General features: G+C 41.8%; 10 protein-coding genes across 13 annotated transcripts in view; 4 read left to right on the top strand and 6 right to left on the bottom strand.

Moving 5' to 3' along the window:
- Positions 1 to 5,864: 5,864 nt before the first annotated feature.
- Positions 5,865 to 18,973, bottom strand: pa2g4b (proliferation-associated 2G4, b). Its single transcript, XM_050064519.1, has 16 exons — positions 18,766 to 18,973; positions 16,300 to 16,428; positions 16,113 to 16,218; positions 15,927 to 15,996; positions 15,233 to 15,325; positions 12,667 to 12,730; positions 12,478 to 12,556; positions 12,316 to 12,394; positions 12,087 to 12,220; positions 11,892 to 11,986; positions 9,057 to 9,184; positions 8,830 to 8,883; positions 6,688 to 8,729; positions 6,563 to 6,589; positions 6,286 to 6,308; positions 5,865 to 6,192 (listed from the first exon to the last, which is right to left on the bottom strand). The coding sequence occupies exons 1-13, from the start codon at positions 18,851 to 18,853 to the stop codon at positions 8,670 to 8,672; spliced, it is 1,179 nt and encodes a 392-aa protein (XP_049920476.1). The 5' UTR covers positions 18,854 to 18,973; the 3' UTR covers positions 5,865 to 6,192; positions 6,286 to 6,308; positions 6,563 to 6,589; positions 6,688 to 8,669.
- A 1,707-nt stretch (positions 18,974 to 20,680) lies between these two features.
- erbb3b (erb-b2 receptor tyrosine kinase 3b) lies at positions 20,681 to 45,705 on the bottom strand. The gene is made up of 28 exons (XM_050065811.1): positions 45,383 to 45,705; positions 42,433 to 42,587; positions 42,155 to 42,341; positions 39,922 to 40,047; positions 39,770 to 39,832; positions 39,496 to 39,614; positions 37,545 to 37,686; positions 36,571 to 36,684; positions 36,371 to 36,488; positions 36,212 to 36,285; positions 34,325 to 34,415; positions 33,381 to 33,583; positions 32,822 to 32,954; positions 32,634 to 32,727; positions 30,709 to 30,866; positions 30,558 to 30,614; positions 29,176 to 29,317; positions 28,944 to 29,063; positions 28,726 to 28,824; positions 28,436 to 28,621; positions 28,193 to 28,348; positions 27,985 to 28,060; positions 27,729 to 27,875; positions 27,551 to 27,648; positions 25,442 to 25,618; positions 25,258 to 25,329; positions 24,669 to 24,960; positions 20,681 to 23,340 (listed from the first exon to the last, which is right to left on the bottom strand). The coding sequence occupies exons 1-28, from the start codon at positions 45,453 to 45,455 to the stop codon at positions 22,418 to 22,420; spliced, it is 4,395 nt and encodes a 1,464-aa protein (XP_049921768.1). The 5' UTR covers positions 45,456 to 45,705; the 3' UTR covers positions 20,681 to 22,417.
- A 3,966-nt stretch (positions 45,706 to 49,671) lies between these two features.
- On the bottom strand, positions 49,672 to 55,641 carry arf3a (ADP-ribosylation factor 3a). 2 transcript variants are annotated; one of them, XM_050065689.1, is made up of 5 exons: positions 55,562 to 55,641; positions 54,240 to 54,422; positions 54,038 to 54,148; positions 52,205 to 52,329; positions 49,672 to 52,103 (listed from the first exon to the last, which is right to left on the bottom strand). In XM_050065689.1, exons 2-5 carry the CDS (start codon positions 54,385 to 54,387, stop codon positions 51,942 to 51,944), a joined length of 546 nt encoding a protein of 181 aa, XP_049921646.1. In that variant the 5' UTR covers positions 54,388 to 54,422; positions 55,562 to 55,641; the 3' UTR covers positions 49,672 to 51,941. The 2 variants fall into 2 exon arrangements, with proteins under 2 accessions (XP_049921646.1, XP_049921647.1); XM_050065690.1 differs by having other exon boundaries at positions 54,240 to 54,411; positions 55,562 to 55,610.
- Positions 55,642 to 55,808: 167 nt separating this feature from the next.
- Positions 55,809 to 61,527, bottom strand: wnt10b (wingless-type MMTV integration site family, member 10b). The gene is made up of 4 exons (XM_050065610.1): positions 61,357 to 61,527; positions 60,459 to 60,721; positions 59,841 to 60,292; positions 55,809 to 59,708 (listed from the first exon to the last, which is right to left on the bottom strand). The coding sequence occupies exons 1-4, from the start codon at positions 61,428 to 61,430 to the stop codon at positions 59,208 to 59,210; spliced, it is 1,290 nt and encodes a 429-aa protein (XP_049921567.1). The 5' UTR covers positions 61,431 to 61,527; the 3' UTR covers positions 55,809 to 59,207.
- Positions 61,528 to 63,572: 2,045 nt separating this feature from the next.
- Positions 63,573 to 69,915, top strand: wnt1 (wingless-type MMTV integration site family, member 1). Its single transcript, XM_050065611.1, has 5 exons — positions 63,573 to 64,457; positions 64,768 to 64,873; positions 66,691 to 66,944; positions 67,135 to 67,400; positions 67,527 to 69,915. The coding sequence occupies exons 2-5, from the start codon at positions 64,773 to 64,775 to the stop codon at positions 68,016 to 68,018; spliced, it is 1,113 nt and encodes a 370-aa protein (XP_049921568.1). The 5' UTR covers positions 63,573 to 64,457; positions 64,768 to 64,772; the 3' UTR covers positions 68,019 to 69,915.
- A 14,133-nt stretch (positions 69,916 to 84,048) lies between these two features.
- Positions 84,049 to 91,437, bottom strand: ikzf4 (IKAROS family zinc finger 4). 2 transcript variants are annotated; one of them, XM_050065788.1, is made up of 8 exons: positions 90,895 to 91,437; positions 89,084 to 89,138; positions 88,878 to 88,985; positions 88,465 to 88,767; positions 88,199 to 88,366; positions 87,297 to 87,449; positions 87,061 to 87,195; positions 84,049 to 86,786 (listed from the first exon to the last, which is right to left on the bottom strand). In XM_050065788.1, exons 2-8 carry the CDS (start codon positions 89,121 to 89,123, stop codon positions 85,966 to 85,968), a joined length of 1,728 nt encoding a protein of 575 aa, XP_049921745.1. In that variant the 5' UTR covers positions 89,124 to 89,138; positions 90,895 to 91,437; the 3' UTR covers positions 84,049 to 85,965. The 2 variants fall into 2 exon arrangements, with proteins under 2 accessions (XP_049921745.1, XP_049921746.1); XM_050065789.1 differs by lacking the exon at positions 90,895 to 91,437 and adding an exon at positions 89,256 to 89,446.
- A 128-nt stretch (positions 91,438 to 91,565) lies between these two features.
- dnajc22 (DnaJ (Hsp40) homolog, subfamily C, member 22) lies at positions 91,566 to 95,680 on the bottom strand. The gene is made up of 4 exons (XM_050065790.1): positions 95,524 to 95,680; positions 94,403 to 95,012; positions 93,999 to 94,291; positions 91,566 to 91,975 (listed from the first exon to the last, which is right to left on the bottom strand). The coding sequence occupies exons 2-4, from the start codon at positions 94,950 to 94,952 to the stop codon at positions 91,799 to 91,801; spliced, it is 1,020 nt and encodes a 339-aa protein (XP_049921747.1). The 5' UTR covers positions 94,953 to 95,012; positions 95,524 to 95,680; the 3' UTR covers positions 91,566 to 91,798.
- A 2,618-nt stretch (positions 95,681 to 98,298) lies between these two features.
- Positions 98,299 to 117,653, top strand: lmbr1l (limb development membrane protein 1-like). Its single transcript, XM_050065452.1, has 17 exons — positions 98,299 to 98,515; positions 107,233 to 107,317; positions 109,871 to 109,904; positions 110,226 to 110,365; positions 111,842 to 111,945; positions 112,046 to 112,169; positions 112,264 to 112,332; positions 112,418 to 112,482; positions 112,592 to 112,664; positions 112,765 to 112,854; positions 113,221 to 113,297; positions 113,402 to 113,479; positions 113,571 to 113,644; positions 113,788 to 113,878; positions 113,993 to 114,059; positions 114,959 to 115,120; positions 115,879 to 117,653. The coding sequence occupies exons 1-17, from the start codon at positions 98,459 to 98,461 to the stop codon at positions 115,962 to 115,964; spliced, it is 1,476 nt and encodes a 491-aa protein (XP_049921409.1). The 5' UTR covers positions 98,299 to 98,458; the 3' UTR covers positions 115,965 to 117,653.
- Positions 117,654 to 122,303: 4,650 nt separating this feature from the next.
- On the top strand, positions 122,304 to 129,588 carry dhh (desert hedgehog signaling molecule). 2 transcript variants are annotated; one of them, XM_050065925.1, is made up of 4 exons: positions 122,305 to 122,545; positions 122,881 to 123,299; positions 127,867 to 128,128; positions 128,282 to 129,588. In XM_050065925.1, exons 2-4 carry the CDS (start codon positions 122,991 to 122,993, stop codon positions 129,085 to 129,087), a joined length of 1,377 nt encoding a protein of 458 aa, XP_049921882.1. In that variant the 5' UTR covers positions 122,305 to 122,545; positions 122,881 to 122,990; the 3' UTR covers positions 129,088 to 129,588. The 2 variants fall into 2 exon arrangements, with proteins under 2 accessions (XP_049921883.1, XP_049921882.1); XM_050065926.1 differs by having other exon boundaries at positions 122,304 to 123,299.
- Positions 129,589 to 134,264: 4,676 nt separating this feature from the next.
- The window catches only part of kmt2d (lysine (K)-specific methyltransferase 2D), a 13,752-nt gene continuing 6,818 nt past the window's right edge, over positions 134,265 to 141,198 (top strand). The window contains exons 1-10 of the mRNA XM_050063897.1: positions 134,265 to 134,899; positions 137,340 to 137,422; positions 137,686 to 137,794; positions 137,915 to 138,117; positions 139,350 to 139,459; positions 139,563 to 139,725; positions 140,197 to 140,368; positions 140,530 to 140,644; positions 140,755 to 140,933; positions 141,044 to 141,198. The exon at positions 141,044 to 141,198 is cut by the window's right edge and continues 141 nt beyond it. Coding sequence (XP_049919854.1) covers positions 137,374 to 137,422; positions 137,686 to 137,794; positions 137,915 to 138,117; positions 139,350 to 139,459; positions 139,563 to 139,725; positions 140,197 to 140,368; positions 140,530 to 140,644; positions 140,755 to 140,933; positions 141,044 to 141,198 — 1,255 coding nt within the window. The 5' untranslated portion in view covers positions 134,265 to 134,899; positions 137,340 to 137,373. The remainder of the gene's footprint in view (positions 134,900 to 137,339; positions 137,423 to 137,685; positions 137,795 to 137,914; positions 138,118 to 139,349; positions 139,460 to 139,562; positions 139,726 to 140,196; positions 140,369 to 140,529; positions 140,645 to 140,754; positions 140,934 to 141,043) is intronic.

Below are 141,198 nucleotides of genomic sequence, written 5' to 3'. Positions count from 1 at the left end.
ATTAAAAAATGAATGAATCTTAGATCAAGGGTTTTGATGACTGAGTTTCATTTCAGGGAGCCAGCATATGACTGAGAGACACACAGGAAATGTGTGCACGCTATGACCTATTTTCTGGCACACCAATGCTTCGCAAAAACAATCATAATCAACAAGGATGTAGCCACTGTAACACTCACATTACATTTTAGTCCTCCACTTTTTAATACATTTGAAAATAATGAAACAGAGAGACTGTACAGCAGTAGAGCAACGGCTTCTGTTGGGGTATGGTAACACTACTTGCATAAACCACACACAGATCTGTAATACACTGTAACATTAGAACCAGTCATAAGAATAATAATATGGCAATTTGTTACGTTTATTTATGATAATGATTACATTTGTTAATGATTATTTCAGACAGCATGGTTGCTTGTCGTAACACAGCATAGATGTGTGCCCCAATACATATTATAATTACAATTGCTGCCTAGATCCATTAGTTTCACTTGATTTAATTAATTACAGAGATCAGCAGTGAAGTCAAGGCAAGGCAAGGCAGCTGCATTTGTGTAGCACATTTCATACACCAGGGAAATTCAGATCTCAATCTATCTATCTATCTATCTATCTATCTATCTATCTATCTATCTATCTATCTAAAATACAAGAATAAAGCTTGAGTGCAGTTAAAGTCAATAAAAGTATTTGACTATTAACAATTACAGTGCAGTGCAAGAAATGAATAAATATTTAATTTAATAAAAGGCAGCAGCAAACTGTTCATTTATTTACAGTGCAGAGTAAGCATGTGTTGGATAGCTACTGAAAGCTAATACCCTTTGAACTGATACGAAAATGTTGCATTTAAAAGTAGAGAATTCAAACCAGGTCAGTGCTAAATCTGACCCCAGTAACCAGGTTGTGGTGGCTCGCCATGTGCCAGTTTTGTTGATAGTAAACCTCCAAACCGGTATTACAATGTTTTTTCCCTCTGGTTCTCGACTGACTGTGTCCGTACAAATATTGATGTTTGCTTGCAAGAAAGAAAATGAGTAACACCCTCCTTCTGGTCTTCTCATTCATGCTACAAACCAGAGGTGTGTTTTTTCTCCCAGATCTGACAGGAGTATTGTTTACAACTGAGATGGAATTTAGCAATGTGCTGTCCATCAGTTTAAAGGGCCATTTCACCCAAAATCAAAAATACACAGTTTTCCTTTAACCTTTCCTTTGACCTAACTGGAACAGGAGCTACCTGGAGTCTCTTGCTAACAAGAAGGCAGCAGAGAGATGAACTCTGAACCAGAAGGTGCTCTTTATTTAACCGCAGCACACCTTCTCTTTCAACTCTTTAAAATTTACACAGTCGGGAGGTCACTAACTGCATGCACAATATGTCACAACATTAACCGTAACCCATTACAACCATTGTAAAAGGCAGGAACATTATCACTGCGTAACAGGTAACTTGAGAGATTTAAAACACATTTAAACACAATGTCCCTGGCTTATGGCCTTAAACACATTGTCTCACGGCATTATGGGAAACTCCACCCATTCAGCCCCCAACACGCCACAATACCAACCTTGATTGTTTTGGCATCTGATGTTTGCCTTCTCTCGAATATAATGGAAGTAGATGGCACTCGGCTTGTGCTGTTCAAAGCGCCGCTAATTACATTTGAAAGACTTAACAGCAGTGTCTCTTTCCAGAAATCATGACCCGGTTACTGAAGATAATCCACAGACCTTGTTGTGAGCAGTTTCATAGGAACTATTTTCTTTCCACTGAACTACACCCGCCAACTGTATCGCCACACAGAAGGAGGCGGGCATCTACTGCTACCTCACCTAGCACCGAAGAGGACACCATTATGGCTTCATGTCGCATTTTCACAAGCTGATCCTCTCCATGAGTAGATGGAGATGATGCAGATTATTAGTTTCCATTTTCCTGCAGCACCATCATGAATCATCATGCTTCACTGGACAATTTGATAGAAATCTGTATCAGTCACCAAAAAATGCGGCAAACCAACACAATGCAACTGTTACCCACATTTGCTCACATGTTTTTCAAGGCTCTCGACAATAAGGAACAAGCATATTTCAATAAACGACCACATCACTGCATCTCAGTAATGAAAAGTGACTTATGAAAACAGCTGTGTTGTTCTCTAGAAGGCAGAAGCAGAAGTAGGAGTCACAGGACAATGAGTCTTGTGTTGAAATGATACCGATCATGTAATGTATGACAGGTCAAAGATCAAACTGGACCCCGTGTCAGTCAGCTGTCAGTTTGGCTTTGTCACTAACTGTTTACATGGATTTATCGGCAATGGTGGAGAAGTGTTTAGGGCTGCAAGAAAAGCTGTTAACTGAATGGACAAGTGAAATTCTAACGTGACTCATGTTTTGTTGTAATGTTTAAATGTGTTACTGTTGGTTTAAGTACAACAGATGGTGCTGGTGTTCATGCAGGGTGTCTACAGTTATCAGACAATTAAATTTAATGCTTATTTAATTTTTTGGACAAATCACCTTTTTCTTACTCATGCATTGCAGGTTAGTATAGAGGTAAGTAGTATATATGGGGTCCTGTGCAGAGGTAGGTTTTATGTAGGAATATGGTTATTAGAGTGAGTTAGGTTAATCTACATTTTGCCAACAGGTAAGTGCAAGTAGGCCAATAAAGTAAAGCATTTGATCAATTGACGTTTTTCTAGATTTGTAACATCAGTAATGAGGACTTTCATCCAGAGGAGCTTGACTCATTTTGACAAAGAGAAATTGAAAGATGGATAAATGATACTAGATAAAATGTTTTTAGTGATGAAGACCTCACAAATTGAAATTTAAGACTACTTTATTGGATAGTTTGGATCTTTTGAAGTGGTGTGTTGTATGGGGTAGCTACTTAGCCATAGTCAGAGTATTACCTACAGCAGAAGTCAGTCAGCATGCCCCCAGTTTGGAGATGCAGGATGGAGTCTGACACAAAAGCTAAGCAATGCACAGCTGTGGATGGGTCAGCAAAAAAATGTATTTTAGCCACATAAAAAAAATCAATATCAGTCTAAGTGTATCCTATATTAAGAGTATTTTCACTGCTTTACCTTTGTGTCAGACAGTCCATTCAGACAGGAAAGCTTTTAATGGCTTCAGTTCCCCATCTATGCTCTCATCAGTCCCCATACTCCATTGACAAAACAGTCATTTTAGTTCGCTGAACACAGGAGCTGCTGGTCTACCGCTGCTTCGATCAGTCAGTTAGTTAGTGCTATTGTGTGACTTTGGTGAATCTGAACTAACCCTTGTAAATGCCAAAGTCACACAATAACACAAACTAACTAACTGAATGAGGTAGTGGTAGACCAGCAGCTCCTGAGTTCAGTGATGTTAAATTACTGTTTTTTTCAATGGAGTCTGGCCTTGAAGAGAGAAATATAATGGCTTCATTTTCCATTTGAAAATCACTGTGTGACATTAAAGTAAAGCAGTGAAAATACTCTAAATATAACATACACTTAAACTGATACTGATTGTTTTTGGGTGGGACTTTTTTAAGTGGCCAAAATACGTTTTATTGCTGACTTCTCCACCGCAGCACATTGCTTGGCTCAGACTCAGACTGCTGCCTGCTTCACCAAACTGGGAGCGTGTCGACTGACATCTCCTGTATGTAATATACTGTCCATGGATAAGGACCTCAAACAACACCACTTGAAAAAAAAAAACATCTGAACCATCCCTTTCATAGTCTTTATAGCTTAAAATTTATAAAACTGAATTTAAGACGTGTTAAGACTTTTTAGGGACCTGAAGACACCTTATCATGATAGTGATGACTTTGCACAGAATATTCAGTATTCCTTTAATCAGTAGCCTGTTTTTAGGATTCAGTATTACATTTCCTAACAACTATGTAGTAAACATGCCATAATTTACTAAATTTGTTGAGTAAAGTAAGTGAAATTTAGTGAGTTGTTTAAGACAGCTGTTAAATGAGGGTAATGTGGGTATAGAAACATCTGTCTCTGGGCATTTCCGTGTTTTGAAGAGCGTAAAACTAAGTCATCCATTTAGGGTTTTTAGTGGCTGCAATTGCAAACTCAGCAGACGCTATTTGGAGTGTTACCACTGATAAGAAATAATATACATGCTGCCTCCAGCAAACAGTTTTGGTATCTGTTGAATCTGGGTTTTTTTCAGTTATTATACTAAGTCTCTCCACCCTGCCTGATAAAACTCTACATCCTGAAACTGTATTCTGCTCTCACTGATCAGGAGGCTGTTAGCAGTGTTCGGTCTGTGCCCTTTAAGTTACATCATCTACTTGTGTTTCTACATCCTCCACTTAGTTAAGGTCAGTGCTAAGAGGATCTTGGAGCTCTGCCAGCACATGCTCACATTAATGCCACCAAGACAGTTGAGACAACAAAAGGACCACAATTCAAGTTACACATAAGGATGTTGATACTGTGCATGGAGGCGACAGACATTTCTCATCTGAGCATGCTGGAGGTACTCTGTGGCTTACAGGATTAGACACAAGTTTGTCAAACGCTGAGTATGTGTCTTCTAAAACCTGATTAATAAAATGAGCCTGTTGGAACTCAATAGTGTTTCAGTTTACACTGTTGTACTGTGTCATAGTTTACTTCTGCTTTGAATAGGGAAGTGTTTTTGGTGATTTCATTAGGTGTGATGTATTAAATATAGGCTAATACTGACAGCAGAGATCTCACAGATTGAGTTGTCACTTAAAATGTAAGAGAAGAATTAAGTTGTTCAAGAGTAGAATAGGGTGCTACCCTCTGTAACAGTGATTTCCAGTAACAGCCTGATTCTGATCACCTTGGCCGAGGACAGGATGAATTATTGGACTGCCTTCAAGGGTAAAAACAAGATATATTAGTGAGCTGTTTGTCTTGAGTGAGCTCTTATACAGAGGTTGAAGCATTCACACACCCACTCAAGTCACAGGATGTTAAGAATCGGAACATTTTTGGAGGAAGTTGTTCCAGCTTTCCATAACGGATGGATTGTTGCAAATCAAACATATAAAGTAGTTTAAATCAACACTGAAATATCATTAAAATGCTGACAGTACTGAGGATACAAAACACTGGGTCAACAGGATGTTATGCATAATGAGAAGCATCTTCTCATTTATGACTAACTCATCTACCTCATGCAGAGAGGACGATGGCAGGGACATGGGGAGCTGAGGTGGCTCTAGCATCTCATACAGATTGTCATTTTCTCCAACCACCATCCATATTTTGGATTTTCACTATTACAACTGCTACACAGCCATTTCCCTCCAGATGAAGTTTTATCTACATTTTATTAATATTTAGCATTTGTAAAGGGCAACATTTCAAAGGCAGGTCCCTTACTACAGTATTTTTACGTTGTGATACGCTACAAAGATCACAGGAATTGAGTACTTCCACCACTGTTGGTTAGCTGCTCTCTGGAGGTAAAGCAGTCAGTGCAGATACCTGGTTTACTTACTGCTCTAATGGGCCTTTTCACAGCTGACATATTGATTTAAAAAAGGAAAACGGTTGTGTAACTGCCAACATTAATCCTGGCTCTGCTGAATTGAAATGTCCCAGTAAGATTTGATGCACAATACCAGGACCCTGAAAGCAGCTTAATGAAATTCACCCATCAAGGCTATTTAAACCTGTACTGTTCCTACTGTCAAAATGAACTACATGAAAAAAAAACAGGACTCGGCCTGGTTGATTAACTCAAGAGCAGCTGAAGAGGAAATATAAACCACTTCCTGATAAGTATTTTTAAATTCACCACTAAACCAACTTGTGAAAAGCAACTCCTTCAAAGCAAACAGTAAACAACCAGTGTTTAAAGTATTTATAAACCAAAACCTTTAATCACAGTATAAACAAAAGACAAAAGTTGAGGAATTAAGAGTAAAGAGTCCAGAATGTCCCAGAAGAAAAGCCTGTCATCCAGCAGGTCTTGAATCAGCTCTCCAGCATCATTCAGCTGCTGCAGCTCCGCTGCCTCTGGTCGATATGGGCGCCGCGGACAAACTTGACACCGGGAGGGTCCTGGGTCTTCAGCTGAGCTCACCGGTCTGGTTGTTGGCAACGTGTTGCTGTCACAGCCACGGCGGAGAGGACAGTTTACTTGGACCTCTGCCTCATCTTTCTCCTTTTACGCTTCAGCCTATGACACGATAAATACAACAGTCAATCAGACGGACATCTCTAAACAACACGGTGTAATGGTGTGAATAACATGCGCCACACACGTTCTTACCTGCGCATGCGCTTCTTTCTCCACTGCGGAAGAGAAAAAAATAATGTTAAAATTATTTTGTAAATTGCGTCACATTTCCAAAAAATACAAATGTGCTCAACTAACTAAAAGACACACAAACGTTTGGGGAAATAAACAAAAGCGAACTTTGCGGGTGAAAGCTAGAGGACTTAAAGCTAAACCGTCGACATGCTCAAGCTGGCTAGCTAGCTAGCTAGCGAATGTTAGCACCATTTGAAACCGTGTTTATTTGATCATACAGACATTAAACACTAACCTTAGCCCTCATGTTGAGAAGGGGAGGCTGAAAACAGAAGGGAACATGTAAAGAATTAGCTCGATTGATTTTAAAACAAGATGATTAACTTGGATTCTGATATGAACAACTGGGAACTCACGTACCAATCACTAAGGAACCGTCTCCACGAAGGACGTCACATAAGAGCGACGTCCTATTTATAGGGGTTGTGCTACGTCATCTTCACTGGACCGTAGTAAAACAGTTGTCTAGAGGATAAGGCGTGTACAGGATATGCTTAGCGGTGCATGTTTCTATGTGATCTTAAGGTCCGCCGTTGTTTATTTGAGCAGTACTTTGCATTTTGACATATCTGTCAGATGTCACTGGTCCACATATACACTGATAATGTTCAACAAGAGAATTTTACCACAGATATTATGAAAAAATTTGATGAGTAATACTGTTTTGATTGATACAGACGGTGTACAGTCTGTGCCCAGTGCCCTAAAGCTACCATTAAGAACAAATAAGTAATGTCCTAAGTATTTTTTTGTGTATATTTTGTGTATTTCTGTTTAGACTCCATCTTGGCCCATTAAAAATAATTTATCTATATCCTATTGTGTCTAAAAGTAGCACTTGAAGTAATGATATTTGATTAAATTGATGGACTTGCCCAGTTACATGGTTTTATGCACGTATTTGAAGTTGCTTTACATGAAACTGTCAGCTAAATATGTGTATTTTAATGTGTTTGTGAATTTGGGGTGTTAACCAGGGTAACTTAGTGCACCGGTTAGATAATTAACAAGCAATTTCCAGTATTTTTTAACAGTATGCTTAAATTTTACTATTTTTAGCAGTCCTAAAAATGAAATATGTTAATGCTCATGCCTTTTTACCCTGGATTTATATTCCTAACATGGAAAGGCTTTAAATATTTAGACCTTCAATATGTAAAGAAAGGAAATTAAGTTACCTGAATGAATAAAATCTGAATATTAATATATGAAAATGTGCAGTAAATGTACATACACTTTCTAAAGGTGATGGGGCAGTCATTTAACTATTGATGGCTAGTGTTCAAGTTCCTGGCTTAGCTTTTGATCAATGCAGTGTAATGAGAGTGAAATAACAACAATGGTGATTCATTAATGTTCACATTCATGAAAAACACACTTTCGCTCATCGGGACAATCAGCTGTATACACACACTCCAGAAACAACTACACAAATGATGTCAGGTGGCTTTTTAATGTTTCCAAAAATAGTCTCTGAAACTGGGATTTGTTTTACAAAAGCATCCATATATCTAACAGGTATGGAATTCTTATGTAAACACAGACTGTCAGACTCGATGGTGGCACCAGAGGACTGAATGCTGAACCCTTGGCAGGAGTAAGACCATCCACAACTGAGAAATTCTTTTCGTCACTAGTTAAATTACTCAACCAGCAGGTTTTAAGTTGTCAGTTTAAGAATTGTTAGCTGAGTAACCTACAGTAGATTCCTACAAGTGTACACCATGTACTAGTAGACAGACCTAAGCGAGAGCAGTATAAATGCAGTAATAATGACTCATGTCATGCTCATAACTTCAGGGCTCAGACAGGTGTTACACATTTTCTGCCCACAGCAAGTTTAACACTCATTTCAAAAAGGCATGGCTTTCAGGTTTATGACCTCAACAAAGTTATCTAAGTGCCACACAATTACCCTGACACAGTATTGTGCATTCATCATCCTTGGCCGCTCTGTCAAACTCATTTTATTTTCACTTATCTTTCACTACAGTTATTGTGGAGAAAGGGACGAAGGCTCAAGGTCAGTCGAATGGTTAAATGTTCCAGTGAGTGTTACGCCCTTGCACAAAATATCCTCTTTTGTAGCAGAACTATTGTCTGCTGTTAAGAGAGGAAGACAGTCTCAAGGACAGTGAGATTTACTATGGTTGTACATGTGTGCGCGTGTGTGTATGTGTTTTAGGTGGAGTGACAGAATTTAGGAGCAGCATCATCCCAGACTGACATCAGTTAGATTCAGAGGTGTTCACAGCGGCTATGCCCGCAAGTGCCTCAGACAGCTGGGACAGAAGGATTTGTGACGTCTGTTCTTTGGGTCATCCAATGTCCGTCAGAGAAATCTATTCTGCAGCTTCAGTCTCCATCGCCTGTCCTGTTGCGCTCTCAACAGTCTTTGAGGCCTTTAAAGACAAAAATGACAAATTAGAGGAAACAATTGGAACATGTATTCTTGTTAATTTAAAAAAAAACAAAAAAAAGACATGCTGCCTTGTAACTCACCTTCTTTTTCTTCTTCTTCTGAGTCTTGCGGCTGGCTGAGCTTTGAAGTAAAGCCTTTAAAGGAAAAAAAAAAGGCAGTCAAAAATGACTTTCATAACCTCACACAGCAATGCATAATGGCTTGGAAAATGCCTCGTCAGCTAACAGAGTGCTGTAGCGACCCCATTAGACTGATCCTTCCTTTTCACGGAGAGGATGCAATACCCCATCCATCAAACACATTTTACCTTCAGCTCTGGGTCCTCCACTTCATGTTCAGACTTGTAGAGTTCTGGCTCAAAGAGGCTATTTGTGATTCGCAAAGGTCCATTGGCCATGAGCAGCACGGTGAACTTGAACTGGGCAACAACTTCACCTGGACAAAGAAGAGATTCAAAGTTGCATTAAACAGTCCCCACTTTGTATAAAGTTTGGACATCAAATGTTTACGTTCACAGGGCAAAATTAAGTGTGGGCACTGTCATACTGTTAAACAACTGATTAAAATGCATGGTCTCTCCCATGTGTAAACCTGGAGGGGGATCATGTGTTTGGTTATGTGTGTGCGTTCATGAGTGAGCGTGTATCCGTCTATTCGCACCTGATCTCAAACTACTGAACAAATCAGCCTCATATTATGTGTGCACTTCTATGACTGTGTGCTTAAGGATCTCTTGTTATTGTGTTAATTCATGATTGTTGAAAAACCTGTTTTACCGTCTGTTTTGTTTCATCATTGACTCCGACTGCTCTAAATCAGCTGGTAGGTGCTGTAAGTTTTCTAGAAATCGGCTTGGCTAAAAAACAAGCTTTACCATCTGCTGCAGGCCACATTTTGGCTCTCACTGTGGCTCAAAAAAGATTGGTCTCATTTGGAAACGAAGCATCTGCAGACTAATTACATACCTGGCATGTTATGATCCACTAAAATTAGGCATGATACAAGATGAATAAGTTACTATTTTCATTATCCTTGCCACCATCTTGACTGTGAGGAGGCCAGAAGGGACAATATCACCGGACACAGCTGTGCAACATTCTGAGGGTGACGTGGTTTTGATCCTGCCTCTGCACGTGTCACACCACACTGGGAGCATTTCAGAAGCGGAGTGCTTTGCCTTCTTGCAGATTTTGTTAATTTGGTCATTTTTACTTAATATTTGTGCTTCTACTATAAGAAGGTGAGAATGCTAAGTACTTAAATGATTACTTTCTTTGTTTGTTTTCATTGTGTTTGTTATTGCTTACTTTGTTGGGCTGCAGCCTACAGATAAGGTTAATACTGTTGCTGGAGAAATTTAACTAACTAACTAAACAGGTGCTCAGACCTTAGAAGGAGCTGTGTTTCTACAGTAGCCCAGAACAGACAAATTTAATACTGACTCTCGATAGGGCCATTTGCCTATCACATCGGCCACTATGGTTAGCAGCCCCTCCGTGACAAGACTGTCAGAAAAAACAATTTTTTAACGTGAAACTGTTAAATCAGTATTTTTACTGGTTTAGATCACCCGGGTCTATTTATAAACATTGCGTACACACAGAACGAGGCCCGACAGAGGCGTACGCTATAAAGTTGCGATCTATAAAACATATTTGATGGGAGAAACTTTGACTCATGCTAACAAACATTTTGGAGACAGGATATTGGCGACACAGATGGTGGGCTGGAAGCCTGATTGTAGAAATTGTTGTATATTTTTTGGCACAAGCCATTTTTGGCTTTTGATCTTACGTACACTTTTAGTATGGATCCTACACATTGTTTTATAAATTAGACCCCTGGTGCATTTATTTTGGATATGAAGAGAACTCTGCAGATAAATCAGCTCCCTGTAAAAACCTCCTGAACGTCTGGATCAGTAATAAGGTGAGCACACATTAAATTAGCTGGATCTTAAGTCATCAGAGGACACATTAGGAGGTATTAGTTTAGTGGCTCATCTCTGACGTGCCAAACAGCGTCGGAGAAACGCTACTTTGTAATATGAAACTGCTTTATTCATTTTTACTGGTTTAAATCACTGGGTACATTTATCCTGGAGAGAGGAAGACCTCTGCCCTGACAGTTCGGCTACTGGTAAAGCTCTGGATCAGTAATAAGGTGAGTACACAATAAGTTATCAGAGAAAATAGTAGGAGCACACATTTGCAGGTAAGTGCTGAACAGGATAGGAGAAACACTGATTTGTAATGTGGAATAACTTTATTCAGCGTTTTAATCACCTGGTCAGTTTGTTTTGAGAGGAAGAGACCTCTGTGGATAATATAGCTCCTGGTAAAAAAACATCCTGAACAATGAGCACTGAAGGAATTCTAACTGGGACAAGTTTTGGCTGGTTGCAATCTGCAATCCTCACCTCTAGATGCAGCCAAATCCCCCTGAATCGTACACACTGGACCTTCAACCTGGGGCTAAAAGATGCCAGTGTGAAATGTGGCTGAGCAACAATAGAAATTTAGCATGTACGTGTTTTTGACTGACAATTAACTCAGGACTAGTAGAAGTGTAGTGTGATTCATACAGCCCTGGGCTTCGGCTAACCCTTGGTTAACGATGTTTGTGTTTAAACAGGGTCAACTCTTAGCCTAGGGATAAAGATAGCTCTGAGTTAAGAGAACGCAGTGTGTTCCCTCTCTCTGACTTGACTTCACACTTGCTACACACTTGCTACACACACATTACACAACTCTTACAAAAATATAATATGTAAACATGTGGACTGCACTTAAACACGGCCTTGACTTTGGCCATTGCCATCACAATCGGGAACGAGTAGAGCTACAGCAGAAGGTTTTGTCGAGCTCGCCAGAAAACCAAGGTCTTTCTCGCATGTATGATCTATAAGAAGCTCTAACAGCCAGAATGCTTTGGAGTAATTAAATCCTCCGGGCTGAAAAACGAATTATTTCAGCAGTGCTACCTGTGCGGTGACATTTTTCTACAGATTTAAGTACGTGAAGCTTTCCAACGGCTCAGAGAGACTCTTAGACCTCACTTCACTTTGTTCACAAATACACAAACCTTCAGGATTTTCAAGGTCACCAAAGCCCTTAATCACATCTCTCATTGTTCCACTCACCCTCTTTCTCATGCAGCACGTTGAACGGCTGCACCAGCTCATGTTTGGCACACTCCACCACGCCCAACCTGGCCTTGCTTTCGTCCTCAAACGCTCTGAAGACACGAAAAGATAAGAAAAGAAAAATGAGGGGGTGAAACCTGGGGAATTTTGAAAATAAAGTAAATTATTTTATCTGAAGTTTAAAGATATTACCTCAGAGTGAAAGGCATTGTGTCAAAGCGCCTCTCCACGTCACTGAAGAATGTCCGAGATGTCTTCATCTTTAAACCGTACACCTTGTTGGGGTCTCGTTTGTAAACGGTGGTCCTCTGACCTCCATCCTTTGCCTGAATTACACAAGAGAACATACATTATAAATGTCTTGCCTTTGGGATTTTCAAAATTAAGCAAAAAATCAAATTTGTACCAAATTCCCTCTCACCTTCCCCTCTCCACTGCTGATAAGTACATCCACTGCATATACCTCATGCACCTCAAACTCAGCCTTCTCATGGTCCTTTCTACAAAGACAAAGTGACAAGATAATCCACTGGTTAAACACTCATCAGGTTAGTGACAGGAAGCACCTGCTGAGTAAACTCACTTTTGCTGGTCCGTTGGGTTTTGAATGATAGTTTTCTCCCCATCGATCACGTGTTGTTTGAGCTGATGGGACAGCATGCCTGCACACGATGGAGAAATAAACTGAGTCAAGCATGTCGAATTACATCTGGCAAATGTAAACCATCTGAATCACAGAGCTTGAAGGTGCCAAATGTTCACAAACACCCACCTTCAATAGGGGAGCACTTGAATGACTTTGCAATCTTGTTCCAGGCTTCTGTGACCTGTGTGTTCTGATGAAAGAGACATGATGTTTAATGATACGTGTATTTACATAACACCTCTAAAGACAGGGTTACAAAGTGCTTCACACAGACAACAGATGAGGTGTGAACTAGTGTTACTTCCGTTAAAAACTATGACTGTATATGTTCGTCAATGACCTTTATTTCCATGATGAAGACGAGGCGCTTACAAGATGGAACCATCATTAAAGACTAAATGTGACTATATCAACATGTAAACTGTTGACAGAAAAAGAAAAGACTGAAATGTAGTTAAAAGGTTTTTTTAAGAACATTTTTATTTTGACGAAAAAAAATGAAAATAGAGAATGAGTTTTTAGAAAGGCACAGAATAAAAGTATTGCTTTTCCTACAAAAAATATTGATTGTAAATCAAGCATTTTAAAAAAAATTGTCAGGTCTAAAATTGTTGTTTCGTTCACCACTGTGTAAGATGTCTGACATTAAGTTACTGCTTCTAACAAGGCTTGTGAGCCGATAGTATAACTGTATTGGTATTATGTGGCATCTTGGTGTCGTCAGTGATCAACAGTCTTCGTAGTTGTCTGTTGGGGCGGGGGGCGAACAGTGAGGTCAATGTCTACCCAGATAGCAGAAGCAGACACAAACAGTGGCTATCATCCGACACCGAGCTGTTAAACGGTCGCAACAAACTCCTACTGACACCAAAATATTTAAAATCTGTCATTAAACCCGTTGATAACCGTAAGCTGTGTGATGCTGCTAACAGGTAGCCCTGTAATTGTGTGTGTGTGTGTGTGTGTGTGTGTGTGTGTGGACAGACTCTGTTCCTGGTGCAGAGCTCACACTCCTGCAGCAGAAGTCTACTTACAAAACTGTGGGGTTGCATGATAAACAGATAGAGTGAGCGAGTGAGGGGCAAGTCATGAGAATAACGTCTCTATGGCTCAGTACCAGAAATCAGGGGTGAAGTTTAAATTGTAGTTTAAATTAGTGGCCTTTCTCCCTCCAAAATATGATGAGACATAGTACAAACAAGAGTGGAACTTTTTTTGTCATGGCACAGTGTTACCTAAAGCTAGCCACATCTTAAGATTTCCATAAGGTTAGATTACGTTATATGAATCCTGAAACACCACCACACAAAATAACCTAGATCTATTACAAATTTATAGCTACATGCTGCAAAATTATTTCATTACCCTGCCAGGAAAAATCCAGCACTTGCCATGACCAAGGCTGTTTGTACACTAGTACACTACACAAATCAGAGCTCTGATCAGGCCCTAAAAAAAAAAAAAAATCAGGACTGATCCTACATGACCTGCACGGTTTCTGTCTAAGCACAAACTGAGCTCAAATCCGAGCAGCACTTTTGGGACGGAGTCTAATTAAATACCAGAACTTTTCCAGTATAAAATATATTCTACTTTATATATTATAATATACTTTTAATATTAAAGCATTTATTCCAAGCTAAGGGTCGGCGTGTTTCCTCGCACAACTTCTCCTTCTTCTCTTTTTTATTTAAATAGTCTGTAGTCCTGTGCACGACTGAGACAGCAAAGCGGGCTGCATCCCTCAGTGTGTCTAGTGCGCCCAGTGGTCCATGGTGCAGCCTGCAGATGATGATCACCGCTGTCAGCAGCATGTTACGAATATCTCTCCCACTGCTGGGTAGGAAGAGGCAAACACTGCCAATTAAGTCGCCTTGCAGCCTCCCTGTCTCTTATTCTCGTTTTCCATCCATCTCACGCACATGCCCTCTCTCTCTTCATGATTGCTCCATTGTCCCCCCTCCTTAACTCTTGATTAGGTCCATTAAAACCCCTGCCATTTACACACAAGAACAGCCAATTTCATTCAAAAACAAACAGGGACGCCCGGTGGCATAGTCGGTGGAGCAGGCACCCCATGTGCAGGGGCAGTGTCCTTGCTGCAGCGGCCATAGAATTTACAGTTTCTACAAAAAACTGGCAACCACTTGTGCATTGAGCAACAGCAGTTTGGTAACGTTAATGCAATGTGGGAGAGTGAGACATCTGGTGGCTTATCAACAGCACCTTTAAAAAGGAAACCTCACTAAAATCTTTAAGTGGGTTGACAAAAAAAAGGATAATAGATATTAGACTGTCTAAGTCAGTCGCCATGCATTTGAGGGATGGGGTGAGAAGACATGTTAGAGGAGAGCACGTGTGTTGGAAAATGCAAGTGTAGTTTATATGCTGAAGTGTACGCGGGGGGATGCCAATGTTAAATGGCGTCGGGGCCATTTAATGATTCTGATGTAATGATTCCTATCTAAAATAAGTTTGACTAAAAATGACAAAATGATTGGTTTTGGCTGGACTAAATTGACTGAAATGTTTGATATAATCTGATGACTAAAAATTAATGAAAATGTCAACAGCTTTCATTGACAGAAACAATACTAAAATAGTTTTCTCTGACTCAGGTGAGAGTGAAATGCCCAGACTTGTAGTCGACTAAATGTCAGTGAAAACGGTGGTTATGGTGGGTGAGTTTTACCTGGTTCCCTGGCTTAACAAGACGCAGAGCAGCCTCAGCACACAGGTGAGCTGCTTTGAGAACGTCAGCCTTCCGTCCAGTCAGTGGGTTCTCCTGAGGTGAAATAGGAAGACAGTTTGAGAGTAGCAAGAGGTAAAATAACACAGTCTGACTCTCTATTGATGCTGTGAGTACCAGTAATCGAGTAAATTACATTACAAATCATGGCTTTTGTGAATAAACCAATGAGCGCTACAGTGGTGGCCACCTTCAGCTCTATCCTCCCTGGTAGCCCCAGTGAGTAAGTGGCTTCATATTGAGGCGTGAAACACCTTTAGCATTGTTTACTATGTTAGCACCACTAGCCGTGCTTACATTGCTAACGGTGCTTACAGAGCTAACAGGAGGTTCGAGGCTCAAAACTGTGCTGCTTACTCAGCTGGGCGACCTCGGGGGAGACCAGAGGGTGGGCACAGTGTGTCCACAGCAATGCTATTGGGACAGGACAGCGTTATTTGTGGTAATCACCGAATGAGCGGCGCCGCTAGATAGCTCCCAGCAGACCCAGGCAGTTCACAGTGCAGTAAACCCAAGAGCAGCAAAATTAACCTTTAGACTAACATGCGTAACCAGTCAAAAATAATCTTGGGGGTTAACCATTAAATGGATAACCACTGACGTCCCCAGCAGGTATAATTCAGTAGTGATGACACACCTTGGTCACTCCAACAACGAAGCTGTGAGCCACATTTGAGATGAAGCCATCAACGTGCACACCCAGGTCACTGCAAACAAACAGAACAGAACAGAACATGAGCTGAAGAAACTATAATCTCCAAACAAATATAAACTATTATTTATCAAGTGCATAGGATGGACATGTATATGTTTGGTAGCTTACATTTTGACGAGGTCCCCATCCTTCAGTATGACATCAGGGTCACTCTTCAGAGGGGAGTGATGGCATACGCAGTTGTTAACTGACACACAAGTAGGAAAAGCGATACCTGCGAAAGAAAGGGAGTGGATGAGGGAGTGCTGAGTCACAGACATTCATGGTGACTGATGAAATGCAACAAAAGACGTACCTTTCTTCATGTCTTTTTCCTTCTTGAAGATTTTCCCAGTTTCTGCCATGATGAAGGCATCTCCCTTTTCACACAGGCTGAGCACGGAGACTCCGGCCATAGCTGCCCCAACCACCGTCTTCAGAGCCTCTGCAGGACGAGAGGTAAAGTGAGCCATGATGTAGTTAAAATGGCAGGTCAGTAACAGAGTGTGTACAAGGCTGGGCTGACAATAACCATTATTTCATCACCGTTAATTCTGTTGATTATTTCCCGAGTCAGTCTATCGATCATTTGTTTCATAAAATGTCAGCAAACAGTGAAAAATGTACATTACAATTTCCCATATGTCCAAGGTGACATCTTATCTTACCCCACTCCAAAACTCATCTATTGTCACTGACTCGATTAATCATGTAATTTCTTCAGCACTATTATAGTTTGTGTTTTTTCTCTGTCAGGTCTGAACAGGTGCCACTGTGAATAGATGGGATGGATAGTGAACATTAACAAAAAACGCGTCCCTCTCACTGTCAAAGGCTCAATTAATGGAGTGAGTCTGAGTGCTGACAGCAAATTACACTGCAAACAACCCATTTGATTTTGACTAAGCTGATGTTCTGTTAAGTAGAGGATAAACATTTGACAGATTGTCTGACAGCTGTATATCAGCTTGAAACAGCATCATGCTCGCAGAAAATTAGATGCCTTAACTTCAGATAAGTAGGCCAGCTCTGATAAGCTATAATATGAAACCACAAGGTCGCAGAGTCTAGTTGATATAAGGCAACTACAACATGCAGTCATCTCCACAACCTAGTAGGAGTATAATGATGAACTGATCATGACACATGACGAGTCACTGAAAACTGATATTGAGCCATTTATATTTTTATTTTCTTAAAATAGAAAACTCAGAGGCCTCCTTTTATTAGGAAGGTGGTCAATTCCCTTGCACCACTGATACACTATCTGAGATTGGTTTAGTTCAGATTAACGTGGTTACAGTTTTGAGTTTAAAGATTTTACGGTTTGTGAATTTAAGCTCAACTTGGCAGGAATGTCAGCTGTTCAATTTGAAGACCGGCTGATGAATTATGGCCAAACATAAAGACTGTAACCGCAATGGGAAACTGACAGGTGCGAGTGACTTTAACCTACAAGTGTGGAGGTGGGCGCTGTTGTAAAAGTGTGGTGCTTTGCGAGCCTTGCCTGGGTTAACGATAGGGGTGGAGGAAGAAATTTGTTACAACACAGTATTGTGATAATTTGCATGACAATACTGTATTGTTACAGACATCTATATTGATTTTTTTTTTTTAATTATATAAATTATTAATATTGCAAAAACAAATTAGACTTTTGTTAGCATACTAGAATAATAAAATTAGTTTGATTTTCAGTCTATTAGATTTGCATTTCGCTTCGATAGATTAGATAAAATTGATGCTGATTTTTGAGACATTATTTGCACTGGAAAAAATGTAGTAAATTGCAAAATATCATCATAAATATTAATGCTATACTCAACATCATAAAAGATTTAAAACTGCAATAATATTGTATCATGACTTAAGTATCGTGATAATATGGTATCATGGGGCCTCTGGTGATTCCCACCCCTGATTAATTAAATTCAGAGAGATATATTTTTTGTGTACGAAAGGCAGAAATTCTAAAAAACATTCGTAAACTGAATGCACAGCTGCAAACTGATATTTTTATGCTTTTAAGTTTGGAAGATTTATAAAATAACTCCTGACTGTGACATCACACTGATGATAATGTGTGCAGGTGGCCATGACAATAATATATTGCCTTAAATATTAGCTTTAACTGTAAGAAATTACTGCAGTTTATGACTTATGTTGATGACTTCACATGGAGTTTATGATTTAATTCAATTCTTCAAAATGCATTAAAAAATGGCGTAATTTAAGGCAGTACACTGGGTGTTAAACTGCTTAACGTCATTACTACATGACTTTAAATGGCACCATTTAAGACACCCAGGTTCCCAGTCTGTTGTACGACTAATTTGTTATTTAACATATTTTGAATTATTTGTATGCTTGCATTTAAATGCCGGCTACTCAATATCTGTAAGAGCCCCATAGTGTGACTCAGTTTGTACTTGTCATTGTTACATCTGTTAGCAGTTACAGCTAGCTAACGCTTGCTAGTCAGCTAGCTGAGCCACATAGCTGCTTAGCTAGCTCCCCATGCTAATGTGACAGCAGCGGCTTATTAAACAAACACGGGCTCCTGTAAAGAAAAGCTCGACCTAAATATACACCAAGCGTTATGTTTCATTCATATTAAATAAAGCCCTGCTTTCTAATAAGCTCTGCCGTTGGCAGTGGTGCGGCACATGGCACAGCTGCTGCCCGGGTATGACTAGCTGACACTGCTAGCTAACATGAGACGGGTCCTCAGACTTCTGGACCATTGAGTCCAAACGGCACGTAAACGCCGCATTTCACTTACGATTCGCGATCTCTGCGCCCATCTTGTACTTGGTGACCACCAAGTCGTCGGCGATGGTCTGCTCCTGTGTCTCGTCATCTCCAGACATGTTGGCAGTGTGTCCGCGAACTCAGAGTAACTTTTTCCCCGGCGGGTGTCAGTCAGTCACAGGATAGACCACGCTGCTCTCCGCACCGGCCCGCCCGACTCCGCTCGGCAGCCTACGAGCTCTAGATCCCGCCTGCTGCCAAAGATACACTCCGCCGTCAAGATAGTTCACTGCCAAGCTGGGTGCGTTAAGTGATATAACCGAATAAGGAAAGCGTGGTATTTTTATTTTATATCATCATCAGCATTTAAAATTAGAACATGGACCTATATTAGTAGCCAACAGGATGTCTGCTGATATACAGCTGTTGTGTCTTTATTATATTTATCAAATAAACAGAATCAAGAGTTACAGAAACCACGACTGGTAGATTATATAGCTAGGCTACTGGGACACTAAATGGATACATCCTCAGTCTTATGTTTCAGACACACCATTAACGACAAAATGATAGATATTCTATAGTTAATAGATTACAAAAAACTTACTTTTATAATGTGTTATTATTCTTTGCCATATTTCTAAAAAGAAAATATGTTGCCAAGTAAAATAATTTAGAAGCTTTTGACCTCAAGCACACCTACCGCACTCCAATGGCATGTCCAGGTAAAATGGTACAGTCATGTTTGAGTGTTTTAAATTGTTAAATCTAGTTAATAGGTCAGTTATTGATTCATTAAATCATTTATCTAACCTACCTATTCATCAGAAAAGATTATCCAACTTTTCTGCCATGCTCTCCTGTTTCCTTGGACGTGCTTACATGCAACAATTATGGCTAATCTTTTACTATTGTTGCTGACATTGACTCACTGCATCATGTTTAATATTTTTAAGTGACAAAATGCTATGTAACATGGCAGAGTGGGTCACAATAGCATAACTCGTGATTTTATGGCACCTGGTACCCTCAAAACATGCTGGTTTCACTTCAGAAAAATGTCCCATTTGAGCTTAATTTTTTTCCAATTTTACCTGAATGCATTCAGTACTCACTCAAAACCATTTCCCATTAAAATAAGAGGAATTATGAAAATATTTCTATCACAAGTTAAGCATTAGATACTGTTATTGATTCAGCTGCAGCACTTATATTACCCAAAAGAGAAAATCAGCATGCTGCATGGCTGACCTTGCAACTTCTTGGACCAGTGATTTTTATTTATTTTTTGACTCTTTGCTCTGTGCATACTTTTAGTCTTAGACCAATAAAAATTACTTTTTCACATGAAGGACATTTGTAGAAACAATACAATAACATGTTTGGTAACTGGCTGCTAATACTAAAGGGTCCAAGATGTAAAACCAAATTTGTCCTTTATTATCTGATATCTCAAGTTCACCCTGATGTTATAGAGAGATTTTGATGTTATAAATAGGTCTATTAATTGTACCAATAATCTGTTCATCTTTGTATAAGTTCACAGAGGTCATATTACTGTATATTATAAAGTTAATCTCTCATCTAAGAACATTTCAACATTTGCACGATGAGTTTTGATAAACCCATCAGCCTAAACCGGATTTAAACGAAACCGGAATAACGTTGGCGTCACTCTCTCACTTCTCTGATCATCTCTGATCAACCTCTGACCAAATCGCGCGCGAGTGCGTCAGCGCTTCACATGCCTCCATCTCATTTTCTGCCTGTGTCAGTGTGACCGCACACAAGGTGGAGATGTGCAGAAATAACTAGTTTTTTGTTTTATATAATGAAGAATATCATATTGCAACATGATTTTAAAAAACAACTGAATGTAAAGGCTCAAGTGTTTTATTGTTGTACCAAATAAATCAATGACACCTCATTTTTTATTTGCAAAATAATCGCATTTATTCATTAATATAATAATTCATACTATCATAAATTGTACAAAACGACTGGTTCTTATAAATGGGACATGGTGACCTCATACTGCAGCACAACACACACATCTTGTCACAATAAAGCAATCATAGATACAAAGGATTTACAGTTGGCAGCTGAGACATATAACACTGTATCCAACAAACCAATTTATCAAGTAAAAATACAGATACAGATGTAAGGTCAACTTTACATGCCTGTTAAATTCAGGGACTTCTCATCATACACTTCAAGTTCACAGGTGTACTCTGGGGTGGGGGCTTCTGGCACAACTTCACCTTCTTCCAAGGTGCATGGAGCGGAGAAAGAAGTCTAAAGAGGTCGAAACTCCAGCAAGTGTTGACCTCTTTATTTCTGTGTCAACTCACAGCTGGTTTCACAAACATCACAGAGGTGGGGGACTCGAGTCACATCACTTGAGTCAGACTCAAGTCTCAAATCTGAGGACTTGACACTTGCTTGACCAACACTGATAAGAGGCTAGACTTGGCTTTGACTTGGTTATCATGACTTTAGACTTGACTCAAACTTGAAACACTTTAAATTTTTGCATTTGTCTAGATCAGGGGTGTCAAACATATGGCCCCAGGGCCAGAACCGGCCCGCCAAAGTGTCCAGTCCGGCCCACTGGATGATTTTGTACAATAGTGATGCACTTGTGAAGGTCTAGAAGTGCCAAGTTTCAGGCGCAAGTTAAACACTGAGTCGCTTTCGTCATGTAAAATGTTGCTTCAGAGGCTTTTCCACCCCGACCAGAGTACAGATCTTTTCTTTCACTTCAGTTTGGTGTGGTGACGTCAGGATCACAACACGAAAAATGTGGAAAATGATTGTGGAAAAAATTGAGACACATTATTGAAATGACATTTATTCTTCTGAAGACATCACAGGCTGTTTGTCATCTGTTTTGTAAATGGATGAGCATTCTTAAATGTACTTCTTTAAAAAAAAAAAATGGAGATGTTTGTTATTTATAGGATATCATGCAATGGTTTTACTGGTCTGGCCCACCTGTGATGGAATCAGACTGCACGTGACCCATTAACTAAAATGAGTTTGACACCCCTGGTCTAGATATTGAAAAGTTTTGTTTTTGAAACACAAATGGGTGATTTTGGTGCAATACATGCAAACATGGCAACCCTCTAGGATGCAGCAGGCCAATGGAGGCCAAGGCATGCAGCAGCTGCCATGGTGGGGGCTACAGCTGTCCAAAAATACTAAATATGGATTCGAGGATTATGTTGTCAATGGCACCAGGAGAGAACAGTATCTAACGTCTGCAGCTCAAAGATCAGTGATGTGACCACCACAACATCCAACTTTGTCTGTCAAAACCACAAAACAAAGGCACACAAATGTGTCTTTTTAGCTTACTCACTGTTTTATTGGCTGGTCAAACATATGACCTGAACATCAGAATTTCATATGACTTGACTTGTGACTTGTCTGACCTGACATGTGTTGCTTTATTCTCCCTACAGTAACTTCGGAATTGCATGAGATGTGTGACATACTCCCACTTCTGCTGTTTAAAATTGTGACATGAGGTTCAAGGGTGTATTTCTTTCACCACTTCTATCTTTCGAAGTTTATTGAATGCTGGTAATCAAATATAAAAAGCTGGGAAACTTTAAAAAACAGCCACATTTATGACAGGAAGTAAAGTTGCTACGTCTCTGTCCCAGTCCACATTATTAAGTACGTACAGCATCTGGCTTGAGGAACAGTCTGCTGTGCCAGTAGTCTGGGTTATCAAATGATGTGTTGCTGCCAGGCTCCCCCATGCCAGCACACACCTTGATGTATCCCCCGATCCCGGCACACCTGCCACTGCCCATCTCCTCAGGAACAGCCCTCCCCTTCACAGGGAGGTTCTGGTAGTCCGCCTGCTCCCATCCGCTTGGCATCACTCCAAATCTGGTCATCTCCTCATACTCCTCCACCGTTTCCCCCCCAGCTGTGAGCACATCTGGCCTGGGCATGACCATCCCGCTCACACTCCCCTGGAGTGCATGTTGTTTATTTGTGTTGTGGTACTTCTCCTCTTCCTCTTCCTCCTCCAGCTCTTTTTTCAACACCTCCACTTTTTGGTCTGTTTCATCTGTCTCCCCTGCACTGTTTGCAGATGTTTGACTCCCCCGTCTCTCCCATGCTGGATCCTCTCCCTCTGTGGAGTCGGATCGCCTGATATCCATGTATTCATACCTGCCCAGCCCATGAGCTGCTTCCCCTTGGTCATCCACAACTCTGATCCCGCTGTCAGAGTCCTCAGTGCGCTCACGTTTCTCTGTGGAGTCTCTTTGCTCTGCAGCACCTCCTTCACAACCCTCATCTACTTTCTTACTCCGTACAGCTGAGACTGGCATCACAGTTTCCACATGAGGCGCATCTTCTACAGGTAACAGAGCCATGATGGATGGAGAGGGTAAAGGTGATGTTTTACGACAAACTGCCACAGACGGGGCGTCTGCCTGTGATGAGACACCGCTGGTGGAGCAAGAAGGAGCACCAGACTCTTTGCTCATGATCTCATACTCCTGAGATGGATTTATCACCACCAGAGACAGATTATTCTTCAGTCGTGAGTTTCTTCGCCCAGAGTGAGAGACTCTGCAAACTGTGAGGGTGTAGAAGGAAGAAGATCAGAGGGAAGAAGCCTTGATTATGTATTGTTTATCATATTATATACCACTTATTTGAAAAACAGTCAACAGGCCTTCCTGGCTCTATATTGAAAGAAAGAGTTGCTCCCCAACTTCTTTTTCAGTCCTACTCTATTCGTCTTAATCTTCTTCACGCTGGTATTCTACAAATAATCCCTTATAACCCCTTCCCTAGTTTACCAATCAATCCGCCCATTGGAATCTATATTTCTGTCAAACCCAACAATCAAAGGAGGCACCTCTGTTATTTATAATGCAATTTCATGTTTACATTGTACCGCCTCCCTAGATTATTCAAAAGTAGCCTGGGAAAAGGATTTGGGGGTTGCTATATCAGAAGAGTCATGGACAAAAGCCCATTTACTGGTACATTCTTTCTAAGTTTGTGCTAGATGTGGACTTTTGCTATTTAAAATATTGCATAGACTTCACATAACAAAACGTAAGCTCTGTAAAATGTATCCAAATATTAGTCCAGTGTGCAACCATTGTGGGCAGTCACCAGCCTCACTAACCCAATGCTTTGGCACTGCCCAAGAGTCACAACATATTTGCAAAATGTTTTTCAGTCACTATCAGACGTACTGGGTAGACCTGTGGATCAAGATCCACTGACTGCACTGTTTGGTATTAAAGGTTCTGATCTTACATAATATGATGTTATTTGTAACCCTACTCGCACGCAGACTGATATTATTAAATTGGAAGCAAACACGGGCTCCTGGCCTTTCTTCCCTCGTGAAGGATGGGATGTACCACCTGCATTTGGAAAAGATTAAATTCTCCTTAAGAGGGTGTAAAAAAAATTCCACCAGATCCTCCAAGTCCCAATAAGCGTCCTATAACTAAACCAAATCCAGATGTCTGCAACCAAATTCGTTTGAAAGAAAATGTGGCAATATCACTGAATTGCAAATAGACACGACCTCATATTAGGACACAGGGTCTCAGCAGGATATAACATCATTTATTCAATATCTTAAAGGAAAATAATACATTTATAGGTAGCACTGGTTAGTTTACTTCCTCTTTCCGCAGAGATTTCCGAAAGCGGAACGTTATCCAACTTTCTGTGTAGGAGTGTGAGCTGAACAGCACAGTGGGTAAATGCAAGTTTTATGAGGGCTGGTAATTTGTACTCAGACGTCAAATACGGTCTGAAAAATCTCCCAAGACGTCTGGAAAAGTATGAAATGTTGAAATGTAAAATGTGTGCGAGCCCCTGAGTCAAGCAAGTAATATGATGACTCATCATACTCCCATCTTATTGCTGACACATTACCTCTCTCTGGAGTAACAGGGGACCCAGCCAGGACGTAGCCATAGTGGTCCACCTCGTCCTCTTCCTCCGCCGTCCACACTTTATACGAGGATGGACTTGATGCTGATGAGAGCTTCCTGTGCCGGCTGATGGATATACGAGGCGTACCCTTCTCTGAGCCAAACCTGGATCTGTGAAGACTCCCAGTCCGTAAACCTTCCTCACGCAGCTCTGCCTCTCTGCCACTCCCCCTGAACTCTGACCTCTCAGGCAGCGTCCGCACCGAGCTCAGTCGAGACCTCTGAAGCCACAGCTGAGACAGAAAGACATAAACTGATGCAGCAGCTCATAGATAATGGATCCTTTTATTTTTAAACAAGACGAATGGGAGCAGAATGACACGTTGAATGTGTCTCACTCCCTGAGGTAATGACCTGCTGGCAGCGCTGGGTCGTAAGATTGATTTTATTACGGCTATTTGCAAAGTGTGGTAATAATGTTGATTAAAGAGAAGCTGTTCAGAGTTACAGCTTAATATATCCACTGTATCACCTGTGCAGTTACAGGGTGGGAATGTGTTTGTTTGTGTGAATGTGTGAGTGTGTATCACCTGGCGGATACTGTCCACAGGGCTGGGGGTCATTGGCAGGTATCCAATAGGTCCGGCCTGAGAGGTACCGCTCTACAAATCAGGGAAGATAAAGTGTTATGTGCTGGTTTTCTTGGCTCTGCTCCAGTCACAAATATGATAAAAAAAAGTATCTGACTATCTAATCTAAGGCGTGTTTTATTACCCTGTAAGAATTAATCCGTGAACGAGACAAACTCCAAGATGGAGAGTGTTGGAGAGGAGGAGTATTCAAACCATCCTCCAGTCCCTCCTCGTCTTGAGCTTCCAAATCTTCCTCCAGAAGCCCTCGCTCGGATTCTCTTCGATGGATCTCTACCGAGGCAGCTTCTCCTCCTTCAGTCTACAGAAATACATGGAAGTAAAGGGTTTAAAGTCAAAGTAATCAGCTGTAAGCAGGGGCGGAGCCAGATGTTGTAAACATTTGGGGCAAATTCCAAACCTAGGGGGTCCGGAGGCATGCTTTCCATGTCAACATATGATGTGCAAGGTACCCTGGGCGCGTTGGTTGTTGACGTTCTGGGACACAGTGTCAAGTTCTTCCTGTTACATGCATTGTCTTCTTTCAAAATACACTTCTGTTTTCACAGGAAATTTAACGTTTACATACAGTCTCTTTCAAAATAAATGCACTACGTTGGTACAACACCGCAAACACACATGGTTGGGTTTAGGCAACAAAAGCATGTGGTTAGGTTTAGGAAAAAAGAACAGGGTTTGGCTTTAAAATCTTACGGGACGCGGATGCCGCTCTCTCAGTTGAAAGTCGGTGTTTGAACCCATCCACCACTCCTTCAACCCGCCTTTTGCCACCCTAACTTTAGTCTTTGTCCTGCCGCATTTTCCCCTGACACCACTGGGCACCACTAAACTATAATGGCAGCCAGCCATGCATCATGCCAACGTAAAAGGACACCTTTTTTCGTTGGTCTCTGACCCCGCAAGTCACTGCCCAAGTTGGAGTGCGGCTGGGCTCCCCAGGGAGATATTTCCCCCATTTTTGGCAAATATATGCACTTTTTTTTCAAGCCATTTGAAAAAAATTTTTTTTTACCAAATTAAAATATCATCCTGTAGACCCTACTCCCTATTTTGTATCTAATTTTTCTACAACTGTCTTCATCATTCTAAAACATAGACTATATAATAAAGATGGACGACAAGACTGCTCCCCAAAAGTGAAGCCAAAACATCTCGATCACCCCCAGTGGCTGGCTGCGGTACATCTCATAAAGCCTGCACACTTTATGTTAGCAGATGAGACATGGGCCAAACTAAAAGATCAAAATAAACGTCAAATAAATTTTTTCAAAGTCATAGTCTATGCAATTTTAGATAGTTCTTATCACACTGGTGCATGCTTATGTTTTAATTTTTCTGATAAGACTGGATTTAATTAATTTTTGATGCTGTAAAAGGGGTTTGATGACAGCTTTGTGTGTCAACTGAGTGTCAGCAATCAGTGGTGCTGCTTGAAATAGGTCTGATGGCTCAAACTTGATACTGCATCTTGATGTTGCCTCTGCAAAGACTCCAAATGATGTCACAAGTACAACATGGCAGCGGCCATATCCGGGACATTTTGGCTTCATTTTTGTACAGTGGAAGGAAGCAGAGATGCATCATCCATCTTTATATACAGTCATTGTTCTGAAACCGTCACACAACAAATGTTGAAGATGAATAAATTTCAGTCCTGCCACCTAAAAAGAGGCAAAAATTGGCTGATGTTACTATTTTCAAGTTACATAGGTAGGGTAGGAATTTACGTAAGCAGCATTTCTAATCTTGAAACCAATTTTTGTTACGCTACGCTGGAGTGGAGTTCACAGAGTGAATGTTTATCTGACAAATATGCCACATTTAAATGTATGCCGTAATAATCTGGGCTGTCCTAATTGCAAATTACAATGCCAAGTAAATGTGGTCATCAACACACTGAATCGTATATTAGAGATTATTTTTCGCTGGATAGGATGGTTTCGTTCTTCCTTGGATAGGATGATCTGGGTGTTGACGGGGAGAGAGGGGGGATGGCATGCAGCGAAGGGCTGCAGGCTGGTATCAAACCTGCTGCTGCTGCGGCAAGGACATTGCCTTTGTATATGGGATGCTTTATCTACCCACTAAGCCACCGGACGCCCCATAAATCAAACATTAGAACATTTACACAGATTTCCTTTGAGTAAACACTCAAGGCTGGAGCCCCAAAAGCCACCCCCCTGACCCCCCACTCCACACCTGGCTGTAAGATAAATGACCATGATCGCCTCACCTTGATGACAAGGTATCTGGGTGGGTCTCTTGCCATGCGGGTAAAGTCACTGGCCAGCTCTTTGAAGGTCGGCCTTATATTTTCATCAATCATCCAACCTAAAGAGAAGAAGCAAAACAATTTAGATCCAGTCTTTGTGTGTATGTGCATACGGGCTGCAATGTTTTAACACACTCACATTTAACCATGACCATGTAGACGTCTATGGTGCAGATGTGGGGCTGTGACAGTCGCTCGCCCTTCTCCAGCAGACTCGGCACCTCCTGAGGCTGCACGGATGCATAAGGCTCCGCCCCAAATGACATCATTTCCCACACTGTCACCCCTGTTCGGGAGGAGAGACGCCACATTTAAACACTGCCTGCCAAAAATTTATTTTATTGGTACATAGTGTGTAACACTACACACACTCACACAAACACACAGCCTCTTACCATAACTCCAAACGTCACTTTGATGAGTGTATCTCCGAAACAAGATGCTCTCAAGAGCCATCCATTTTATGGGTGTCTGGATTAAGAGACAAATAGCAGAGAAGTCATTCAGATTGCTTTGTTTACATTACTGGAAGAGACAGTGAAAAACACTTAGCTCTGACTCAACAATTCAGAGTGTATCTCAAACTCGTTGAGTCATAACAACCTTGGTGTCGGTGTAGACATATTTCTTGTCGTCAGGATAAAGGAGGTCTGCCACACCGTAGTCAGAGATCTGGACCTGGTAGTCATTCTTCAGCAGGATGTTGCGGGCAGCCAGGTTCCTGTGGACCATGCAATGCTCCTCCAGGTAGTACATACCCTGAGACACAAACATACGTTCAGTATATGCTCTCAATAATCTGGTATTCATAACATTTGGTCGCTCATAAAGTCCAGATGCACTCACTTTAGCAATCTGCACACACCAGTTGAGCAGGCGCTGTGGGTCCAGGCTGTTCTTGTGGTGCCTGATGTGCTCCAGTAAGGAGCCCTGTGAGCTGAGCTGGGTCACCAGTTGCAGAGTGGGACCTGGACAGATGCCAAGCAGCCTAACGATGTAGGGATGGTCCAAGCTGCCCATGGAAAGCATATGCTACACAGAGAGCAACAGTTTTTATACTTCTGAAATGTCATATATATGTCACATTAATTGCTATTTGTGTGATGTCATAACTTTTGTGAAGCTCTGATTCTCACATCAGTGATCTCAGTGAAGGTCTGTCGGCCTGAGCTATCCTGGATGGTCTTAATGGCCACGGGGATCTTCACTGTCTCTCCCTCCGGAGTCCAGAAACCCTTAAACACAATTAGATGTACAGCAGGAGGCGAATCAGTTCACATGAGTCTGTGAAACTTGTGAAGGCCTCAGACTAAAACTACATCTGCACATATATATTTAAGAGGTTAATAAATACCTTGTGCACTGAGCCAAAAACCCCCAAGCCAAGGGCTTTAATTTTTTTCAGCTCTGAGGGTCTCAGGATGCGGGCATGTACCTTGGTACCTTTCTCTCCGGGACCCAGTGGCTCAAAGCTCTGCCAAAAAACAAGATCAATTCCCAGATGATTTTTCCCTCTCTGAATACAAATGCACGCAGCAGCCAAAGCAGAAGTAGCTTATGAGGCTGGATGGTCTCCTAAGTCTTACCTCTCCACTCTCCAGGTACCTCCTCATGGCTCTCTTGCGGCGGATGGCCAGGCCTCGGTGGTACAGCACACCCAGGAAAAACAACACCAGGCAGAAAATCAAGCCAGCCGGGACACCTAAAGCGATGCCTGTGATCTGACCACTGCAGAGTGAAGCAGAAAGAGATGCTGATAAGAGGTTAAAAAAAAAAAAAAGGCTTTGCTTTGTCAGGAACTGATGTCCTGTGGCAAAGGCAGCAAGCAGATCTAATTCACCAAAAACTGGGTTTCTTCAAGGTCGATGTGAGGTCAGCTGGTTGCTCCAGCAGCTGAGACACTGATCAGTAAACAAACAGGGAATGGATTCTTATGCATGTCGTGCACAAACAGAAGCAGACCAATTACATTAAGCCAATAGAAGGGCAAAGTTACTGATGTCCATAAATACTCACACTGCAAGAGGTGGTCGGTAAGGAATATTAAACAAAACATATATATAATAGACTGGCATTACAGTTTCCATTAGTTCATTAGTTGTGTGCATGATTTCTATGGGATGACACAGCTTCTCAATAATATGTCACAGGTCATGGGCACTGAGTGCTGCCAGATAGTGTGCTCACATGAGATATATGAATTGAAACTTACGCAAAGGATCAATATGTTAAAGGGGTTTTAAATAAGCTTACATTACTGTATAAAGATCTATAAGTGAAAAATAGAAAGAAGCAAAGGACTGCAGAGACTGAATTTATCACTCTGCTCTGTTGGGCAGAGAAGACGGAAGAGACAGAAGACAGGGGGTCATTTCCGTAACCTATTTGTGCCTGCAAATCAAATTCTTATTGTTTTTTAATTTTAATAATCAAACCTTTTAGCTGAAAGGTTCGTTTTTCTTATAATACTATATCAAGTGTTTAGGCACATGGGACCACAGTTTTTCTGATATTCCATTATATCTTAGTGAAAGCAGCAGTCCCATGTGCCCAAAGACCAAATAAGGTATGTTAAGAACATGGCTGCATCTCAGAAACTACAGGGAGCACAATCGAGTTTTTGGTATCTATGCACTCATATCAAGTTGAATATTAAAGATATGCACAAATATGGAATATAAAAACAAAATCAAAATCATTTGATAAACAAAATGTAATTTAAAAAAATTCAAGTTGTACTGTTAGATACTGCCCAAAGTATGTTGGTACCAGCTTTCAGGACCAATGAATAATTAAATAATTGTTGTGGCATTTTTCCTTATCATACCACATATAGTTTTGGGCACATATGTGTAGTGTTATAGTCAATCCCACCTAAACTGAGACCAAGATAGGACTAAGGAAATTATTAAAGAAGGAACAGCAACAGTGTAGTGTTTTATATTCACCAGCAGGGGGAAACACTCACCTACTAACTGCCAGCCTGACTGCCTCTAAACAATCATTTAACCCTGGGCCTGAGCACCTGTAACAGATATACACATCATTATTTAATTACTGTGACACATCTGTGGATAAACTCATGAAAATACAAAGATATACTTTGAGTCCAGTCTCACCCCTGTGTGCAGTTGTGGTGACATGGTTCACAGTGACCCTCCCTGTTGGGGTATTTGAAGATCAGTCCCCTCTGTCCGTCATTCACACCAGTGGGACATGACGACATGCAGTAAGGACCATCTCGCAGGTTGGCGCACTCCACACACTCATCTGCACCCTGTCATAGAATTAGAGGAAGGCAGAAAATATGATGAGGGAGGTTATTTATAACTCCATGGGGAGGCATTGTAACCTGCAATGCACTGGGCTACGGTGCAAGAAACTGCGTTTGTGTTCTACCTACAGACTGATTCCAACACAGAGTAAATGATTAAGACCATTAGCTGCTGCATATGATTTTATATATAATGGACGAGGAGTGGCAGAGAGTCGATACAAAATGTCTTAATGGAAGCAGGCAGTGACTTCGTCAGCATTTTGTAGAGATTAGTTGTAGATTTTACTTTGGACAGACGGTGTCTCAAGGACGTCAGAGGTTTAAAGATGATTAGATAGTCAGCAGAGCAATTTTATTCTAATGCAGGGCAAACAGTAACTCATGTCTAGACAGTATTTATATAGCCCCTTTCCCACTGGATTAAAAAAACACTGACACCCATTAATATCTGGCTTTTGTCTGACTCTGCAGTAGTCACGTGTATTTATCAGCCCCGGCTCTGATTGCCTGTGATCGGCAGCAGGGCGTAAATATAAATGGCCCATTCTCTGGGCCCGTATGAGTGACTGTCACCTTAGAAATATGCCTATATTCAAACAAGAAATGGAGCGACACCTGCAAGCTACTTCAGAAGTCAACTCAAGCTGCACTGATTCATACACACTCTAGTCATACGTCACTCTACATGTCATCTACAAAACACGCCCTCCTTATATGGCGGTCTATTTAAGCTGCAAAATCTTCCTAGCTTTCCCTTTGCTTTGTCTATGCTGCTGCTGCTGCCCTGCATCAGTACTGCTGCTTGGTCTTTCAGCCCCAGCATCCACCTGCAGGCTCCGGCCAAGGGGGGGAATATTCTAGACGCCAAACTCTAACTATGTTCTGCTGCTGAAACAAACATTTAAAACATGAGTTGTCTGATTGAACTCTCCTTAAATTCAAAAAGGTGCCTTTTGCTATATATGTACCCTTGAAAAAGGCAATACAATCCTTTTTTTTGTAAAATAGTCAGTAGCATCTGAAACAAAATCATATGCTTATTCGACATAAGCTATATATAATCTATGAAAGGATCATGTGATGAAACAGTATGTGAACAATAGTGTGCACGAGGGCCCATCATAATAACGTGCACTGGGGCCCACTGTAACTACCTTACGCCACTGATCAGCAGTGATGGAAACATGACACCCAGTTGGACATGCTAGTTTCGCCCATTTCGCTGAACAATGCAATTATTTGCCATCGCAAATTCTGACCATCTCCTTTCAAGCAGCACTCGAACATCATTCCAAATTAGTCGGTGCAGAATTTGAAAGAAGAAGTTTTCCCCGTACATTTTTATTGGCTCTATATTTATATCTGTGACGTCAAATGAGATACACCACTAAAAAAACCCAGAAAGGCATACTGGTCTGCTGCAGGGTCGTGTACACTGCTCTGGTCTACTGGCTATAGGAAATGAGTCTATTGCTTATTTTAAGTGGGTTTTCACGCATTTGAATAACCCCCATATTCACCCTAATTCTGCTGGAAAATGGTTTATAACTGTATCAGGGTTGTAGATTTGAGTTTAGAAGAGGGGAGACTCAGTGAAACAAAGTGAAACTGTTAAGAAGTGGGACAAAAAAGGATTATATATATACCACTGTGGCAGGACACGTTTTATGTACATTTGTAGAGCCAGGCCCCCCACAATATTAAGATCAGGTAAACAGACAAATGCAAGTCAGAATCCATACAAAGGCACTGACTGAAAGTGATTACCTGTCCAGTACAGCTGGCTCTCCCACTCTGAGGCTTACACTCTGGATGACAGGCGGCACATTCGCCATCAGGTCCTGCAAATTCCCTCGGAGCTCTGGGGACACGATGTTCAAAATATAGAGTCAGATAAGATGAATAAATTCAACACATATCAGCAAGAATATGAACACATACATGGATTTACTGACCCAGAGTGAAAATTACAGCTGCCCACACATGTGCCGTCTCGGCTGTAGTTCCTACATGAGAGACACTGGTCGGGCCCCGGGCCCCAGCAACCTGAGTCTGAACACAGCGGGTCGCACACATGGCCCTCTGCAACTACACACACAACAATATGAGAAGAGCATCAGTTAACTGAAGGAGAAGATGACGTGTGGAATTAATTTTACAGACCAAAATATATGTAATATATCAATATAGAGACTAAATTCAACTACTACATTAATCATCAACTAATTTGATAATTGATTAACCTGCCTAAGTAATTTTTCAAGAAATAAAAAGTCAAATCCTCTGATTCAAGCTTCTTAAATGTTAATATTTTCTGGTTTTCGTTACTCCTCTATGACAGTAAACTGAATATCTTTGGGTTGTGGATAAAACAAGATATTTGAGGACGCTATCTTTGTCTTTAAGAAAAAAATAATCAGTATTTGTAGTCCCAGAGAAAGCAGCTCAAAGAATAACAAAATAAATCAATGTTTTATTTGGATTATAGGCAGTTTTTGTTCAGTCTGTCCTCACCGCACTCAGCCAGCGGCCTGTTGTTGTTGAAGTTGTTGACTCGAACTCTGCGGCCTCTGAACAGCTGCGCCCAGTTTATGGTGTGGTGGTAACAGAGGTTGGCATTCTGACTGATGTACACACTGCCGTCACTGATCTCCCGGAGAGAGCGCAGACCCAGTGAGGTAAGAGTGCGGATGCGCATCACCATCAGAGAAAAACGCCTTTGGTTGGAGGGTTGGAGGACGGAGGAGGACACAGACAAAAAGAAAACGAAGAAAAATACATTCAAATCAGTCAGAGAAATATTTGAAAATGAGCATATAGCAAAGGATAACATGTTGTTTTAGATCTAAACCGAGTGGCATATTGCAGCTAGGGGATCTACATTATAGGGATCATACACACACATGAAGTCCATACCTGTTCACAGCTGTGCAGCACAGAGAGAGATAAGAGGTTAGAAAGTGTCAGCACAATACACGGGGGGCTCGTCATGAGGTGTTAACACAGAGAGCAGCTTATAGCAGATAGGAGGGTGTGGAGTGTGTGAGAGAGCAGCGATGACACACGCTTATGCAACACACTTCACATGTAATACAGACCAACATGAGATTAAAACACAAGAACCAGAACCAGCCTGAAGCCAAAAGCATGTGTAATTACATCTTAAAGGCTTTGGTGGCTTTTGAAAATCTATTCTTCATCATGTTATGATAATAATAATTATCACCTGTAAAAACAGGGTTTACAAAGTGTTCCGACAAACAAAGCAAAACAGAAGCAAGAAATCTCAGAGGCGATATCACAATAGAAGACAAACTATGATGCCAAACAAAAAAATGAGGTAGAATTAAACAAGATGAGTGTTTTATCAGGTTATTTTTGACTTTTACTGATTTAATTTTCAGGTACATCAACTTCCACTCTAAACATGCACATGAGTGTGTGTAAACAGGCCTTACTTGTAGAGCGACCTCCCTTGAATGGTGGTGAGACTCGAGAAAACAGACAGATCGTTCAGCTCTTTGGGCCACGACTGGATGTTTAGGATATCTGACAATCAAACACAGTGATAACATTTAAACATTAGAATTATAAAGATACTGTCGACTGTTATGGACCATTTATAGCATATTTCAAATAGCAGCGATTCCCAACCTTTTTCGATCACTGAGTAAACTGACGATTCTTGGATAGGTGACATATTTTATGGATATTAAATATCATATTCAGTGCATAAAAATAACAGTACAGAACAATTGATAAACTGTGTATGTAATAACCAAAATAGTGAACACAATAACTGCAGGAAGTTTGCGTAAAATAAGCGATTTGGATAGATTCTGAGCAGATTATTTTCACATATTGCATTAGAGATGAGTTTTTCTGATATTTTACTGTTCACTTCTTCTCTGACACTTGGCCATTGTTCTATTTGTTGTTTCATTGTGTACTTTTCCAAAGCAGGACAAGGCTGTTAAGCAGAGAGTAAAGGTTCTGTTAGTATAGCGTGGGGTCAGATCTTCATGTTGCCCTTATTCTGCTAGATTTTTTTTTTTTTTTAAATGTTATTTTAAATTAAAAAAAAATGTTTTAAATAAACTTAAAAAATAACAAGTTCATTAAGAAATACACAATATGCTGAGATATCGGCTTACTGTATGTATGTTTTTAGAAGTTTTCTTACACCCCTTAAAATCAAGAAAGTGTAGCGACCCCCTGTGAAGCTTTGGCAACTCTTAATGGGTGCTGGGACCCACCCGGATTGAGAATCAGTGGCATATACTGTAGTGACAATCTCCCAGATTATTAGATGGATAAATGCAATAGGTATCTTAGGTGTAGAAAACAACAACACACACTCTGCTGTCTTGTATCCAAGACTTATTTCCAAGGGTGGGTGGATTGACAACAAAATATAGATACCACAGATACTACATTTTCATTTTGAAGATCAATTTTAGTGTTAATAGGCTCGATACCAATATAAAAGGGATCAGTTTCTCTCTTCTTCTTATGTACCCATTTGTAGTAAAGACTAAAAGTGTCAATGCCAAAAACACTCCATTGAACACTTCTAGTGCATGTTCTTTTTGCTTCTTCACTGCTGTTGTCATGTTGTGTGCACTCAAACAACACACACAGCATACTGTGGCAACTGCCCATAGGCCCTGGCTGATGGCCGCTATCGTTGGCGCCATGACCAGGTGCTCAAAGCAGTTGCATAGTGGTGTGCACCCTGACTAGTTTAATCTGACACATAAATGCAGCGATGACTGAACGAAAGAGGAGAAAAACGGAAAAGAAGGGAGGAGGAGGAAGATGCCTCAGCATCCAGACCTCTGACACAAAGACAGAGTTCACTGGCAGAGTCTTTTCAGAGAGGCTCAGACAATAAATATCCAGGTGTACAGTACTGAAATTAATATTTTAGTGAAATCAGATCTTTAGTATTGGTTAGTTTGAAACTTTCAAACTGTAACTGGTCATCATTCACTGTTACATAAGCACACTGCTCTCTCCTACATGAAAGAACATAAGTCTCCTTTAATAATTAAAAGTGTCGGTATTGATATTGGTGATTCAGGTCCTGTATTACATGGTATCAGATGAAAACCAAACTTAATGGCATCACCCATCCCTATTTATTTCTCTTTATGGTATTTATTTATAAACAGCTGTATTACCATGTGACTGAATGTAACTTTGACAAGATCATGGAGCAGTCTAAAAAAATTACGGTATACTAAATGATTCCAAACTAGGGAGGATATCAATTTAAAAACATACAGGTACACTTGGAAAAATGGTTGAGTTTGAACAGTACACTTTACTGTATATATACACACCTGTTATTTCTCTGACGGTGCGAAACACTTCCAGCTTTTTGGCATCCAGGGGCGGGATGTTTTTAAAGTCATCTCTATGAAGAATAAAAACAAATCATATTAACAAGCTGACCGTACATCGCCACACTCTGAGTTCCATCATGCAGGGCACACAATTACCCAAGAATCCCTGTGACCAGGAAGTGAAGGCTGCCCTGGATCTTGGTGCAGTTGATAAAGCTGTCGATGTTGCTGGAGTCCACCGTCTGCCTGTGTTCAGCGCCGGTGCCTTCACACACTACAGGGATGACCATCATTAGCTTCGATGACTGACAAATAATCTCAGTGTAACAACCAAACAGTATTTTTTTAGTGTTAACCTTTTGGGCAGAGTCCACTACAGAGCTCACACTGCCTCTGGCCCTCTCGCTCCACCTCCATCTTGTCTGGAGGACAAGCGCTCACACAGGAGCTGCCATCCACCACAAAATGGGCTGCAAGGGGAAAGAAGGAGATGATGATGATGACCCATGATGAAACAGCATTACAATGACAATAAAGGCTTTCGATTTCTAAACCAGCTACATTTCCAAGAGCAAAAATGGCAGCCAAAAGTGCAGAGGATGTTACAGAAGAGGATACATTTTACAGTGTTTTGGCTGACTCAGGTATTCAGCCATATTCAGTCGAGTCATAGTTTAACGTAGCAGCCAAAGAAATGCAGCAGAGAGAAGCAGAGGCTGCAGCTGCAAGAGGATATGGCCACTAGGGACCCTAAAGAACCTGAGCTGCCGAGAGCCAACACCGGCTGATGGTGCCTTTGTTCAAATTGCCCTCCAATGCCAGCAGAAGCTGAATCATTCTGCTGCAGTAAATTTCCCTTTCACTGTGTGCAGTTTTTGTTGGATGCAGGTGCTGACACCATCCCAGAGAGAGCCGATGTGTAACTATGCACTAAAGTTTTACTCCTAGCTTGGACAGAGTTGTGCCAGAGACCTTTTTCCGGATCCAAAAGATAAACTGGAAAAGACAGCCAAGACCAGCAGGGCAGAGAGGACAGATATTACGTCTGTGCCAACCAAGTAATAGCATCTGGTGGTGATACACTGCACACAGTGCATCGTGGTACATGTAGGTGCTGCTGGAAATGCTTGGTGAGCAGGAGTACTCTGCTTCATCTGTCAACATAGCACACACTGACGAACTGATCGCTTCAGCTGACTACATTTACCATCAACACTGAGGGACATCCACATAAGAATCTGTTTGAAGCAGGCTACGTTTTATGTTGCACCAAAAGTCATAAGACAACATGCTGAGGATGCAGACACACAAACAAGCACAGGCGACTCACTGGGACACTGGGAGACACAGATGGATCCATACTGATATTTGGCATTAGGGTTGGTCTCCATTTGAAACGTCTGCTTGTTATAGATCAAAGTCTGGGGACACTGAGGCACACAGGCTCCAGAGTCGTTGAAATGACGACATGCCTATACAAGTACACACAGACACAAACAGACATTTACATTTACAAAATGAAATATCTGTTTAAAAACAATGACATCACGAGTCAAACTTATGATTACTGTCATCATCCATTATGGATCACACAGTAAAGAAATCATTTCACAGGAACCTATAACCATGGTTTTCAGGTTTTTGCTAAAATCATACAAATCACCTCTGTTTAATATGACCTCTAACTGCATTCCAAAATAACACTGTATAAGCTTTTAGGCTGATATTTAGCCGTGATAGCAGCATGGCTCTATGGGGATGTAAAATGTCCGACTTTGGTCATATTTGACTCAGATATCTACAGAACAAATCTTAGTAGATTATTTTAGTGGTTTTGGTGATCCTCTGACTTTTTTTTCTGGCGCCACCAAAAGACATTTTTGCTTTTCATGAAATCTCAAAAACTTTGGATGGACTGCTGTGAAATTTTGCAGATTCATACTCTCTTCATGATGACCTTTGACATTTCATCAAGCACAATCAGGTCAAACTCCATTTTATCTTTATGATATTCCAGTTAGCAAATTAAAGAATGCTATTATGCTAAACTAAGATGGTGAACATGGTTGATATTATATCCGCTGTCAGCACTGTGGCGTCATAATTGTGAGCGTGATAGCATGCTAAAAGTTAGCATTTAGTTTGAAGTACCTCTGGCCCTAGTGGAGCCCAGGCCCCCAGGAAGTGAGTCGGACTTCAAAGCCAATATAAGAAATGGCCAACAGTGTTGCCAACTGTTTTCCAATAAAAGTAGACAGCACTAGCTCCAATAGTCACTAAAAACCACTGATTGATTTCATATGATCATTTGCATATTGGTGATATCATTGTGCATTAACGGAGGCATTAAAACTTTGTTTAATAGGATTCAATAGAAAAATTCTCAACAACTGTCCTCTATAAATCAGTCCCTCCCCGACCTCTTTTACTATTGGGGTTTGATCCCAAATTCCAATTCAGCCTAATAACATATTTTGAAAATCTACAAGAGCTGCACGGATAAATCATTTTTTCCCCATTCAAGTTAGCAGAAGGCTGTAAATGTGAATAAAGCCAGTTGGCTCAAGAGAGAAAGAAAGATCCAGGTTATTTTACACGCAGGAAGTCGAACTTTTTTTGGCTTAATGCGCCACTGAGCAACTATCATAGGAATGAACAGAGCCACGCCTCCAATGCTGTTTTCTCTTCAGCCTATACATCCATGGTAGAGCCTATACTGCTGCTAGCTTGGCTGTGAACTCAGTCTCTTAGTCTTGTTTATCCTCCAGGCACTCAGTACTGTAAAGTCAGCTGCCATGAACTATTGTTTTCACATGCTGTTTTAAAATCAAACCCAGAATTCAAAACATAAGCTGATGTCTCAGAGAGAATAATCCATTTGTTTCTGTTCGGCAGCTGCCTTAAATGCCAGATTAACCAACGAAAAACAAAAAGATCTAAAAACAGTCTGTATGCTGAAGTGTGTTACCAAACGGGGATTTCCATACCACACTGCTGTACAGTGTTACTGTAACAAAAACCATTAGCTGCCTGGAAGATGCGAGTTTAATCAAAAGTGCGTGCATAGTTTCTAACTGGATAAAATCCACCTCTAAGGTCCTTAAAATCGTATATGTTACGATAGAATCAAATGGGATTGGAGGCATATAATTGAAATTAGGAGTGAAATCATTGTTTCCAAAGCTTCTTTTTAGCTTCCTTTGTTACTGAAGAATGAAAAACCCACAGTGTGTCTGCAAAGACTGCCTTTCTCTTCATTTCTTCAAAGATGAAGTACTTACGAAACAGTCCACGTCCAGAGGGCCTTTACATCCCGCTGCACACTCTATGTGACAGCAGTCCCTGGGGCTCGTCCCAAAACACCGGCCATTACACTGTGGAGCGCACACCGTCTTAGTCACTGAGACACACAGGAGAGACGGGGTTGAACAGAGGTCACCGCTGTGCATGTGTGTGTGTTGTGTCTTTGTGTGTGTGTTTTTCTGTCTATGAAAAGAGACACAGTGAGGACAACGAAGGAGGAGAGAGAGAAAGTCAGAACAATTGGGCACTCACAGATCTGACACTGGTCCTCATTTGGCCCCCAGCAGTAATCTCCACACGATTTGTGGCATGGGCCTGAGAGAGAGACAAAGACAGGGAGCACTTATAAGAAAGAGACAATCCAAAGATAATTTGGGGATATGTGAAACAGGACCAGCACCAACCTCTCTCTCCATTGTAGCGGATGTCAATAGGAGCACTGTTGTCTCTGATGATGTCTTGCCAGAAGATCCAAGGGCCATAACTCAGGTACTTGTTGTTGATAATCTGCACTCCTCCCTCCAGAATCTCTGTGAAGAAATGTGTGAAAAATTACATTTATATAGAGAGAGAGTAGACAGGATATCCTTCAGCAGATGCTCAGACTGCAGCCCACGAATCAGAGTCACTGGGTAAATATAAAATGCTTCCTGTGTGTATACCAGTGGGTGCAAGGGTGGAAGTACAGGCAATAAACAACCTTAATAATCTTGTTTTTTAATTAGGATACATATGAAATCTTTGTGAGGCCCCATAGGTTCTTTCTAATATCTGTTTTGATCCTTAAATGGATTCTTGGAGCCGAAATTGTCCCACTCCTCAGTATTTTATCATCATTTTGAAAACATAAATATGTCTATAGCTTCAGCAACAATGTCCTGGGGTCTCATTTATAAAGCAAGCTGTAGGATCCATACTTAATACATACGTACAGACAAAAGCCAAAAATTGCATGCAAAGAATATTCAACAGTTTCTACAATCACGCTTCCATTTCCCTTTTCCCATCTTCAAAACGTCCGTAAGCATGGGTCAGAGTTTCTTCCACCAGGTCTTTTGCATGGGAAATGGCGTACGCCTCTTTCAGGACTCATTTTGTGCATACGCAATGTATATAAATGAGACCCCTGGTCCTGGTGTTGTGCACACTGGCTCACAGTCACACTGTCAGGGTTTACAGGGACACTTGATCAGAACACAGCCAACGTTAATGTTATTAGTAACACCTGTGCTTTTCCTGCTACAACTAGTCAAAACAGGTGCTGTGAGAAAGGCCTCTTAGATGTCAGAGATTTTGGGAATCAGGGAGAGGAGACTAAAACCGAGTCCTTGCATGCCTTGCCATAAATCACCACCTCTGGTTTTTATACCACTTAGGAACAACATTTTGTCCTGCTACACTATAACATCTGTCAACATCTGTATTTCTCTGCCAATGAAATGGCACATCAACAAAACTAAAAGAAGTTTACTTAGAGGAGCAGCCTGCAGTGGTGCCCTCAAGGGGTGGCCAAGGGGGGCAAGGCGACCCTGATACAAATGCTGGCCTCCCACTGACCTCCCCCACCAAAGTAATCAAAAAATAATTAGACGCCTCTATGGGATGTTTTTAAACTTGCATAGGTGTATCCCATAGACTGTATATAATAATGGACACAGCTGCGATGATGTCATCTAGTAGTTTCTCGACTCCTGTTCTGTTGCCTCAAGTTCGACATTTCGGCTGCTTCGACATCTTGTTTTTTTGGAGCCACAGGTGACCACATTTGGATGAGAAGGTAGAGCTGTTGAGGTGAAGAGGTGGATCTGACTCATAAGGACTCACACTTTGTCCGAAATTGTTGCACATCTAAAAATAAATACAATTTCATGACGTGTTAATCACGTTTGCACAGAGTCCGAAACTTTCGTTCGTCATTAAAAGTTTCCAAACAGGTTGGATTTTCTGCGTTTATCTGCATCCATCAGAAGACTTTAGAGACGTTTGACCAAGAATCGGTGAAGAAAATGTGGCAGTGGGACACAGCCGCAACAAGACAGAGGAACAGGGTGCACAGAATCATTTCATAACTCAGATAGCTCACTTTCAACAGGTCAGATAGTAATATTCAGGTGGATGATGATAACGAGGAGAAGGATGTGGACCACACACAGAATGTGGTGACAGAGAGAGAGTGGTGCCAGCCAGACAGGTGACCCCAGTGTAGCAAGACAAAGGAGATAATGTGTCCTTTGATTTTGGCACATATTGCGAATTTTCACAACAAATAGAACAGTTAAACAGTGTGCAAGATTTCTGTGCGGAACACCTATAGACTGTAGCGATGCCTCACACGCAGCCTGTCAGTCAAGTGGCCATACCCTTAAATATGCCTTAATAAAATGTAAATGGCTGAATTGCATAAAAATTGGTTTTGGTGTTTCACCTCAATATTTTCTGTGGTCTCATCTGGCCACCCCTGTGAAAAATTTCCCAGGCACCACTGACAGCACGGCCTGCATTTTTCTTTTTGATGCTATTGAGTCTTAATGCCTTTGTTCTCACTGTTTTAAAGGCCTTAGATCTCAGAAAAATGCTTTTCAAACCTTGCACATAGGACATCTTCAGTCCATGCTTCTTTTTTATCGGTTATTCTACCTGTCAGATTTGCGAGCCCCAGCTGCCGCAGGCCGTTGGAGCCGTCCTTGGGGTAGTTGAAGAAGACAGAGAGAGCAAAGCGTCTCTCATAGAGGCTGTTTCCTCTGATGACTCGTAGTTGTCCCAAAGGAATCTCCTGAAAGTGGTTCATGGCAATGAGGACGTAGCCAGTCACCTCACGGATTGTCTGGAGGGAAAGAAGAGGAGCACAGGTCTACGCTTTGCACATATAAATAAGATAAAAGACAAGGCAGAGAGGAAGAGGATGCTTTTTTTACCTTGAGGAAGGAGAAGTCCCAGTTACTCTCAATCTGAGTGATCTCCAGGTTTCCCATGATGATCTCACAGCTGTCATAGCGGTCCTTAATCAGGTTGTACTGAGTCTCTTGAGAACCTGTGGAGCTCAGTCCGTTCTGCGTACCAGGACACACCACTGACGTACACAGTGAAGAAAGATATATATCAGAACAAGAGATACTCAAAGGGTTATTTAAAGACTGGTGAAGAGAACTGTGGGTCAATGTAAAACTCATAGTGGATTTCCAGAGTCTGGCTATAGTGTGTCATGCTTGTAGTAAGCAGTAGCGTGTCATTTTCTTATCTGCCTTGCTTAGTTTACAGTTTACAGGAAAAATTCCAAGGATACACAGTTTGGGGCGAACAGACAACCTGACACCTATGACATGTGAAAGGATATCCAAAAACACTATCGAGAATACCTGGATATTTGGGCAGCTCCATAAGCAATGAAATAGCGTACCCTTTATTCCATATTTATTACATATGTCAGGGGTATTGGAATTGAATTCATTTAACATGGTTGGAGTTACATATATTCTCATTATCCCACTTATATTGGAGTATTTTAAAATGGGTGTTAAGGGATTGTGTTTGAGCTTTGGGAGCCGTCCATGATTTTTTTTTTTGGAGAATCGTGAAATCAGGCCCCTCTTTGAGTTGTGTTTTACAGCTATTTCTTTCACAGAGTAAGGATTTTGTATCTTAGATATGTAAATCCTTGTACTACAGACCATATACTTTACATCGCAGCAAGAACATCAAGTCTGTATTATGTTTTGTCTGTTACATTATATATAAATATAAATCAGAAATCAGAAATCATATAAAATAAAAATGGGGGTTTGGGGGTCCTTCACAAGAAAATTCTGACACCAAACACACCATTTCCATTCTGGTGAATGTCTATGCACCACTGTGTTCCTCTTCTGTGTCCATTTATGTGTCTTTAATTTTACCTGAATAAAAGTGCTGTTACTCTCACATTTTTAATGGAGGGAGAAATGCACATGTTTTAAATATTATGCTCTATGTACAGTGACCTTGAGTGTCTTGAAAGGCGCTGATAAATAAAATGTATTATTATTATTATTATTAAGGGAGATGTGTTGCCTGTGTCCCACCTGAAATCTACACCTATGAATACAGCTATAATGTGATTTTGACAAAGGGTTTCAAGAGTTGTTGTCTCCTAATTTAATTTAATTTAATACCATCCAGAAATGAATGGAAACCAACCTTAGCTTGGTAGAAAAAAAATTACCCAAAATGTAGCATGCCTTTGAAAATGACAGGCAAAAACACAATATGGTGCTTTAAAAGGAAAGAACTGATGAATGTCTGAGTGTGGGGGTTATATATGTCTCTGAAGTATTTTTAGGTTTTGTGAGTCTTCCTGTCACTGTGTGTGCTGCTGTGCTGACTGTAGAGTTTGATGTGAAGAAGAGTAAAACAGGCAGGCTGTAACCCTGGTACACGGAGCAGTCCAGGCCTGAGGCTGATGGAGTGGAGGCCGAGGGTCGAGGGAGAGGGGCTCTTCCCAGACAAAGTTCCTCATTGTGGTAAAGCTATAAATGTGGACAGTGTGTCCCAGTGACTGAAGAGTGATGCAGTGACAGACAGTGCTTCTGTGTGTGCGCATGGTGCGTACGTATGTGTGTGTGTGTCTGAGGGGTCTGCGTTGCTGAGATCATACCAACGGACAATGGGCTGTGTGTGAGTAGGACTTTCTGGCAGAGGGAAGGGAAATATCGTGAACGGAAGGAGACATGCACACCATCTCGTACTGACCAACAAAAACTATGGGGCTGAACATTTATGTGCAAAGATGTGGCACCTGCAGCCATAAACACAAGTCACATCTCCTGTCTCCTTCGGGAACATGCAGAGGTATAAACCAGAATCTTACAACCTTGGAAGCTTGTTGCATGTTGCTGTACCATAACATATCCCCATGCATTTACTTTTATGCATGGCTCTCTTGAGTGAACATAGAATAGAAGTCGAACTCAGAGTTTAAGTGAGAGAGTTGCATATCTTTGACTACACATGCATGCCTGCATCACCCAAACAACTGAGTGACCTTTCAAAAAGAAAACTGTCATTATCACAAAAACAATCATCTGCAGATTGCATTTACATCAACATGAACAGGACCAGCTGTCCTCAGTAGCTTTTAACAACTAGGGGATTGTTGCCATGCAGGCAATGTTGTCTCCAGCATGACATTAATGTTGCTGCAAGTCGTCACTAACAGTATATAAAGTGCTGATATATTGCTGCATTAAAGGCCTTGATTAGAGCCCGGTAATAACAGTAAAAAAGCTCTCAGAGAGGAGAGTACAGTGAGTACTGTGTGAGCTGAGACAAAGGAAAAAGAAGACATGAGGGTTAAAATGCTGCCCTCTTAACCTCTGACAAGTCCAGATGGCATCCATGTTAATTACTATATTCTCTTCTGTTGAATTGTGTTTTATTTTATCATGTTATATATTGTACTCCAGGAATGCATGTTAGAAGCTGTGACCTTGCAGGGCAGGCAGATGCTGAGGATTAAGTGCCAACAGGTGGACTCAAGCAGGAAATAATTGATTAGATAATTGATAATAATAATGATAATGACAAAAAAAAAGAAAAAGGAAGAAATGAAGGTTTACAGTTTTTTAAAATGCAGCCATCTTGGCCTCCAACGAGTCTAGATGACATAAATGTTAATTATTCTATCATGTTCTAATATATAGTTGCATATCATGTTAAAAGCTGTGACCTTTAAGGGCAGACAAATGCTGAAGAGTAAGTGCCAACAGGTGAATTCAAGCAGGAAAATAATAATAATAAATAAGATAATTAATAAAAATAAAAATTGGTTTAACAATTTTAATTAAAACATGCACGACAAAGTTTCTGATATGTAATTAATAATCCCCCTACCTTCATGGGTTTGGCATGATGCTGTTTGTAGCCTCCACGTCACACACAGTAAAATGACTTGCCACTGGATCATGTTGTAGTCGAATCTATTCAGTGATATATTATCATATCACACAGCTTTAGGTAGTCCTCCGAGAAGCCAAAGTATGGATGTGTATAAAAAAATATCAAAAATAATAAGGCTCCACGTTCTGTCTCTGGAAGACGAGATATAAAGAGAGACAGAGGAAAAATATAATCCAATATCATGTGGTCAAAGTGAAAGAGAAATACAGCTCCTCCTTTAAAACTTCGCACCAAATATTAGTAATAAGTGCAGATAAATCGCGCCAATTGCAAAACTGCAAACAACGAACAAGTGGCAGTTTATTTTGAAGCTGGGTCTCCCCTCCCAGAGAGGGACATGTGATTGGCCAGGAGCCCGATTTATTCACCAATCAGAGACTGGTCCGTCATTTTTTCAGGAGCTGCTGCTTTAATTGTTGCACCGAGCATCTAAGCGGGTAAAAGCCTCTAAGATACATGAGGAATATTATTTTTTTATTATAAAATATTGCTTTTATTTTCTCTTAACAAATAAAATACCTCCAAACAGACATAAGAAATATAATTAATACAAATATGCAGCTTCTAAAATGGCAAACAAATCATCCTTGTGAACACCATGTTCCCTACACGTCCCATTATGTGCAGTTATTTTGGTTTCATGTTGTCAGCTGCTGCATGTGCAAGCAGTGCTGTGGTCTCCCAGTCAGAAGCCCAGTGCTGTGAGTGGCTGCACTGTTTCCCCCTGTAAAGAGCAGTATTGTCCCAGCAGCCCTGTCAACTGGTTAATCACCTCTTTGATGCGTATGGAGCAGCCTGTCACAATGGGCCACATTGTCAGATGGTCAAGTGACTTCTGAACCCAAAACAAGAACACGCTTAATTTGAGAAAATGGCCCCAGAGCAGGCGAGATTCCTGAACAAGAAGCTGCGAGTCGCTAATGGATGGATATCAGTAACTGCTTCTGACACTTGTACTGTTAATCTTATTTTGTGTGAGAGAGAGATAGCTGGACAGTTGCTGCTTGTTTGGAAGTATGTGGGGATTTTATTAATAGTAGGACTATTTAATCATTATAAAATATGATTGTAGTGTTGATCTCTTTTGATGTGATCACCAAGTCACTAAGAAATAAAGCCTCTTTAAATGTAACATGGTGTAGGTACACATGAATTATCTGTGCATCAAGCTGAACTCACAGCCAGCAGTTTTCCATCCAGCAGGAGGAGACAGAGTCTGAGGATTGGTGCTCAGATATCAGAGCTGCAGCAGGGTCTGTGGGAGGTGGACTCTCGGCCAGTGTTTGCACCTACATGGCTGTTTTTACATGATCACTCTCTGACCCATAAGTTTAAGAACAATCTCTCGTAGTAAAATCATCAGCTGTGATTTGTCCACTTGCCTATTGAATGATGGAAAACTTTACGGAGCCACATTACTCAGTGAGCTGGAAGAAAATCTCACAGCTTGACTCAGTTACATAAACAGCAAGTCAGTGTGAGTTCTTGCTCAGTGAAACACTATAAAGTGGAAATATCACAGTGGAAATTAAACGAATGAGTGTTCGGTGATTATGTGCACATTCTCAGGAGGGTTCCTCTGTTGTCAGGTCAAGAAAAGTGGCTTCAATAAAGGCCCTGATGGTTACTGCAGCGTCTGGCCACCGTGGTGTCAGCCTCAGTGTCAGCCCTGGTGGCCCTGTCCCTTCCAAGGCGAGCCGTGGGGGTGACTGCTGTGGCCTTTTGCGGTTGCCACTCCCTTCAGAGATTGATGAATTGATTGTGGGGCTGCTGCCAGTGTGTCTGTGCCCTGGGCGAAGGCGTCCCGGTTACGGGTGGGAATCCCAGCTATGGCATCCGCCCTGGGGCTACTATTGTGGCTGTCCTGCAGGGGGCCCTGGGGGCTGGTGGCCCCGGGAGCAGCTCTGACCCACATACTGCTGTCACACCCCTGGAGACACAGCAGCACTCTCCCCTACACGGACCTCTGATTGGCCCAGACAAAATGACTCTCTGTGGAGTGCAGCAATTCCACAGGGAAACTACCTGATTGTGCCAAACTTCTCTTGATGGCAGCAGTTAGGAAAGGCCAAAAGAGAAAGACCACAAAGATCCATGTCCGTCCCACCTACTTGACCTGCTCTCTCCCAGGCAGCCCATGTCCACCGGCACATTTTCAATAAGCAAGCTTGTAATATGTGCTGTTAATTAATCTGGCTTTGGTCTTGGTTGTCAGCTAGTGCGAATCCTGAAGTCAGAATCTTGACCAATTTCATTCATTAATTTAAAGGAACAGTGTGAAGGATTTAGAAAGTGAGACTGGCAGAAATACTATAATAAGTATGTTTTCTTTAGTGTATAATCACCTAAAAATACACATTGTCCTGTGTTTGTTACCTTAGAATGAGCCATTTATATCTACAAAGGGAGCGGGCCATGTTGCACTGCAGTGTGTCTACAGTAGCCCAGAACAGACAAACTAAACTGTGTCGGCCACCGTCATTAGCAGCCCCTCGTCAATGAGCTGAAGAGCTTGGAGAAGCACTGAATTGTAACATAAAACTGCTTTATTCTGTGTTTTTACCAGTTTAAATCACAGCGTCCATTTGTTTAGGAGAGGAGGAGACCTCTGTGGGTAATTCAGCTCCTGGTACAAAGCTCCTGAACATTGAACACTGAAGGAATCCTAACAGGGAGCTCACACTTGGCACATGGGAGAAGTTTCGGCTGGCTGCAATCTGCAGTCCTCACCACTAAATCCTACATACTGCTTCTTTAAGTCAAAAGATTCTGGGTTTTTCAATGAGGAAGGAGCGCATGTAGAATGTTTGACTAGATCAATACTAGACATGTATCTATATCTGTGCACATTAGCTTCTATAACGAGTGTTATCACTCTTATCACTTTTCTTTCGCTGGTAGGTCATGTTGTAATTTGCTCCGTACAATAAAGTGATCCATTGTCCAACTCATAACTTTCTCCTTTAAATGTTATCATCCTTCACACTGGCTGCCAATCAGGGCCTTTGGTGTGTCACACACTAATAGTTCCCATGCGCTAACGGTGACAAATAGGCTCCCCATGAAGGTTATTTGAAGTAAATTAAATTAAATTACATTAGATTTAATTTTTTTGGCTAGACTTTGCCTCTTCATTTGGAAATGGGTGTGCACAACATACTGATACAGTCAATTTAAAATCAATTCATAACTTTTTAGGTCCAGTTGAATATTGCAATGATAATGTGTGGTTATCACAAAATCTCATGGCACACCTGGATTGGCATCACGGCACACCATTTGAGATGGCACACCTGGATTGGCATCACGGCACACCATTTGAGAACCACTGGACTAGATAATTAAACTTTTCGTGGGAAAACAATTATCAGACACAAATTATTATTGTGGGCAGCACGGTGGTGTAGTGGTTAGCACTGTCACCTCACAGCAAGCGGGTTCTTGGTACAAAGCCAGGAGGGAGCCCTTCTGTGTGGAGTTTACATGTTCTCCCCGTGTCAGTGTGGGTTTTCTCCGGGTACTCCGGCTTCCTCCCACAGTCCAAAGACATGCAGGTTGCAACTGGCATGCAACTGGTGAGACTAAATTGGCCGTAGGTGTGAATGTGAGTGTGAATGGTTGTCTGTCTCTATGTGTCAGCCCTGTCAATGTCAGCTGGGATAGGCTCCAGCCCCCTGCGACCCCCAACAGGATAAGCGGTTACAGAAATGAATGAATGAAAAATTATTATTGTAATAATGGTACTATTGTTATCAGTGTTCCTATGCCCCATATAATTTGGTAAAGCATTTCTGTTGTATTTGGCTAACACAGCATGTTGAAATAATAGCAGTATTTGTTATGGAAATGTTACCTCTCTACCGGAACTACGTAGGTGTGTTTAAGTTTAACTTCTGGTTTTTGTACATGTTGTTGTCATGGTTGCTCGCTGGTTCTGGTGTGGACTTTCAAAGTTCGTCTGCACTGGAGTTAGAGCATTCCCCAGACGTTATATTCCTTGTCCGGAGTAATCCTTCCTCCTGCACAACACACATCGAAGTATCCCCTGTTGGCGGTGGCTAACATTATTAAAAGAGTATTTTTTAAGAAACAGAATTTTTTCATTTAATTAAAAAATGAGTGTGGAGCGGATCTTTAAACTGTGTTTGATCAAAAGTGGGGAAATGCCTAAGGTGGTGGAGGAACTGGGTCCAGCAAGGAAAAAATGAGTAAGGCAAAGCAACTTTGAGTTTTGGTCTTTTTATTGATTGATCGACGTAGTGCCAGGAATCATTAAATCATTCAACACTTCTGCACCAGTTTGTGTTGTTTTTATTTCCTCTCCTTGATAATATTCCATTTGATTAAATAAATCCATTTTCCGTTTGCTCCTTTTTTTGAATAAACTTTATCGGTTGGAATGTTCTGCAGTCTCTCTTTTCTACAGTGTTTCAAGTTTAAAATCTGCCAATAGTCATTGAAAGAAGGATGGTTTAGCCACAACAGTACTGTGAGTGCATCAGTGTTACAGATCATAGGTGAGATACTTGAATGTCGGACATTCCTACATACAAACCTGTTATCAAAGAGAAATTAACCACTGGCAATATAAGGCCACAAAAACAATTTTCACACCAAACTGAACGTAATAGAGGACACGTCACACACACAAGCTGCTGTCAGTTATACATATCTGCCAACACACTGACCCCAATATCTACAGGTGTATCAACAACACTTTTCAATTTGACCGCGAATACCATGGTATACTTTTCTCGTTACATAAACATATATACAGTTGCGCTGACATAGAAAAGCATGCTTTTGCATATTAGAAGGTTGTTCGGTAAACTTTACACTAAATCCATAACATTTATCAGTACAGCGTTGTTCCAACCAGCAGCAGTAATTTAGACTAACAAATATAGTCTGAGGAAACAGGCTATTATAATTCACTTTTATTACAGATCTTGTACATTATTAACATGCCTTATGATGCAGTATTACTATCATCCTCACTCCTATTTTTTTCAAATTATGTGATTTGTGTGAACACTCATAAAGACAACGGTCTGATCTAGTTAGCAAATTAAGAAAAGAAAAAAAAACGACACTAAAATCAACACTTGCCTTTTGGTCCAAAATGAATAAATACTCCATTCAAAAATACAAGAAAAAAAAACAGACATTTTGTACAACAATAATGCATCTAGAGTTATTCTGTGCAACGTAATACAGTGAGATACGGTTAACACAAGAAACACATGTAATGTCACGCCAATTAGGGATGAATAAATCAGGATGACAAGCAATGTGAGTTCTCGACGGATATAGTGCAGCTGCTCGCACAAACTGACTTAAAAAAATAAACATTCGAAAACCATGTAAGCTCTCTGATATTGCCAATCACATGCTCTGCTGCATCACTCTTCACAGGCCAGTAGCAGCATTTTTTTCCCCACCCCCTAAGCCACAGAGCTGGTACAGTGTTCCTGTTCTGTCATCTGTATCAGTTCAGCTATCACACCTCGCTGATGCCAGACAAATTGTTTTAACCCTTATTGAGCCAGGCAAGTCGACTAAGAACAAATCTTTATTTACAGCAGCGGCCTGCGGTAGTTCACAGCTCTTACAAGCCCACGAGCCAGTACTGGGATATCTCCATGCAGATTGGGAAGCGGTAATATACAGTGATACTAGGGCTTCTTTTTTTTTTCACCAGCTGCCTTAGCAGTAAATGCACATTGCAATAAAGGGAGAGAAACCATATGATGCACTTAGGAAATAAAACAAACTTACGAATAAATAAATAAATAAATAAATAAATACATGTCGACAAAAATAGAAACTGTTTAAGACTTTCCAGTGTGTCTAATAAAATAAATAAAATTCAAATCAAGGATAAATAAACTTAAAATCTAAGATAACTGAAGCACAAATTGAGCTCTGAAGCACATAATTTGGTGGTAAAACACAAGTATGGATGGAAAAATTACAACTTTACATTTATCTGAGCCTGTATGAGTATACTGTTTTTAAACAATGTGATAGTATCTGAGATAGTAGTAGTAGTCCCACTATACTATTATGACATTCTTTATAATTTACATTAAGTTTAAAGTATCCGAGGGAAGGTTGCTCTACATCGTCACGCTTTCTGAACAAATTAAAAGGTGATGGAGGGCAAAGAGACTGCAAAGTAGGGGAAATACATATGCCTTTACAGTAACATTATACTATTACATCCCGATATTTATGTATTCAGTGTGTAGAATGTAAGTCGTTTAGGTCAACACCGTTGGTTTGTAAATATTTAAAAACGCTCACCGCAGATCAAAACAAATGAAATTAATCAAAATAAAGAAATGAAACGAGTATTTTTGGGGGAAAGCCATTGAGAGTCACCCCCTGGGAGCTTTTCAGCACTGCCTCTCCATGTAAACACAATGGATCCTCTATAACCACTACCTGGAGCTGGCACCCAGGCTCTTCCCCACTTTACCGACTGGACTCCTCACTTTTTGTTCTTCAGCTGATTGGCCAGCCAGTCCAGGCCCTCGTAGAGACCGTCTCCACTGGTGGCGCAGGTGGCCTGAATGTACCAGTTGCGGTGGCGTAGCGAGTGAAGGCCCAGCTTGTCTGTGATCTCTGCGGCGTTCATGGCATTGGGCAGGTCCTGAAAGAAACCACATCAGGTGTGTCAAACAGTGGGCCTGCGTTGGTGCAAAACTGCATAAAGTAAGGAACACATAGGGGAAGACACAAGGAAGCTTATACCTGTTTGTTGGCAAAGACGAGCAGAACAGCATCCCGCAGCTCGTCCTCAGCCAGCATCCTCATCAGTTCCTCCCGAGCTTCATTCACACGCTCACGGTCATTGCTGTCCACCACAAAGATCAAACCTGCAGGGAAAGATGAGAGCTTGTCTTTAAAAGGGTTAAATAAAACCAAAACCATTAGCTCTGCTATCCCAGAATTAGTTTCACTCCTGAGACAATAAGCCCCTGGGCTTGCAGAAGGCCCCACCACCTCTCTTACTTAGAAGCAAGACACATGGACTTTACAGTTGGTTAGCCTCTTTGGTTTTTGTGTCTCATTGTTCTGTGTCTGTAGTTGTTTTACACCTTATTGTACTCCCCTTGTATCACTTTGTAGTCATTCTGTGGTCTCTCTTTGTGGTCATTTATAGTCTCTGTGCAGTCATTTTTTTGTCTTTTTGTGGTAATCTTTAGTCTCTTTGTAGTTGCTTTGCATCTCTTTGTAGCCACTTTGTGGTAATTTTGTGCCATCTTATAGTCATTTTAAATCTCTTTGGTCATTTTGTGTCTCTTTGTAGTTGTTTTGTGTCTGTAGTTGTTTTGCACCTTTGTGTAGTCTTATTGTGTCTCTGTGGTTTTGTGTCTCTTAATAGTTGGTAAGGATCTTTTTGTAGTCATTTTTTGTCTCTTTGTAGTCATTTGGCGTCTCTTTGTGGTCATTTGGTGTCTCTTTGTGGTCATTTGATATCTCTTTGTAGTCATTTGGCATCTCTTTGTGGTCATTTGGTGTCTCTTTGTGGTCATTTGGTATCTCTTTGTAGTCATTTGGTGTGTCTTTATGGTCATTTGATATCTCTTTGTAGTCATTTGGTGTCTCTTTGTGGTCATTTGATATCTCTTTGTAGTCTTTTGGCGTTTTTTTGTGGTCATTTGGTGTCTCGTTGTGGTCATTTGATATCTCTTTGTAGTCATTTGGCGTCTCTTTGTAGTCATTTGGTGTCTCTTTGTGGTCATTTAGTATCTCATTGTAGTCATTTGGTGTGTCTTTGTGGTCATTTTGTGTCTCTTTGTGGTCATTTGGTGTCTCTTTGTAGTCGTATTGTGTCTATTTGTAGTTGGCTAGCATCTTTTTGTAGTCTTTTTGCATCTCTTTGTGGTCATTTTGTGTCTCTTTGTAGTTGGTTAGTATCTTTTTGTTGTCATTTTGTGTCTCTCTGTAGTCTTATTGCATCTCTTTGTGGTCATTTTGTGTTTCTGTGTAGTTGGTTAGTATCTTTTTGTTGTCATTTTGTACCTCTTTGTAGTCTTATTGCATCTCTTTGTGGTCATTTTGTGTCTCTTTGTAGTTGGTTAGCATCTTTTTGTATTCGTTTTTTGCCTCTTTGTAGTCATTTTGCGTGTCTTTGAAGTTATTTTGTGTGTCTTTAGGGTAATTTTGTGTTCCTTTGTAGTCATTTTGTGTGTCTCTGTGGTCCTTATGTGTCTCTTTGTAGTCATTCTGTGTGTCCTTGTAGTCATTTTGTGTCTCTTTGGGCCCCAGAGCCTGTGACTGTAGTAATACATCCATGGTTTCACCACACTGGTTAAAAATATGCTGACATCATACTGTTCAAAAACCATATTGCTAGACCAACTTTATTTATTGCTGAGGCTTTCAACATGACTAAGACGATAATAATTTGAAACAGTTGGAGGCTGTATGCAAATGACCTCATCTAAAACATTAGTCAGATATGCCCTCAGGTGCTGGGGGCGAGCAATTGCTGCAGGCTCTGCCACAGCTCTGAGCGGCCCTAGTTAGTCCAACATGAATGACTGGTGCGTCATCTAAGGGGCTGCTGGTGTGTCTCACCCTGAGTGTTCTGGAAGTAGTGCCTCCACAGGGGACGGATCTTGTCCTGGCCACCCACGTCCCACACGGTGAAGCTGATGTTCTTGTACTCCACCGTCTCAACATTGAAACCTGATTTTAAAAAAAGCAAAAATGAGTTACACAACTCAGTGACAGGTGTTTTTACCTAACGCTGTCAGTAACAAATCCTTTCCTCACGCACCAATTGTGGGGATGGTGGTAACGATCTCCCCCAGCTTCAGCTTGTAGAGGATGGTGGTTTTCCCGGCAGCGTCCAGCCCCACCATAAGAATCCTCATCTCCTTCTTGCCTATCAGGCTCTTCAACAGGTTACCAAAGATGTTCCCCATGATGACCGGCGGCTCTCACCTCAACTGCAACAGAACTGTTACACAAGGAACTCAAGAGACCACTTGCAATACATAGCAACAAAGCAGCCAAAACAAACCGTCAACCACATACAGAAAGTCAGAAACCACACCAAAAAATCACGCGGTGAGACACAGTAGCTCTTCAAAAGCAACTCTCAACGTTACCACCTCGTTAGGGCTTGAAGCCACCTCAGAGAGCCAGTAAAAGCATACTTCACACCTCGGCAGGCGGCTGACCTGACTTGAGGGCTGTTGCTTTACACTTTGACAACTCACAGGGGAAACAGGCAGCCATACTTGATCTCTGTTTTGTGGATCAGCTTTCATGTGGTGCAGAGTAACCACCTTTTATGCTGTTTGCTGGCAAGTGGATAAATGCCTGTGTAACAATCAATTCATATTATATTAAATGACACATAACCTCGGGTTGTGAGAATGTATGATGCACATAGACTATAGAAGCATGAGGCTTTGAATTTGGCTTTTCTGTCTTGGTATGGTCCCTTTAACAGGCCAACTCTGCTGTCAACTTGTGCTAACATCTACCTGAGGGGCTTTTTGGGGGGGCTAATTTAGGGATATCCCAATATTAGCAAAAAATATGCATCCACAGCGCACCATGGCTGTGACTACTAATCTAATAAGCTTATATTTTGATGATGTAACCGATGCTATCACTGCCTAGCTACGTTTCCATTCATTTATATCGAATGCAAATGCTATAGCTGCTAGCATAGCCTGTTACAGCTGCAGTGGCCGCACATCCATGTAACGCTACATCTGTCATAGCGCGAGGGGAAGACGGCTGCTGCTGCTGCTGCTGCAGTCCGGGCAGACGATGAATTTGAATGAGCCAAATTACGTATTTACACCGTGAAACGACGGTTATTCGAGCGCAGTTAGCTAGCGACCATATTAGCTAACGTCTTAAGCATTGAAAAAAAAATTCTCCGGGTCAATTTGTGTGCTGTAATCCCCCTCGTACAGTCACGACAAGCGCACCAGTCGGCCTGATGTCGTCGATTACCGGCGGTTCATTTTACCGAGAGGCGTTAAACGAGGCATTAAAACAGCCACACATACGCTGCGGTCACCTTTATTACTCGTATACATCTTTGAGCATTTTCACCATTTGCATCTCATTCACACTTACCCGTCAACGGCAGGAAGGCTACCAGCTGGATTCAGGCAGAGGACTGGATGATAGTCTCGCGAGGAGCAACGGTTGGGAAGCTGTGTACTCTCGCGATGGTTGGGTTGTCATGAGCACCTCTCACGTTTGCCATCTCCGATGACTTGTGAAAAGCAAAGAGCACTGCTGGAGGGCAACTGTAATTTCATTGTCTGTTTATGACCACATGAATAATTGTAAGTAACACCAGCATCGACCTGCTTTGAGACTTCCTTTTATTTATTTATGTCTTCTAGATCAAATAGTGTCCAGCTTTTATTCACACACAGTTTCCTATCTGACAAATTGACACAGCTTGTGTGTTTAAATGTGACTGTGTGCTTTCACAGCAACTAAACCAATATGAATTGTAACAGAGAGTCTGCAGGCAAACATGCTTGAATAATTAAAACAGGAATCATCTTAATGAATAAGTAAATGGCTGACTGTAATAGGACGCCAAGTGATACTTCCTGGCAGCAGGCCTCTGTGTCACATCTAATAAGGTGATAGGAAGCAACAAAACATACACAGAATCAATCTTATAGCAGCTTACTAATCTTGAATACTGATTTGTTATGGTATCATGTGTATCAAAAGGAGATACTGTGCATTTATGTGGTTTTACAGGTGGCAATACATGTAGGAGTTAGGAAGGAACCTCCCTCCAGGTGTGGGTTTAACCCATTAGCCATATAAAAACAACATGCCTGAGAGCAGCCCCACACTTATAGGTGAATCCAACATTTGTCTCCCTCTTCCTCTCTGTTGTGTGTCAGTCAGTGGTCCGGTGATAGATGTGTTTATCAACTCAGTGGTGAAGGCAGAGGAATAAAGAGGGGAGCAGATGTTTGCAGCTGCAGACCAGATTACGGGGTGGAGTGGATGGTGGGGGAGCCTGCCGAGTTTGTGTGCACGGGGAGTTTCGAGAGGGTTACAGGGGGGTTACAGCGGGCTCGGGTGGTGGCAGGAGAGGTGGGGTGGGGAGCTATGACTTAAAGGAGCCTTTCCTCTGAAGTGTCTGCCAGCGTGCACCCCAGCAAACACAATCACAAGTCTCGTTGGTTCTGCTAGCTGAACTAATGAGGGCCTGCGCGTTGAGGGCAGGGGCTTTGATGTTCTGGGTAGCTGGCTCCTTGTGTTTTCTCTCCCGCTCTCCTTCTCTGCCTGTCCCACATCAAAAATGAAAGGGGAGTTGAGAAGCAGATGTTTTGAGGCATGTATTTATACAGAGTACACTTTATTCACCCCCTTCTCCCATACCCCGTTTGTCCTTTGCTTCTGCATCTCCGCTGAACGTACAGCAAGGATCTATCTCCCTATCTTTATATCCAACTAAACACACTAAATCGCCTTACTTTATACATATAATCATCCTGTCAATCAAAGTGGGTAACTTTTATCTCTCCTAACTTCCTCTCTCTGGCTCCCTCTCTTTAATTTCAGCCCAGTCTGGTTATCATTACTCGGGGGGCAGTCAATGTGTTGCTATGCATGTGTCTATGTCTGCAGCGATGAGGGGGAGAAAGAGAAAGAGAGGAAAGGAGAGCAGAGAGGGGAGAGAAACCAATCCCAGGCTGTCCACCAACCTCTGTCTCACACATGGGAGAAACAGTGACAGGAAATTCCCTTTCGTAGCAGCTCCAGGGTGAAATGATAAAGGAATGAAGAAATGCAAACCAGAAATCCAGTCCCTTATCATTCCATACCAGTCGCTGTCTCCGTTTTATTCCCGTGCTAAATACCAAACAGACAGAACAGTCGATTCAGCCACTGGCACCGCCATTCCTCAGAAGTCAGGGATATTTACCAAAGTCCACACAAACAAGACTTAATTGGCATTAAATCCTAAATGGCAGACTGAAAATGGAGTTTGGATCATCTGAGATATCGAGGAATGCTGCTGTCATAAATTCAGATATGTGTTGACATGAGAGTTTTGCTAAATCTGCAGTGTAACAAGACTGAAAGTGCAAATCACTCGGGTCACCAGGAGTTCTGTCTGACAGTTCATACGTGTGCACCAGCATGCATGTTTTTGATTGTGCACCAGTGCCAGTATTGCTACATGCGAATGTCTTTGCGCATAAACGCATGCATGTGTTTATGTGCCTGTGTTTATGTTTGTGTAGTCTGTCTCCCAGGTAACAGGGACATAGCGTCCCACGTGGTTTAGTGAGTCCCTTCCTCGGCTATGAACTCTGGACAGATGATCCCCTCAGATGCTCACACAGCAAAGACTGGTATAATCACCCCCACTCTCTGCTCTCTTGATGCTCCTCTCCAGTAATAAAAGTCATACTTTAAGGAAACAATATCCTGCAGCCATAAAAAGTCCTTCTCTCAGCATGAAGTGGCCATAAAAAAGGCTCTCACCTCCCAAATCTGTAGTGCGTAGAACTTGCCCCCCCACCTCCATTTACACAGCAACAGACACACACACACACACACACACACACACACACAGTCAAACATACACACACCCTTCAGCATCAGACTAAAGCAGGTCCATCTCTCACTTTGACATGTACTACATGTGGGAAGAATCTACCGAGAGCTCGAACTGATGAAATGGACAAAAGCAAGCACAGGGAAACAAGAGCTCAGTCACAGTTTCATAGGAAAAGTGACACGCATCACATCACAGTTACATTCATGAAAAACACGACCACTCGCGACCACTCTCATGAAGTAATCAATATTGTTACAATGGTGTAAATAAATCAAAATGATTAGTTGCTCAGCGTAAGGAATCGAAGGTCTGAATTTGTTTCCAAAACTTTCCCATCTTGACTTTTACAAGTATACAAGCTTTGATAAGTTGATAAGTTTATGTGCTTTCTGTCCTGTTGTTTCTAGGAAACAAAGCTTTCTATCAGATGTATCAGTCCTTCAGAAACCACAAAACACTGCTCTTAATCTTGTCTTCTTCTATAGTAAAACCATTGTCTATAAACATTTTCTGACTGACCCCCATATAAGTACCGTTGCTCTGTCTGAGTCACAGGTGCAAAATATACAAATGGAGTAAATATCTTCTATCATTAGAAGAGCAAGGTTAAATGAAAGATAAGCTGCGATGAGACTTAGTTGTCTAACAGCACTGGTTCACCATCCTGAGCTACTCAGCCAGCACGAATCTGTCAGTAACTAGAACCAAAAAGACAGGCTCTGACACAATAATAATATTAATAATAATACATTTACAAATATACATGTACACATTAAAATACACAACTACTGTACAATGAGATGAGTCAGCATGTAGACAGTGTAACAGGAAAGCTTCTCTGCTGTTGCTCCTCTTTGTTTTGTGGGATAGAGAAGATGGGGTATAGGCTGTTTTCATGGCTGAGAGGGCAGCGTCTAAACAGGCCATGGCAAGACAAATGACATGAGTCACCTCTTCAATCTCTGACTTGGCATTTTGAGAATAACAGCGGCTACAAAGAGAAAATAGATCCCAGATGATGGACCAAAAAAAAAATAGGAGAGAGGGGGGGTAAACAGATTCTCTGGGAGAGTTACACAAGGAGCAAAACAAATGCTTGAACAAAAGGAGTGGGCGAAGGGACAGGCTCGCCATCTTGAGTCCTGGATGAGTAAAGGCAACTGGGACTGGGAGAATCTACTTGCACACATTGACCCACTCCGTGAGACGGCACTCCTCACACAGCACGTAGCAACACCAGTGGAACCTACAATTGCAGCGCTCGCTGCGTGTCTGTTTCAGGATGTTGTGTCCACGGCCGCAGCACAGCGAGCCGCAGCTGTCTGTGCTGTAGCTGGTTTTGTTGCAGATGCGTCCTTGTGTACCCGGAGAGTCTACTGATGCATCGCGCTCACAGAAATCAGGAGACTTCTCAAAGTACACCAGCTCTCTAGACATGGATCGGCGGCGACCTCCGTTGAGTCCCCCTGTACTCCCGCTGGCACCGTTTCCAGTTCGAGGGTTAAAAACCCCATTGTTCTTGTTCTGGGAGTTGACAAAGATGGCTGACAGGAACTTGTCCTTGAGTAGAGAACCCACAAGCCGGAACTCTGGAGACACATGCCAGCAGGTCTTGAACTGACAGCTCCCTGATGTGCCATGACATTTGCACTTCCTCTTCATGTTGTCAGTCACTATCTGTGTAGAAGAAAGAAGATGATGTCACAGATCAGAGATGCAGCGATGACCCTGATGATTATATAGACCAATGAGGAGCGAGACTGGTCTCTGAGCAACATGAAGAACACAGTGGACAAGCACATTACTCACCTGTCGTCCCACCCGGTTGTTATGTATCCTCATGCGAGCGTGGATGTCTCTTGGAGACCCACGGGAGTCGAGCCAGTCCCTGGAAAAACGGTCACCAAAACGGACGTCATGACTGCAGCCCCCCCACTCCCACGTCTCCTGCATGGAGCTCAGCTCATCTGGTAAAGGCTTGAGCAGGGCGGAGGGGTGGGTGGAGCGCAGGTTAGCGGGCAGGTCGCCATGGTGACCGTTCAGCCCTGAGGGTAATGACCGTGTCATGCCGAGGCCTACTCCACCCTTCTGCAGGGTCTGCAGCTGCAGCTGTGTGAGTTTCAGCCGGATCTTGTCATCGTCCTGGCGACGCTTGGCCTCGCAGCCACACCCCCGCAGCTTGCCCATGCTGCAGGCCGAGGCCACAGAGTGAGCCACACCCGCTGCCAACAAGGCCAGAGAGAAGGCACTCTCGCGGAAACCTGGGAGCAGGAGACACACAGTCAAGGAGTTGAAACTGATAAACAGCGTAGCTCTAAAACAGTCCTGTGTCTGTGTGCATAACAATTTCTACTCTCATATCTACACCCACACCCCCATAAACCCAGGTCATATTTGGACCATCATTGGCTTGCCTCAGGCTCTCACCCCTGTTGAGGATGGTGTTGTGGTGCGGAAGCTTCCCAAGGCCCTCCAGAGAGGAGCAGTTCCAGCGCTGGTCACGGAGCTGGTGCTGGCATTCATGGATGGCCACCTGGATGCCCTGCAGAGCGGAGGCCGTGACATCGGGGCTCCGCACACACATCCGCATCTGACGTTTACTGAGGCCTGCCAGCCTCAGGCACACCGAGTTGGGGGTTAGCACTGGATCTCCTGCCACCTTCAGGCTGAGGATATCATTACACAGCACCCTGCAGAGAGAAAGAGAGAGAGAGAAAGAGAGGGAGTTAGTGGGGGGGTCATCAGGGCTGGTCAGGAGTTCATTAGTCAAATCCAGAGAAGTATGTGGCAATGGAAAGATGTTTTGGATACTGAAGGAAATCAGAAAAATACAAAACCAGGAAGATTTAAGGATGCACTGCAAAATGTATCTCATCTCTATGGGATTAGCACACTTAGCAATAAAATGTGTTAATCAATTGCACAAGTATTTAATACAGAGTTTCTACAGATGTTGCTTAAAGCAGGGAAAAATATAATTCTAAACAGATCATCCAGCTGTGAAGTCCCAAAAGCAGAGAGTAACATGCCAAATACATCTTATGGAGAGATTAACAATAGTGATATTTATAATGAATTCTCTATGGTATAGCTCAGACCTGTCGAAGGCTACAACATTTGTAAAGACTGATGCCAATGTTTCAATATTACATAAAATCAGACCGTGAAATCAGAGGCAGATGTTTCACTTTTTACCTAAATATGTTAAATATCCGTTTAAATCACACACTCATAGACAGTAAACTTCCCTCAACTCTTGCCGAATCCCATGTAGCGAGAACCCGCATGTAACATCAACTCTCCTGGCGCTCTCAAGTGCACTCACGTTAATGCAGGTGACATAAGTGCTGCTGCCAAAATCAGGAATTGGTCCCAACGGAGTTTGTTTGATAGCTCCATTTTGTTAAGAGTCTTTCGCGACGTGACATTAAAACACTGGTAATAAAGTCCTGTACTGAATAAGAATATCAAAAAAAGGAGAAGAGTGGAGTATTATCGATGCACCGCCAAACGACCGAAGAGTGAAGACGGAGAACAGAAGAGCTCGGGGGCGAGAGAGTAAACGGGAGGGGGGGAGAGAAAGAGGGGAGGGGAGAGATGCCTCCACAGGCGGCTGTTTGCAAAATATTAGCCAACATGAAAGTTGGATCACCAGTTGATCATTTTATCATTTGAGAGCGTGATCATTCGTCCGAGCGTAAAATGACGTCTCCAAACTTTTACGCACAAGCACCGCTTTCTAACCCGTGCGCACAGTCGTCTCAAGTTTTGGTAGGTGATCTAAAATACTGGATCCTATAAACATATTTAATAGGATACCTAAATCTGAATGCTTATTGTTTCTGGGTCGGCACTTTATGTAGAATAGAGTTCATTTTTTAGAGCGAAATAACAATGAAACGCTCAGTAAAATGAAATATGAATAGTCACAGAGGATTTTTGTTCATAATGGGGTGAGTTAAATGATGAATGGGGGGAGGGGAGAGCTGCTGGTTCCACTGTACGACAGGGAGGCAGCAGCAGGCAGGCGGCTCCGCTAACAGACCCTCCAACAATACTGTTTTTAGTCATGTGGTCCCCCCTTCCTCCCACCTCCATCAGAGCGGCTGTTCCTCATTGTTGTGTTTGAAACAACTTCACTTTGTCACTCCAAAGTCTTTATTTCAGAGCATGGAATTATAAATTGCAGGAGTGACAGGTCTGATTATTTTCTGTGGTTATTTATCACATTATGGCGTCGCATGCTCTGACAAAAATCAAATGGCAAATAACACTTAAATGGGTATGTGATGCCTTACAGGAAGTAGGGCCTTAATGGCTTTTAAATGCATTGTATGCATATGAACACCACCAAACAGCATCTCAATTATCTATTCAAATTTTAGCTCAGTAATGACTATGCCTATGAAACCACACACTCAGGCCTTCTGTTAGGGAGTTGGTTGGGGTGATGTGGCAGCTCGGCATTGAATCAATCAGCAAATTGATCCAAATTAAGCCCAATTTGGCTGCTACTGAATCAACAGGTCAACCACCTTACATAGAGGGACTGCCAATTATCTCACAAATTAAAACTGTTTTCTGTAGCAGACTTTAAACAATAATAGACGCTGCTGTTGGAAGGTGCATGTGGGCTACTTTCATAAAATTAAGTTAAAACCCCCCTCGAACACGGCTCGCATAGTGACACCAATTCATCTAATCTCCTTCCATTCCCTAAGCTGCAGCAATGAAAAGTGCATTAGCATTCTGCCTTGGCGTGTATATCTAAGTGGCTTAAAAAGTGATTTGAAGTTGATTTGTATATAAAAGGCCCCCTTTATCCGGATTGAAGCTCTAATCTGCTCGGTGTCGCATGACTGCTCCAGGAAACCCGTTTGAGCACCTTCATATAAGGCTGGAGTATAAACGTAGGATGGCTGTCATTAAATCCCTTTTTACAAAAGCCCACTTCCTTTTACTGTCATCTGAGGGGAAAGAGAGAGAGAGAGAGAGGGAGAGAGGGAGAGATGGAGAAGGAGGGGAGGGAGATTATTCAAGCTACGACCGCTGCAGTGACTAATGTGGAACATGCAAATTAGCAGATAAATGTCACATAATGAAACATTCACCCATGAACCAACATGGAGAAGTTTGGGGACATTGAAGCCTGCTCCTAGTCTGGGGTTAGATGGAGATGCCGCAAAGTGGCTCAAGCTGTGATTACACTGAGCTACATGTGCGTCGAGGGAGGTCTGCAGGCCAGATGTTTGGAATGGTTTTTATTCTTACTCGTCCCCCTCTTTTTCCTGGTTCATCATACATCAAACTTCTGATTGGAGACCGTATTTCATCTCTCCCGCGCTCGAAAAAAAATGTTTAAGTAGCCCAGCAGGCGGTGTGAGTTATATGACAACTAAGAGCTTATTATTGCGTCTCCGTTGTGCGTGTGCGCGTGCGCGTTTTGAGGCTATAAAGACTGGTGATAATAGTTTTGTTTATTGGGCCAAATCTAAATTAGCGGCAAAATGTATTAAAAGAGCGTCATAAAAGGTTTTAATTAAATGTTAATAATGATTGGTGTAAAAGAAGGGTGTGTTTGTGAAGGGATTAGAGGAAAAAGGAAACGAAATGAGCAGAAATGTCCTTAGTCACTGCACATTTTGAGAGCGCATTTGGAGAGAGGAGGAGGAGATGCGGTTAGGGAGTAGGCTAATCCAACCACCGGGTAAAAAGGGCAGTTTTAGATGGCTCATATTCCGCTGTAACTGTATTGCACCGTGACACCAGCCTTTGAGCAGCGGCGGAGCACCAAACCGGGCGCACCCACAGCATCTGCACCAACACATCACTGCTTCAGGGAGCACTTCTCCTTTTCTGCAACAACTGGATGTGGAAGCGAGCGCGCGGCCGGTGGGAAAATACATCTCAGCCGCACACATTTACAGGGAATCGATTATGTGATGACCGTGAGATTCCTCAAGTAATATGCGCAACTCTGTGGATTGCCCTATTTTTTTTTCTTTCTCTTCCTTTCTCCTTTCTGCCCAGTTGTGTTTCCTTATTCATTGTGCGCCCTATGAAGAGCATTAACTATCCCTCCCTCCAATCCTATTGAAAAGGCTCCGAAAAAAAACAGAGGGAGATGAGAGCAGCAAATCCCTTTTTTATTCCCCTCGTAGCGCTCAATAAGAGAAGAATGTGTTGCCTATCAGTCACCGAGGGGATCAAGTCTTCGGGACTGTCCCACGCGTTCAATGCGCCGTGCAGAGCATCACTGAGAGAGACAGAGTGAAGAGGACTGCAGCAGCAGCAGCAGCAGCAGTAGCATCCTGCCTGGACACTTCACATCATTTAGCAACCTGTCTCCACTCAAGATCCATTTAAGTCAATTAGGGCTGTCTGCTTCTCTCACCTTTCAAAGTCCTCTCACCGGACTGTGGCGTGGTGAGTATGCACCCTACACCTTGCAGCATTTTTTATATACATTGACAAACATAGATCATTATGATTTAAATATATTATCACATGTAATGTGTTATAATACGCGGCGACAGGAGAGAAATGCAATGCCAGACTTGTGCCAATTTTTCTTGTGTTTAGGCTGATGGTTTATTTTAAGGCTATTTTCATTTTGTTAGAAAATGTGCATATCTGTGCTGGACTGTTCAGATGAATCACTGGAAAAAACTAGGCTTTCAAACTTTGTCTGAGCAAAAATCCATTTGACACTTTCCTCCTCATATTTGACCTGGAGACACGATGAGGAGTCTGGCGCTGCTGTTAGGGGTGAAAGCCGCCTGTATCCTGCTGGTGTCTTCGCTCTCAGGCACAGGGGCCGTCAACAACAGCGGCCGGTGGTGGTGAGTTCACATTCACTCAGATATCAGTATCCTGCTATTGACAAACTTTGCATTAAACGCCTGTTTGAGCAGGGAAGAGCCTGCGCTACCGTCTAACCGGTGCTTTACTGGGCTGCTACATTCCATGCTCCAAATAATGTGTTAGTTTTGGCACCGATCACAACTTCTGTTCAGCCTTTTAAAAAATATAACCGCATGATATTAAAGCTTGTGGGATTTTTTTTTTTTTTTAATTTATTGCCCTTTCATTGGAATTAGCAACAGCAGACTATTTAACAATAAACGAATTACGTTTGTAATAATTACAGGTTTACCTTTTATTTGCGGTAGATTTAATTTACTCTCCCTCTCTGGCTGCTTCCCTGTCATTTGGACATTGTGGTTTGAAAACGAGACAACATTTTTCATTCCAATGTGGGATAAATTAAATATGGATTTATTTCATAGCTGAAAGGAATCCCATACGAGGTCTCACTCAGGGTCGTGCTGATCTAATACAACACATTCCTCTGTCCATACAGCGACCCAAAAACTAAAACACGCCAATTCCACACTATTTTGTTAAAGAAAACAAAAATAAGATCTGTGTAGTTTCTTGCGTCAGTGGGCGTTTTGTCTTGCGTTTGTTTAAAAGTCTATAAACTGTGGGTTGGGTTTAATTAAGTAATGATTTAACGAAAGATTCTGTCGTGTTTGCGGTGCCATTAGATGGACAGTATTTGCGCGCAACGTCAGGCGTTTGCAAATATTTAAAATGTCAGCTGAAATCCAAGAAAACATCTAGGAAGAGGAGGGAAGAAAAAAAAAGTCACCGCGGAGTTTTTGGAATGAAGAAAACATCCAAAAAAGACGACATTATTATTAATGTTCCCAGGCCTCACCACACAACTGTCTGGGTCAGCCCTCTAACAGGCCAAGGCTCGCCCGCTTTTCCGGATGATAATGCTTAACAGAAGACGCAGCCATTACACTACATGGGAATATAAAAAAAAATGTTGACACAGAAATCTCACAGAAATTGCCAGCAGATAAAGTGGAAAATTATACAGCCTGTGTGCTGCAAAAATTCAAACTAGAAGTGCTCTGAAATCTGACCACCAAAGTAGTGCATTTAGGCCATGTTCAGTGATGTGAAATTTGTACAAAACTGGAGAAGTGCAGGTGCCATGATTTGACTATTTATCAAGCCAAACACCAGAGTATTTATAATATGATAAAGCAGAGGGACAACATTAAGTTAATACTATGGTTTTTTTTTTTTAAATAAGTAGAATGGCGTGAATGAGTTAAACATTTTTGTAAGAGAGAATTTTACATTGGCAGCATACAAACCCAATGTATTAATGACTTCAAACATTTTGACAGAATAGACATATTTGTGGGCGTGATTGGACACTTAAATCTTAAAGTAAACTCACTTCTTCTCAGCTTTTGGTTCATCACATGTAAGAGAGAAAATGCACAGAAAAGAAAATGTTTAACAGGACAACAGTGCCACTCAGCTTTGACAGATGCTGAATATTTAGCAGAGGAATATGGTTACATTATAATGAAACTGACACGTGATTTATAGAGGTAAAAGTATAGTTTCATGTTATCTGTCAAGCCAGAACTGGCATTCTGACTCAGAGACTCACTGTCTCACTGAAACAATGTGTGTCACTATTGTACATAATGAAAACTGTAATTTTAGAGGCACAGCAATCATGAGAAGCCAGACACATCAGTCTCAGAGTTTAGAGGGGTCACAGAAGGAGCTACATGCACAAACTGCCAGCTCCTTGACTCTGACATCCCTTGTCCTTGTGTTGTGCCAGGGGTATTGTCAATGTGGCCTCCTCATCCAACCTCCTCACCAATTCCAAAAACGTGCAGTTGGTCCTGGACCCGAGCCTGGCCCTGCTCAGTCGTCGCCAGCGCCGGCTGATTCGGCAGAATCCTGGCATCCTGCACGCCATCGCCGCTGGGCTGCACACTGCCATAAAGGAGTGCAAGTGGCAGTTCCGCAACCGCCGCTGGAACTGTCCGACCACCCACAGCCCAGCAGTTTTTGGGAAAATTGTCAATCGTGGTGAGCCTCTGTTGTTTTTCTCACCAGGCATTATTTGGACAATTTTGGCCAGGATGTAATGGAATCTCTTGTACACATTTAAAAGGCTTTGTCTCTAAATATTTTCCAATTTTTGGCAAAAAAATTGGCAAAGCCGAGTCTAAGTGGCTGGAAGTGGTTCTGATGGGAAGTTTTGATGTTGTTTCTTCAGGTTGCCGAGAGACAGCATTTGTATTTGCCATTACCAGCGCAGGGGTGACCCACGCTGTGGCTCGCTCCTGCTCGGAAGGGGCCATTGAGTCGTGCACATGTGATTACCGCCGCAGAGGTCCCGGAGGGCCAGACTGGCACTGGGGGGGCTGCAGTGACAATGTGGACTTTGGCCGGATGTTCAGCCGTGAGTTTGTGGACTCCAGCGAGAGGGGCAGAGACCTGCGCTACCTCACCAACCTACACAATAATGAGGCTGGCAGAATGGTAAGAATTTGATCCTCCAACACGCCACACTTGTCTGTTTTTACAGAACTCCCAAAAGCTTCAAATGTTTTGTGATTTCCACTTTTGAATGATTTCATCAGTAGCCTTTGTTCTTCCTCTGTGCAGACTGTGTCATCAGAGATGCGTCAGGAGTGTAAGTGCCATGGCATGTCAGGCTCCTGCACAGTGCGCACCTGTTGGATGCGCCTGCCCAGCTTCCGCACAGTGGGAGACTTCCTTAAAGACCGGTTTGATGGTGCATCCAGAGTCGTTTATGCCAACAAGGGAAGCAACCGCGCCTCTCACAGAGCCGACCCCAGACATCTGGAGCCTGAAAACCCAGCTCACAAACCCCCCTCTGCCATGGACCTGGTCTATTTTGAGAAATCACCAAACTTCTGCTCCTACAATGGCAAAACTGGCACTTTGGGAACTTCTGGGAGAACATGCAACAGCTCCTCTCCAGGCCTTGATGGATGTGAGCTGCTCTGCTGTGGACGTGGGTTTAAGACTCGGACTGAGAGTGTGACTGAACGTTGCCACTGCACCTTCCACTGGTGCTGTCATGTCAGCTGCTTGAACTGCACCAGTACACGAACGTTACACCAGTGTCTATGATCACAGCTGGACACCAAGTGAATATTTAGGCATATATAAAAGGCAAAGAAGAACTTCTTAACAAAACAGGTAGTTGGCTGAGAAAGCCACTAGCACGCAGATGTTAGGTAGGAGCTAGAGAAGCTTCGAGGCGGGTAAACTGATACAGGGAACTCTCTGGCACAAAAAAAATCAATCAGTGTTTATGAAAGAGGGAGATGGAGAAAAGCACAAATATATGAACAGGGTATAGAGGGAGTATATGTGCTTGCTCCCTGCCTTTGATGCTAAACAGTATTAAGAGGGTATTTAAACACTACAACCACGCAGAATGGAAATCACCCACATCCCTCAAGTGTTTACACTGTGGATAAATAGAAGTAAAGGGACGAAATGATGTGGCGGAGAATCGATTGCTGTAACCAGGTACTACTAGAGCCTTCCTCTCCCCCACTGAGGGCAGAAACTGGACACAATGTTTCACAGATGTTCCTGTGGCCAGAGAGCCACAAACATGTGCTCTCATAAACTGGTGAAGACCTCTAACAAGAGGGGAGTTATTTAAAAAAAAATCTGTTTTGTTTTCGTTTGCTGAAGTTTGGTTTCTCTCACATGAAACTGTGTGAAGTTTATCTCCAGGGATGGGCCGTCTGTTCCCAAATTGTGTACTTAGGCCCTGGATGCAGCCCAACCACTTATAATTTCCTCACCACATTTGCCCTTTTTATTTAGATTTCTCTGGAGTTGAATACACCTCAACCCTGATTTGCCACTCTGACTTACCACACGATGGTCCTGATGTTACACGGCTGGGGCCAGGGCTCCGCCAAGGAAAACAGAAACCAACTGAACAAATCTTGCCGAGGCAATGTAATTTGAATGTATTATCAATACACTGAATATCATGGCATGCCTAGATGTAGTTTGGCAAATCTGAGGGGCCAATATTTAAAAAAATAAATTAAATGTGACATGCAGAATCTCACCACGCTCTCAAAATAAAAACTAATGCCATTCTGAGACGAACATTGAAGAAAACAAAAAGACATTAAATTTCTGTTAATATATGAGTGTAGCAGTAAACTGGTCCAGGTTTAAAGTAGGCGTACGTGTATTACTTCAGGCGGTTACATTTTATTTTGAAGAGAACAGCCTCTGCTGAAGAGATCATTCTGTATATCAGCTATGAGAACCAAAATGCTGTAAATATTAAAATATATGAATATATTTATAATGACGTCATTTGTAAGTTTGCTGAATGATTTATGCACCTGTCAGTGGCAGGAGAATATGCTATCATTAGTGTCAAGTCAGGAGATGTTTTGATCTTATGCCTTTTTCTATTTTGGTGTAACGTAGCCAACACAAAACCGACTCTTGCTAGAAACAGAACATTATTACGTCTTTGCTTGTTCCTGTACAAACACTTGTGTTCATGCACTGAATATTTCCCTTTTTTTTTTTTAAATTAGTGTAAATACAAAATATTTATTTCTGAGGATTTTTATACTGTTATAGAGAGATGTAAGAGAAACTTTTTTTTTTTTAGATTTTAATCAAAAGATTTAGGCTCCAGTTGGTTTTGTATTGTATGATAGAACAATAAAGTCTATATTTTCAATTAAGTTGCCCTGCTGAATGTGTCAAAAGTTGCTATTATGCCTGTTGTAGTTTCTGTGTTTGAGATAGTTTTGACACCCAACCAAGTGAACATATAAGCCTGTCCCTGGGTGTCCTTTGCCTAATCCTATTACCACCGCCAAAGCAGCCTCTTTCTCCAGCTCACAAAACATCCCTGCATCTGTGCTCCCAACCACAAGAGACGGCCCTTGCTTATCCAGCCACATACCCTATTTTATACAGTATAGGATTTTACAGCATTGAATGTTTTGCTTCATTTGCTTAATGTTGGACAGAAATAAAGAAATAGCATCAAAAATCATGAAAACCTAGAGTCTCCCCCCGCCCCTGGCAACCTGACTAACCACGGGAGTTTGGAAAGCTTTGCACTCTCTCTTTAGCCCACCACAGCACAGGAGCAGCCAGGGTCATCCACGCTGAGCACAGTAAGGCCACCAACACCCACGCTAAAATCCAAAGGTCCAAATAACAGAGCAACAAAGTTGTAGCTGTCAGGGCAGACAGGGTGACATTGATTTGAGATATTTTCTGAAATACAGTCTTGATGTTACAGAATAGAAGCGAGGGATCACAAGCAGCTACTTTGCTGGCAGAGAACAACAAGTTAAGTAATAAATTAATAAACTGAGCAGAGACGGGTCAGTATCTTAAAGAGAGTAAAACATTTACATCTTTAGGGGGCTTAGGAGAATACAAAGAACAAAAAAGGGCAAATTGAACCGAATTATGGGGGTCACATGAGGGTGGATGGCCTACCAAAACAGAAAGATGAGCATGTAAAATGTATATTGATCACAGAGCAACACATCTGATTGCTCCAAAACTCTACTCTTCTGTCTTGTATTACTGGATAATGGGTGGACACACGATTACTGAATGATAATTTTGCGATATGATACAAAAACAAATTCAGAAAAATATGAAAATGATACAATCCTGACTTGAGAGAGAATTGATAGGCGATCATAGATAGACAGAAGGAAACAAAAGAAAGAGAAAGTGGCAGACAGATTTAAGAAAAGAAGAGGGAAGGCAGAGTTCAAATCCCAGGCGTGAGAGTGAGGTGGGAGAGTTGGTAGAGAGAGTAGTGGAGGGGGTGCTGCCTGTGGGAGTGCTGAGGAGTCAGTGATAATTAGCTCAATTAGTGACAAAGGCAGTGTAATAAATACCGACTTAGTGTCTGGGTCCCTGCTGGCCTCTCCCTGCGCAGCCTGCAATGTGGCCCTGGCCTGACGGACAATTCATTAAACTGACAAAATACCCCACCGTCCAGGCGTGACGCAGCGAGTTAGCCCCCTACAGGCCCAGCTCATTGTTCTAATTGTCTGGGCTGGAGTCACTTTGTGGCCGCCTCCTCCTTCACCCACCCCGCCTTCACGCTCTGCCTTCAGAAAACCCATGGAGTTAATGCCCCTACCTTACTCTGTGAGTAGGTGATCGGCAGGTTGGGAAAAAAAAAAGCAGTAAGAGTTCCTTGGGGTGGGGCGGCTGGTGGGGGAGGCAGTGGGATTAGCGAATGGAGGTTGCCTGGGAGTGCTGGGAGCAGCACCGATCGGAATGTAGGAGAGATGAGTCCAGAAGCTCGGATGCGGGACAAAGCGAGAGTTAATAAGGAAAGATTGAAGGGGCTGGCGACAATGGGCCGCCACCCGAGTCGAGATGAAATTGCTTCCGAGGATTATTGGGAGAGGGTGTGAGCGTTGTAGGCTTTTTGTGTGAGTGTGTGTTTGGTTGGGCATTTTGTGTGTGCAGGGGCAGGGGGAGCGCTGGATTGATGGCTGCCCCTCTGGTTGGGGAGCAGGGGACCAGGGGAGGCTAACCGGCTGTTCCCACAGTCTGTTCTGCTGCAGCCACCTTTGACACACGGGGCTGCCAGGCGGCGAGCAGGCAGCCATGGTGAGAAGGGCACAAACAAAAACAACAGCTCCGCTACACAAAAGTCACTGTCTCTGGAAGGCTGGTGGAGAAGGGCAGGCTGGAGGTGAGGGCGTGAGGCGGGGAAACGGGAGAGGAGCAGGAAAGTGTGACAGGAAGGATAAAAAAAAGAAACAGAGATGACACAAAACCCTGTCAGCTACTGTATTGCCAATATCGTAAAAGAATAACACACTGACACCAAGTTGCGGCCTGCTCCTGATCAGAATAAGTGGTGCATGATATTGTTACGTTTACTCAGCAGCATTTACTTTGTGACTTTCGAAGCTGTCATTAAAAAAAAAAAAGTTGTTACATGATCAGTTTCCTGTCAGGATAAATGTTTTTCCCATGCAAACCATACAAATAGAATTAGAGTAGAACAGACATTCCCATTCAAATCAACGTGGCAGGATGGTCTGAACGGCGGCCATTTTTATGTGTACTGTTGCCACTGCAAACGTGTAAAGGGGTATAACTTGGATATAAACAAACCAACTTGCGGCAAGTGGCAGTATTATGATTAATTCCATGTTCGTTGAAACATGATGTACTGTGGCTGCCCCTAAAGAGCTGTTGCTCAGTGAACAGCTGAGACACAGAGACTGTGGGGATAAGCAGCGTGCAGATCAGCATATTTTAACATCTAACTCAGTGAATTGAGGGTTTATTTCAACCAAACCAGAACTGCTGATTGTTGGGAACAGTGGACTAACTAACTAGATGACTAACAAGACTAACGAAGATGATCTTGGCGAGTTTTATCTTGTTTCTGTCGAGTTTGAATGAAGTGTGTTTTACGATGAGTTAACAAGGCAAGTAAGTTGATGCTTATCTTAGCTTGGTGAAAGAGAGAAACTTGGTTTGGTGTATGATCATTTATTTCTGTTTAATAAGGAAAATAGGTGTAAGAATCGGCCAAAGCGGAGTTCTAAAACTAGCAAGTGTGACACACTTCACAGCTCCCATGGCGTATTGTCACCATAACGACTAACAACAATCGCCGTTTTCTTTTGTACTCGTCAAATGACCACGACAAACAGTTCAATGTCCGTTCTATTCTCATTCTATTTCTATGGGGGCACCATAACAGGAGCACAGGGTTAAGTAAGTTGACACTAAGAAATACAGCCACACTCTCTGTATTTGACCTGAGAGTGAGAGTGTCATGTTAAAAAAAAACAATGTTCATGATTCAAGCTTGAGAAAGGAAACAGTTCTCACTTGCCCACATTGTGCTCCTTGTAATAATCAGGTCAATCACCACAGAACATGCAGAGAAGATGATACGGCATAATGAATGCACAGCAGCTTCATATTAAAATTCCTGCTAAATTGTGGAAAAATGTTTGCCCGTTGGGTGGAGTTGGCTTTAATTTGAAGGGCGTATGATAAGGAATTTAGAATTGGGTTTGGGTCACCGCACTGAATGATAGGCTGCTCGCTGTGGTTGTGATGGACAATGTGGCACGGCTTGGATCTGGCGCACAATACTGATTTGATTTCCGTGCTGCCTCGACATTTCATTGTAATCCTGGCATTCGATTGTGGGCTGAGCTCCAATTAATTAGGGCATTGTTATGACGGGAACACCCTCACACTGCTCATGTAATAATCAGAAGCATTTGTTTGGTGCCATTAAGTGACCACAGGGCTATTATGTATTAAGACATGCATTTACAGCCTCATCACACACATATCGTATAAAGAATTTTAATCAACTAAACTTCACCTAAAGTTACAGAAAACTACAGAGTGGATTAATAGCGGTCAATACTGTGGGTCAGATTCACTCAAATTCAATTCAGATTTGTAGGAAAGAATGAAAAGAGCGTGAGTGTGCAAGTGTGTATATGTGTGTGAGAGTCTGTGTGCATACTCAATCCAGTTTGTGTGGGTGTGTGGATGGCAGCTGGGAGGCAGACACGGTCCAGGAGAATCGTCCCCTAGCAACTGACCTTTTCGGCAGATGGCAGTTCCAGAGTAACAGCCACCCAGCATCACAATGGCCGTGGCCTCCTAACATCTCCATCACTTCATCATCTACCGGCCTGCCACAACCTGTCACACACAGGAGAGAAGGAAGGAGGTTACATTCATCCCAGCGAGCAGACACATGCACTCAAGTGTCCTCTCTTTTTTTTAATCCTCTCGTTTCGATTCCAAAACATTCCACACACATCAGTTTGGGTCTGCCCTCAACTGTTCCCATGTTCCCGGGGTATGCAGCAGGGCAGTCGAAGGGGATGAGAGGAGGATAGATTTAGGAGAGACACAGCGGACACTCACTGCTGTCCGCAAACCTCCAGACACTCTCAAACCACTGTTTTCCGTTGTTGGGTTTTCTGCACATAGTGAATCAGGGTGGGAATGTGGACAGACCACTCGACCATGGTGAGCAATCAGTATGATGTCTGTGGTCAGGCTCTGTGCCCCTGTGGAGCGAGATGGAGAGCGAGCCCTGCAGTTAAGGTGGGAGGGATTTAACTTTGCGGTGTTTGTGCGTGTGTGCGTTTGGGATATGCCAGCACTCTTCACATAAAGATGTCGCGAGTAGGAGCCTCCTGTGTGTGAACACACATAGGCATGAGTGAACCGGCATGGGGTGATAATATATTTCGAGTTATCAACACTCTTCACCTTCTGCACATACACAGCATGACCTCGTGATTGTTTTGGCGTGATGGCCCTTTTCTCTGCTGGCCCTTTCTTTGTTGATATTAAATACTCTCAACCTCAAGACTGCTGAGATAAACACCTCATCACCATCGGGGATCAAAATACTTTTTTCTGAGTATGTGCACTGGTGCATGTAACTTTTAAAACTGCATGCACCATTCTTTTCCTGTCAGCACTAAAATGTTTTCCTGCATCATTTGTTGTAATTTCCCTCTTTCTTGACACTTCAGCCACAGCCGTGGTCAGACCAGGTCAGATGATGTTTGGAGTGAGACAGTAAATTTTACATGGTCATAGTCAGGGTCATCATAAACAATTTTACAATGAACATTTCGGCAAACTTCTTAAAGGAACAGTGCGTAGGATTTAGTGGCATCTAGTGGTGAGAATTGCAGATTGCAACCAGCCGAAACTTATCCCATGTTCCAAGTGTGGACTCAAAGTTAGGATCCCTTCAGTGTTCTTAATTCAGGAGGTTTTTATCAGGAGCCAAATTATCCGCAGAGGTCTCTTCCTCTTCAAAACAAATGGACCAGGTGATTAAAACCAGTAAAAACATTGAATAAAACAGCTTCACGTCAGTCAGTGTTTATCCGATGCTGTTCAGCTCATTGTAGATGGAATGCTAGCCCAGCATCTGCTTATGTGTGTTCACCTTTTTTTTATGATAACTTTAGATCCAGACTTTTTATGGGGAGCCCAAATTATCCACAAAGGTCTCTTTATCTCCACAACAAACTGACTCTTTGATTTAAACCGTTGTGGAGAGGCTGCTAACTATGGTGGGTGATGTGAAAACACAAATGGCCTTCTCTAGAACATGGCGGACTCTGTGAATGAGAACCCGCTCTCTATGTAGGTAACAGCTCATTCTGAGGTAACAAAAACTCAATGATTACACTAAATTTTTATACACTAAATAATTTATCATATTATATTCCATTTCTGCCAATGCATCCCCCTGAATACTACACACTGGACCTTCAAGTACTATTTGTCAAAAAAAGGAATGCACAGGCAGTAGTTATCCAACAAAGGGTTAAAATCCCTAATCATACGTCTGTGAATGTTAACCTGGCAAAACCAGACTAGAGACAACAAACAGATAAAGTGACATGTCAGAATGGGTTCCATTGGGATTAAGTGTTTTAGGTGGAAAACTGTGCGTCAGAGTGCGACTTTAAACCACTGTATATTCTGGGGGAGATCACGTGCTAGCAAACACTGTTAGTCTTCCTGTAAACAGAGCTGTAATGACAGGGAGAGACGTTGGGCAAGGACAACCAACAGTAGAATATGTTTACAGACATCTGACAATGTATGGGTACAGCACGACAACGTTTCAGCTCAGAGATCCAAATGAAATACGAGCCCAAACTGTGGTGGAATCTATGTGACACAACATAAGCCTGCGCATCATTTCACCTGTCAGCAGGGATGAAGCCTGCATTTATTCAAATCAACCAGACGAGTCAGTGATAAATTACAGCAATATGTGTCTGGCAATATTGAATGTTAACACTCCTCTTCGTCCAAATGTATCTGTATCTGTCTGACATTAGGTTTGAATCTATGATGTTTCTGTGTAGTGCTATATAGCTGTTTTTCTTGCATGGATGTGAGATCATTTGTGCTACACAGTGAAATATGACCAACCACAGCAAATCAGAATTACTGTAACCGCACTTAACCAATAAAGATGGTTCTGACGGTTTTATTATCAGTTGTCCCACCTCGGCATCATCTGGACCACAACAAGCCATCTTTGAGTCAATAAACAGTACTGAGAAATTTCTGAAGGCATGGGGCCATTATCTCTAAACTAGTAATACTCTTGGAAACAAAAGGAGAAATGCTCAGTTTTTGGTTTTAATTACAAGCTGTGTTTTACAGCGACAGTGGGCGAGGGCTCAGCACTGACACAGCAGTAGAGGAATGTTTATTTGCTGCAGTTTAGGAGCTGAGTGGCTTGCAGGAACTATGACACATTCCTGTGTCACTGGCTATCCCGCTCACAGACACACTATCGCATTCACACACTGGCGCCCCATGTGTTGGTTCACAGCTGCACAGACACACAACTATTCCCTCCCAACAGCTCCTGCACACATCTACAAAATGTGGCACCTCTGGAATCTGTAAGCATGCCCAAACCATATGCTCATTCATGGCGACTTAGTGTGACATGACTTAGTAGGCCTAATACTTCCCCTGTGTGTCACTGTGTGTGTGTGTGTGTGTGTGTGTGTGTGTGTGTGTGGCAGTTGTACAACAGTGAGTTAAAGATGAATTATTCACGCCTTACTTCAGCATTATGGTGATCCCCTGCCCACAAAGTGTGCAAATGTGTGTGTGTGTGTGTGTGTGTGTGTGTGTGTGCTAATGCTAATGCATGTGCTCACTTGCATGTCTGTGTGGCTGGCTGCACACACCTCTCCATCTTTCCTTCTGCAGTCCTATCCATTATCCCCAGCATCTGGCAGCCAAAGCCTGTAAAGAAGACATTTCTCTTGGCAACTGTTTTTTAAAGGCAGTGACACAGGGGACAGCCAACCACAGGAGCCACACATCTTCCAATCTACATGCATACTGAGAACTGCTTGCATAACAGAACCGCCCCAGTCTCCCTCTCTCAAAAAACACACACACACAAGTTCTTTCTCCATGTCCCTCTCACACTCACACACACGATACAACTCCCACCCGCCCTTGTCTCTCTGCAATATACTCACCCAAGCTTTGAGGGCTAATCGCTTCCAGAGCCAGAGCTGTCCTACAGTCTGTGCCAGCAGCCTTTCAGTACATTTTGCACCCTAAAAAGTTCCTTCTGGCCCCTAAATGAATATTGTGTGAGTGTAATACATGAGCTGGGTGAGCTCCACTGCAGGAGCCGTAAGTGCTGCGATTTTATGCGCAAGTGTGTTTAATTTAGTGACATTAAATGCTGAATGTTGTTGACATGGGCAATGTCCAAAGTGCAAAGTTAAATAAGGGAAATTGCTCCGTAAATGTCATCTTTTGGGACGCTGCAGCTATAAGGAATGCTGAAAAGGCACTGAACCCTCAACATTGCCTTGCAGAGGAGACTACTAAAAGATTAATTGCGCCCCGAGAGCACCTGAATGTGTCCTTGGTTGCTGCTGAAAAATAAACACATTTTTTGTATAATTGAAATGGCACAATAAATGCATTAATTAATGTCACATGCATATTGTAGTCCATTCAGGATACAGCTGCAGTGAACAGCTCCTCTGAACTGCAAGCATGTTTGGAGTCATCTTTGTTTTGCTTGGCTGTTAGTCATAAACTTTTCTGGCATCTGGATCATCTAAAAGACAAATGGGTGTGTTAGCCTGATAGAATAATTGTTCTAATCTTGATAGGCTACCAGCTAGACATTATCCAGCAGCCAGAAGATTTCCTTGGAAAATCCTCTGGGATATAAACAACTTTGTTGGATTTCAGCTTGATTCGCTTCTTGGAAGTAGGTGAATGAGGTGGCTTATGGAGAACTGTGGGGTGTGGGGGAGATGTAAGTCAAGTGAATTGTGCACTGTTGTGTCTGCACATGAGTCCAGGTATAAGGCTGTGCGAGTACCCACCGTTGTTTGCACTGCAGGGGTCTGGAGATAGCTTTAATGGTCTCCTTCCTTGTTTATAATTTATTTCTGTCATCTTTATCTTCATCTTCAAGGCTGTACAGAATCTGGCATGCTCCCCTGGAGAAGAAAAGGAGATTATTTATCCCCCTGAGGATCTCTGACCGGTGCTTTTGACGTATTCTGGTTGTTTATGAGTTAGTTTTGAGGAAAGGGTGCTTCACACAAACAGACATCAGTCAGCCTTTTTGACATTTTAACCCCAATCCGGATTGACTTAATTGACACCAGGGCTGCAGCTGAAATCATATACCGTGGTATAAAAATGGACGGTTATCATAATGTGTATATTTGCTTGCCTACAGTATTGAACAAAAAAAGGCAACTGGATAGAGAATGTCATCTGCGCACATCTATTTTCCTCCTCCACTGCCTGCGTGTGTTCAACCAAAACATCCCTGTTTTCATGCCTTTAAGGATCACTGTAACTAATAATAAAAAAATAATAACAATAATTGTGAAATACTGTGGCACACACATGAAACCATGATATTTTCTAAAACAGAAAATCTCATACCTTTGCAACCCTAACAGAGACAATATGGCTGAATAAAAAGCAAATATATCTGTAGTAGCTGTAGACAACCATGTCAAACATGTATACATTTCAGGTTTTGTAAGTCTCCCAAATTACAGTATAGTTTCCAAATTACCCTTCATGTGGAGTGTGAGGAAGCATGCAGCAAGAACCTGCACTACGTTGAAGCTAAACACATCTGTGGCCTTGTTTGGCAGTTATTGTATGCTTTTACCACAGTGCAGTCGTAGGTCATCATCTCTGTGTAGAGCAGCCTTCAGACATCACTGAGGGCATCAACACACTTGTTACCCTAAAGAATCAAGCCAGTGCTGACTTGGAAGTTATTATCGGCCGCCATCTAGTGGAATAAAGGTCAAATTACAAAGTTTAAGTTGGGAGATTCAAACAATTTATGGACACATGCAATGCAATAGCAACACACCTGTTACGTTAGTTATATAGAGTGGAGTAAACACATTGAGTACAAAGGAATATAAATTTATATTTTTAGCTAACAATTAACGTACACTTAAGGCAGGAATAATGAGTATTACGTTCGCTAGTTGCCTAAGAATGTCCCAACATTAACTTAACCGTCGGCTAAATTAAGCTATTAGCTAAGCTATTAACCGACGTTAGCCAATAGCTAATTAACTAATAGCTTAGCTTGATATCTATGACCGGAACATGTTTAACGTTAGTCTACCGGGAAAAAAATAACTGAAAGACTTACAGGCATTGACGTTAACCGCTTTTAACGAGCAGTTGATAACATTAAATTGACGTTTACCTGTAGCCTCGAAGCAATTCCTTCCCGTTGTAATATAAAACGTTTATCAGCGGTCTCTAAGGATATGCAGCCGTTATGCTAACGTTAACAGGTAACGTCTGCACCTGGTGGCAGCTTAGCTAGTGGTGGATGAAGTGCCTGAACGCCACACCTGAGTAAGTAGTTATTTTTTTTACTGTAGTGTTTTATTTGTTGTCTATACATTTATGGAATTTTACAATACTTTTAATAAATTAAACACTAATGTTCAAGCTCCAAATTCTTAAAATGAGTTTTTTTTTTTCAGAAATAACGTTACAGCTTACACACCAAACTAGTATAGTCTTATTCCTATCTATATTTTGAAGGCGATAACATTTTATTTAAAAAAAAAAAACATGGCATTTTTTATTGCTGTTGGCAGTATTTTCGGATTGATAAAAAAAAAAAGATAACCAAAATCCCCACTGTAAAAAACCTTTGATTCTAATATGTCAGCAAAATTATACAATATTTTTTATCCTGGCTTAATCCAATGTTCAGATTTGCCAACTCAACTATTAAAATATGGCCATTTTCAAAATTCATACATGTTATTCCTATGGTATAAAACAGACCAAACATATAAGTAAACATGAACAACTTTCCCCCAAATCCAAAAGCTAGAGTGCTAAAAGTCAAATTTGTGATTTCATAGGGTATAATGTCTGGAGCTGCTCCATAGACAATGAATTAGGAAAGATGTTCTAGACAACACTGAGAGCACCCAGGGGAATGTTCTGAGTATATGGAGACATTTTCTGTTTCACAACTGAAAACACTACAATAGAATAAACTAATTTGGGTATAACAAAGCAAACAAACAAAGTGGGGGTTTCCCCTGAAGAAAAATGAGATCTTCTTCACAACTTAGAGGCTTTGACCTCTCGGGCTGATAGACTACAGTGGAGCAGTCACCACGCAGTCTCAAATCCTTATCTTCTCGAGTCATTATTCACCCTCTCTTCTGTGAGTCTCCAATCTTAAAACGATAGATTAGAATTGGTGCATCCAGGCTGAGCAAAACTGTGCTAATAAAACATATTCACACAGACAGGCTTCTGGAGAATACAGTGGCTTCTTCTTAACATGTACACCACCTTAAAAATCCACCCCTCCCTCCTCCTTCCCTATTTTGTAGTAAGTAAGATGCTTAGGGAAATGTAGTGGAGTAAAAGTAAACATTTTATTTAGGAAGTAGTGATGTAAAAGTGAAAGTTGAAAGGAATATAAAAATCACTGGAAAACAGGAGAAGAAAATGAAGAAAAAAATAAGATAAGTAAGTATTTTTAACACAGTTTAAAACTGAGAATTGCTTGTTTCATTTCTCGACAGTGTGCAGCTGTGTGTACAAGCTCTTAACTAGTGTTGTTTGATGACAAGATATTGGTTGTTTGTTCCTGTATCCCAAACAAACTTATAGACCAAAATCAGAGGGAACCACCATGGGATGTGGCCAAGATTGGCAGTAGGCATCATGTCCATCCGCTGCACCAGCTGCACCAGGACACCATCAACTACAGTTTGTCATGAGGGACATTGTGGATGCTGCCACTGTGTGGGTTATCACTGAGGCCAGGGTGACTTTGTCGCTGCATATCACCTGATTGGAGACTTCAGTGGAAGACAGATGACAGGCCACCTGTGAGTATAATGTAATCTATCCTGTCTTGTGTTGGTTGTGGAACATCACCTTAAAAAAGACACCTGATAACACACAGTGCATCGAAGTAGATGACACAGAAACATGCTGTTGTTGGGTTTTATTCATGGTAATTTGTATTAATCATTAACCGACCAGAAATGTGGCATGGTGGTGCACTGATTAGCACTGTCGTCTCACAGCAAGAGGGTTCTGGTTCAAATCCACCAGCCGGCCAGTGCCCTTTTGTGTGGAGATTCGGTGTTCTCCCCATTCGTGTCAGTGTGGGTTTTCTCCAGGTTCTCTGGCTTCCTCCCACAGTCCAAAGACATGCAGGTTAACCAGTGACTCTAAATTGCCCGTAGGTGTGAATGTGAGAGTGAGTGGTTGTCTGTCTCTATGAGTCAGCTCTGTTCAGGGTGTACACCGTCTATCGCCCGGTGTCAGCTGGGATAGGCTAACCACTTTTGGACCACGACCCACCAGTTGGGAACCACTGTTTTAAGGTAAAAACGCATCGATTCTTAGTCTCAAGTGATAATAAACTAATGAAAACATTGTTATGAATAATAATATATCATTTCTGCCAATAGATGCCCCTAAATCCTGCACACTGGACTGTTAATCTATTGATTGATTATTCTATAAAATGAAAAATATCCATTGTAATTTCCAAGAGCCTCAGGTGATAGCCCAAAAACCATGTATATTTACAATTTACAATAATAAAAGACGAGTAGCAGTACCTGCCAGTATTTGATGAGATCAAACGATATAGAAGCCTGAACATCAAACTGACAGGAGGCCGTGGGGTAGACCCAGAACATTCTGGAGGTGTTATATATCTCATCTGGCATGCCAACACCTTGGGGTTCCCCAGGAGGAGCTGGAAACTGTTGTTGGGAAAGGGATGTCTGGACTACCTTGCTTAGCCTGCTGCCAACGCAATAAGCAGAAGGAAATGGAAACAAAGCTGTGGCTACTTTGAATATAGGAAAAATGCTTAAAAAAATAAAGAACTTTATTCTTTGGAAACTATCAGCCGTTGTGTATTATGAATGTGTTGTAAGTTGTGTTAAACATGGAAAAACAAGCAAATTACAGTATTAATCAGAGGAGCTTCTGAAAACTTCCTGTTGAAGGCAGGTGAGCAGTTCTTTGTAACTGTAAATTCACAACTCAGAATATTCACACAGGGATTACGAGCAGATTGTTTCTTCAGAACTGTAAAAGCTGCACATACCACAAGTACGCACGTTTCTCAAGTAGTGTCAAATCCTCAGATTAGCTTTAATGATTAAAATGCTCCATCTTGTTTGCTTTGCATTGTTTCACCGCAGAGTATTTTCATCCTACAGTGTGACAATGTAAACACTTTTTAAAGCCGGGACAGCCAGACTGAAGAATGGTGAACAGGAGCGGTGCTTTGGGTGGGGACATTAATGTGGTATTTTTGTGAGCTGTTTACATCAAGGGTGCAAATTAAAAAAAACATCTAGTGACAGTGGCACTAAGAAGTGGTTTTGAATTGCGCATGCAGTCACTGCTGATAAGATTGTCTATCATATTAAACACATTGTAGAACTCTCCTTCAGCACACCATGCCGTACGTGCTTTACAGGGTGGTGATGGGTGCATTTAAGGTCACACAGGTTGACACCTTGCTGAGTGTGTGTTGTCAAAGTATGACAGACTACCATGTAGGGTTATGTGGCTTTCTCATGGTATGACTTTTTGTACTCCTGAACGTTGTCATTCACTGTAGGTGTTTTGTTTATGCACTTTTTGAAGAATTGCACCTGGAATTTGTATGTAGGAGCAGCCAAGGCAGATTTTCCACTGCAGAGGGGAAAAAAGGTCAAAACTAACCTTGAACAGACAAAACAGAAGTATGTCACATAGACTGAAAGGTCACATGAAGAGAGAGCAGTCTAAGATTAGCCCTATTCACTGTTAACACTTTAACTACCTCTAGTTAAATTTGTTTCTATGGAAGAAATACACTGCTAACTTGTAACTTTGGAGTTTTGACTTTCAATACACAGTGTAAAATATCCTAAATATTATTTGCCTACAAATCTGCACCTCCCTACCTATACAAATATTTTAATGTAGTAACAAACAGCCACTCCCACAACACTACAGACAGTCTAACATGTATTCCTATAAGATTAGAATAAAACTTCTTTTGGAAAATACTTTTTATATACAGCCACATATCACTGGAACAAGCTGCCTGTCTGTCCAGTTGAGAGGAATTTTGAATCGGAGCTCAAGAAATGGCTGTCGATTAATTTGTAGGTATATAAATGCCAGATGCTTTTGTCTGTGTTTTTTTTTTTTTTTTTTTTTAAATTTAATGTCATTTTTGTCTGACACTTTCCTTTTCAGTCGCCATCTTGTACTGCAATAGACGACAACAGACGAAATAAACCGTTATGCTTTTTTGTGTATTTGAATCCTTGACAGTTTTAAATATCTTACATATAGAGCATGTCACTGTGGTTTTAAATCTTGTCAAACAAATGTATATAAAGCATATGTTTTTACTTTTTAATATTGAGGCTACAAGATAAATATGCGTTTTCTGTGACACCAATTTAACATTTATTGTTTTTAAGATATAACATTTTTAAAACAAGGAAAATTTAAACAGTAAGGTTGAAAAATGCAAGACAAAATAAATTATTTGGCTTCCAAAATACATACTTGGGAGTCCAGCCCCAGAAAGCGTTAAATAACAGTGGAATATTTGCTCCAGCTGTTACAATTATATTCTAAAATCTCCAGGGGTTCGTATAGGCAGGTTGAATGCTATATGACAATATCAGCGTGTCTGTTATTGTTAGCTAAATATCCCATACATATTACAGGCAATTCTTTACACCCTAATATCTAACATGGACTGACGGACACAGCTGTATAAATCAAAATTAAATTCTTGGTTGCAGTTAGCACAGTTAAAGGAATAGTGTCTGATCTGTATATCTATGAAGTAATGTCCTCGCAAAGCCTCTATGATGCGTAATTTGAAATTTTTTCTCAGATATCTAGTCTTCTCTTTTTTGCATTGTCACACAGGAGACTGAGAGAAGCTTAATGACAAACTCTTAATGTATTTCAAGTGAAGCACAAAGTTGTGGACGCCATCATAGTCGAACCACAGAAAATCACTTTTACAATAAACTCAACTTTATTGACAGTAAAAAGTTTTGAGAATATCGAGGGGCACGCATCTGTAACTGCAAGAACATCTCGGAAAGCAACATGACTTGTTGAAATAATGAGGCAGTTGTACATCTTTAACTTTGAGGTAAAGTGTTTTGTCATGTTACATCATTCACAAAATATCGTATAACATTGAAAAGTCCACACGAGGAGACAAAAACCCATGCCTCATTTTCACTTCTTGAAATTACTTCACATTTTCAAAAAAAAAAAAAAAGAAGTAACAATTCAGGGAAAAAGCAGAAAATGACAAGCACACATGCTATATTCCATTCACACACATTTCTCTACTTATCAAACCAAGTGCATTTTTAGATTTACTTTTTTTCTCAAACAGTTTCAAGTATATTTTTGCCTGCGATCGAAGGAAATTAAGTTAAACTATGAAGCAGCAAACCCACAATAACAAGTAAGAATACTGAGTTTGGTCTCATTCATGTTCCCAATATTAACATTATCAGATAACTCACCATACTGTAGCAATAAGGTATTTGGGTGCTATAAAGAAGCAGGAGGTAACATTTCATGGACTTGAGGAATATGCTGGATAAGATTTGGAATATAGCTGATTAAATACACCAAGGCTGAAACAAACAACACTAAATAGATAATCACAAGTGATAACTCAACAGATCCAAACTGATTCGTTAATTAATCTTTTAAATAATTAATTTGTTAATCCACTTACATGATGCAAATTGTTTAAAATCCCAGCCTCGACTGCTGAGTGCAAAACCACAAAAGAATCGTTGTAGTTGAACTGATATCTAATTCTCAGTCACACATTGCAGCAAACTTGAGTGTAGACCACAAAACCAGTGCAACGCTGTGGGATTCTGTAGAAGGCCGGCTCCGTTTAAAAATACACTGGTGTTGCAAATTAGATGATTATTGTGAGTATTATGCGATTTATCAGTGCAGTAGAACAATCACAGAAAAAAAAAACTTGTAAAGCCATCAAGTGCTTCAGCAATGATGTTCATATATAAGCAGGGAACCTAAAAGTGCAATCCTGTATAGGTATAGCACCCCAGGCCATCTCAGTCAGGGTCTTACTGTACACTACATGGCTCGTGGTCTGATCTGCACCAGTATTCTAAGGCTCACTTTAAAATCCAAAAACCTATTTTACATACGAGCCCTAAAGGCCCCTGAACGTTTTCAAGTTCTTTTCCCTCGTGACTTTGCTTTGTCCTGATAGTCTCGCCGTGCAGCCGCAAAATATTCTCTCCCCTCTGAGGTGACTTCACACATGCTGTAAACAATGTATTCCTACAGCAGCGTACAGCCGCTGTAGGAGTTAAGGCAATCCATTTCTGTGCTTCGTCTGTGACAAAAGCTGATCCCAAACCCAGAGGCACAAAGCTCTCAGTGCATATTAAGCTTACCTGACACACGACACAAAGTACCCTCCTCAACCACAAAAACAAAGCTCTTAGTGCATACCGAATAGAATTCTTAAAATGTACATGCCATGCTTTCCTTTAACTGCCTGTGCACATGAACTCTCAAAAGTGCTAACTAAATCACTTAGCAAAAGATGGCTAGTCAAGATTTTTGAGCACCAGATCCCCTCCAGTTTTTTTTTTTTTTTTTAGTTAAGAGGAAACCCCCAAAGAAGGCACTTTTGAAGCAGAACCAGTAGTTCTGCCAGATGATTTGATATGGGAGTGCAATCAATCATAGAATATAATTTGCCTCCTCTAAACTTTAAATGGTGCGGTGAAAAGATTCTTCACTCGCATCTGCTTTAGTTTGATAAATATTCTCACGTTAAAACCACAAATCCTTTTACTTACACTAGGGATTTAAAGCAACTGATCTGGTGCAGAACAAACAGGAGCCTACATCTTTAGAGAGCAGCGGGCACCTCTCCTCAGCCCACCTGATGCTCTCCGCGGCTGATGTGAGACGAGAACTCGTAGCGGTCCTGGCTGCGGTGGCCACAGATGTTGCACTCAAAGGGTTGGTGAAAGCCGTGGCAACCCATGTGGATGGTGAACATGACATGGTCCAGGAAGAGGATGCGACAGTGCCGGCAGTGGAAGTTGCGCACAGGCCGGCCGTCCCTGTCTAACACCTGCACAGTCTCCCTGGAAGAAAGGGGCGAGACAGGGCTCCTCTTTGCGATCATGGGGGGTACAGGACACGCTCTCTCCCACTCTGGGTCCGAGTCTTTGGCCTGGCTGGGGCTGGAAGTGGGATGGCTGCGGGGCAGTGCTGGGGTTTGATAGTGGAGGTGGTGGTTGTTGGAGGTACTTGTCGGGGCTGTAGCCCTTGTGCTCTGCTCTTCTGCTGTGCTCTCTGTGTCTGTAGAGTCGGGGCAGCCGTTGGGTGAGGTGGTGTGGCTATGGGCTGAGCGCTGGTCATCGCGGCCTTCACCTGCCTCCCGCCCAGCCAGGCCAAGAGACACCGCTGCCAGCCCACCTCCACCATGGGCTCGGGGGCCCTGAGGAGTCACGTTGCTTTTGATGGAGCCCATAACCGTGCGTAGCTCCGACAGGAAGGCAGGATGGAGCTGAGACAGTGCAGGCGGCTCATGGTTCTCCCCTTTAGCCCTGCTGCGTTGGAGATGTGAACCGGCCAAACCAGCAGAGTCTCCAGCAGGCTGAGAGCTCATGAGGTCCCCATCCTTCTCAGAGCCAGAGGACAATTCATAAGGTGCTTCAGGTAGGTCGAGGCTCATGTGCTTTTCACCTATTAAAAAAAAAAGACATATCAGTATTAAGCAAACATTAAGATGGAGGGTCCCCACATCTGGCCCATTGTCACAGAGCAACATCGACAAAGTGTCACCAAACTGGCAACAGCAAGTTGACATTTGGCTGACTGTACTTAATCAGCCCATTATCAAGCTAAAAATATATTGTTATTACCGTATAATTTAAATTAATAAATAAAGTGTGCATGTGTAATAGGTTTTACATATATATATATTTACACATGGATTGTCTCATTAAAAAAAACTCACCCAGAAACTTCTGTGGCGTTGACCTCTTGCGTTTGGTGGTGATGCTGATAGCCAGTCTATCCACAAACTGGATTTTTTCACTGGATGGCTGCAGCACAGGTTTAGTAATTGTCTCCATATTTACTGACTCTTCACCTGCAAACAGTCATCAATATAACACACTTGCATTACTCAGTCTGTTTGCATTTACAGTCATGCAGCAACTTAGTGAGTTTCATGTGTGTTTGTTGTGTTACCCTGTGCTGTCTGTGCGTTGACTGTTGTCTGGTGGTCCAGACTCTTCAGGTAACTATGGCAGCGCTCTAGATGCTCGTCGAGTGTGCTTTGTTGTTTGTAGCTGCGACTACAGTAGCTACACTTGAACGGCTTTCCCACCGTTGGAGAAGAAGCTGCAATTGAGAGAAAAAATATTAAATTGATTTCTTCTGCGATGGACAAAATGACAAAAATATCACTCTAGATGATGGATACTGTTGATTTAATGTAATTTGCTAGTCATGTAAACTACTATACTGGTGTTGTATATTAATATGTTTGTGGGAGGGGATTTTTATAAAGAATAAATTATTATTGGCTATGTTTGAGAGAATGGATTTCCCCATTGACTGGCAATTCCTGAAATTTTTCTACGCTGCTCGCCAATGACGACAGAAAAATGCCCAGCCTTCCACCGCAACATTTCCTCTTACTAAGCGATCGGAGAGACTGACGTCAATTCGCCGAAATCCAGATTGAAAAGAATCTTTTCTTCGAAAATGAACCTCTTGAGACCCGCGGCCAAGACCTACTGTACCAAGACTGTAAAAGTCAACACCTGTTGAATGTGTGTTCACAATTTGAAGCGCCAACAGGATTTCCTGTTTTGCTCAAACTGTTAAATGTCATATTTTGTCATGTGTTTTACAGTAGATTCTGGTGAGAACCTACTTCCTCTGAGTTTCACAGAAGGGGGCCGTTCTAATGAATCCCCACTTCTGCCGCTTACCGTTGATTCAAACGTCATACCTCATCATAACAAGGTATAGTATTGTTATTTAACAACTGCATCCATCAGATTCAATAGCTGAATAAGCACATTTTTGAAAAATATATCAACAGTTAGATACTGTTGTATTACACTTAAAACACACTCACTTACCTGCATGTGTGCGTAAATGTCCAGCCAGGGCATCTCTCCGGCGACAAGCATAGTTGCAAACAGGACATTTGAAAGGCTTCTCTCCCGAATGCAACTTGATGTGGCGCAACAAGTTCCCCTTCTGGGTGAAGGAAGCTCCACACTGATTACACTGGAACGGCCTCTCACCTATGAGCATATGGATGAACAAAGAACTTCCTTTATTTAATAACATTTAGTGTAATAAGTAAAACACTGTTGTCACTGCCTTGCTGGCTTGTTCTCACCTGTGTGGCTACGCTTGTGCACCATTAGCACGTTGGGTCCAATGCAGATCATCCCACACACTTCACACTGGAGCTTCCCATTGGGCAGCCGGATAGGTCCTGGTGAAGCAGCATTTGGACTGGCCATCTCATTGTAAACGCTCCCTCTGTCTCTTCCAGCCCCAGCGTACTCTGCGCTCCCTTCTTCCATGGGGTCCCCTCTGTCATCCCTCCTGCTATCGTCCCTCACAGCCTCTCTGTTCTCTGGCTGTGGAGCACCTGGTGACTCATCATCGCTGCACAGCTCAACCTTGATGGAGTTTGCTGTGTGGAGAGAGGGTGAGGCAAAAACACATTTGCTTTCATACATAATGTTAATGAAGAATTCTACACAGATAAAACAGGCACAGTGAAACAAGGGAAGGATAACTGACCACTAAGGGAGCGGTGTGGTGACGACTGCTGACTGTTTGGAGATCTCGCTGAAGGGCCCTGCAACCCGCCATAAAAATCCTGTTCGGTTGATGACTCTCCTCCATTACCTGAAACACAAATATGCCCATGTTATTAAAGTAAACATTAAAGTCTGGAGACTGCACACACAAATGTATAGTAGTTTCTTCCTTTTCAGGAAACTTACCTTGTGCATATGAGCGTCCATTGCAGTCATCAGCATTCATTCTCTCACCAGATGCCTACAGAAATATCATTTAAAAACACATTTCCAATTACTTTTCCCCCACTCATAATAAAAATATCTTAGTCACATTAACACAAACACATTTGTCACTGACCATAGAAAATATACTTACCAGCTGTTTGTTGTGACAAGGATAAGGCTAGGAAACAGCTTTATGCTCTCACTTCCAAGTGTCTAATAATAAGTTCACTGTAATAAACTAATTTAGTAAACCTGGGCTCTGCCCTGCTATTTCTGTATCATGTAGATTCTTCTGCAACATGGCCAGCAAATGAATATGAGAAGCCCTGCATTTATAGAAACCAAATGGCCAAGAGTGTTGGAGGAGGAGTTAAAACGCCTGGGGGTGGACAAAATAGCTGGAACACCTTACACTACTGATGTTATCTCAACAAAATTCAACAGTGGTCCTCTGTGCTTTTTATATATATTTATAGAATATTTATATACACACATATTCTTTAAAATATGTGTGTTCATAATGATCCTGCCTATGTTTTGCTTTTATTTGTATAGATTTGTTATCCTTGTTCCCAGCTGTCATGTCTATTTATGTACACATAGTACTTCCCCAATAAAATTGATTCTGATGTATTAAGATGTTGACATCAAACTTTATTTAATCCCAAGGGGGAAATTTAACATTAGAGAAAGAGCATGAGGATGACCAGAGAGGTAGAGAGGAAATGATGCAGAAGAAAAAAATCCAAGCTATAAAGCTATATGTAGGCCTAGTACGTTATCTTAATTATTAGCAGTTTTCTGATAATCTAAATGTATATGATATATACATTGATAATATATACAGTTATAATATTTTATAAATTCATAATCTGGCAATGTTGAATTTTGATGAGGTTAAGTTTGTGGGTTATATTTATTTGCTGTTATTATTTATTGTTTCTGTTGTTTTGTCCACCCCCTCTGTATACGTGCAATAGGCCAATAATATTTCACTGTAGGTGACATGGTGCAGCAGACAGTTAAGTGCAAAGAGGTATGCAGACTACACCAATTTCCAACACTGGCGGTGCTAAGTTAACAGACAGATAACATGTTGATTCCATGTGAGCAGAGTTAAGGTGATTCCCCATTTAATGTCATGTTTATAGAGAAAAGAGACACACAATAATACCCAGATGTACAATGCTGCACCTTTTGCTCAAATGGATGACAACAACAATGGACAGAGGAGACTGTGGAGCGAGCTGGGGGGGGGGGGGCGGAGACAACACATCGCAGGGAAAATTAATATCCTGGCATTGGCCGTGCATGGGGAGCAACAGGCGCCGCGCCAGTCACACCAGGGCACGGCGATTAAAAAAAAAAAAAAAAAGAGGGGGACGCGCACCAGCGCCGACCCTTTCTGACAATCCTTTCTGGGCGACTGACTGTGCAGTAAAACATATTGCGTTACATTTTCAAATAACTATCATGCTTCTCCATGTATGCGCGGCTACTAGTTTTAGCTGCTCGGTGCTGCTTTGGTCCGTTATGACACCAGTCAGCTCATGGACGGTCGAGACAGCGGCGAGACACCACGGCAATTTGTTGCAGGAGTTGCCACAGTCCAAATTGTCCGCATGAACGCAGCTGTCATCCGACATCGAGCACGTCAAACTGGCCACGGCTATACAATGTTTCTCATGAGCCGTTGCTATGGCACCCGACCACACGACAAATGGCATTCACCCTACCAACTACTCAAAAACATGCCGTACTCCCAAATTAAAACCGATGGATGGTCTTACCAAGCGCCGCGGTGAAGTCCACAAGCCTCCTCCTTACCTGGCGACCGATCGGTGTTTTCCCTTTTAATTGTCTGGATAGCTGTTTGTTTTCCCAAGCGACGACAGCATCTCCGGGATTTTTTTTTTTTTTTTTTTTTTTTTTTTTTTACCTGGGAATCCCAAAGAACTTCCGGGCCCATGCTGGGATACAGACCGAATAATTGTACAACAGAGCTCTTGATTCAGTGATTGTCGAATGCATCGATGCATGTCAGCTGCGGGTACAGGTGGCAAAAATGTGATGAAATATATGCCATGAGGACAACTAACAGGCTCAACACAAGGTTATTATAGGCTGCTGCGCATTCATGTTCTTTGGTGAAATACTTGACAACAAGATGGACAGTAAGCATGCTGCATTTAGTGAAATTATTCAGTGGAAAAAAATCATAACTGTGTATGATAAAGGCCTCTTCCGGAAATGCAAGTGGAAAATGAAGTAGGCGGGTTATTTTCCAATTTCTATCTCTCTCTTTGGCGTCTGTTTACCCTTATTACATGATTATAACATCATTAAATATATTTTTATTGTATTAATATTTTGTGTTCATGCTGTGAAATTAAATGTCATGCACATGGTGGTGTTAGTTTGGTATTTTGTAGCAGGCAAACATATTAAAAGACAAGTAAAATTGTGAGGAAATAGTTTATGGCGGTAGTACACATTCAGCACCACTATGTGGCAGCAAAGTGCTGTTTGAGACCAACACGGCCAAGTAACCAATCAGACATCTGTGAAATGCTATGAGAGTCTCTGTGCATGCAACACTGAAGAATAAAACACAGTGACTGACAAACAATGCCATCAAGAGTCTCACTTTGCCCTTGTAACCATTCAGGCCACTCAGAGAGAAATGAAGGGCAACTATTTGAATCGATGAGGTCTGTGACGTCGCAGAAGGATCTCATAAGCTTCATTGATCTTCAAAAACATTGCTTCAGCATCCTTGCTGGGGTTGTGGTCCGGATGCCATGTCTTGGCCAGCTCCCTATAGCTGTGGGTTATGTCTTCAAGAGAGGCCTCTACTTCTAATGACAATACCTGCAACATAGATATATCCAGATACAAAGTTTGGAGATTATGACGATGCCAGAGAAATGACTTAACTCACTGAAAGTGTTCACACTGATGCACTGTATATCCCTTATGGTATAACTATATTAAAGGGTAACTTCATCATTTTCAGCCTATTATCCTGTGTCTTTTTGTCTAAGTGATGAAAGGGGAACATAAGTTTTGAAACTGGTCCAGTATTGAGTGACAGTGCTGCAGTCCGCAGCGGTGAAACAGGCTGCAATGTAACCATATGGGGCAATTGTGCTTCGTCAGTGTAAATCCAATAAAAGGACTTGTTTTGCCACTGACAGGCTCAGATTGTTGTTATAAGTGTCTGACAACATTATGGAAAGGAGAGAGATCAATCTTTTTGTTAAAGAGTAAAATCCTTTTTGTTTAACCACAAACAGCCTAAACATCGCTATGGCCAAACCCACCAGACTCCATTGAAATAAAGTAATTTTGCCATCATAAAACAAGCATTTTAGTGGATGTAAATCATGGTGCATAATTGACCCTTTGCTAGGTTCCGCCCCTGGACGCTGACTGGCCAGTCATAACGTAGCATGGGGCCAGCTCAGACCAGGGTACGACAACACAGCTGTGCTCCATTGACTCTAATGCAGTCATTTCAGATTTCCTTCATTTTCAGGCTGGTTTTGTGGATTTAGAGCTAAATGTTGTGCCTGGGGCACGCCGAGTACTCGTTCCCTGGAGAGGTTGGAAAAAGATATACCTTTCTTCCCTGTTCCAAAACCAAAATCAAACCCTAAAAAGTGCAGGGTTAGCTAGCTAGCTACTGAAGATATAGCCTACTGAATGTATACACATGCTGCTTTTGCTTTTGCCTACCCTGCTGTACAGGAACTAGTGAAGGGAACCAGTGAAGCTTTGCTGATATTCAACCAGCTGTGTGTCATTGCACTGTGCACAGATGAACGTTGTTTGACTTCCCCCGGAGAACCCTGCCCGTCCGGCGGTGGAGGTCCGGGTGCTGACAGTGGCACAGGGGTGAAGCCAAACACTGTTCATCTGCACACACTGCGATGTCACACAGCTGGTTCAATATCAGCAAAGTTTCCCTTTATATTCATTGTCTTCTGTGGCGATCAGCAGTGATGTGGTGGTTCACTTTTACACTGTGATCTGTAGTGACAGATATATCTTATATATATATTTGATATATCCTTCAAACACAGACTGTAGACCCCTCTGTCTGCTTCTCTCTGGAATCACTGTTTCATTTTTCCAAAAATATGAAATAATATGATATGTAAGGTCAGTAGCCTCCAGTTGTTTAGCTGCTGCCAGCTGCAGTGCTCTCACTCAATACTGAACCAGTTTCAAAAATTATTGCTCCCATTTGTCACGTAAGCCTAATTCAGACCAAAGATTCAATACAAAACAAGTTGAAACTTGCAACTACTTGCAACGTGCTAATCTGCAACGTTCTGAAAACCTGCCAGTTTTCGATTAATCAGTCAGTTAGTATGTATGTGTGACATGCACACATACAGCCAGCAGATACCCAACATCTGACATCAATACACTGTGAGCACTGAGACTGACATATGTGTCAACAGCCACAGAGATGTAAATGAGACAGACTTGGCGTTGACGGTAACGGACGGCTGTTGTCAGAGAATGCTCCAGCAAGTGAACACACCGTCTGCTGCAATTTTTTTAGTGACTTGCCCAGAGGACTTTGCTACAAGGCTGTTAAAACAGGTGACATGCCTTACGTTCTAAACCCAGCCACTGGCAATTTAACAAGCTGAGTCGCAGGTGACATCATCAGCTAACCTTTGTGAAGCAGTGACCGGCAAGTTCACAGAGTTGCAATTTTTGTCTGCAACATTCTAAAATGGTTTCATCTCGTTGTGAGTCTTTGGTCTGAACTTGGCCTTACACACAAAAAGACAGGAAAATAGGGTCCGAGTTGACAATACCAAAGTTACCCTTTAACTCGTCCCTTATACAGCATTTCCAGAGTTATGCGCTTGCTCACCTGCAGTGCCTCTCTTTCTCTCTCAGTATACTCTTTGAGCAGTATTTCCAGCACCTTCCTCCAAGCGTCTTCGTAGTACCCCCCTCCAGTAAGAACACACAAGACCCGATATGGAATTAAAAGAATGTACTCTAACACATTTCTGAGCCAAGGGAGAAACCAGAAAATATCCAGCAGTGCTGCTACACAGTCAGACAGGTAATACAGAGTGGCTGTGGTGTTATGGAAAATACAGTAACCCAGTGGAGCAGAGAAGGCCAGCCAGGCCAGGCCGAGCTTGTAAAGCCGTGGACCTGCACAAGAGAAGAACATTTTAGTGGACCTTAAAAATTCAGAGAGAGACAATGTTATTAAGCCGTGAAATGAAATCAAATAATGTTGATGTATTTGTTAGATCATCTCACCCAGTTTCTGTGTGCTCCCAGGTGTCCGTGGAGGTTTGACCCTTCGGTATTGTGCAGCAGTGACACTGGCAGCAAGGCTTATAGGGAGAGGTGATAAGGTGCTACCATAGAATATTGGGGAGGTTATGAGACAAGTAGTCAACGTTTTTTGGAGATCAGAAGTCTGCTGACCAATACAGGACACCAGATGCACCCCTGCACCCACACATAAAGGCAGGACGATCAAGTAGAAGAAACTGAGGGAGTTCAGTCCAATCAGAGCCACCGTGCCAAAGTAGATTCCAACACACACCTGCCCAATGAATCTGACAGGGCTTACAGGTGGAAGGCCTGAGGTGGGAGGTGTTTTTCTCTCTTTGTCTCCGTTTCGATTGGCTTCATTAACATATGCAGGAATACGTATGACCTCTCTGACCCAGCCAAACCCAAATCCTCCCAGGGTTAGCATCCATAGCAGAGCATGGCTGTCTCTTCCTAAGTATAAATGATGAAGGCCCAAAGGACCACCTGCTGCCCACAGGGCGTAGGCTACTATGACACTTTTTACCATCCTTTGGCCTCGGTGGATCAGTCCCTGCACAGGTGAAGGTTAGTCATCCTTCATGAGTACCTGCATTGAATTAAGGGAAAAGTTTAGTCTTACCTCCTCTCATTTTTTGTTAAGATATATTGACTACTAAAGGCTACATTACCAGTTTTACATGATCTATTTTACTCATTTCATTACAAGTCAGTGTTACACATTTCTGTGTGTTTCCCCTTATCAGCGTGCTGCTGTGTCTTGGCAAAGGGATTTTTAATCTCTGCAATCCACGTCCCTGGTTAAATAATATATTATATAAGGGGGATTTATCTTAGCTCATGATGGGCATTGTCATTGTAAGCCATTACGTGATCCAAAACAAGTTCTGACAGTCAGTGCTATTACATGTAGTTTTTTAAGGAGAAAACATACCACATGTGTACAAGAAGTCAGACATTGAGATGATAAGCACCAGTCTTTCTCTATAAATCAATTCACAGTCGGTCCAAAGGTTATATCAGACTAACTGTTCAATATATTTACCTTTTAAAATACATTTAAGAATAAAATACATCTAAAGAAAAACTAGGTTACTTACTGAGCCCATGATTCCAAATCCTTATCCCGATAAATCCTTTCTCGTCCTTTCTTTAGGCCTAGTTGAAGTTGCATGTTGTTGCAACAGTTGGACTTTGGATCAGGACAATGATATTACACTGTGGCCTCATCAATGTTTCAGTCGCTTGATCATCTGAACTGATAAGGTTAGAGAAATGTCTGAGAGGGACGTTTGTGAGCAATAGGACACTGGTTTAATGCTGTATAGAGTACCTTAAGCTCTTCTATAAACCTCTTAAAAATGAATGCATTGCAAACAGAGCTGTACACAAATAAAGAACATTAAACTCCAAATTCTGTGAGCAAGAACAATGACAAAAACAACGAAATTCTAACATATGCTTTACTTACAGTACGTAAAAGATACAGTACCACAATGTAAAAATATCACTCTACAAGTAAAACTAAAATTTTACTTGACAGCACATAAGCAGGCTATGAAGAAAGTCTACTGAGAGAATGACATGTGTCAGTGTATGTCATGAGGTTGGATTACTCTTACTGTGTCATATTTTATATGCTCACTGTAGGTTTTAAAAATCTTAATGTACAATTTAACAAGTAATTATGTCTGTCATATATATGTAGTTGAGTAAAAGATACAAGATACAATGATTCCCTCTGAAATCAACTCAAAAAAGTAGGTTAAAAGTACCTCAGAATTGAACTTAATCACAGTTATAGAGGCACTTTAGAAAAAAAATGTTGTAAAAAAGAAAAGGTTGATGTCGATGTATAGCCAAATATATGTTGATGTATTATTTTTCAGAAACATTTTACTTTTTACTCCATTTGAGAGACAAATATTATACTTTTGATTCCACTACATTTCTATGAAGGTTCTCATTTCTTGTTTGCTTTGAAATCAGCTGATATTATTTTTTCTTTCCTAAAATGCAAAAGTCCAAAAACTGTGATCATGCAGCTCTGCGTGTGGTAGTTTGTCAAAGTGGTGTTCTCCAGATCTGGATTGTAGAATACCTCAAACAGCAACAGTCTACAGCACAGAAACACTGATGTTTTCCTCCATTTTTAAGTTCATGTGAAAGCGAAGGGCTTCATAATCACAGTGCGGTGCCACGTCAAAGGAAAAAAAACAAAAACAAACTCCAATTATACCTAGGCGAATGTGAGAACAGAAAGACAACTGAGTCCTCTTTTAAATTAGCTGACAGTGTGAACACAAGAAGAACTGAGTCACTTTTCTGTTGGTGCACTTTAAGAGGACTGAGCTCGATTTGTTTAAAAAGGACTATATGTGAAAACACCCTAAAATAACCCTCTGAATGCACTGACTCGTGACACTTTGTGTTCACAAGGCACAGGTTAAGCGAGCTGTACCATGGACTTGAAGCAAACTGTACTCAGACCCTCTTCAGAGGAGGTCTGATTACAGGTAAAAAGGAGTAAGAGGAAAAATCTGTATTTTGTGTGAACTCTCTCTTTAAGTGTGTTGCAGTTCACCAATAGATCTAGCTATGTATCCATGTAAAACAACCCACTGAATGCACTGATTTGTAAGTAAAGCAAGTAAACAAGTCATAATTTGTAGGCTGGGTTAATTCAACTTCTAATATACAGCACCATCATAAATGTGAAACAGCTTGACCTCTCCTCTCCCCCTGTCTCTACTGATGAGCTGCCCAATCTGAGCAGCACATGCACGAGGTAGAGGTACAGGAGCACCACTTCGACAAACAACCACACACAGAACTGCATGATCACAGTTTTTGGGCTTTTGCATTTTAGAAAAGAAAAAAAAATCATCCGCTGACTTAAAAGCAAATGTAACAAGAAATGAAAGCCTTTATAGAATTGTAGTGGAGTCAATCCACAGACCTTGTTGTGGGCAGTTTTGTGTAGGAACTATTCCCTTTCTACCAAACTACACGCACCAACCATATCACCGCGCAGGAGGAAGTGTGCATCTACTCCACAGATTTAAAGTAAATCCTAGATACTGGATGACAAGATGGCGCCTGATCTACTCGTGGACGAGAGGCTGGTGCTGGTGACAGCGCAAGATGTAAAGATTAGTAGTGTCCTCAGCAGTACTATAATGTTGGTTAGCTCAATGGTGCTGGGTGAGCTAACACTGGATGCATTCTGTGCAGTGATGTGGTTGGTGTAGTTCAGTAGAAAGAAAATAGTTCCCACATGAAACTGCTCACAACAAGGTCTGTGGATTGTTTTGAGTGACCGGGTCATGATTTCTGAAAAGACACATTGCTGTTGAGTTTTTTTAAATGTATTTTTTGGCACTTTGAGCACCACAAGCCGAGTGACACCTAGTTCCATTATATTCAAGCAAAGGCAGACACCTCTACAGCTGATATCTCCAACAATTGGCAACTCACACCAAAACAATCTAGACTGATAAACAGCACTACAGGTAAGAGGGAAAATATGTATTTTTGATCTTGGGTTGAACTCTCTCTTTAAGTGTGTTGCAGTTCACCAGTAGATCTGGCCATGTAAATGTATTCTTTGTCTATTTTTACTTGGAGCACCTAACAATGAAATACTTGTACACGCTCCAAAGTGCGTGAGCATCTCAGTGTTTAAATGGCATCTCTGATATGTTTGCTATGTACATACACACCTTTGGATATGAATGACATTTCATGGCGATGACGTTAGTGTATTAATGACAGTGATGACTGACAGCTACCTGTGACTGTGAGCTCCCTCCGCTCAGTGTGGCCCCGCCCCCCGCCCGGCGACCCCTCCTTGTTTGTCTTTTATCACAGAGCTCAGTATAGCTAGCAGCAGCTAGCTCAGCCGTTTAAATGCACCCGGGCTGGACAGCCTCACATCCACGGCATTACTAACAACATGCCCCGAGTTTTAACTTTTTAACCATTTCCGCCCCTTCAGCGCTTCTAAGCCTGGGGACACTGTTATGGTTTCGGAGAATGGACGACGTGTCGGTTAGAGAGCAACTTTTCCACAACCGCGTCCGGGAGACCATAGTAAGTAACTCTGCGCTAATGTAACCGTCGGTTAATATGCATATGAGGGGTCGCCCCCGACAATACAAGCAGCCACCTAATCACGACAAACAAGCCACGTCGATTAAGTGTTTGTTTCGCGTGACTTGGCTTTTGCTCAACTCTCTTATTAAGTTCTCTAAGTCTCATATTTCAGCGTTAAGCATCAGTATCTGTAACTGCAAGTTTAACTTGTGGATAACTTAATGTTTGAGTGGCTGTTGGCTTCTGCACAGACGTTAATCACTGCACGGATGCAGCTGGTCATTAGGTAGTGGCGAGGCTCTGAGATATCAAGGAGCTTACTCAGCATCTGGGCCACTTCCTTCTGAGTTTCTAAAGAGCTGCACCTCTCTTCACATCTTCATTTTCCTGTTTTTCACACCCTACTTCACACATTTTTCTGTTTTACCACACAGTTCATGATGCATTGTACTTTTGCTGCGGTGGTTTTTGCCTGTTGGCTGATTCGGCTTTGTGCAACATCATGTTGAACTTCAGACTTGCCTGAAAGACCAGTTCCCTTACAGCAAGGCACATGGATATTGACCTTTAACCCTACAAAAGTACAATCAGATTTCACAGGCAGGTCGTTTCCTAAGATTGGAGATATTTCTGGTACAGTGTTACATAAGGGACAATGTCAAACAATATATTTTCTGCTGTATGTGTTGGAATCAGTGGTTAACTTATCAATTTGTCCTGGTTTTGCTCCACTGTAAATAGATAAGAAAAAGCTCACATTGTACTAGTACTGTAGTATAAGAGGATGAGCAGAAACTGTGCAGTGGGTGTACATTTATAGATGAATTATGTAAAATAAAAATGAATGATCGCCTTGGGAGACTGAGTCATTACAACAGCAAATGATAGGGTGGAGTAAATTAAGTAGAAAAGCCAGAGGACCTTTTTACATGTAATAGCAGCTAAACCACAGGTGGATCTAATAACACCACTTTTATTTAGCTGTCCCAGTTGCAGGGCTCCAATATTGTATTAGTATTCTAGTGTTAGTGTCATTAGATACACCTGTGTCTTTATTGCTATGACAAATCAACATCTCTGCTGTGAAGTCACTTTTAAATTGTAAAAACAGCCAGAGCAAAATAGTCTGAGGCATTTTAAGGTGTGTTTAAAACTGCTTTGGCTCCTCAACTTTTTTGGTTCTCTAGGTTATTTCCTTGTTAAAGTTGTTTCTGATTAGATCAGTCTGCCCATTTTAGGTGTCCTCTAGGCAATCCCATGTCAGGTAATGCTCGTAGTTGCAGACATGCGTTTTGAATTGTGTAGAAAAAACTTAAAATCAGAAGCTCCTAAAGTGCCCATATGAATTCTTCTGCCCTTGTTGTGTCATTGTCCCTTTCACCTACAGACCTAATGCTATTAGTCGACACCCCCTTCTTAAGCCACTGGCCGGCCTCGAGTCTCCAGCTTACTATCTCTCCTCAATGCTCCCCGTCAGGCTGGTCAGCTGCCCCTGCATCTCTGGTTATTAATGGCTTTGGGCTGAGCTTATCATTGGTCCGTGCATTTTAAATGGAAGAGCACGTGTAGATACAGTTGTAGTATTTTGCATAGTAAAGCATCCAAACGATAAACACTTGTCACACTGAAAGACCAGGTAGATAGATACCATAGATAGGTGGATACAGCAATGGCAGAGTAAGAGAAGTTTTTGAATATAACATTTCTGATCTGAGCGTTTTTAATACAGAAGATGTTTTTGTTGTCTGTACCGAGGGTGCGTACAGAGTTTGGCAAGCGAGCATTTATATGTGCAGCTTCTTATATGTGGAGTCTTCTGCAGAAGGATTTACAATTGCACTCATTGGTTCCTCTCGGCCGTTGCAGGTTTTGTACACAATCTTCGATATGCCAATGTCATGGTGTGTCTTAGCTGGTCTTTGTAATCATGTGTAGTTGCCGGGTTTTTTTGCGTTTTAATGGTTCATTTCTGGCATATTAACTTTTTTTTGGCTTTTCTTTGTCGTAATCTCATTTTGTGTTTTATATCGCTTGTTTTAGAGCTTTACCTTTTTTATTCTGTGTTGTCTGTCTGTAACTTATGTTGCTGCATGTCTTGGCCAGAACACTCAAGAGTTTTTTCTGGTTAAAGAGAGGTTAAATAAATAAAAAAAGAACATGAAAACAAAATGGCAAAGAGGGAAGAGAGAAGTTAAACTAATTTGTGCTGTATACATCAAAAACCTGTGGCATCTCATTAAACCAAGCATGTTTTGAAATGAGATATTCTTGAAAGACTTTTTCCCAGCAGACATGTTGACTTGTTATAGTCCAAAAAGCACAGGTGAAATTGAGAACATCAACGATGACTCAGTTACATTAAGTGTCTCAGTAAGCTATTCAAGTGAGCCAGCGTGCACAATACCAGGGCCTCCCCTAAGTGGAATGCAGCCATCATCAAAAGTGAACACCACCCAAATAAAGAATACCAGTGTTATTTCCATGGCCTAAGAAAGGTCAGTCAATATTTCTCAAAGTCAGAAACCAGAGAATTAAGTCTCAAACTTGTGATGTCATTAAGCATTAAGTCTGGAGTTGCTCCATAAACGGTTTTGTGGACACACAGAATGTTCGTTCTCTTTGTTTTATACCCAAATGAGCTTTACTTTATTGTAGTGTTCTCAGTACTGAAACAAAAAATGTACCCATATATTCTCAGCATTCCCGAGGGTGCTCTCAGTGTCATCTAGGACTTCTTTCCCAGTTAATTGTCTATGGAGCAGCTCCAGACTTTATACACTATTATATAACAAATTTGAGTTTTAGCACTCTAGCTTTTGGATTCAACAGAGAGTTGTTTGTTTTTACTAATATCTTTAGACTGTTACAGACCATAGGAATAAAATACATGATTTTGAAATATGGGTGAAGTTCCCCTTGTAATGTTATTGAGCACACTTCTACCAAGACTTGTCAAAATGTCTGCCATGAAAAGGACCTATTACTGATCTAAACCTACACACTGCAAACACCTTCAACCTTGGTTGTCTGAGCATCCAGAAACCGATCAGGCTAAAGGTATTTTTAAATGCATTTGAAAACCATCTGGATATTTAAAATGGTGTGTGTTACATTAATTCTCATTATCCGAGGCTGAGATGACCTATAAAACTATTTGGGGGAGTCACAGGACAAACATTGCCAAGGCAAGAAGAGTGCCTGCAGTAATCCGTCAGTGCTCAGAAGACAGACAGACTCATTTACATAATCATAGTGATCTGTGTAATATGTTGTTAGAGCACAGACCAGTGTCAAAATGTAGTGCTTGGTTGGCAGGAAAAAAGGCAGTATTTATATGGAAATGTTGGCTTTGTTACAGCTTTTGGTCAGGAGCCTCACGGCAGTCCAACAAGTCCAACAAGTCAACAGTAACTCTTTCCAGAATGTGAATAGATAACATTGAATTCCTCATTTGGAACAAACAACACCAAGTAAGCAAGCAGTGTATATTTCATACATTGGCTCAACAGGACATGCCAGCTAATCATTCAGAACATTTTAATTAAGGCCTAGCATAACATCGTAAATCATCTTAGATCACAGCATGTGGCAAGTGTACCAGGTGTAGATTGAAGAGATTTGTTTATGTGAGATGGTGTAAATGTGAGAGCCAGGAGTGCACACCCATAAGCCTAAAGGGATCGAGAAGGATCAATGATCGGCTGAATAAAAGGTCACGCTAAGTAGAGACGTGGAGCACTCAGCATCAGCACAAATTAAGATATCAAGTCACCCTGAGAAAAGTTGTTTGAATACCACGTTATCTAATCCAAATGTGTGTCTTAGAAATCACTTTCTATAGAATTTTGAGAGATTAATGATCTGTAATTTTGTCAGAGCGTTCAAATTTGCTTCTTACTTTGTTCTAATTTAGTTTTTAAGGAGAGGCTGTGTTATGGCTTCGTTGTCGGAGGAAAACAAATTAAAGCACATTGCTGTCAAACATTTTCTGTTCTCAAGGATGCAATTATCTTACTGTAATTTCAGTTGTGCTTGTCTGAAATCTCATATCACTAAGCTATCAAATATTGCATGACACATTCCTGTATAATAATCAAAACACCCGACACAATGTACCGCAGCTGCCCACCTTCTCTTTAGATTAGGATGGCTTTGCCCATGCAACATTTAAAGTTATTTCTGGCTGTTGAATAAATCTTGAATAGGTCTTGCTAAATCTATCCTCTTAATTATAAACAAAGGTTGCATGCTTTGCCTGAACGTGTTTCGCTGGACAGGAGGCTGGTTGCCCCTTAAATAACACACTCTAAGGGAGTCCACTTGACATTTTGCAAGAACGTGCTGTGCCACTGCCAACCTCCCGTTCCTTTTAGTTAGTACAGGAACTACAAGGTTAGGCAAGATGTGAAAACATGTGAGCGTCATTGTTTTTTCGCTTGAGTCAGCACAAAGATGTTTAGGTCACTCTGTGAATTTTAAAATGCTCCGATTGAACTCTGATCTCCGGGGCTTTGTGTTCAGCACAAAGATGTCCCCCATCTGGATGCTGAATTCCTTTTAACTCTCTTCTTGGTGGCCTGCTATGTGCTGCCAGCTCTTAACACTGCCAATCAGCACGTGTCCCCACATATGTGGACTAAATCAGTGTTTTTTTTCTCAGCCAAAACCAATCCTTTGTTCCCTACTTTTCCTTTTGTTGGATTAACCAGAGCAAATTAGACTGCAGAACTGAACATTTTTGCACACTGAGCTGATTAGGTACAGTCCATTGTTGTTTGTGATGCAGCTTGTATGTTACCAATGATCATCCCCACCTACACAGTAAAACACTGTACTCCTCAACAGATGAACTGTTGGGCATAATGCAGTGATGTTAGGTAGGTCTAAGCAAAATGTGACTACATAATGTGGTTGACTTTTATATTTGCTTGTTATTGTAGAAATGTTGGAGCTTTACCAGTGAAACAGTAGCTGTCGAACATTATTATAGATACCATGAAGAAGAGAAACCTGATTTCTAATATGAGCAGTTTAACTTGAACTTTTGGTACTTTGTTATTTAAAACTGATCTGCACAGATGAGACAAGGACTTATACGTTGCCTGGGTCCAGACTCCAAGGTTTGGTACCCTACTCTGCTGGCATGGTGACACAAAACAGCTGTTTCTAGGTTAAAATAAAAACTGATCCAATAATTGCCCTGGGGGTACGAACTATTAGCCAATCAAAGCCGTTGGCGGGGAAAAAGCAGTTGTCAAGCAGCACACCGGAACCAATGAGAAGTAATAATAGCAATGACAAGCTCTATATACTGTTTTAAACTTGACAACATAAATATTTTAAATGGATCCAAGTGTATTTCCTGTTTGAATGTTTTTGTGTCTCAAATCACATACTTCTGTTAGTACACTTCCATGTAGTATACTAAGTGCTCCATGTACTCATTGGCATAGTGCGCGAATTTCGACAGGGTAGTGTTGTCTCAAACCAAACACAGCCGTTGTGCACTCACTGGAAATGATGACCGCAAATCAGCTAGTTAGCAAACTAGCATTAGCATCCGCATTATCGTTCGCGGTACCAAATCATTACAGACTATTAAATTAACCCAATAAACATACTGCTGGTTTATACCCGACAACAGTATAGTGGTGCTTAGTGCAAAAAACACATGTACTTGTACAATGCAGAGACGTTCACGGTCACACAGTCCTTAGCCACTATTTCCAGTTTGAAAAGTGGTCCCTCCCCTTCCGCTACGTAGCCAAGATGGTGACCATTAAGGGCGAGAAGTGTCCATAGTTCCACGCTCAACTTTTTGACTGTTTTGAGTACACCATTTGGGTACTCATAGTGCGCTGCATTTTTCCATACTTCTCAGTGTGAATGCACTTATGCACTCAACATATTAAGTGTAAGTACAGAAGTACGCAATTTGAGACACTGCATTTGTTAATGTAGCCACTAACAGGAAGCAAACAGGGACCAAAGCTGTTGCCCTAGTAACAGACTAGCAACAAAACCATGGATGTTTAAGGAGACCTGGATACGGCGTTGGAGGCAGCCTGTTCATTCCTATGAAAGTTGCTCGTTGGCGCATTCAGCAACAAAAGCTTGATTTCCGCATTATGAAATTAACCATATCTTTCACATTGTGAGGCCCATAGAACAAGCGCAGTTGGAGACTAGCAGAGGCCAAGCTCGGCCGATTCAGTCGGTTTAGCCCTCCTCCTCTCTCCTCTATTTAGTTGTGCGGCTCTTGTAGACTTTCCAAATGTTAGCGGACGGAATGGATGAAATAATGACAGTTAAACAAATCATTTTGCAGGGGTTGTGATGCTCAAAAGAATTAGCCACCTCTTCCCGAGTGTAAGTCTATGGGAAAAGGTCTTTTTGGCCCCAAACATCACGTGGCAGACCCAGTCTTTGTAACTCCACTTTTGTCCACTAATGTAAAATTGGCTTCAAGGCCAGGCACTGCTCCTCAGGGCTTGAATGAAACAGTCCATAGACAAGATACACAGTGCCAACAGAGTGTTCCTCTCAGTATCACCTTACCTTTCTTGTTTGCTTTAATTTGCTCCACTCCACTCTTAAAATCCCAGCGTAACAAGTATTTTGGCGTGGCTACACATCAGTGTGGACTTAAAATGATGTCAGATTCAGGAGGATATGTTGGTCTCTGGTAACTGGTTAGGGAAAATCAAATTCCCCTCCCCCAAGGAAATTTGTTAGAGTGTAGGCAGTGTCAGACTAAAGATGGAAACATAGTGTAAAGACTTGACAGTTCTGTGTGATAGGCAAGTTTGTGGGTTGTTCTTGTGTTTTCTTTTAAGGGTTTTGTTTCCATCTTTAAGTGGGTCAACATCTTGCACTTCCTGGAACGACGCAGGAGGAGGGGTGTAAGCCTGTATCCCAACCCCATTTATTTTGCACCATATGTCCCAGTGATCCATTTTAAAGTACCCTTTTGTTATGAAGTTAGAATAATAGACACACTGATGTAAATGCACCCTGTCTCAACATCTGACGTGGTCCTCAACTGTTCCGGCACTTAATGTTGCTCACAGTACGTATTGGACTGACTGTCAATTTAATGGAAACCTGATGCTTAGAAATAATTGATTTCTAGGCTCTTTGTTCTTACTGTGAACACGTGCTTATGTTTGCACCGATTTAAGTATGTTGTCACATGCTGTTATGCTCCTGAGAGCCTCTCCGTCTTTTTTGTTTGCTGTTGAAGTTACCTCAGGGACAAACTTCTTCATCCTGCCGTCCTTACTTGGCACCCTCTGAGCCGCCATGTGGAAATGTTTTGTAATCTGGCATCATCATTTCATTCATCTGTCTGTCCAACACTGTTGAATGGATTGAATGGACATGAAATTTACCACAGAAATTCTTCATCCACAGTGGATAAATCCTGATGATGTTGTTGACCCTGTGAGTTTACATTCAGCAACACCAGTGGGGACAATGGTGCATTCGCATCATTTGGAAGGGAGGGTGGTGCTTTAATGGCGAACAACATAGACCTGACCCAGACTAGCTAAGAGTTGGGTATCCTAAAATGCCTCTGAACAGAGTAGATTATTTTAATTTTGACAACAAGGCCTTTAATGTTGTTTTTAATGAGGTGTAATGATTGAATAGTAAATTTGTCCATGAAATAACTTTGTTTTCTGGTGTGAAAGTATTGTGGGGATGTTGCTAAGAGACTAAGAGAGGTACTTGGGACAGTAGCTGTCAAACTTGAACACTCACTGGGTTAGTCCAGAAACTTTCCTGTTCATAGCACCCAATATTCATTGGCAGAGAGGACTGCCAATATAGCTCAGTTTAATCATACTCATTCTTGAAACACAAGTTTCAAGTTTGGCATTGTGCATGGATGTGTTTGAGATTTGTCTGTCAGTTTGTTTGCTGTGACAACGTCACCTTTTTTTGTCCTGACAGGTTCACACAGTTGAGAAATATGTGTCTGAGCAGTGACTAGGTGATGCAGACTTTTTTTAATTTAAGTTTCATTAAGGTCACTGTTCTCTGATGTTTTGTATTTTGTTCATACAAGCATTAACTTCAGGCTTTAGGATGAAATGTTGACAGCTTTGCCAGACAACAGATTGCTGAGTGAATATAGATTAAGCCCAAATTTGTGGGTAGATTTAGTGTAATGTCAGACAGTGATCTTTACATGCAGTATGGGGGGGCTATCTGTCACTGGTATTAACCCTTCTTTCTTTTACTCCCCTTAATCCCTCTTAGTTTATCACTGTTTCCCATTTCACTCTTTGTTGGAATAAATCGGTAATCTTCAGACTCCATCTGTCTCTCTTGACCTTGGCAGAACTGTGAATGTTTTTGGCGGTTTGCATTTGTAGCAACACACAGCCTGTTTTGCTTCTGTCAGAATATTCTGTGAGGAACAAATCTGTTGCAGACGTGACCGTATGCATGTCATCTCCTCTCCCTGTGCCTTCTCTATCTCTTCTAAGTTTTTGGTATCTGTGCAGCATATCCACCCCCACTTTTAAAATCTATCACAACATACTAAATCAGAAATACCAGCCAACCTAGATACATGTGTTGCTCATCAGTAGTAATAGGCAGAACATGACGGTTTGTTTATAAAGCTGCACTTCCTTTATGCGATTAGCTGTGTACAGAAGTGAAAGATATAACACTATCTTCTTTTCTGTCTGTCTCCTCTGCAGATATGTGTACTCCTGTTTACATGCCTTTACATGGTGTCCTACCTCATACTTACCCATTTCAAGAAGGCTGCAGAGTTTGTCACAGGTGAGTTTTTAAGTTGCTCTTGTCCTGGATTTAACAGGTACAGCAAACAAAGGCTGCTTTGTGAGAGAGATTTCCTTCAAAGGATCATGGAGGATTGCCGGGAGGGGAATTGATGGTGTTGACAAGTCTACTTATTACATTGGTGTTTGGATTTTTTTTTTCACACAGTATGTAGGCCACACTTCTCAAGCAGGCACAGGTGTTGTTCAAACACGTTGTTTTCTTTTTATTTTGAGTAAATGGTCCCATATTTATACTGTGTGGGGGGTAGATGGATGCATGAGGCAACAGGGTCATCTGAGAGCAAGATGAAGCTCAAGCAATAAAATGAATATCGCCATTTTCACAAACCTTACTCATTTTCGAATAGTCTCAATGCCATCATGCTTTTAAATTATTTTATTGAAGAAGATATTACGCATAGATATTTTAGATTTGAATAATAGCGGTTTTCTGTGTTTGCTTACATGTAAACATAGCTGAGGTTAAAACACTGGAAGTTTCAACCTCTGGACCTTAGCTGGAGCAGTGTGTTCCCTGCATGTTTTGTAACATGTAACCACTGCTTCAGGCGGTCTCCCCGTGGATAAGGATGGTGGAGGGGCGGTGAGGAATGTGCTACAAGACAAACTGAGTCGTAGCTTCAGGCCCCAATACTCAGACAGAAACATCTCAGACAAGATGTTTTTTTGTTTTTTTCAACAAGTATACTGTACAAACAAAATCATGAGACGAGCTTAATCTGTCAGTACTCTCAGTTACTGGCTTTAATTTTTGACAGCTGGAACAAAGTTAAAAAAAAAAATGTTTTGGTCGTCAACTTTGTAGCTGACATGCATTTGCAAAAGTGCAACATACCTCGTGCATTTGAATCTAAAATATGTTCTCTGTTTTTAAGAGTGAGAAAATGTTTAAAGTTCTGCGGGGTGACTGGCCTGACAGTTACATAACAAATCCCATAACTTGCCACTATTGGAAGCAGATGTAGGATGTCCAAACAGCCAGGTCTGTGTGCTCCGCTGTGACTGGGCTGGGCTGAAACCTGGAACATAGCCAACTATTTTTTTTTCCCTTTTCTCCCTGTTTTTTTATTAAGGACCTGCGATGTATTAGCACCCTGTTACAAATGTTGTCTGTGCATCAACAACAGCAGAACAGTTGTGCCCTGCAGCGAAATGCAGATTGTGCAATATGTCTCTATGGAGTTGTTTTTGACAATAAGGAATCAAGAACTGGTTTCTGCTCCTCAGGCTTTACTTCATTATTAAAGAGCTGTGGCAACCTTTGCATAAGAGCAATTTACAGTATCCTGCACAGTGATGAACACTGCTTAGCAAAGAATAGCAATTCACATGGTATAGTTTTACACATCTACGGAAAGTTGCATAATACTTAGAAGTTTTTGGGGGTTAAACAGTGAGTGTTTTGTGCACATAATAACATTTACAGATGGCTTCCTTTCATACTCTAAATATTTTGCTCTCTGTAGTTTCCTGCTCATACCGTATGTAATTTAGGTTTTAATAGAGTGGTGTTCTTGTTTGAACAAAATGTTCCCAACATGCTCACCCCCCACTCACTCCCCAATCTGAGACCACTGAGACCTTTTTCATCCTCATATGGACTGCTTCTATTACACCTTTCCCCTATACATATATACAGTGCGCACACACACTGCCCCAGACAGCTTTTACCAACACAGACTTGCTATGCAGTCAAAATAACTTGTGTTTAAAGGGACAAGCCACCCAAAAATCAAAAATACTTATTTTTACTCTTATCTGTAGTGTTGTTGTATTAATCTAGATAGTTTTGGTGTGATATGCAGAGTTTTGGAGATAAATATGTCTGCCTTCTCTTACATATAATGGAACTAGATGGCACTCAGCTTGTGGTGCCAAAAGTGTTAATAAAATACATTTGAAAAACTCAACAGCAATGTGTCTTTCTAGGAATCATGACCTGGTTACTCCACATAATCCACAGACCTTCTTGTGGGCAGTTTCAGTTAGGAAATATTTTCCTTCTTTCTAACCACACGTGCCAGGCTATGTGAGAGGCTTATGCCTGTGACAGCATGAGATGTAAACCTTTATGGCGTCCTTGGCTGAGCTGTAATGTTAGCTAGCTCAGTGGTGCTATGTGAGCTCGCAGTAGATACACACTTCCTTCTGTGCGTTGAAAAGGTTGGCAGGCGTAGATTGGTACAAAGAAAATAGTTCCCACATGAAACTGCTCACAACAAGGTCTGCGGATTATCTTGAGTAATCAGGTCCTGATTTCTGAAAAGGGATATTGCTGTCGTGTTTTTCAATTTTGGCACTTTTAGCACCACAAGCCATCTAGTCCAGCATATTCAACTCACACCAAAACATTCTACATTGATAAATAGCACTACAGGTAAGAGTTAAAATATTCATTTTTGATTTTGGAGTGAAATGTCCCTTTCAGCCTTCATCAGTCACAAAGTTACAGCAAATAGGTTTGTTAATGTATGTGGCAAGTTGTAAAAACAAAAGATGAAATCCTACTTATGTCTCTACTCTCTTTCAGATGATATTGAAGATGCCACCGTCAACAAAATTGCGTAAGTGAACACCTCTAATGATTAACCTATCCACAGCAATCTGTTCCCAATCACTGACTTTGATTAGTGTCTGTGTGAATGATTGACAGATACCTTCGTCAGCGTGACGTGGAGGGGCCCGAGGCCAATTGGTTGTAAATTTATTGCCCTGTCTTGTGTGTGTTTATGTGGTTGTTGGTTGTGACGAGGGCACTTAAGTGTCACTCCACCCTTTGCCCCGACACGCTGGCGTTGTATTACCTTAGCCACCCTAGCCTTTCACCTGAGCTGTGCGGATAAGCTCAAATATTCACTGATAGCTTGTCTCTCTCCTTCTCCCAGGCTATGGCTGTGTACGTTCACCCTGTCTGTTGCAGTGTGTGCTGTGCTCCTTCTCCCCATCTCTATCCTGTCCAATGAGGTGCTGCTCACCTTCCCACAGAGCTACTACATGCAGTGGCTCAATGGATCTCTTATCCACGGTATACATCTTGCTGTTATTAGTCGACAAAACCAAGCAGTTGATAATCATAAAAAGCAGCAGAAGGCATCACTGTCTGAAACTAGATCAGATTCACTGAGGATCGAAAACATCCAAATCAATACACCACAGGCCTGTGTCCAAACAGATAATTACTATGGACAGAGTGGCTGTGACCTTGCTCAGTGTGTTATTTGTGTTTGTTTTTTTTTTTAATGATCCAACTGCTGCTGTTTACTTCAGTCAAGCCGTCCAACTCCAGGCTAATTACACGGGGCCTCATTCACCAATATCTTCTACGTTTTGTTTTTGTTTTTTTATTAAGAAAGGTCATAAGAAAAGTCTGTTTGATTCATGACGTGTTCTTTAACCGCATAATTGTTCACACCTGTGTACTTAAAATGACAAATCCCATTGTCCTCATAGTTTAAAAGTCTGATGCTGATGCCAGTTAGCATAGGTAAACGGTTAACGCCCTGCCAGTCCCCATAAAAGAGCATGAGACTGCAGGGCTGTGTGCACACACAGAAATAGAAAAAGACGAACACCAAACAAGCTGTCATGAGCAGATATTAAAAAAACAAAAAAAAAAATGTATCAGATGCTAAAAATACGTGTTAATCAACCCCCTAGTCTGTAAACTTTATCCTTTATAGTAGCACAGTTGTCAGGACTGAGGAGTGGCTGAGTATGTTTGTGTGGGTGTGTGTTTAAAAGAGAAGCGAAAGGGGAAGAGAAGGTGGAACATTTCACAAAATGTTTCTGTAAGTTATTAACAACTTACTCTGAACGCTGCTCGTCATTTACTGTCCCACCTGCCCGAATCACTGATTTTCTAGCCTGATCGATCACTTTTCATTAGATGGCAAAACTGATGTGAATTGAAGTGTTAGTGTAGCGTTTATTTGAAAAGACCATGAGCTTTTTGTGTAATAATCCAAATAATTATTTAAAAAATATTGTAAATGTTAAAAATGTTAATGTATTTTCAATCCTGTAATACTATACAATTGTAGAATTGAGGAAAATGCAATATCCAATGTACTGTACAAACATGTCAGCACAAAAAGTGTGTAAGTGTGCTCTTTTTTTAATTGATCTTTGGGGGGGCATTTTTGCCTTCATTTGATATGATGGTTAGCATGTAAAGGGGGAGAGAGAAGGGATGACATGCAGCTAAGGGCCCCAGGTTGGAATTGAGTCTGGGCTGCTGTGGCAAGGACTTAGTCTTTGTACATGAGATGCCTGCACTACCAGGTACCAAATCTCAAATAGGAAAGCACTGGTGAATGTTAGAATCTTTGTAAAAAACTGCATGAGTGGATTTGAAGAAAAAAAAATCTTCTTCAGAATTTACTGCGTGGCAGAACTATGCCTCCCAGTGGTTGATAGTGGTACTGCTTCACTGCAGTTTAATCTCTAATGAATGTTGGCACTGAAAAATAACATTTAAACAACTCTTTTTGTCTCTTGCCAGGATTGTGGAACCTAGTTTTCCTTTTCTCCAATTTGTCCCTGGTCTTCCTCATGCCCTTTGCCTACTTCTTCACGGAGTCTGAGGGATTTGCAGGTTCCAGAAAGGTACATAACTTCCCTCACATATGGCATCTGCAGACACCAGAGCCTTTTAATAAAGACTTAACTGTAAGTGCATCACAGAGAATTTGCTTTGTTTGTGTAGGGGGTTATGGCACGAGTGTATGAAGCAGTTGTGCTGCTGTTGCTGCTGGCTCTGCTTGTGCTGGGCATTGTGTGGGTGGCATCAGCCCTCCTCCATGACAACATTGCCAGGAAGAGCCTCTATGGTGAGTCACATGCATTATACCTGAAGATCCCTCAGTGGCAACTGGTTTTACAGTTTTTAATTGAGTTGCTTACACTGTCCTCCTCTGAATTCAGACCTGTGGGAGTATTACCTTCCCTACCTGTACTCGGGCATCTCTCTATTTGGAGTGTTGCTGCTTTTGTGTGAGTATACGTCAATCACTTTGCTGCAGGCTACTGTATATAATATGACACTTGCATATCACCGTCTGTTTGTTTCCCTCCTCAGTATGCACTCCCTTTGGGTTGTCCCGAATGTTCAGTGTAACTGGCAGCCTCTTGGTCAAACCACGGGTGAGTCACAGACCCAGTGACAACACTTCCCACGTCACATAGAGTAGCCTTTGTCTCATGGCTGTGAACTGAAGTTTCTGAATTGATTGATGTCTCTTATCCCCCTCAGCTGTTGGAAGATGTAGAAGATACCCTGAGCTGCACCGCATTTGAGGAAGACTCGCTCTCCAGGAAGCTGAAATGTGAGTGCGTCACCGTGAAAGCACTCCTTTGCCATTTTGTTCAATTTAAATTTGACTGATTGACTTTATGTCTGCGTCATGTGTCGTTGTCTGATCAAAGGTGGCAGCACAACATCATGCTGGGTCAAGCTGAACATGGAGGCGATGAAAAAAGAGTACCAAACAGCTCGGAGCAAGCGCATCGCCCTGGGTAAGATTGACTGAACAGACTGTGATTACACTGTATACTGTAAAACTTCAAGTAATAGCCTGGGCCGACGGTTGATTTTTTGAGAATCTAACAGAGCTAACGATGTGTAGCGTGTCCATATTGACAGAAGTTTTAACACTTACAGTTGTGTGCACGATAGAAGCAGCTTAGCACTAGCTCAAGCAAGTAGCCGACGACCTGGTGAGCTTTAAGAGGTGTTAAACATCCAAAGAACCTCTATGAAAACGAACAGCTTTGCAGCATCAATGTAACAAGACCCAGCGTCTATTTGAGAGCTACGTTAGCTGCTGTACAATTATTTATTGTTGTTCCTTTTCCCTTGTATTCCTCTCGCTTTCCTCACAGAAATGCGCAGGAAAGCCTCCCCGTGGCAGCGAAACTTGGGCTATCCACTGGCCATGCTCATGCTCCTCGCACTGACGGTACACGCTCATTTACTGATATATTCTCACTGGCTGTTTTAACTTATTTATCACCACCGATGGTTGTTTTAATTGTTGTATAATTACTTTTCATGCCTCTTCAGGTGATGTGTGTACTGATGGTCTGTTTCAACGTGTTGGAGCTGCTCCTGGATGAGACTGCGATGCCCAGAGGAATGGAGGTGAGGATTACAGACAGAAGTTGTTAACCTTTCATGCTCGGTCCGCCAGTTATCGGCGTACACTGATGATTGTTATTTTTATGTGTTCTAGGACCCTCACCTGGGGATGGCCTCCTTCTCCATGTTCGGTTCACTGGGTGCTGCAGTTCAAGTAGTCCTCATCCTGTATCCTTTTGTGCCACTCACCTCTGTTAACCCGACTGTCCATTTGGCTCTGACTCATTTCTAATTCACTTTCTGGATATTATTTACTACCTCTGTGAGTTTATCAGTCTTCTTTCCAGTGTTGTCCTTAAAATGAGTTTCAGCTATCTGATGGTGTCTTCAGTGGTGGGCTTTTATAGCTCTCCTCTCTTCACCAGCCTCCTGCCTCGTGCACAGGACACCAACCTCACACAGGTATGACAGCTAACCTTTGCATGTGTCTTAGCTCACAGTGAGATGTAACCAGAACCTAATCTAATCTGGTGTTTACTCCTCATAGTAATCTCAAAATATTTCTGTTCTTTTCAGATAATTGCAAACTGCGTGTCACTGCTCATCCTGAGCTCAGCACTGCCTGTCTTCTCACGCACACTTGGTAAGGACGTAGCATGAGCGTTCAGAGTTGAACATTTAATAGACAAAAACTTCAAGATGCATACCAAAAAAAAAAGCCTGATCTTTGAGTATGCTTTTTTGGTAAGCTACTCACATCTGCAAAACATTCAAATAAATTGTGAGACAGGGTCACAAGGATCGTAAGAAAACTTTTAAAATACTTATACAATATGCCTATATCTTAGGATTTCATTCATTTCTGTGAAGAAAACTAAATGAAATTGTTGTTTTTGAGGTTTATATTATTCTTCAAGGTAGAAACTTTTTTAAAAATCTCACGGAATAAAGTCACAATGAAGACCAGAACACAAGCTATATTTACAGAGTCTTCACTTGCTGCTTAACAGCCTCATCCTGCATTAGAGAAGTACACAATTAAAACGACTCAAGAGCTAATAGAACAATGGCCAATTGTCAGGGAGAAGAGGGCATTGAATACTTGAACTGGATTTGTCAAAAAAAGAAGCCTATTGAGTATGTAGGATTGTTAAAAAACAAAACATAATGCATACAGAGAATTGTATAAAATGATCCTAAAATATCAGGAAAACTCATCTCTGTAATATTTACAGGAAAGAATCCCTCCCATCTCATTTTACACAAACTTCTGCAATCATCACCATCACTGTCAGTTGCTCTGTACTGTTATTGTCATGCACTGAATATAATACGAAATACTCCTAAAATATGTCACTCAGTCAGGGGTCAAACATTAGGAGCGTTGAGAGTTGCTGAATCAACATTTTACTTGTAGTCTTAGTCATGCCCACAAGAGGGCATCTGTATGCCAGGAATACAGCAGCTGCAGGTGAGGTCTGGCTCCAACAGGCTTCATTCACAAGTAAAACATTTTCTTTTGCTCCTTTTCCATCATGTTAGGGATCACCCGCTTCGATCTGCTGGGAGACTTTGGTCGGTACAACTGGCTGGGGAACTTCTACATCGTCTTCCTGTACAACATGCTGTTTGCTGGTCTCACCTCTGCCTCCCTGATCAAAACAGTCACCTGGGCAGTACAGAGAGAGCTCATCCGTGCCTTCGGTGAGTCTGCTTTCATTTTTATTTTAAAAAGCAAGGTGAAAGTACTTTGTATGCTTTAGGGCTGTCGATGAGTATTCTAAATTCAGTTACATAATTGAATTGTGGAAAAAACAGACATTTGATTGTGAAAAAAGAAGCATACAAGTAGATACGTCTCTGGTTGTATCGGTGTGCCTTCCTATGGACATAGTGCAAAGAAAATTATATTCAAATGTGTGTGTGTTTTTTTTTTTTTGTTTGTTTTTTCTCTCTAATTCGACAGCCCTAGCGTGCATATATTCTTCAGTCTATGGGATTGTGTTGTGCCAAAATCATTGCTGCTCAGCCATGTCATACGTTTTTCCACCTTTGGCCCCGTTCCCCTATGGGCTGGTCTCTCTTCCTCAGATAGAAAGAATACAATTCTTTCAGGAAAGTGTAAAGGGACAAGAGGAGAGTCAGGTCCCCCTCGGGGACCTTGAGGCACACCGCCCTAGACCCCTCGCAGCACACACACCCTCTACCCCTCCACCCAACACAAACAAGCGCTCAGAGCACGGACACGCCAAACGCACACACACGTACACACAGTCCCCTTCCTCACAGCACAGATAGCATCTCTGCACCATGGCAGCTCTCCTGCACTTTCCCATTACCTCCCAACTCACTTTTGTTCCATGATTAATAGACTTTCATTTCACCTAAATCACTATTTTTGCAAGTTTAGTGCTCCACCTTGTGATTGTGCCTGATGTTATGGTGCTTTTTTTTCCCCGCAGGTCTCCACAGATTGCCCTTAACTGTGTCACGCTCCACCGTCCCCTTCAGACTCCTCCTGGCCAGTGGACTGTCTAAAATCCAGTGACTTTTCCTCCACGCCACTGCCTTTCCTAACCTTTAGAAACCAAGCCACTTCAAATGTGCGCCTATTGGATTAAAGGCATTTGCAATTCAGTCCCTTTGCCAGTTGGTACATGGGTCAGGTCGCCCTGTGTGAAGAGACCGGCGAGGTGACGAGTCTGCCCGCACCGTGTCCAGTGGGAGCTCTGCTTGAAGTTGTGTTTAATGACCAATATATCAGGGTCCAAGTTTGTGCAGTTATTTGACAGCAAGGATAAATACTGGTACAAGCAGTGAGCTGAGTCGTGGTTACGACTGGTACAAGGGGAAAAGGGATTTAAGCCAGTCCTGCCATAGTGGACAATAAGAGAGCAACCCCCGCCATCAAAATCTGATGCCTCATGAAAAGAGGATCCAGTGGAAAGCCGTTGTTCTTTTGACACATGTGAAAGTCAGCAGAGTTATTTTGAAATATTACATTCTAACTGTGACGTAATTTCCTCTTCCTGTTCCAGGTCGACTGAGTGCTCTCTCTTTCTCTGCGACTTCCCCACGCTATCCCCTCTTTGGTCGTACCACTATTTTAAGATTGGGAATCTTACTTCCATGTGTTTGGTGGTCCAGTCTGCACCAGTGTTATGTTAGTTAATGACAGGAAGTTGTTATTGGGAGCAAATAGGACGCAGAGTACCCTGTCTGCCTATGGATCCTCAGGTTACACAGGGAATATGCAAGGGAGGTCATAATCTCAGTGTTAGAGAAACGTAGTTTACAAGCAGAATTAGGAGCATTAAACAGGGTTTTTACTCTTGTAGATGACAGTAAGCGTACTGAGCCTGAGGATGACTCATTAATTTACAGAAAGACACTAAAATGAAAGCTTTACACTTTGTCTTATGCAAGACTTTTGAACACCATGTGACACTCACTAGGAGGAACTTCTGCCTTTGACCAATCAAACTGTGAATTATTAAGAATTTATGTGGGGAAGTGCAATATTTTATAAGTAAACGCACACTTTTTAACTTTACCAAAAGTGATTTCTGAAATCTTCTATATGCTTTCTCTTAATTTTCTGTGAAGTATTTTTTCATCTCATTCCTCTTTGTTGGACACTGGGGTGAAAGGTTAGAATAGAAAAGCGAATGTGATTGTCAATCCATGCAATCTGTCCCAGTGTCAGTTTTTATATTGTGATGTGTTTATCAGCTGTATCTCATCATCATCAATGTGTTGGTGACTCTGCGTCACCGTTTGCCTTAGCTGCTGTATCAGCAGGTTATTAGCTGCTGGTTTGACCAGCAGGGGACAGTGTCTCTTAAACCCAACACCGGCCTCTGTGTTGTGTGAGACTCTTTCTCCGGTTAGTTATTATATGTATTATATATATATATGGAGCACTCTGAGGTTTACTCATTTCACTTTTCTGGGAATTTCCTTTGTTTTTGGGAACACAAAGTTTGTAATGAACTTTTTTTTGTCATTATTTATGGGCATTTTGGGATCTATACTTAACACGTTGACTCTTAGGATTTTTAACAGTTGTTAAGCGTTGAATGTGATACAGTTGAGACAAAAAAATCTTTAGAGTTGTTCTCAAGGATTAAAAAAATGTTTGTTTACTTTTAAATGCTCTGTTTGAGATTTTCTGAACAGAATTTTTAACCAGCATTGTTTTAAGAGCAGAACAATAAAAATCATCTTATGTTTTTAACTTCTTTGTGAGTTTTTGGATACACATGTAAACTCTCTCTCTGATGCTGTTTGTTACATTTAAAGAATTACATTGTGAGCGATCTGATGTGTGGTGGGTGGGTGTGACTGGCGAGGGCGTCTGTCCTCTTCGTCCCTCCACCCTTTTGTTGCACTTCTTTAATCAGAAGCAGAAGAAAGCCATATTTTGGCCTGTCTGTCAGCGGTGTCCAGCTGCGACGCCACTACAGCCATAGCCCACGCTTTCCCCACTCTGATGCAAGTGCCAGATAAAAAAACCCTGCAAATCAGGATGGGAGAAGCGACGTCCACACATTCACTCCTTCACGTCGCCACCACCACCCGCCCACCTCCCTTTCTTCCATTCCGTTTCCTCGCCTATTGTTCATTTCCTCAGCTAATTTTTTTTCTAAATCCAGTTCAAGAAAACCCCGTCTCTGATTAATTTCTCCCTCTTGATTTTTGTTTGCATTTCTTGTTTTGTTTTGTTGGATGTTTTAATTAAGCTTATTTGATTTGGGATTTGTTTTGCACTGCCTTTCCTTTGCAAAAAGGAAATGAACTGAAATGTCGCCGTAACATTACTTGGACATCTGGAGACTGGTTACCTCTGAGGAAGTGACACATAAGCCAGATATAAGGTGTGTGTCTGGGGTTAGTGTGTGATCAGTGTGTCTTGAAAATAGACTTTTTGAAGTGAATAATTGAAGAAATTCAGACCGATGCTGTCACAGATGAGGTCGAGATTGTGATTTAGAGGGCCAAAAACAATTCAAGAAATGTATGCATGACTTGGGAAGCACATTTAGTCATTGCTGAATCATGTGAAAATGAAATATTAAAGGGTTTATACATATATATGGGCCCTATCCCCAACTCCCTGAACAGAAATCCTTGAATTTAAAGATGCAATGCTGCTACTATGCTACTGAAAGTATGTCTGGACACCACACTATTTTACACTTTGACGAAATAGTGTACTTTATTGGTGTATTGCAGAACAAATACAGAAAATATGATGATTTCTTTCTATTAAGGTACATTGTACGCACACACACACACAGCGTGAAACAACCCTACACATACATTAACCTTGGATTGGAAACACTAGGGTAGCACCTCTCCCTGCAGCAAAATATAAAGGTCGATAGCAGTGCAATCAAAGTGTCCCAGCAGTCCCATTGGGTAACACACTCTATTGGACTAGCTGTCGGGCATATCGGGGACAAGGCGGGAGACGGGCAGCTTGTAATGGGATGAGATAGGCTATCTTTATTGTCAAAACATAAGAATGAAGGGGGGAAAAAGACAAAGATTAGCGTTTCTGACAGTCAGCCGTTTGAAGTCCGTGCCAAAGTGCATTAGGGGCTGTTATTCCCTCGTTTGTACGCTCGCAAATACAGAACCACTCACAGGAAAAGGCGAGACTTGCCCACTAATCAACTGATAATGGGTCACACTGTCCGTTTGCCATAGCTGCCCGCCATCCTGCGTGCACACTCACGGCACACTTTCTTCACGCAGTTGACTGGCCTTTGTTTCATTGGGTAATGGGTGAATGGCGTGGCGTAGATTTTTAGGGAGAAACTTGTCAAATAACACTGTTCAATTCAAAAGAGAGCTCTTGGAGTGTGTGTGTAATGTGATGCATATATTTTAAAATAATCTTCCTTTTGGGTCAGGTTCACAAACACAAGGTATAGCATCATACCTGACCTTTGACCTGCTTGTCTGGGGCCAGGAAGCTCCACCCTTCTCGGTCTATTGTCCACCTCAGTGCAGCATCGCCTCAGCCTCAGCTCACTGGTGCTCTTTTTCAAAGGCCAAATCAAGGCTGAAGCAAAGCAACTTAAACCTGGACACATTTCACATCACCCGAACTCAGCACATGACACATGCAGTGATTGGTGTGTTCTTAAAGGTGAAGCGTGGCGAGTCACTACCAACAAAAAGTTATAATACACACGCCAAGAATCATCCAGTGTATGCACCACCCTGCCTCTTCCTGCACTGATAACATGGTGAGAGACAGTGGAATGGGCGGTGTGGTGGTGGGCAGAGAGAAAGGACGTGTGTGTGTGTCTGTGTGTGAGAGAGAGGGGAGGGAGGCGGTTAGGTGTCAGTTCCTTGACTTTCCTTTCCCCCCCAACCCTTCTAACGGCCTCCATCTGAGGAAGTGGATCCTGCAGAGTGTCTGTTCAGCTCCAAGAGACAAGACAAACACTTGAGATGTCAAAGCCAGCATTGTTTCAAAACCTAAATTTCACTTTTACAATGACTGAACCCTTAAAAAGGAGATTTGCAATCATAATTCATCCTTGACTGCATCTGTAGACGTCCTTTATGTGACGATACTAGGACTCTGATAGTCGCTGACGACTCCGCAGAAGAAGATAAACCCGGCTTGCAGGTATGTTCTGTATTTGACCACCAGCCCAGGTGCAGGCACAGGCGTCCATTTGCAAAGAACAAAGCAGGGTAGACTAACCCAGGCAGGAAAGATCTCGTTTTCTGCACTGTGGCTTTGCAGGAAACCCAACAATTCACCCGGCCATGTACTCCCATCCTGAAATGGGGGAGTGAAATGCAAAGAGCCAGAAGGAGGCAGGGGGAGGCAGGAGGATGGGGGCACCAAAATAAAAACTAATAAGACTGACTTTCTTTCCATCTCCAACCCGCAGATGTTTGCTTCCTTCCTTTCCCTTTCATGTCAGATGGAAATCTCTTCTTTTGTGCGGCTTTGAAGAGAAACGTCGGTGTGTGGGTAATTGTAGATATGAAAGTGTTTGTTGCTTTTTTTTGATTGAGTCATTCCCTGCGTTTGTCATGTAGGCTGATGTCTCTCATCTGCGCTGCTTGGGCTGGACTTGAGCCCTCTGCCATGTTTATCGTAAGGACAGGAAGATGCAGCTTCGCCTTACCACCCCTCCCTATAACATCCTGGGATCTTTTGGAAACTTCCCCGACATGGATGCCTTTCCACGGTCACTGTGGAGCTCAGTGACCTATGCTTCATCACTATGTAAAAGCACAATTTAAAGGTCCAGTGTGAAGGATTTAAGGGGACATACTGGCATAGATGGAATATAATTTAATAAATATGTTCTCTTAAGTTTATAATCACCTGAAAATAAGAACTGTCGTGTTTTTGTTACCTTAGAATGAGACATTTATATCTACACTGGGAGCAGGTCCTTGTCCATGGAGTCCACTACGTTGCACAACCATGTTTCTACGTTGGCCACCAAAGTAATAAGCACTTTTGAGATGAGCAGCAACAGAAAAACAGTGTTTTGTTTTTTTTATATATAAAGCAGCTTTAATCATTGTTTCTACCAGTTTAAATCACCTGGTTCATTTGTTTTAGAGAGGAAGAGACCTGTGCGGATGATTCTGCTCCTGGTTAAAACTTCTGGAACATCTGGATCTTAAGTTATCATAGAAAAAAGGTGAGCACACACAAGCAGATGCTGAGCTAGCAGCCCATAAACAATGATGATTGTACTTGTTTTATTCACTGGGTCCGTTTGTTTTGGAGAGGAAGAGACCTCTGCGGGTAAAGTGGCTCCTGGTAAAAACCTGCTGAGCAATGAACATTGAGGGAATCCTAACAGGGAGTTGACACATGTGGAAGAAGTTTCAACTGGTTGCCAACTGCATCCTCACCATTAGATGCCACTAATTCCCGCACACTGCTCCTCTAAGTGCTGTTTTCAAGCACAGTATGATAAAAATGAAAGCCATTAATGGTGATTAAATCTTGAAGCATCTTTAGCATGCAATCACAGCAAACTGAGATATGCACTGACAGAAAAAATACGCATGTAAAAACCCACACAGTGCGCAACAGCTCTGTTGTGTTTGGGCTAAAGATTCTTTGAAACAAAGTCACTGTAAAAAAACTGACCATGATGCATTGAGTCCTCAAGTGTTCCAGGAAGCCGCAGATAGCATGGTGACACACTTCGACCTTTTAATCCGCCATTAATTCAAGCTTCCGTGTGTGATTACACATGTCAGACCCCCCCGAGACAAAATGATTGCTCTTTATTTTTTTTGCTTCTTCTTTTGAATTATCTGACACATTTTTTATGACTCTCCCAGCTATTGTTCTGAGACAGATAAAAATAATATGTTGATGTGGCCAGCGGGTGTTTCCAGCGCAGAGGTCTTGGGTGCATAGGGTTCAGGGGGGTCAGGCCGGCTCCCCAAACACAGGAAGGCAGCACTGGAGAGTCTCAGTCAGAGGGGTGTCAAGGCTGGACACTTGTGTTCCCTCTTGGACCCTCACCTTCAACTGTGTCTATTAATAACATCAGCAGGGGTCATCACAGCTGACCCCTTTTGCTGCTGATGGGTGGGATGAGCTGTCACAAGCAAGGGAATGTCAGTTTAAAGTTATTCAGTTGTAAATATACTATATGTGCTGTGAATGATCCTGTGTCTTAAAAGTTTTAAGGGATTTTTGTTAAAGTTGCAAAACGACCAATGTTTTATTTGCCCTTACATATCTAATGAGGTGGAGGGAGGGTTGGGGGGGTCATTGTGTTAACATAAGAAGGCTAATCATCTGTCCTTTGTAAGGTTGAATTGGAGGCGTGTGCTGTCGCAATGGGAGCGCGCAGAGGAAGGGAGGGCAATCTTGTCCGGACGCTAATAAGACCCAATGGCTGGTGCAAGGTGGCCAGGAGCTCCGAAACGCGACAGAAGACGGTGGACGAAGGAGAGAAAGAGGAAGAAAAAAAAATCTTAGGAGAGGAGAGATATTTCTGCACGGACTAAGAGGATGAGAGCGCCACGGGAGCGTCCATAGGAACTGCAGCGAGCAGTGGGGGCTTTTGGTGTGCGTCAGTTTGTGTGTCTCGTCAAAGGAACTGCGTAAAGAGAGGAGCGGTAAGTGACTAGAAAGCCACAAAAAAACACCTGCGTCGAGGCAGGTACCTGCGAAGGACGTATGATAATGACTTTGAGTTCACAGCAGGGTTAGAAGCAGCTGATAGTGGCGAAATCTTTGGAGAGAAAGCCTGTTGTGCTTTTTTTTTTTTTATTAAATAGCTGGTGCCAAAGTTCAAAATCTTGCAGCCAATCAGATCAGTCTAACTAAGTTTTGGTCATCAAAGCAATACAAGCATAAAGTCTCACTTTGCACTGCACTTTTTTTTTAAAAAAAAGAGTGACTACAATAAAGAGAAATTCCTACATGTCCCAACAATTTTTGTCACCATCAGCTCTGGCACCACATGATTTGGAATGGACCAGGATTTGACCCTCATTCACATGCCGTGTCACTGGGGTATCACTGTGAGCCACTGACTCCTGGGAGCCCCAACTCTCCCCAATGAAGCAGTCCTGGTGGGCCCGCCTGGCACAGCTCGGCCTGCTCACTGTGTGGACCTGCATATGGCTGGTCCAGGGGTGCGGACCGGGCCCTGGGTACGGCATACGCTCCAGGCCCAGGAAACTCACAGCCATGCACTACAAGCAGTTTTTCCCCAACTTCTCAGAAAACAACCTCGGTGCCAGCGGGAGAGCAGAGGGCAAGATCACACGTAACTCTGAGCGCTTCAATGAACTTGTGTGCAACTACAACCCAGACATTGTCTTCAAGGATGAGGAGAACACCAACGCAGACCGCTTCATGACCAAGGTGAGGTTAATCCAGCTCTATCATCTGAGATTTTAAGGTTGTTGTTGAATGGGATGTTACACTGGATCACTTCACTAACCTCAGTGATACCTGGTAAGTACACTAAAATGAGCAGCCAGAGCAGAGACTGACTGAAGGATGCTCTCTCTGGTGTCTCTTGAACCTTTTCAAGCCAACCCCTCTGCTGGATGATTGATTAACTACATTCACATGAGGGGAAAGGCAGCAGTTCACAGCTCACGCCCTGCCACCCAGCATGGCACCTTCAAATCACATAACCTCATTCATTGTTTGCCGTACCTGCCCTGGCCTGGCTCTCAACACACAAACAAACGCTCAACACAAAGTGTGTAAGTTTTAACCAAACTTCCCCTCCCTTTTCTTGAGATAAGAAGATCAGGATGTAATTCAACACTACCCCTTAAGAGGCTGCCTTCCCCTTCAGGAACACTTCCTTTTAATCTTTAACCAAAGTCTTTGTTATTGGAAATCAAACTATTCCTATGACAGGTTCTCAGTGGCACTTGAACTTGAATTCCTTCATGTTTACTGGGTAGGTATCCAAATTCAAATCCCAGGCCTAGAAAAGACGATCATTGGCCCAGAGGATTTAAAGAGTAACTTTGATTTTTTTTACCTGGACCCTATTTTATTTTGTTTTTGTGTCTAAATAACTAATGGAGACAACAGTTTTTTAAATTGGTCTAGTATCGAGCTAGAGTGATTCAGCCGGCAGCAGCGAAACAGGCTGTAATGTAACCACTCAGGGCATTTGCGCACCATCCATTTGCATCCATTAAAATGCTTGTTTTGCCGTTGACAGTCTCAGATTGTTTTTATAAGTGTCTGACAACATAATGGAAAGGATGTTACAGAAATAGACCCTTTTGTCAAAGAGTAAGATCCTTTTTTTTTACCGCCCCAAAATCGGATCGCCAAACCCACCAGACTTCATTTAAATAAACAGTAATTTTAGTGAGTATAGAGACAGCACTTTTTTACATCTAACTGGGTGTATTAAGGGTTTATTTCAACCAAACCAGAGTTTATAATTTATGAAACAATGGAAAAACAAACCAAGATGGTATTTGTGAGCTTTATTTTATTATTGCGGACTTTGAATGAAGTGTGTTTTACAATGATAAAATTACTACTTATTCAAATGGAGTCTGGTGGGTTTGACGATAACAATTTCGAGGCTGTTTCTGGTTAAATAAAATGGATCTTACTCTTCAACAAAAAGGTCTATCTCAGTGGGGATCATTTATATAATGTTGTCAGACACTTGTAATCCCAATCTGAGCCTGTCAGTGGCAAAAAAAGAAGCACTTTAGTGGGCGTACATTGACAGTGCACAACTGGCCATTGATGTTACATTGCAGCATTGCACATTCAAAAAATTGTTGTCTCCATTTTTGACACGAAACACGGAAAAATTAGGGTCCAGGTTGAAAAATACAGAAATTACTCTTTAAAACATGGACAGCTTTTTGCAAAACATTTTGAATGCCACACTGCTGGATGTGTAATATAGAAAAGTATCACAGAGGGGTTGTAGTGAGGTGCTGATCACTGGGAGTAGCCTTGAAAGTAGGAAAGTATTGTCTCACACTGGCTCTGTATGCAGCTCAATTTGATGACCACAGGGTTTTTTGCCACTCGGATGTCACCCCGCTCTGGATGCTGCGGCTTTCTGTGATTGTTTAGGATATGAATCTGTGTTCCTACCCCTCCCCGTGTGATTGTATGTGATGGAAATCTGTGGTCGTATATGTGTGCCCTGCTGATGCCCAGTTTGAGTGTGTGTACGTGTGCATGTGCCCCTCTTTTGCCCAGATATGAAAGACGCTCTTTGTGCGTCATTTGGAGACTCGGAGGGGTCGCCTATACAAAATTCCCGCCTGCTGAAGTAATGGCACCGTCGGAAAAGCGACTATTGTAGTTTCTGACAATGAAACGCCTCTCTTCAATGGCATTGCGAGAAAAATGTAGCCAGTTTGTTTTCTGTCCCTCTCGCTTTCTCACTCTTGCTGTCACATTCCCAAGTCTGTGCCCATACATTCTTCCCCTCTGCCCTCTCTCTTTACTCCCAACCTCGGCCCTCCGCTACACTGCTTTCTTCTCACCCAGCTTTTCCCTCTCTCCGTCTCTCCATCACTGTTTCTTTCCCAACTCTCTTTCTACTTATTTTGCAGGATAAGCTTTGTTTCGTCAATGGTAGGCCACAAGACATGCCGCATCACAAGTCACAAGAACAATATGCTCTCAGTAGATGATAATGACTGTATCACCTTGGTTTGCTGACGTCATCATTTTTCAAGCCTGCTATTTTGTGACAATGCTGACACAGTCCGTAACATTACGGGGGCGTGAGGAGTCACTGTGCACATTTCTGATCAAATGTCTCAGGGGTGAAACTGAGAAACTCATGCCTGGAACAATCTGGACAGGGCAGAGAATGGCCTTGATTATTCTGTCACCCTGTCGAAAAGGGCAAGGACTCACCCAAACTGGCTACAGTAGCTTTGTTCTTGTGCTCTGATTGTTGGAGCAAGGTTGAGATGGCCTTTAGCGGAGTAGAGGAGGGATTGTGTGATGATGCCAGCAGACAGACAATCATAACCTGGGAGCCAGAGACAGTGTTGAAATGCTTCTTTTTCCTCTGAGTTGCACTGAGATCATCAGCGGTGTACAATAAGCTTACATACGCTGTGTACTTAATGTACACACAGGCTGTGCCAACCCCCCTGTTAATAAATGATTACAAGTGTTACATCTACCCGAGTGGGGTTCAGACATGCCTTTCAATGTTCACGGCACATGCTGCAGACAAAGTAGCTAAAATATAATCACTGCCTATGAAATAAACTGAGAATATTTTCAAATGTTCCTTTATGTACCCTTATATTGAAGGATACAAGAGAAAAACAGTATAATATAATGCACAAAGCAACAACCCTACGCTCCCCTCCTTCCCCAACACACAATGCATTTCAAAAGGCAAACTAGAAGACAATAAAAGCGTAAAAAGGAATATCAGATATATTGATATAATCCACACACTATATTCCTAAACATAAAGGATGCTATTACTCCAGTTTGTTATTGACAATGATCGAGTTTCACATATAGTTTAATATTAAAGAACTTAAGGAGAGTTTAGCCTACTGTGTATACATGTTCGCTATTAAATCAGGATTGCAAACTGCAACCAGTTGAAAGGTCTCTCATGTGCTAAGCGTCGCTCTGCATAGAACTCCTTTAAGTGTCTGTTGTACAGAAGGTTTTCATCTGGAGCCGAATTATGTGCAGAGGTCTGTTCCTCTCTAAATTAAACTGACTATTTAAACTGGTAAAAACACTGAATAAAGCAGTTTCACGTTACAATTTAGAGTTTCTCTGATGCCATTTGGCTTATCGCAGACGGGCCACTAGCTCAGCACCTTCTAATGAGTGCACGTGTTTTTTTCTTAATATCCTACTATCCAGACGTTCAGGAGCGAACTTATCCTAGCGGTCTCTGGAAACATGGCTGTGTAACATGGCGAACTCCGTAGACCAGGACCCGCTCCCTCTGTAGATATAGAGCTCATTCAAAAGTAACGAAAAAAACTACAATTCCTACGTTTTTAGTGATTATACACTAAAGAAAACACACTTTTAAAATGCTGCATTTCATTTCCACCAATATGTCCCCCTGAATCCTACACACTGGACCTCAAATCTAAATGGCTACCTGAATGTTTTCTACATTATGTTTCCCTATTTGAAAAAAAGGCGCAATAAAAAAATCTAGGTATTTTACCAGCTTGGAAGCCGATTCAAAATGGAACCTGTAATGTGATCATAACCCCACACATAAGAGCAGTTTTCTTTAGAATAACGTTACATTACAGTCTGACTGATACTGGATTAATTACAGTTATAACATAAATAAACATGTTCGATCTCTAGATTTGGTTTAAAAGATCTTCGGCCAAGATGCACTGGGTGGGATATTTTACAGCTGAAATAAAATTGTCATTGCTCTCTGGTAGACAAACTATGCAATGGAAGCTCTCTTTCTGCAATAAATGACCTCAGACATATTCTTGATATTTCTGTACAGCAATATATTTGATGCTGATGTTGTCCGATATATTGGCCGATTTATCAGTTAACACTGTTTTCAAACTAATAAAAGGTGCACTGGCAGGAGAGGAAAACCAGGCAAATGTTTATTATTTTGATGCTTATTGTTGATGGCGTAGGTTTTGTTTATCATGTGAATTTGTTGACAGCATTCACAATATACATAAAGTATACTTTAAATGGTTAGGAGTTAATATATTCTTCAATTTCAAGTTCTAATTTGGTATTAAAGCTGTTCTCTAATTCTGTTGACCATCGCTTTCTGTACACAGGATGCATTTTTATGGGGGCATCTGTCTTTGCTTATGTTTTCTGTAATTTACAATTATGTTTATTGTGTCTGTTTGTTTCATTCTGAAATAAAGTCAAAAATCAAAAATATATTTAAAAAAGTTATTTTCCAAACTGAGCACCTCCCCTCTCATTTTGTTCCTAGCGCTGTAAGGACTGTTTGAACAGGCTGGCTATCGCAGTGATGAACCAGTGGCCAGGGGTACACTTACGTGTGACAGAGGCCTGGGATGAGGACGGCCACCACCCTCCCGGCTCTCTGCACTATGAAGGCCGGGCCGTGGATATAACCACTGACGACAGAGAAACAGAGAAGTATGGTCTTCTAGCCCAGCTGGCTGTGGAGGCTGGCTTTGACTGGGTCCACTACGAGTCCAAATATCATATCCACTGCTCAGTAAAAGCTGGTAAGTGTAAAGAGAGAGCTTTCATAGACCATCATGCAGTTAAGTGTGTCAAATTACATCATTTCACTGGATGGTGTATCAGGACATTTAAGACAAAAAGAGGAACACAATCTGTGTTTAGTCATCTTGGCTTTTCTGCTGATCTTCCTGCAGATCACTCTGTTGCAGTGGAAAAAGGTGGCTGTTTCCCAGGCTGGGCCCGGGTGACGGTTGCTGGAGGGGTGCAGAAGAGCCTGTCGTCCCTGGCTCCAGGGGACAGAGTCATGGCCTTGTCTGGGACAGGCCAAGTTGTGTTTAGCCAAGTCCTCTTGTTCCTACACCGGGACCAAGAAAGCTGGTCTACGTTTCTGTCTCTGGAGACAGAAGATGGCCATAGATTGGCCCTCACTCCACATCACTTGGTCTTTTTAGCTCCCCACTGCAAACTCGACAGCAGCGAGTATGTGGCTCGGTTTGCAAGCAGAGCCAAAACAGGAGACTGTGTGCTCATCCATTCAGCAGGGGGTCAAGTCCGTCCATCTCGAATCATCTCAGTGTCAGTAGAGGAGAGTGTGGGAGTGTATGCACCCTTGACAGAAGCTGGAACTGTGTTTGTCGATGGGGTGCTGACATCCAGCTATGCTCTGGTGGAGAACCACAGGCTGGCGCACTGGGCGTTTGGACCTGTGCGAGTACTCTCCTCATTCAGCCAGCTACTGTGGGGGGAGACAGGAAAAGAGCAGCAGACCACAGAGGCTGAAACGGCTTGCATCAAGACTCCATTTCATTGTAGCAGACTGGGCTCAAAGGACAAAGCAGGTGTACGTGTGAATAACGGCACTCTGATCAAACAAGACAATCTGAGTGAACCCCTGAGGATGGAAATGAAGGAGAAGCAGACATCAGAGGTGCACTGGTATGCTAGATTACTGTACAGTTTGGGATGTATCTTTTTAGACTCCGACTCCTTTCATCCTTAAAAGCCTAAAACTCTACACTCAGCACATGTCGTACCTCTCAGTGTCTCAGCTTTGATACATTTACACTAACACTTCCTGTTCTATTCTTCATTTAATAAAAAGCACTGGAACCGCTTGCTTTGTTTTCTCACCTCTGTTTGCATTATCATCTGTCATACATGCTAATACTTATGTGATGTTCTGTAAGAGATTGAGTTTGATGGGACAAACTGTCTGAGCGGGTTAATGTAAAAAATGGTCATGCCATCATGACTGTATCATAGTCTATTTGTACATCATGTTATTTCTTTAATTATTTCAGTTATATATGTAAAAATATATATATATATGTATTATTCTAATGGGATAGGAATGAATTTTCCCACAACAATAGAATCTTTATTTTTGTACTTTCTGAATCATAATATATAAATGCTTCATTTTATAATAATTCCACTACATGTATTGTTCGTCCTCACGTGTTCTCATGTCATAAAACAAATTAAAATGACATTTTATTAAGCAACTCTCTGCTTTTTCTTCAACTCTGGGGTGAATTTGTCTGTTAAGATCATATGTCTTTTGCTTGTTTAGCAAAACTGAGTGCGAAAAAAACCTGCAACATATGCAAAAGATCATTTCTGGGCTCGTGGTTGAGCATTATGTATGTTGCAGTGTTCAAGAGCTCTGTGGAAATCTAGTCCAGCAGGCTGACGGGTTAATGAGAAGCCCAGACGTACTTAATATTCCCCACACTGCCACCACAGTGACTTTATCACAGACTTTATCACATAGCTGCTTCAAGGGAGTCATTGGGTCTGTTCCAAGTTAAAGGAGACAGCTTTATTAGCATCCACTGCTCAAATTTGGGTCACAAGTACTATATCAGTTGGTGGTGTACACCAGTACACTTAATTGTTTACACAACTTTGTTATTTTGCTGCATCCCATCTGTGTTTACCAGTCTGCGCTATACATTTTGGCATTAAACCAGTGCAGTTTTCCAGTTGCTTGTAAGCAGTTTTGCAATGTAAATATACTCAATGGTTCATAATAATGTGTAAGGCCACAATCATGACAAGTAGGACAAGGTTATACACCCCCTAGTGGAGGAACTGATATTAAGCCTGTGTATTTTATTTGTTAAAATTTCTCAAAGGCCCTTGTACACATGGATGGACTACTGAATGGGCCCACCAGACCAGATGCAGCCTTCACCTGCAGGTGTCACTCAACTCATATGACCAGGAGACTCAAAATGACCACAAAGAGATGCAAAGACACATAAAATAGGAGCTAAAACAACCACAAAGAGACACAAAATGACCACACACAAGATTATCACAGTGAAAATTATCACAAAGACACACAAAACCATAAAAAAAAAAGTATAATAACTACAAAACAAAACAATACAAAACAACAATAAAAAGGAGGCCAAACATCTATAAAATATGTGTTGTGCACCTGTGTAGGAGAGGTGGTGGGGCCTTTTGCATATCTGTGCCCAGGGACATATTGTCTCATAATCCACCCATGCTTGTGCATATTATAAATAGACACACCTTGATTTGTTTATTATTATTATTTATTTATCAGTAACCATGTGTGTGCAATAAGATGTCATTCGTCATTTTACAGCACTGGAAATCCGGCAAATGTTTGACTGGAGTACTCAACACTATGTTATCAGAGCTATGAATTTATAGGATATTAAGAAAACTAAACCACAAACTGCCTTCACTGTTTCTCTAATTATCTTTGAGGTATATAACTGTAAAAAATAAAATACTGAGTAAACCAAACTGTATTCTCTTCTCCAGGTTTATGCTCTGTAGTAAACATCTGTGGAGGTATTCCAGGGGATTATCCTCGAGATACAGGAGGCAGATGGGAAAGCACCGGCTCTGCTGACTGGCCAATGGGAAAAGCCCAGCATCCTAATACCACCCTCTATTTACGTCAACCAGCCAATCAGTCACTCTCTTCCTACCGGTCTCAGCCCCCCCAAAATCTAATCCAATCTTGCTAAAGCTGAATGGGGAGTTAACTAATCCTGTCAGGGGGACCAGTAATAACCTATTTTCAAAATTAAAACCTGCACACCCAACATAATTCAGGCACTGAGATGCACACATTTACTGAGCAAAATATTATTGTGACTGATTGATACAGAGCAGTTTCATCAGGCTTGAATAGTTATGACACAACTTATTTATATTTAGAGACATGAAAAAGAAAATGCATCAGTGGAAATTTTGTATGGGTTTGTAATGACTGTGAGTGCCACAGAACATCTTCCTAAACTTTACAGACACCACACCTGAACAAATTGAGTCAAAACGTCTGTATCCCAGACAACAGAGCTCATAACTGCCTGTGTGATTGAAACCCAGACTTTGAGTTGCAATTGACTTTTTAACAGACTGAATTTCAAGTCAATATAAAACCACTTTTATTCATTGGATTCTAGTAACCAGAGGTGTGGACTCAACTTGAACTTGAACATCAATGACTTGTGACTTCACTTGGACTTTAACCTTTGGACTTGAAAATACTTGAAACCTTTCTTCAAAGCCAATCTGGGAGGAGACAGTTACTGACATTTTTCCAGTATGAGATGTGTTGAATACAGCAAGACAGGACAGAAACATTCATTCTGTTGTGGTAAACCATTGGTTAATAGTGCTCGTTGCTATTTTTCTTATCATTAAGTTAAGTCACACTGGTTTTAACAAATAAATACAATTTAAAGGAAGCATTCATCAATTTTGTAAATGTGATATCTTATCACTCTGTTGTTAAGTAGCATTACATTTGGTAAAAAGTGCACCATGACTTGTTAAGGACTCAAAACTGAAAGGGCTTTGGGTCTTGACTTGGGACTTATAAGTCTTGACTTGAGACTTGAATTGGAATTTGATGCAAAGACTTGTGGCTCACTCACTTGTGACTTGCAAAACAGTGACTTGGGTCCGTCTCATTCAGTAATATTTTAAGAGTCATGACTGTAAAAAGCACGGCCTCCTAAAAAACATGGTTGTCTCATCTGGTTTCATTGGACCTGCTGTCTACTGTTTCAGGTTTGGTGTATGCAAAAGTCATGATAATTTTGAAAATAATAATTGATCTCTTCACCACCATCATGTTAATAATCGGGGCTGTGAACTAGATTCTTTGGGTGTGTATCAGTTGATTTTTAAGTTTTACTTTCAGGTCACATTTAGAGGAATGGTAAGTGGACTTGCACTTATATAGCACCTTTCTAGTCTTTCAACAACTCAAAGTGCTTTCACTCTACTTGTCACACTTACTCATTCACACACACATTTATATACTGGTGGCTGAAGCTACCGTACAAGGTGCCACCTGCACATTCACATACACTCACACACCAATAGCACAAGTATCAGGAGCAATATGGGGGTCAGTATCTTGCCCAAGAATACTTCTACATGCTGACTGAAGCAGCTAGTGATTGAACCTCAGTCTTACGATCAGTGGACAACATGTTCTCCCTTGTTTAGTTGTATGGAGCTTTAAAAACCAAACAACATTTATCCTTTTGATAGGAATTTTTGTCAACATTTTTCTCTTCAGTTGTCTCATCTTAGCCGTGAGGCCTCTAAATGCCTCTGCACATATACACAGACACCACACAGTGTAGACTCAGCAGGTGTTTGTTCACTGCTTACATCGCACACGAGTATTGTCAGGCATTCCTGTGTGATCACTAACATTACTTTTACATCTGAGACATTTAGCTCATGCTCTCCTCTACAGTGTTGGGTTATAGCCCAAGTAAAGCTACAGTTTGGCTCTGGGGCATGACAGGAGAGATACAGTAGCTGATGTGGAACAAACCTGTGACTTGTCACAGAGGGACAAACTGCTACTAAATCTAATTTTGTGCAAGTTCACAGGATCATTCCGATGACATCCAAGCTTCAGTGTGTGTTCTGCCTCTGGCATTTTGTGGGATGACATATGGAGGTTGGTGCCTTCATTTAAGAAGAACTACATACAAGAGGATTTGCAAGAACTCTTTTGGGCTTTGCAACACTATCTAAAAAAAGGCAAAATAAAATAAGCATGCATCTCAGAGGACTCCCTGCCCTTTTCTGCATAACAATTAAAAGCTGCTATATGCAGAGTGTTAGGATAACATGCCCTCACTATGTAGTAGTTTAACTAAAAAAAATTACATTTAAGAATTGAGAACAACTTTCTGAAACCCATCCTCCCCAAGTCCCCCATACCACTGAGATTTCCTCACAGTAACAGGGCAACCTAATGATAAAGAAGGCCTCTTCTCATTCCCACCTCCACATAATCTGCATTTTGTTCACCCACAGTATACATTATTGCTCCTTATCCTGAGTTGAACATGTAGCCTAGTGCATGCACAAATAACTATTGATCATTTATAAATCCAAAGGTCTGACACTGATTTTTACTGTTATTTCATTTTGATTATTCATTCACATGCTCATGGATTAAAAAACATCATCTAGGTGGATGGTAATTACACATCTCTGGGTAATAAGACAAAGCAATGTGGCCACAAATCGCCAGTGCACATCACAACACGGTTGTGCAGGTTTATGTAGGTCACACTCTGTGAACCTGCTGAAAACTTGGTCGAGGTTGATCCCAGAACATGGCAGTTTCAAATCAATTACACTTCCCAATCCCTCTCAGTCACTCCGACCAAACGCGCAATGCATAGCAATATATAAACAGAGATGGACTAATTAGCAAGAGTACAGCAACACATTTGTTATGTTGATTACAAAATTAAATTGCACTAGAAATATGAGCCTAATCGCGACTGATCGATTATCAAAACGCATGCATTCATCCGTCTGCATGTCAAAGTAGCTTTGGCTCCACAATCATAACAATATAATGAAAAATGGCTTCCCTGGATCCGAAAATCTAATGACCTAATATCTAATATCCACCATATTTCAATGGTCCGCGCTCTCCAGATTAAAACCGTGTGCTGTGTGCTTAATTAAATCACCCTCGCACAAAGTTGTTGAATGCCACACTAAAGCTGTAGCACGTTTTGCTGGTGTCTAGTAATAAAACACAATTTTCGCCCGTTCTTTTGCATGAATTAATTTTTGACGTAGTTATTATTAGCTAGCACAGCTAGCGGCGGCTAGCCACTTGGCGGAACAGCCGTGTGCAGACGCAACGCAGTTCAGCGAAGTGAAGCGATGCTAGTGACCCATACAAGGGTACCCATGCAAAGTTGAGCTGCAAATTTAGGTAGATAAATGTTTGCAGTGGACTAAAACTAAAAGAAAACATATTTACAGTCGTGTCAACAAAGTTTGGGGCTGTAATTTTCGGATGCACTGTTTGGTGTAAACTTGCAGTAGCTGTAACGACCTCGCGAGCTAGATTCCAGAACAGAGCCGAAGCTAGCTGCTGTTAGCCTTCAAGCTAAAGCCACAAGCAAGGAGCTAGATAGCGGGGTAGTTTTTGGATTCACAGCATGAAGCTGTGGAGCCTTTGTCGGGACGGGTTGAAGGCTTGTCTCGGTGCTTAATAGTTCCCCGGCAGTGTACGACCACTCGACACAAAGCTCAAGTTGCTGGTTAGCTAACTAACCATAGCATTATCCATCTAGTTAAGAAGCTACGTAGCTAGCACCACCGCACAGCCTGCCTTCCGCCGAGGTGCACTTCCCCCACTCTCCCTCCAGCCGGCTAGCCGCAGCGTTAGTCCGGTACATAAAATGAAGCGACCATCAGCATTTTGGGAAGCTGTGTGGCTGTTTGGATTTTGCTGATGTATGAGGAGACGATATTGTTTTTGTGAGGTGAGCTGTTTTTATTATGGCCTCTTTGAACTTCTTGCAACAGACATACCTAAAGACACATCAACCCTGACCTTAGACCGGGTAATGTTAGCTCTGCTATCGGTAACGTTAGCTGTTAGCTTCGACCAGATGGGGATGTCTACTTGCTGGAGAACTTGCTATGTTACCTGGGTGCTAACTTTAGGTTCAAATATGTTGTTCGTTTGCTTTGTCCAACGTACGATCCAAAGAGTAGCCGGTTTATATTTTGAAAGTACATGCTCCTGTACATAAGATTGTGTGTATTTCTCGTAGTTTTGCTTCTTCGGGACACTTTGTTGCTACGTCACCATTGGTAGTTGTTAGCTTTTCCGTATCAGCCTGTCGCCAGCTACGCGGACCAGGCTATTTGCTGGACAGAACCAACCCTTTGAAGTAGGTGTTTACATTGAGGAATAGTGCTTAGCTTTGCAGTTATTCAACCATAAAACCTCTATAGCTTTCACCGTGGCACTGCAACAAATAGCAGCCACTTCTGGCTTTACATCACACATTAAAAACAAACACGCTCACCGCGAAAGTTAATTTGTAGCGTTAACACTTTTAACGTTAACTTAGCTAGCAGGATGTTAAGACGTTAACTTAACGTTAGCCATCATCATGTCATCACTTTTGCTCTGGACATTACCAACTTCATGTTAGAGACAAAGCTAATTTAATACACTCATTAACTTTAATATAAAAGCAGTTAGGTTTTATAGGAGTTAGATTTGACGTTAGTTGTCGAGAAGTGAGTTCGTTGCCAGTGTTGCTGCCACAGAAAACGTTGCGAGGATTTAACGCTTCATACAGAAATTCATTTTAGCCATCAGCTTGGTTGTATTCAGTCGTTAACACCTCTGGGTGCCATTTGCTAAACAGCGTTTTAATGTAGTGCCACATATTGTGTAGGTTAAATTAACGGTGCAGGTGTGTTGCATTTTATTTGTGGTGTTTTGGCTGTAATGTTAAGTGCCAACTGAACAGGCACACTTTAATAATCTTGACAAAGGTGTATATACGTTGTAATTGGTTTGGTGTGAGAATAACTTGCATATTGATCGTAATTTGTGATTAATTCTGCTCCTGTGGGTTAAAAACACCACAAAAGCGCACGGACTGGGATCGGACTGGGATCTGCTTAGTGTTGCCTCAGTGAGAATTAAAAGGAAACATGTCGAAATGAGAGTGTGATGGTGTTACTTTACAGGAGGATTTTCTGAATAAGATGGCACAGTTTTTGTTTTGCAACCGACTAAACCGTGCGAGACTCTCGGCTGGATCTATATGTCAAAGCCGCTGACATATTTATTGTCTTTTGAGCCCGTTAGATGAGGACAAACAGCCTCACGCCACGGACGATTTTGTCGGTTTTCTTTTAGTCTCCAAAATGTGGATATTCACGATGACACTAACAGATACTGGTGAGGCGGTGAGCTGCCATAAGCAAAATATACCATGCGAGTCGAAGCCGATGAGCTCCCTTTAAAGTGTCGCCTGTTAACGGCCTTTAAACGTTAAAAACAAAACACGACTTATTTTTATTAGTTATGTGGATGAATAAATGTTGAGCACTTCCTGCCATGCATTGTTTGTTTTACACTATTTTTGTTAATGGCGTGGATCTCATAGCGGAACTATGATGCGAGCGACAAAGGTTCTGCACGAAAGGAGCTCCGCTGCAACAGGAAGTTATACACACGGAAGTTGTGTTTTCTTTGTGTATCCCGATTTATGGTTGTTTTATTTGGGGAAAACACCATTTTAGTTTTATCATTTTGTGCTTTTTCACGCGGCAGTTTCACCGATTTGGATTATGCATTGCTTGGTAAATGATAACTTGAATTGTTAAAGCGGTTTCCGATTGTTTTGTCTCCTGTAACCCTCGCGCTATTTTCATGAGTTTGCGAGGAAGCTCGGTTGCATTAGTGCTAACGTTAGTCAGATTAACTCAAGGAAATCATCCAAAGTGAGCACACAACTGCCATGTTTATGTGGTTGCATTGTTGGTTGTAAGTCTTTATGTGAAAAGTGCTTTTGGGTGGATAGGGAAGCTAGTGTGGTGTATGTTGTGGTAAAGAAAGATGCATTTTGGGGAAACCTTTTATATGAAGATGAACATATGTTGGCTCATGAAAATGGCATTTTCTCATTTGGTAATTGAGGACCTACATACCACTTAGCTGTTAATTATTTATGGGAGAGAACGTAAATCTCATGCATTTAGCATTTTTTTTCATATCATTATCAGATCTAGTCTCTCCATTCATTATGCAGTGATAACAGACCAGTTGTCAATGGCATAGCCAGTTATCAGATAAGATGCCTGCAATTTTTTGCACACTGAGAATAATTTTCTTAAGCTATTCTACTTCTGATTCAGCGTTTAGAAGTTAATTCTATGCATGTTTTTAAATTGCAGATCTCTGTCAAGGAGGTCAAAATCAGTACGGGGGATGGACGAGCAGAAATCAAACTGCGAAGAGAATGACTCTGAACCAACAGGTAATGTGATCTTTTTAAAATTTTCCCAATGTCCCAAGGTCATGTATTATGAATGCATAATTATATGTAGTCTGCAGGAAGATGAATAATATCACATTGTGCCTCTGCTTTGAAAGGGGAATGCATATGGTTGTGAACAAAAGACCATTCTTAATTTTCCTTCAATTGATAATGTTAAGAGAATTTATTAGAGGTGACAATAGGAACATCTTTATGGTCTTTATTTCTTTTTAATATAAATCTTTTCTTTTATCATTCTCTAGCTGATGACAATGCCCCTTCAAAGCAGCTTGTCTCCTCTGAGGAGTCCAAAGCCCTTCCTGCTGCTGAGGACGTGTCTGGTGCTACTACAGCCTCGTCCAGCACACCTCTGTAAGTTCTCGATTCCAGTCATAAAGGATATCATCCTAACTCGTCGTCTATATCTTAGGAATCTGCTTATCAGTGAATCTCTATTTGTACTTTTAACAATTTTGTCTGTGACTTGTACAGAGAGAGCGTTCGAGCCTGTGCGCTTTGTAACTGTGTGGAGCGGAGCCTGCATGGACAGCGGGAACTGAGACACTTTGGGCCATCTTCTGAGCGGCCGACCCTCAAGCCATCAGCTTCCCCACTGCCACAGCCTGGGAATGATGACCTGTCTTCCATTGGATTTTCCGACTCCCCCAGTCTGGCATCACTCTTTGACGACTCAGGTTGAACTCATAACATTATACTACCATATCCCCAGGGCTCCAGACTAAGGTTTTACATTGGTTGCACTGGTGCGCTTCACTTTATCATGTAGGTGCTCCAGCAAATAATCAAGGTGCACCCAAAATTTTGTACTGTGCCTTTTGGTGCCACAATAATACAGTTTAAGCATTACCTTTTTTGTCAATTTCCATACACATAGGAAACTTCTTAACTAGGGGTGTAACAGTCCACAGAGGTCACAATCCACTTCATCTGTTTAGGAGTCATGGTTTGGTGTGAGTTCGGCAAAGCAGGGAAAATTTCTTTTAATTTATTTTGAACTGACAGTAGTGCAAGTGTCAAAGACAGACAAAATGTCTGTTGTTGGGGACAGAGGCATCCCCCATTGGACAAACCTTGAGCAAACACTTCCCCAAAAGGCAAAAGTTCACAACAGGCTATAAAACTGAAAAGCATCTCTTATGATATAAAATACTAAATAAATAGAAAATTGATAAAATATAAAACTTGTACATTAGGAGGAGTGTTAGAATTAGCTCCACCGTGGCTGTATGCCAATGTAAATGCGGATTGCTTCAGTAATTTTTTTTCATTTATCCCGTTCTGTTTTTATATCCAAAGGCTGCCGGAAAGCAGCAGGGATAAGGAGCTGAGCTGGTTTGTATTTTTCTCATCCCAGTGGAACAGCTGGGTGATGCCGTGAAATGTGCTTTAGCACGTTAGATATATTTCCATTAACATTGCTTTACCCTACAGCTCTAGAGAAACACTGATGCACTGTCCTTGTCTTATACACAACTCTGTCTTGGTTGCTATAGTGGCTGACCAGAAAACCTCAGGCTGGTCTTCAAGCTCAACCGTATCATTTGCGATGCTATTGTGTGACTGACTTACACGCCATCTCTTGTTTTGCTATCCTCAGCACCTGTTGCTAATAGCCTACAGCTGAAAGTTTCCGGGCTAAACTTGCACTTGTGAACTCTCGTTCTGCATTGCATACATTGGTGTAATAAATGTGAAACGCACTGGTGCAGCCAATGAAAATGTTTAGTTGCACCTGACAGATTTTTGGTCGCATGTGCCGCCAAAATGTTTGCGCTCTGGATCCCTTATTCCATGAGTGTACAATAATTATTATTAGAAGTTAATCATATTTTACGGTCCTAGAAATACAATGCAGAATTGAAATTTGGCTAGAAATATCACTGATGTTGGGCTTTGTACTGAACAGGGGGCTGTTTGGTTCATCACTGGTGTGCGGTGTGGTCGGAGGGAGTGAAGCGGATGGAAAATGAGGAGCTGGAGAACGTGGATAAGGCCGTTATCTCAGGGACACAGCGGGTAAGTGCATGTTGCTAGGCGTGGATGAGACGGTGGTGAGTCAGAATATAGGGATTAACAGAGGCTTCACAAAATCAAACTTTTCACCATTTCGTTGTTTTAGCTTTGCGAATACTGCAAAAGGCTGGGCGCGACCATTCGATGCCATGCTGAGGGCTGCTCACGGTTCTACCACTTCCCCTGCTCAGCGGCCAGTGGGTCCTTCCAGTCCATGAAGCAGTTGGTCCTTCTCTGTCCAGAGCACATAGACAAGGCAGAGGAGTTGGGTAAGAAAATCAGGCATCTTTATCTTTGATTATCATTACATAGGGCATGCTCAACAGTAAGGCGTGTGCCATGCAGACATTACAAAGGTGATGACCAGCTGCAAATATCATCAAACAAGTCCAAAGTTTTAACACTCTCTCAGAGTTCCTGTGAGACAACTCAAGCACTCCAAACTGATTTTGGTTCATTGACCATGGACTCTGCATTTTTATAGTGCTTGTTGTAAAATGTCAGCTGCCTGCATAGTTTGAAAGCTGAAATAAAGCAATCATTTGAACTCTGTACTCTCTAAAGGTTGAACAAAACAAAACACTAGGCACCTTTGAGAAGTGGCTACCAACCTCGTGGTTGTTCCCTGCTGACTTTCATGTAACTAACATGTAACGAACTAAGAAGAACTCAGAAGGAAATTGTTCTAATGTGATTTTATTTTTCTAATAACCTGTTCATGTGTTTCTTTTTTGTTACAGCAGGTGAGGAGGCTTGGTGTGCAGTGTGTGACTCAGCGGGGGAGCTTACTGACTTGTTGTTCTGTACGGGTTGTGGCCAACATTATCATGCGGCCTGTCTGGAGATTGGTGCCACGCCTATCCAGCGGGCAGGATGGCAGTGCCCGGAGTGTAAAGTGTGCCAGACTTGCAGGTGAGTCAAACTACACCTTGTACAAACGACTCAGATGTAGCTCCTGAAAGCTTTGCATTATATTTACATTGTTTTTTTAAGACGTGTCCTATTTTACCTGAGCTTTATTTCCAATTTTTAACATTAATTTGAATAACGTGAATTATTCTTAATTTTCTCAGACAACCGGGAGAAGACTCCAAAATGTTGGTTTGCGATGCCTGTGATAAGGGCTACCACACCTTCTGTCTCCAGCCAGCCATGGATTCTCTTCCCTCTGACCCATGGAAATGCAGAGTAAGTCACATTTGTCTTTCACCTCAGTACAAAGAGATGCCGCTACTACTGAAACTTGAGTCTTTGATCTTTCCGTTTACATTTTACCCCCTTTGTCTGTATTTTGTCAGAGGTGTCGTGTATGTACGGAGTGTGGTGTCCGTGGACTTGGCCTGCCAGGTTCAGCCCAGTGGTTTGACAACTACACCGTATGTGAGGGCTGCCAGCGTCACCGCAGCTCCATGTGTGGTGTTTGCAGCAAAGCTGCCAACCCATCTGTCACTCTGCAGTGCTGCAGCATGTGCCACAGGTAGGTCTGATGATGAAGCGCAGTAGCATTCATTGGAGATGGCGGTCATGTGTGGGCTTGTTGCTCATATTGTCATAAAATATTCCTTGATGATCTGTTTATTGTCTTAGGTGGGTGCACAGTGAGTGTGCTCTACCAGGGGAGCTTCCAGAAGCCAAGTGCATTTGCCGGCTTTGCAAGGAGGATCAGCAGCAGCCTGTCACTCAACAATATATCACGGCAGAGATACAAACAAGGGAAGCGTCTGAAGAGACTGAAGGAAACG

This window comes from Epinephelus moara, chromosome 16 (genome assembly GCF_006386435.1).
Source record: "Epinephelus moara isolate mb chromosome 16, YSFRI_EMoa_1.0, whole genome shotgun sequence".
NCBI classification, from domain to species: Eukaryota; Metazoa; Chordata; class Actinopteri; order Perciformes; family Serranidae; genus Epinephelus; species Epinephelus moara.
Note: the sequence above shows the minus strand (reverse complement) of the source record. Positions and strands in the feature narration are given on the sequence as shown.

Coding starts and splice junctions, on each gene's coding strand:
- dhh (XM_050065926.1), top strand. CDS start 122,991: ATGAAGCAGTCCTGGTGGGCCCGCCTGGCACAGCTCGGCCTGCTCACT. Junction 123,300..127,866: donor CAGACCGCTTCATGACCAAG/GTGAGGTTAATC, acceptor TTTTGTTCCTAG/CGCTGTAAGGACTGTTTGAA. Junction 128,129..128,281: donor CCACTGCTCAGTAAAAGCTG/GTAAGTGTAAAG, acceptor ATCTTCCTGCAG/ATCACTCTGTTGCAGTGGAA.
- arf3a (XM_050065689.1), bottom strand. CDS start 54,387: ATGGGGAACATCTTTGGTAACCTGTTGAAGAGCCTGATAGGCAAGAAG. Junction 54,149..54,239: donor TACCACCATCCCCACAATTG/GTGCGTGAGGAA, acceptor TTTTAAAATCAG/GTTTCAATGTTGAGACGGTG. Junction 52,104..52,204: donor TCGTCTTTGCCAACAAACAG/GTATAAGCTTCC, acceptor GGTTTCTTTCAG/GACCTGCCCAATGCCATGAA.
- pa2g4b (XM_050064519.1), bottom strand. CDS start 18,853: ATGTCTGGAGATGACGAGACACAGGAGCAGACCATCGCCGACGACTTG. Junction 15,326..15,926: donor TCGTTGTTGGAGTGACCAAG/GTGTGTCATCAC, acceptor ATTTCACCTCAG/GAGAACCCACTGACTGGACG. Junction 11,987..12,086: donor ACAATGCCTTTCACTCTGAG/GTAATATCTTTA, acceptor TCGTGTCTTCAG/AGCGTTTGAGGACGAAAGCA.
- erbb3b (XM_050065811.1), bottom strand. CDS start 45,455: ATGATCCAGTGGCAAGTCATTTTACTGTGTGTGACGTGGAGGCTACAA. Junction 42,588..45,382: donor ATCATGCCAAACCCATGAAG/GTAGGGGGATTA, acceptor TGTGTACGTCAG/TGGTGTGTCCTGGTACGCAG. Junction 40,048..42,154: donor GGGGCTCGCAAATCTGACAG/GTAGAATAACCG, acceptor ATTTCTTCACAG/AGATTCTGGAGGGAGGAGTG.
- dnajc22 (XM_050065790.1), bottom strand. CDS start 94,952: ATGGTAAAAAGTGTCATAGTAGCCTACGCCCTGTGGGCAGCAGGTGGT. Junction 94,292..94,402: donor TGGGAGCACACAGAAACTGG/GTGAGATGATCT, acceptor TCTCTTGTGCAG/GTCCACGGCTTTACAAGCTC. Junction 91,976..93,998: donor GAGAAAGAGAGGCACTGCAG/GTGAGCAAGCGC, acceptor TCTATGTTGCAG/GTATTGTCATTAGAAGTAGA.
- wnt1 (XM_050065611.1), top strand. CDS start 64,773: ATGAGGAGTCTGGCGCTGCTGTTAGGGGTGAAAGCCGCCTGTATCCTG. Junction 64,874..66,690: donor AACAACAGCGGCCGGTGGTG/GTGAGTTCACAT, acceptor GTGTTGTGCCAG/GGGTATTGTCAATGTGGCCT. Junction 66,945..67,134: donor TGGGAAAATTGTCAATCGTG/GTGAGCCTCTGT, acceptor TTGTTTCTTCAG/GTTGCCGAGAGACAGCATTT.
- wnt10b (XM_050065610.1), bottom strand. CDS start 61,430: ATGGAGCTATCAAACAAACTCCGTTGGGACCAATTCCTGATTTTGGCA. Junction 60,722..61,356: donor CTTATGTCACCTGCATTAAC/GTGAGTGCACTT, acceptor TTCTCTCTGCAG/GGTGCTGTGTAATGATATCC. Junction 60,293..60,458: donor CAACACCATCCTCAACAGGG/GTGAGAGCCTGA, acceptor TCCTGCTCCCAG/GTTTCCGCGAGAGTGCCTTC.
- lmbr1l (XM_050065452.1), top strand. CDS start 98,459: ATGGACGACGTGTCGGTTAGAGAGCAACTTTTCCACAACCGCGTCCGG. Junction 112,483..112,591: donor GCCTCTTGGTCAAACCACGG/GTGAGTCACAGA, acceptor TATCCCCCTCAG/CTGTTGGAAGATGTAGAAGA. Junction 113,298..113,401: donor TCATGCTCCTCGCACTGACG/GTACACGCTCAT, acceptor ATGCCTCTTCAG/GTGATGTGTGTACTGATGGT.
- ikzf4 (XM_050065788.1), bottom strand. CDS start 89,123: ATGAATGCTGATGACTGCAATGGACGCTCATATGCACAAG. Junction 88,986..89,083: donor TGGACGCTCATATGCACAAG/GTAAGTTTCCTG, acceptor TTTGTGTTTCAG/GTAATGGAGGAGAGTCATCA. Junction 88,367..88,464: donor GCACAAGCGTAGCCACACAG/GTGAGAACAAGC, acceptor ATATGCTCATAG/GTGAGAGGCCGTTCCAGTGT.